Below are 144179 nucleotides of genomic sequence, written 5' to 3' on the forward strand. Positions count from 1 at the left end.
GAGCAACCTTCACGGCAGTTGGTACAAACCACATATAGTCAATCCACCATGTTTGAAGTAATGTATTTGCCTCTCGATGTTCATTGTCTGCTAATACTTGTTGTGTTCGCTGCATGTGGCAGTGTGTAAAAGCCCACCTCGTGGACTTGCCCGTGTTAATAAAGTAAATGTTGATTCTTGAGCTATGTGGAAATAAAAGGAGTTGATTGGGGAACTTTTTGTGTGCAGACGTAATAATATATCTGGCAACTGCTCAATGTGTAGATTTAACCTAATGGGTGTGGGCTTGCGTAACATTAATGCTTTATCTTATGCAGACAGAAAGAGTAACTAATCCATTTTCACTGAAAGACTGCATTTTCTGCCTAAGAAGGGGGCTGTCTTTATGTCTAGCTGCATACTGAAGGCTATTAAAGTGTAATAGCCTTTGTCAGTTTCCATGAATCATCTGGGGTTAAAAAAATATTCAATATAACCAACAAAGGTAAAACGCACCCTGATACTGCTGTATAAAAAGCCTTTATAGCTAACATAATAGAGATCTTTCAGTTGCCTTTAACGAGCTACCTTATTCAGTGACGTGGTTTACTATTATAAAAGAATCAGATTTACATTTTCCTGGAACAGTTTTGCTCTTACAAAATCTAACGTCCTATAAATTAACCTTTAAAGATTTATTTTTGTATAGGCTTGAAATTATAATATTTTAACCTAAGGGAAACAAATGCTTTGACATTAAATTTAAAGCAATTTCAACAAACATGAGCCCTAACGTGTCGGATACTCTCGCTTATAACACACAGGGCGTTATCCTACCTACACACTCTTGTGTCTTGCATTTGGCAATAAGCATCTGCCTCTTTTAAAGGGATAATTGCCCTTTTTTATTCTTCCAACAGAGCAAACTAGTGATGGAGGGCTTCCGCAGCTTAAAGGAGGGTGAGCAGGTGGAGTTCACCTATAAGAAGTCCTCTAAGGGCCTAGAGTCCCTGCGGGTGACCGGACCTGGTGGGGGACCCTGTGCAGGCAGTGAGAGGAGACCCAAAGGGAAGGTCCCATTGCAGAAACGCAAACCAAAGGGAGACCGGTAGGTTTTTATTCATTTTTGAAACAAAAAAAAAAAATGTATGTGTATGTTTTGTGTCTGCATGAATGTAATCACATGTATGCATGGTTTTCCTGAAAATGTGAAATATGTGAATGCGTATAGGTGCCTGTGGCTAGCTTTGAGAAAGCAAGACTACGCTGTAGCAATAGGAAACATATTCTATACGTACAGCTACCCGCAGTGAGTGGCTTCTGAGTGGGCTGAGATTATAGATTAAATCTATTCAATCTGCCTCGGTACATGCCTGTTGCTATGGTTATTGTGCACCATAATAAGGAATTGAATAGGGCACTTCGCTTGCCATTGCCGCTATTTTAAATCAATTTGCCAGCTTTTACATTAGAGACTATATTAGCATGGGGGTAGATTGGACCTATATGCATCTCAATGCAGCGGTAGCCAAATCAATTGTTTTGTCCTCAGTTGAATCCTGAAGGGAGCTTTGCTGAAATCTGCAGAGGGAGCCATAGGGAGTGCCTTGAAAACGCTAAGCAGAGTCCTCCTGTCCTCCTACTGAAAGAAAGTGCCCTCATTTGATGTGCGGCAAATCCTGCCAGGTAGAGTCTAAGTACTGTATCTGTTGTGGGAAGGTATCACATGATTTCAAGGCTACATTTACATGAGAAAGTGTAGCGCTGGCACCCTTTATGTTGCTGCATCACTGTTGCTTCAGTGCTCCAATGCAGCACTATCGTGTTTTTTGGTTTTTTTTAATAGTGGTAAAGAAAAGCATTTGTTAGAAAGGAAGAAACTGTATCTGACAGAGAAGGCTCCCTGATTGGTTTACACAGCTGAATAATTCAGCTTATTTTGGATAATTGATCCAGTGTTAGGTCAAGTGTCTGTCTTCTGCTAATGTGGTAGCAAGGTGGTTTTGGATTCAGTGATGGCAGGTAGATGTGTGTTTCTGTCTTTGTGAATGCTGGTCAGTGGGAGCAGCTACTGGTGGGTTACGCTGCGGGTTATTCTGCTATGCAACGGATCATTTCTTTCTTTTCTCTAGAGCTGCTCAGATCACGTTCTGTAAAACTGTTCAGTTTAAAAATTGAGTAAACAATTCATTGGTTGTGGAAATAGTGGCTAAAAAGTTTAGTGGTGACAGCGCTGATTTTTTATCAAACAGAAATTAGCAGAGAAGTTGATGTTTAACAGTAATTGTTGAGAAATGTTCATCAGCTGTTGCAGAATTTTCTTTAAACTAATTAAGCACTCATCTGTAACCATTTCCCTGAAAAAAAAAATTGCCATTAGCATTTAAAGCTCATTAGTCTTAATCTGTGATAAAAACATTCTTCAATATTAAACTTAAAGGACATCCAAATATTTTGAGCTGTTTTGTCTTCATCCAGGTTTTTCCCAGTTTGATATGAAATTTAGTCTATCAATGTTTTCTCTTTGTGTTGCACGCATTTGAATCAAATTAGCTGAGATTAAACTGTGCTTTTATTACACTAAATGAGTGCATGACCTGAGACATACAAGAAATCTGAATTACATTAATGAATATTTTAAACTTTAAAACCTAAATTCTCCAATAAATTGATGGATTTTCATGCTACCTCGGGATTTGAACTATAATTAGTATATAAATATAATTATTTAATTGCACGAATTAATTTATCAGATCACTGTACTTGTATGAATCCAGGTTTTGAGGACACTTACTAATTACCTCTTAAAACCTACCTTTAAGTCTTTCTTAATTAATGTCACAGCTTTTAGTGAGGTAGCAGTCTTATCTGTAGTCTCTATTATATTCTTTATGGTTTATTTATAGTAGAAAGATAATACTTTTTATTTACAAAGAACAATTAAACATTGCATTAATTTTTTCTTAAGCAGCCAGTTGTTATTTTATTGGATGCAAAGAACACAGGTTAAGTAAAGATAATTTATCTGGTTCCGTAGAAAAGGCCGTCATTGTTCAATTTCTTATTTAGTGGCAGCAATTTGCAGTTGGGTCTACTTGTCGATTCTTATTTTGTTAATTGGTAATCAAATCAGATGCACCTTAAAATGTGTGCAGTAAGCAGTTATTTCATAATGATAAGCGGTTGAGTTTTGCACTGCTGCAGTAGAAATTTAACACAAACTGATAAATCCAGAATCATTTGTTCTAGACATCATTGCCCAAGAGATATTAAGACACCAGGACATTATTAAAAACCTGAACGGTGACTTGTACGTGACATAAAGCCTTAAAAAAAAAAGAAAATATGACAAAAAATATTTATTATTTAATGCAGTGCAAAGAGAACTGATGGCATCATGACGGGCTAACATTTTGGCCTAATTTCTCTTCATGCTTTTATTGTTGCCATTTCATTGCTGGCATTCTTTTCAGAGCTAATAATATAATGCAGTTTGGCATGCCACAGCGGCCACACCAGACCAAAATCATATACAACACTCCCATCTAGTGGGGAATTTTAGTTGGAGCCGACATTTCTACTCCGTCGTGCCGATGACGGACAAGAGTGAAATAAAATCTTTATTCTTCTTTTTAAAAAATTCTTCTTCTTCTTCTTCTTATTGTTGTTATTATTATTATACTTACCATGTTAGAAATGATAGTTATTAGTAGGGCCATAATTTGTTGTAGTTTTGCCTTTTTAAATCAATCAAGTGTGCCGATTTTCAGCTTTAATTCAAGGGGTTCAAAAAAAGTTTGCATTAACTGCTTAAGAATTTCAGTATTTTAAAAATACTCCCATTTGTTATTTAAGTTATTATATATAACACTGTATTAATTGTTTAAAAATAAAGCATTTTAATGTCCAGGTCAGATCTGTTGCTTCATTATTTCATGACCAATAAAGCAGACATATCTGAAGTTGGTTCCATGTGTTGAATTTGTATTTTTCACTGTGATTTTAAATGTGAGGCACAGAGAAATGTCAGTGCAAGTGAGGGACGACATATTAGGTTTAAAATCCAAAATAAATCATAAGTCCCAAATATTCTAAAAACAAATGAATGCACCGGGTAATTCAGCAACATCAAAAGATCCGAAAAACCAAAGGAGACAACTAATGTGCACAACGACAGAATTACTTTCATAGTGAAAGAAAACAACCTCACAACATCTAACACTCTGCCAAAGTCTACAATCAAGAGATGCCTTCATGAGGGTAATTACAGAGGCCAGATTAGACATTACAAGAAAACACCTTAACGAGCCTGCACAGCTCTAAAAAAAGATTCTTGAAAACAAGATTAGCTTGTGTCATAATGATGGAAAGAGAAACGTATGGAGAAAGGAGAGAACAGCTCATGATATGAAGCATACCATGATCCTTGCCAGACATGAAGGAAATATTATGGCATGAGCATGTACGGCTACCAACCACTAGTGTTTACTGATGATGTGACCACTGATAGAAGTAGCAGGATGAATTGTGACATGTACAGAGCTATACTCTTTGTTTAAAATTAGCCAAATGTTGGTAAACTGATTGGAGAGCGCTTCAAAGTGCAAATGGTTAACGCTCCATCGAATACTGCAAACTAAGACTTTCCCTATGCTAAGAAATGGCGTATTCTTCAGTGGCCAAGTTAGTCACCTGATCTCAACCTAACTGAACATGCTTTTCACTTACTGAAAACAAAAGTGAATGCAGAAAGAGCCACGAACAAACCTAGCAGAGCATCTGAAGGGAAGACACACAGCCTTTGGTGATGTCATTGAGTTCTAGGCTTCAGGACTGCCATCTGCAAAGGATTGTCAAAAACAGTCCTTCTATTTAAAATTATTCTAGTTTCTCTAATTATCTTTGGGCCTTTGCAAATGGAAGGCTGTATCAACTGCTATAACTCCTATACAGTTGTGTCTTTGTCCAACAAATTATGGATCTAACTGTATTTTAGCCGCAAAGTGCTTGCAGATTCAAAACTACAAAATCTGTTTTCTGTTTTAAGAAAAAGAAAAGGAAAAGCTAAAAACAAAGATCCTGTTCATGCTTTTTGTTCTTTTCTCCTCTGTTCCCTGCAGCTGTTATAACTGTGGAGGTCTGGATCACCATGCCAAGGAGTGTGGCCTGCCCCCCCAGCCAAAGAAATGCCACTACTGCCAGAGCATCACGCACATGGTGGCTCAGTGTCCCCACAAGGCGCTGGCGCCCGCCACAGGCTCTCAGGACCAACATGCGTCTACCTCGGCCTCTAGCCCAGGGACCGGGCCTTACCTCTCTCTCCCAGAGGAAGAGGAGCGCTCTGGCTCGTCTCCTCTGGAGGGCTCCTCCTCTTCCCCCGAGGAGCCCCATACACAACGTGGCTCTCGGACCCAGAGGTGGAGGAAATCCTGAAATAGTCCATAGGGGTGAATCTTTCACCGCTAGCCTCTGACACCTCATGTCTCCTCTCAATCAAGGTTACCTGAAGCTCCCCTCATCTACCTCACACCTGTGAAAAATGGGAGGTCTTTATTCCTTTACTTTTATTGTTTGGTTTTTTTTTTGTTGTTGTTGTTTTTTTTTACAATTTCTAACCAGCGCAGCTATGGCAACGATCAGTGGGGTACGTGATGGGCAAGAATGTGTGTGACTGATTTGCAGTCATTTGGTGCAGCTATGGCAACCACGGCTGGAATGGTGACTGCAGGGGATCACTCTTGTTTCAGTCTCTGCAGCACGAGAGTGAGAAAAAAACAAAAAACACTGTATAAGTCTAGTCTTGATGATTGTTTTTGCCTTTGTACCCTTGGACCTAAGTGTTGGCCATTATGAATGCTTTTTCTCTACACGACTATCTTGCAGATTTAAAGCCACAAAATATCCTGTAGGCCTAATCATTCTGAAAAATCATGATGCATCCTTTTAGCACACACAGTAGCTCATCTTAAGAAGGATTAGAAGAAGACCTCAAGACCCTCTAAGCGATAATCCAGACCCGCAGGGCCGTTAGCTTGGCTTCTAAAGATCTTTAGGGAAACTTTATGGATCCCAGAGGGAATTTTTTTAAAAAGACAGCCAGCTGCTAGATCACACTCTATACTTCTTAAACACTCACATACATACATGCATACCTCTTATATGATATAGACCGGACCAACTGATTGTCAGACGTCAAACATGTGCAAGACTGAGAGAAAGCGCGTGTCCTGTGCGTGTTACGCATGCTCGAACAGAAAGCAAAACTGTCAGACTGAAGCACCTCTTCCTCAGGTGTGAGTCAACACTATTAACCCTTATGTTTCCTATTATCATAGATAGACACAGTCTATATAAGACATCATATAATCCATCTAGATCATAGTTTAGATTCAAAGTAATGAACTGATCATTAGATTTCCATTTTGGTTGTGGCATAATTAGTTGAAAATAACATTACAGTTTATAAATTATAGTATAAGTCATTAATATATATATATATATATATATATATATATATATATATATATATATGTAAAGTCACAAGATATAATTAAAATTCTATTAACTTTAAGTAATGCATTTATAAGGAATTAGCTCTGATCTATAGGTGTATATTGCATGGGATGCTTTGTTGGTGTGTGAAAACTCTCTCTCTATTTAACCATTTTCATTCATGACAAATCAAACTGACTTTAAAAAAAAAACCCCAAACTCCATATTTTCCCTTATTTGCTAAATCAGATACTCAGAAATCACCTTTGATACAGCACAAAAGCTCACCGTTTTGTTACAGGTGTAGTACCAGACCATTATACTATCTTTGTATCTTATTTATTTAATACCTCACTAACTATCCTTCTTGAAAAATGAATGTCAAGCTGTTTGCTTTCCCAGCCGTGTTACAGTATGATAAAACCACCTGTTCCTCTTCCATCTGTGCCTACCATTTGTTAGCCAGCACCAGCCAGGTTAATGCACAGTCCTCTTTGGGATGAGGTGACATCACTGCTGCTGCTGCTGCTTCAAACTCACTGAAACAAAAAAAAAGGAGAGAGAGGGAGAGAGAGAGAGAGAGAAAGAGAGAGAGAGAGAGAGAATAAGAGTGCTGCTTTTGGTATAACTTGAATCCCAAGCATGGCTTTAGTGGCACTTATTTGTGACCTAACAACTCTTCTCTGACCATACTGAATGTGAAAAGAGCTTATCTGAAGTCGACTCCTCACACAATTCAAGTTGAGTTGCTTTGGAGTTGTATCTTAATGTTCTGACAAATCAAATAACTTTGTACGATTATATCAAACTAGCGTGTGTGTTTTTAAAAGCTCTAAGTAGACAAGCAACATCTTTTGGTATATTTCCATACCAAAGAGTGTGGCTTTATTTTGTTTTTGAAGGCATTTAATGTTAAGACTTGCTGAAGTGCTTGCTATCCTCGCTCTTTCAAATAAGAGGAACTTATTGCTGAAAGCGCATTAGAGCAGTTGTTGTTGTTGTTTTATTTTATTTTTTTTATTTAATGTACAGTGTATTTGAATGTGTGCGTGCGTTAAAGATCAAATCTCAACAATGCAGCATGACAGAGATAAAAAAAAGAAGTGAATGACCAAACCACAGAAGGAGCACAGCCCATGCTCGAAACTCTATGGAAACATCTTTTTATATGATGTATTTTTACATTTTTACACACAATTTCTCTCAGGATGATGAACTGTTCTCAGGGAATTAACCAAAAAAGTGTATTTTATTCTTTTGGGAATCATCCACTGACTTTCTCAACAAACTCTGTTAAGCAATGACGAAGAAACATATGTAACCGATTGATGTACTATTAGCAACTACCTCTTGAGTTATACATAGCTGTGCATTTCTTTTTGTTTGTATATACATAATTTTATTTTATTTCTTTTATTTTTTATTTTTTGATGACCTCAACTTTAGATCTCTGTTATACTGAGGTGTTGTGCAAGACGTTCCCTAATGTTGCCACAGACTTCCTGGTCTTCCTTCCCAGTTTTAATGAGTTTTTCTATTACTGCAAAAGTTTTTTTTTTTGTTTACAGCAAAAGGCTACCTCATAAACGCTGTTCCTCCACAAACTCCTTACCTCCTCCCAAGTCCTCTACCTCCTCCATGCAGTTTTTTTTCTTAGTTAAAATGCCACTTGTCGCACTAGAGTCACACAGCATTTTCGGCAAATCAGCCCTAGTGGCACATCACTTGTGACTCCAAATATATTATCCTACAATCAAAGCCCTTTTCTTGACGCCTTTACACATGTCGTCAGATTGGGCATTTTGTCTCACGCATCCAGGGTGAAGTTTTTCTGCCAGATCTGTGTGCAAACAGCCAGAGAGTTTACCTCAGTTTGTTGGACTGGCTATAGAGGTGTTTAATAGCAAAATATATTTCACTGTCTCTGTAAAAACCCCATCAACTGTTGTTTTTTTGTTTGGTTGTATTTCGTCATAACCATTTTGGAAACCACTTGATGATTGTTTTAAGAAGGAAAAGGATTGTGCTCAAACAAGGAGTGCCTAGTTTTCTTTTTGTGTACGTTTGACCTAAAACCAAATAGATAACATCTTATTTTGGGGCTTCATAGCAATGAGGTCATGGCTTTGGTTAGCCATTTTTACAGCCCAATCAGAAGTTGTGTGTTATCATGTCCTTTTTGCAAATTGCTTTTGTGGTATAGAGCGGCGGGTAACAGTTAAGATAAAAATTTGTAGATTTTTTTTTTTTTTGGTAATGGTGAAATTTCATTAATGACAAGGAAAAAAATGTTTGTTTTCTGTACCTAACCCTTGAGGGTTTAAGACTAATGTTTCAAATAACTGCAGTATTATAGTTCATACTCATCTGAGGGAATCACTATGTTGCAGTGGGCCTACATAGTTATTATCAAAATGCATAACCCTGGAATAATATTGTGATATTATTGTTGTTATTAGCTTTGTGTTTTCTTCCAATCAATGTAACTACTGATTATTCTCTTGTGTACTGTTCAGTATTTGACACAGCCAACAAACCCTTTTCTATGAGAGGCAAATCTTGCTGCGGTAGTAATAATCAAATGGCTGTTTGAAGGTTTGTCAAGGCTGCATCGAGAAAAACAATTTGTTAAGTGGTATAATAAACCCTCTTCCATTTTAAATCATGTGAACATTTAAACAAAAGCAAGAAAGGTTTCCATGCAATCATCAAAAACACTAGACAGTTAGTACCTGGAAGGTGCTTAGTTTGAGTAACATGGTTTTATCAGATGCAGTTTTATACCACAGAGGAAAGTGAAAACCAAAATAAAGAAATTTCGTAATAAATCTGACAGATCCCATTATAATTTGAATGTAAATCCATCTCAAAGTTGCCCAAGTGTGCCCCACAGTGGCGGAAGTAAATAACACAAATGTCACATGAGCAGCATGTGTCCTTAATGGCTTGTACAGAAGGCTAATATGGTGATAACAAAGATTGACATGTTAAATAAGGATTCTGGGAGCTAAAGGAAAAATTGTTGCCTTAAATCTTTATGGTTACATTTTTTTTTTTTTGCCTTAAGTCAAAACAACTCTGCGGAGACTTCAGTTCGAGTAGCCTATAGTAAAAATTGGACTGCTTTACTGTGAAAACTATGAATCTCAAAGTTTTGTTTATCATTCTTGAGAATCCCTAATTTGCTGAGAGCTGTCTAGCTTACTCAATGAAAGAATAACAAGATCATGTTTGTCCCTTCAATATCTAGTTGTAGCTAGCAAAAACCCCAATCCTCCTAGCCCAGGGTTAGAGCCAAAGGCTAACTGGGAGTGGCCATGCACAGACTAAAATGTGCCTACCCCTCTGTCCACTTTGCAAAATTCATAGTGAAACCAGTTAGGTTCCACACACTATTTTGTGTGTGGAGCTGCCCTAGAAAAGACTCTTTCTTAAAATGCCTAACATCTGCTTTCAGCTTTAAGGTACTATACTTTCAAACGAACCCAAATGACTTTTACAGGGGTTTATTAGCTTTTTCCCTTCTTTATTGGAATGTGAAGTTAGAAATTACACAATTTGGAGATTTAATGGCACCTTGCTGCTAATTCAGAACAGAATAGGCCAAGCTAATTCAGTATAATCGAAGAAAAAGTAAAGAGTGATGATATGATAAAATGACTTAAAAGAGACCTCCTTTTACTCACATGGCTCTAAGATCGATCTGAAAACCAAGAAGTTTATAGCCTAAACTGCTCCATTAAATCCATACAGCCTAGGCTGCAAGGTGAATTATTATTAATAATGCATCAGAAGTCACTGAAGAAATATTGGATGTATGCCATGATCCTAGGCAGGGAAACCTCAGCAGAAACCTCGGTTCTCATATGGTGATTCTCGTATGGAGGTTACTGATGACAGAATGAAGTTCACATACCTCATGCTGCCTTTGAAGGCTGCTCTGTGCTTTGCCTTGACAGGAGAAACAATGTGCTGTAGGGGAAGATATCATTAATAATGATTTTTTTTTTACTGAACTGTATCATGTCATACTGACAGATTGAACCACTCAAGGACCTATGAATTCAACCAAGGCAGTTTAATGTAGTTGTACTGATAGCTAATGTAACATTACACAAATCTGTTTGTGCTTTTTCATTTTACATCGTGGCCAGGGGAGTCTTCTGTGCTCTTTTCTCTGGAGCACCTAGAGAGCCGTGCACTGATAGCTTTTGAATGGGGAAAAAAACATTTTATGCGCATATCACTCATTATTGTAGCCCCAATATACTGTAAGTGTACTGCCTTTTTTTTTTATTTCTGTGAATCTTGGATTGGATTTTTAAATATGTCTTAAATGTTTCACTTGATTTGAAAATAAACGTATTATATTGGCATTAAAATATGTATAATTTTTACTTGATACTGTGGTGATTTAATGTTTGAATATTCTTATATGTAAAATCCACACTTACACAGTGAATGAGCTGTGGCTTAGCAAAAAGGTAAGTTTAACAAAACAATTGACAAAAACTTCCATTACAAACTAGATAAAATTACAACCCATTATATTTCATACAGGACACTTGTGTTTGTCATACACATACTTTAAAAATATATAAAATATTTAAATATTCTAATGTAATTATGTTTTCAATTATTTTATGCAAAAAGCAGGCTTTGCCTCACAGCTCCAACACATCTTTACAAAATCCAGCTGTTTTTCACGCACAGAGAGCTCAGCACCAGGGATATACTAATTGGGTAACTGAGCTACAAACATGGAAAACACAGCCATTTCATTAAGTACACCTGTTTAACTGCTCGGTAATGCAAACATCCAATCAGCCAGTCACATGGCAGCGCCTCAGTGCTTTTAGGCATGTAGACATGGTCAAGATCACCTGCTGAAGTTCAAACCTTTGAATGGCATCACATCAGAATGGGGATGAATGTAGATTTAAGTATTTCAGAAAGTGTTGATTCTATTGAGAGTTTTCCACACAACCATCCCCAGGGCTTGCAGAGAATGGTCTGACAAAGAGAAAATATCCAGTGAATGTCAGTTCTCTGGGTGAAAATGTCATGTTGATGCCCGATTATGACACAGTAGCTCAAAAATCACTCATTACAACATGTTGAACCTTGTAGCAGATGGGCTACAGCGGTAGAGGAGCACACCAGGTGCTTGTCCTGTCAGTTAGAAACAGGAAACTGACGCTCACTAAAATTAGACAATAGAAGATTAGTAAAAAATTTGATGGGCCTCAATTTCCACTGCGATAATTAGATGATAGGCCAAACTTTAGGTGTAGACAACATAAAAGTAGTGATACATCCTATCTTGTAAACCAGCCAGTGGTGTAATGGTGTGGGGGATACTTTTTGGGGCCCTTAGTACAACCTGAATATTGTTTAAACACCATAACCTACATACATACATAACCTAAATGTACCTAAATCTTCTGATAGCTACTACCAGTTGGATAACGTGCCATTTCAGAAAGCTCAAATGACCTCAGACTAGTTTCCTGAACATGATATAAAGAACTTAAATGGCCTCCAGTGGCACCAGTTAGTCCAGTAGAGCTGGTGATGTGAGGGATTCACAACATGAATGTTCAGCCAACAAATCTATAGCAACTGTGTGATGCTGTCATGTCAACATGGATAAAAAAAAAATTTAAGGAGTGTTTTCAGCACCTTGTTGGACCTATGGTATGAAGATTTAACATTTAATACCTAATGGTGTACCTAATGAAGTGGTTGATGATAGTATATTTGGCTAGGCTGATAAGTAAACCCACGTGAAGGTAACAGCTGTGTTCAAAAGAAAAAACAAGGACAGAACAGAATCTGCTACTTTTAAAGCCTGATCCAAATTAAGTATCGCATATCAGGATACCTCTGATTGTACTTCCCTGATTTTGATCTTTGTATGTTAAAGGAAAATTTTCAACCGGATATGTATTAAACAGCAAATGTAATATTATTACGATCAAGTCAACCGTCAGCTAGCTTACTGAGTGAACTGGTAGCTTCTCAATCCCAACTAGTAGTTCGTGCTTCGGGAAAATCTCTGTAGACTTTAAACATTGGTTCTAAAATAATTTCTAGAAAAATGTATTTAATTTTGAAAGCTTTATGACATTTTCACTGCTTGCCTTTGCCACAGTCCCTCAGTCCTCTCCACGCTGTCTCACTTTTCTCTCTCTCTCTCCACATTAGTGTTTGTGTTTTTTCTCCGCTGTCTGTGTGTGGTTGGATTTTACCTGTGTTTAGGGGCGGGACTCATTCAGGCTTCACGCGCCCGGAAGTGATCCACGCACTTGTTCCTGATAAGCTCGTTACCACCTCTTCTTAAGGTAGTGCTTCAGTCTTTTTTGAAATGTTGAATTAACTTGGTTAGTTAAGTCTGGCTGCTTGATTTCATGTGAATTATTTACCCAGTGTTTCCATCTGCACAGTATTCCCAAGTATATTGTTCGTTTGGTGTGTGGTGAGCTGAAACTTGAGTTTTTTCGAGAATATTTTATATCTGTGGAGTTCCCTGCCTTCTCGAACTTCCTTAACAGCGGCTTTGTGTTTGGATTCTGACTGTCTGCAAATACACTTGTTGAACTTTTTAAGTCAGAGTCCTGCATCGTTTCTACAGTCATGCAGGACCGGATGGCTGTTGTCTACATCGGCTCACTCTCATACCCGATACCGATGCGTTGCAAGTCACGTGTTTTTATGTTGTATGGTGTGACGATTCATGTGCTTTTGTGCTGAGGTGTTTTTTTTTTTTTCCTCTGTTCTCAAACTGCTCTTCTATCAGGAGCTCAGTCTGGGTAGAGTTTTTTTTTTCTCCTCCTCTCCCCTCGTGTATTGTGTATTTCATTGTTTTTCTTACCATTCTACCTCTCTCTGACCTGTCTTCCAAATGGGGATCTTTGTGTAATGTATGTATGGTCGGAAGGGGTCCCATTTCGCTGCAGGTAACATGTACGTGTAACATTGCAAGTGAAAATTAAAGGCATAATCAATCAATCAATCATTGGTTTGCGTCCATCCTGCCAATTTTAAACCAGACCAAATACATTAGTTGAACTTTAGATGAGATGGGTGAATGCTAGAGAAAATGAGTGACAACATAAAAGATATAAGCAGCCACACTGCTGAATACTATGTAGCTAAACATAATCCAGGATAAGCTGGTCTCCAGTAAGGTTATAGAGAAATAAAAAGTGGTTATGTGGCCAAACCATTTTAAAAGTAAACGAACTTTCTGTATCTCCATAAGTTGATTAATGAAATACAGTGAGTGTGTAATAATGTGTATGTCTCCAACAATTCTGAAAACCATTTAGGTCTTTTTAATGCAGGATGATGAAATGAATAAATGCCCACGATCTACAAATCAGAGGTTAGCTGCTTTTGGATTGTTTTGTAAATTGAAAATCTTAGGTTTGGGATTAAAAAGCTGGATGGATGACAGTATGTCATGGCTATTATGTCTTAAGTTTTCACAATAGAATAGAATAGAGACAGCAGTAATGTGTTGTGTTTAAAGGGGCCTCAAATGTATGCCACAAGAATAACAAGAAGCTAGCCTGTATTGGCTGCTGGCAAAAATATCATAGGATGAACTGAGTCCAAAAATAAAACACAAAACCAAATTCTAATTAACACAATTGACACAGAGCACACAATGGAAGCATAATACATTTCTTGACAATGGACAATGGGAAGATGAGACCATATAAACGCTGAGAGCTGACTGAGGAATAAAAACAGAAAGGGTGTGGTACACAAAGCCACAAAACAGACGGAGACAATCACAGAGGCAGGAAGTAAAAACTGAAACCAAAAACTGAATCTGAACCAAAGCTCAAATAAAAGCCAAGAATCGAAAACCTAAACACAGGAATAGTAAAGCAATCCAAACAGGCAACAAAGCTTCAATAAAAACTGAACAGTAACCAAATAATACCACAAGAACTAAGGTTTAACATTACTGGAGTGAGCATAAAAGCAAAATAGGAATCCAAACTTGAGATGCAAACCAAAGATTTCAAGTGTTAGATCAATAGAAACCAAAGGGAACCCTGGGGACTGTGACCAACAATGCACAATAGATAGACTGGCTATCCATTTAGAGGAGGGGAATAGAAAATAAGATGACATGCTCAATAACTAGCTAGATATTCTACAGTTATAGCACATGATACAGTAAAGAGGAGAAATTAATAATGCACAACAAGGTTTGGGGTGGACCAGAGGTTAACACTGTTATCTCACAGCAAGAAGATCCTGGGGTTGAATCCACTGGGCTGCAACCAAGCATTTGCAGCAATGAGTCTTTTACATCGCTGTAGAGGAATTTTGGCACACTCTTCTTTGCGGAATTGTTTTAAGTCAGCCACATTACAGGGTTTCTCAACATGAATGGCCTGTTCAAGGTCATGTGAAAGCAACAGGATTCAGAGGTCGGCTTTTGTGTTTTGGATCGTTGTCCTGCTGCATAACCTGAGTCTGCTTGAGCTTCAGGATACAAACATTTTCTCTCAGGATTTTCTGGTAGAGGACAGAATTCATGGTTCCATCAATTACTGCAAGTCGTCCAGGGTCCCGATGCAGCAAAGCAGCTCCAGACCGTCACATTACCTCCACCATGTTTAACTGCAGTTTATGAAATAGTGTGATACTTTTACATGAATGTAATAGGACTCAAACCTTCCAAAAAGTTAAACTTTTGTCTCCTCAGTCCTCAGAATATTTCCCCCCAAATCTTGTGGAAATGAGCCTTTGTGTTGGTTTTGGTCAGCATGGTTTTCTCCTTAGAGATCTCCCTTCGATGCTATTTTTGCCTAGTCTTCCTTACTGTTAACTCATGAACATGGTCCTTCGCTAAGGAAAGGGAGGTCTGCAGTTCTTTAGATGTCGTTCTGAGTTCTTTTGTGACCATCTAGCTGAGTCGTTGATGTGCTCTTGGAGTGATTTTAGGTGTGGCTAATGAAATTGAAATAAGCTTTTCAAAAGAATGTGTTAATCACAGTTAACTCGTGATATAACAAAAAACAAAATTTAAATGTAAAAACTGCATTATATATTTAATTTGGTTATAATGATGTCAAATAGTCAAACAATCAAGAAATCAGGAAGAGTGCAAATGCCTTTTCACAGCACTCTAGGTTAGTCTAACTGATGGGTTTGAATGGTTGTCTTGTGTTAGCCTGGTGACCTGTCCAGTGTATACTGTGCATCTCACCTTATAATCGTTGGGATAGGCTCCAGCCCTAGAGTGATCCTGAACTGTATATATGGACAATGGATGGTCTGGAAATAATTAATAATAATAAATATAATAATGATAATAAAATTAACAGGAGTTGAGGATAATTAATTGGTAGTGAAAGAACATATTATATGCACCTCTTAAAAGCGAGTTCCTGCACTGCTTGTGTGCTCTTACAAGCTTTTTCCCCCCATCCACTTTCTTACTTCCTAAAATTTTTGACCTTGAATAAAGTCACTCGTTTATAGTTCTTCCGTTATCTGACAGGAGAAACATTTAAGAGCCATAAATCACAGATTGCACAAGGCACTGAAAGTGAGGGTCAGTGATGACAAAGTTTTATGTGAAAGAAAATGAGTTTCTTTATTCTACCAGTTCACCTAGGTCTCCACAAGGGGGCAACCCAGCGCTGCTGTATCCTTGTTCCCCCTCAGGCCTGAAGGACAGCCAAAGCAGATTAATCACCTCAACACATCTGACTCACCAAAGAGACTGGTGTTTCTTCACAGCCCTCTCTCTATTCTGCTGCTCTTCTTTAATGGTCTCGCGCCTTGCTTTTTTATAACCATCCGTCTCATTCGCTTTCTCTCTACTAAGCACATCCAGGCTTGAGGGGGTCCATTAAATGAATTGTCTTTGTTTACAGTTTCTCTTTGTTACCACCATCATTTTCCTACACAGCTCCCCCTTTTCAAACACTATCTCTAGAGATGGCTTTGTCAAGGTCAGCTATTTTTATGGCGTGCGATACTGGAGGTATCACGGCAAGGCGATGATAAGACGAAGAAGAAGCCAGGGGAGCAAGGATGGAGCGAACCAAAGGATAAATACTGCTGGGCCTTTGCTGCAGACACTATAGCGAATGTTTTCAGGATGTCAGATGCAGTATGCAGGTCGAAGAGAGGAGAAGAGTACATATCTTGTCTGTCTTTCTCTCTATTCCTCATTCTTAAACTGGATGTTGACCTTTGTAGTACTGCCTCCAGGCTGTATGCTTTAACCTTTCCAGTTAGATAGAGGGGGCTACTACATTGGGAATACAAGATAAATCACAACTGCTGTCTGTTAATGCAACAGACAACAATACACACTTGCACGCAGGCACTGTTAAAACCTTTGTCCCTTCTCACAAAGTCCTCCTTGTCCCTACACACACACACACATACACACACACACACCACACACAGCTGGTAATTCCTCCATGAAGATGTTCACAGCATCAGTGCTCTGGACTATTACATCTACAAGCACACCCTAAATTATTCATCCTTTATTAAAATGCACTATGAGTAATGATAGCTATGAGTGTGTTTTTTGGGTATTCTTTTTACTGAGTAAAACACAGGGGTCATTAGAAGTCATTTCTGGTCAATTTTGTATGATCAACCATGCTCCAGAGAAAGACAAAAAAAAGAAAAGAAAAAAAAATCCCATTTACTTTCTGTGCATTGGGAATTCATGTTGAAAGAGATCAAAGGGGACAGACAAAGAGATGAGAGAATCGACATCTTCTCGTCTCCATTTGGCTCCCTATGAGAGGAGGAAAATTACTTTAAAGCCGCTGCCTTGATGAAAGAAAAAGACGTTATGCCTGATGTATTCCTCCAGAGGTGGAATCAACAGTATGAATTACTCAAAGGCAGAGAAAAAGAGGGGGGAGTTGGGGGGACATTTGTCTGAGAGAACCTAATGGGGGATTTTGGAGAGGAATGAAAGTACTATTTGACAGCAGCGAACAAAACATGATTCCCCCGTCAGGAGATGTGACTGGTTCAACACTCGACACTGTTATTTCCGGGTGCGTGCATAAAAATGCAGCAGATGTCATCAGATAGAGAGCTCATTTGCAGTATCAATCTAGGGATTTTATCAGACCGAGCGCCATCAACGCATCCATCTCAAAGTGTGATTTGGTGGTACATTCAGCCACAGCTCCCCTCTGCCCCCACACCACATTCCCCAACCCCACCTTCCCCCCCCGTTTTTTCCTGTAGAAGAGGTCACGAAGAGGAAGTAACCTCCAAACGTCCCATTAGTTTCTCTCACCCTTTCTCGAGCAGGCAACCAGCACTGTCATTTTTCTGACAGAGCTGTCAAAGCATCTAGCCCACCATCCCAGTTACAGATAAAGCAAATAGAAATGAAAACATTGTCAGGGAAAAGACTCATGGGGTAACAGAGATGCCAGGAGCAGGGTGAATCACTTAGCAAGCTGTGCTCCTCCATTCTGCAGCTGCCACCCACCGCAACACATCTGCCACTGGGAAAAAAACACTCGGATAGAAAACCGCATCCAAACGAATTGCTACATGACACAAAAGATCACTTCTTTAAATTGAAATTCATTTGGAGTCAAAACGGGGTTCATCCCCCCAGGGCGCACGTGTGTGACTGCAGAAACCCACACACAGGTGGCAAAAGTGGAGGCTACATACAAACACACACTTTCTCACAAAGAAAATACACTTTTTTTTTAAGGCAAGAGCATTCTTTGTGTGAGGCTAGTGGGTCTTCCAGCTCGCTGCCCAGGTGCTGTCTCTGGGCAGACACATGCCACTGGCTGGTCTTAATGCACATCAAATATCACTTTTCTACCAACAACGCCTGCCCAACTCTAGCTGCTGCAATTCCCCTTTTATTGCATTCCCCAGGATTTCATATTGTACATGCTGAACTCCACAGAAAGGAGTCAAAGCTCATTTCTAGACCTGAAATGGAATCATTCACTGCAGACCAAATATTGCAAAAAAAATTGCCACTAGCTTTGTTGATATGAGTCACATGGTAACAAATCATTAAATTACTTACACAGATGGAGAACGAGGGATGATTTGACATCGGAGGAAAGGGAAATAAAACGATGTGAAATGATTGATCTTTTGGGGGTATTTTTTCACATGAGAGCAGCATTAAACGTTGATTCATTTTTACTTTAAACATTCGCACAAAGACCCTATTGTTGGAGCTTTGTGAGGCAGACGCAGCGGCACTTGGAGCTCAGTGCAAACATGTTTAGCACTTTGACCAACATTTTATCTTCACTCATAAGCACTCAACACAAAGTACAGCCAAGACTCACGAGGATGCTTTTAGTTTTGCAGGTATTTGGTCTTTAAAGTAGGTCAGAGCTCTACCCAGTAGTGTGGAGAAATGAAAAGTAAAGTATATACAAAAGTCTGGAGTGAAGCATAAATGTGGTGCCAAATATTATGGAAATCCATGGAACATGCACTCACCAGACACTTGATCAGTTAACCCAACTAGTACCATGTTGATCCCCCTTTTGTTTTCAGAACTGCTTTAATGCTTTTTGCAGATTCTACAAGGTGCTGGAAATTTTCCTCAGATATTTTGGGCAGTATTGATGTGTTAGCATCACACAGTTGCAGCAGATTTGTCGGCTGCACATCAGTGATGCAAATCTCCTGTTCCACCGCATCCCAAAGGTGCTTTGCTGGCTTGAGATCTGGTGACTGTCGATGGCATTTGAGTACAGCGAACTGATTGTCAAACCAGTTTAAGATTATTTGAGCTCTGGGACATGGTGCATTATCTTGCTGGAAGCAATCATGAGAAAATGGGCACACTGTGGCCATAAAGGGATGGACATGACCAGCAACAATGCCCAAGTAGACTGTGGTGTTTAAACAATGTTCGGGATATACTAAAGGGACCAAAGTCTGTCAAGAAAATATCTCCCATTAGACCAACAGCAGCCTAAACAATTGATACAAGGCAGAATGGATCGATGCTTTAACGTTGTTTACTCATCAGACGAGGCAACATTTTTCCAGTCTTCTATTGTCCAATTCTGGTGAATTGTAGCCTCAGTTTCCTGTTCTTAGCTGACAGGATTGGCCCCCAGTGTGGTCTTCGACATTCAGAGATGCATACCTTGATTATAATGAGTGGTTGCCTTCCTATGAGGTCGAAGCAGTCTGGCCATTCCTCTCTGACCAACAAAGCATTTTACACCCACAGAAGTGCCACTCGCTATTTTCTCTTTTTCAAACTATTCTCCGTAAAACCTTGGAGGTGGTTATGTGGGAAAATCCCAGTAGATCAGCAGTTTCGGAAATACTCAGCTCATCTGGCACCAACAACCATGTCACATTCAGAGTTACTAAAATCTCATTTCTTCCCTATTCTAATGGTTGATTTGAACTTTAGCAGGTCATCATGAGTATGTGCACATTCCTAAATGTATTAAACTGCTGCCATATGATGGGCTGGTTAGATAGTTGCATTAGCAAGCAGTGACCGGTGAGTGTATATCATAACCACAATTGTTAAACCTGTGGTGGCACTCGAGGAAAAAAAATCATCTGGGAGCCATGATGAGAAGTCGATATTTACAGACGAACCATGTAACAGTTGATGAGATATTTAAATCTGGACCGACTAGGCTGTCTGACAACACTACCACCCCTGGAGCCGCTCTCTAATTAGCTAATAAAACTATGAATGCATTACTACTTCATTACCCTAGTGAAAACTTCTTTAGAAAAATCTCATTTTAACATGATGCAATGCTATTTTTGGCTTGTACCATTGCACACAGTTGCCTAATGCAACCATGCTCAGTGTAAACAATCTATTTAATTATCTCTCTGACAGAGGGCATATTCCGAACTTCTTGTTGCCCCACGCCCACCATATGTAATAACTTTACACATACATGTGCTGCTAGTACAAAAAAAAAATAAAAATAATCAATGTAGATTTTTAATGATTCCTAATCTGGGATCCTGAATTATTAAAAATCACTTGGAAATGAGGTGAAGAATATTCCCTACCTTAAAAAACCTTCCTTGGCAGGCCCTGTTAGCTCATAATATCTGCACGACAAACCAAAGTCACATTCAGAAAGCAATTTTCTGTTCACAATGCAATCTTGGCCATTAATTGGCTAATGAACAAGATGTTATTCAAGGATACCTTTCCAATGAGCACTTAGGAAAAGGAGGAAGAGGACTTAATATGATGGAATAAGTGTGACAGACTAAATGGTTCGTGCTGAACGCATTGATGCATGCTCTGACCTTCCCTGTCAATCTGGAGGGCAGACAGGGTGGCCATTTATGTTGTTATGGTAGAGCTCAGGCTGCAGAAACAGTTTTCATCATTACCCCCCCCAAAACAAAAAAAACAAAAAAACAAAAAAAAACCCTTGTCTGAAATCCAGAGCGGCCTCACTGTCCACTGCTGCCTGTGGGAAGGAAATAACAATAAACAATAAAAAACCAGAGTGTGTGCAGTGGAACATTCCTGGGCTATTTTGTTAGACTGTGCAGCCTCCTCATAAGCTGGAGATATTTTAGAAACTAGTAGTCAGAGAAAATTGTAAACAGACAGGCGGATGCAGTAATAGCTGGTGAGCAAGCTGGAAAAATAATTGGTTAAGCCTCCCTACAGTCCTTGCTTTGATTTGATTTGATTACATAAATCAACCCTTTTCATATTTTATATTCAGATGTTTTATAACAATACAAGACATGGCTAGAGACACACTGGGCTAGATGGCATCTGGTTCACTTGGCATATCCTGTTGCTTCCTCATTTGGGTGGAAAAGAACCGCAAAGTCTGGAGTAAAGCTAAGAGGCAAATCTACAATTATGACCATTTTTAATGACATTATTTGTAAAACCTTGCATGGATGTCAAATTCCACGAGCACACATCAGTTTCCCACAGCAATGTTCCCAAACTATTCAACCACTTGAGCTCACACTGCTAGATTTAGCCGTGTGTAGAAAAAAAAGAAAGAAAAAAAAAATGACAAGCCACACTGGTAGATAGCTGACAAGTTAAAGGAGCATGTCTTCCCTGTCATTTCTCATAAAAGCGTAGATGCGGTTGTTTTAAAGAAGTCATTAAATATAGGGGAGCCACTCGTGTACAACACAGGTGTGTGGGCGTATTTGATTTTTTTTTTTTTTTTCATTTTTTTGTCTTTGAAATCATCCCTGGAATATCAGATCAGATGATTAACCGAATAGTGTAGGAAGACAGGGGCACTGGTGGAGTAACCTATCAGATATGCTTGTCATTTCACAACACGGAACAGAGTTAACAGACACAGAAGTGTTGTGGGGCCAAATGTGATGTGTCGCTTGGCGAAGAGAACACGCATCTGGAGACAATTAGTGGATAAATGATTCGCTCGGCCCACGAGTTATCCTCGAAAATTGCGCCCCAAGGTTGATCAAGTCCCTTTTAGGCACCGTGAGTGAAGCAACACCTGGCATTTGAGCAGAGGTGAGAGATTTACTATGTAGCACACGAGTGTCTCAAAGCTCTAATTACGCCAACATCAGAATTACTGCAAATGCACAGTTTTATACATTCAAAAGCTGCCCATCAGTGAGGTTCCCCTTTGACTGAGGTCATCTTTGTCTGTTAGTGAGTCCTAAAAGTAATATTTTCTGAAAGCACTGAAAAATATCCAACAGTGCCGTGAGATTATTTCGACCAGTTTCAAAATGCAAATTGACTCATTTCAATATTTTTTTCACCTTCTGGTGCAGGAATATGCATTAATAAATCAAACTTACTGATACCAACACGAAATATTAACAAACCCTTGGAACGAATTGGAAACATGGCCATACTGAGACTGAGAATGTCATTCACGCAGTGTCAGATTATTTATAGAGCAATCAATCAATCAATCAGTCAGGCCAACTCAATCAGGCTTGTAGCAGATTTACCAGTATGGATCCATACTGATAAGCTGCAAGGATTTGCAGGGAGGGGGGAAAAAAAGCTATAGTCAGTGTGAGGTAATTTAGAAACAGTCATTCCACATTATACTGCATGTCTACCAGACAGCAAAGAAAAGTGGAATTTTCAACTGTAAAATGCCTCGGTTAGTGTACACATCCAAGAGATCAATATCAAGCTTGTTTGTTTATGTTAAAGAAATTACTGCAGGGTATTTTTTCCTTTGGCTCTTCAAGATCAATATCTGTGTTACTTTTGGCTGTAAATATTTCCCCTAGTTTTGAAATAATACTTTTAGGACTTGATTCTGGTAAAAGAAAAACAAAACAAACAAAAATAAAACAACTCATAATAAAAATAACAATTTTGCTGTATATTGGTGCTACACAACCACAGTTATGAACACCTTCTAGACGTAGAGCATTTGCATGTTTTACTACGTCGTTCATGGTGACTCATCATGGTGACTACCCAACTCTCACTGACAGCAGAACGGTTGCATTTTCTGGTTTTATTGTTTCTTACCTGCCAAAATCCACTACATCGTCTCCAGATAGTATATACAGCTGGCCCCGTGAGACTGGCAAGACAAAAGACTGAATCTCTGAAAGATGAGAATGATGAACCCTACACAGCAGAGTTTGAAGCCCCATAGCCACCAGTTGTCAGAGTTTGAGGGCTGAGTTGGTATCTGCTACATATTTTGTCCACAGAAGGGGCTACCATGATACAAAGTACTACAAAACTTTTTGTTCTTGTACAAAAACAAACATTTTTGTAGAAATCCTGCATTTTAAACAACAACTGATACAGAGTGAAAACTGCAGACTGTGCGCAAGGACCGACATGGATAAGGACTCTGACAGTATACATTTCTTGTAGAGGCTTTGAACATAATAATAGGCATGGCAGAAAGTTCTTTACAATGGCAGAACTTTGGCACGAGAAAGGCATTATAGAAGAAAATGATGGATATTTGACAAAGTCGGCATAGATGGTTCTCAAAACTAAATATCACTTTTATACATCAGTTCATAACAAACCATTTGGCACTGACTACTGTTCCCTTTGTTGGTGTAAGATTAGTGTTTGTTCAAATTATCTGAGAGAAACTCAAGCCACCGAGGAGAGGGGACCGATTGGGTCACACACACATGGAGGTAAGACGAAAGGGTATTGACATCAACAGAAAAACTACATCTGGTGTAAGTGTCACAATAGTTTTCCCTTCTGCACAGTTGTCAAGTGTGTCAGATGAGAGTGTGTGTGTGTCAGTGTGTGTCAGTGTGTGTGCATACATTTTTTTTCATTAGTTTTTTTTGTGTGTATGCGTATGTTTAAGTCCACTTCTACTGTGGACTAGTCAAATGTTGTGTCATAAAATTGCTCGGCTCTTCTGTCATTTTACATATATTACCAACCAAACCCGTAAGTCCTTCGATTACATCTCCCTTCAAAAAGTGAATGTCACAGTGAGGTGACACTGCTCAGGTATCTATATTTCCACAGGAAACATCTGTCTACATAAGCAAGTGGGTTCGAAAGGAATCCTGTTTGTTTCTTTGTATTTTTTTTTTTAATTTTTGTTCCCCCCCCCTGCTAAACTCAGTCTGTAACTAAGCCAGCATTAATTCAACCCTGTCTCCCCACTCGTGGTTTTTACTGAGGGGTATAGTCCAGGTGTATTCAGTGTTCATGCCATGGTTTCCTTTCCTGGGAGTCTCCTGTCGTTAAACGTGTGCATGTTAATAACCTCCTCTGTCTTAACGATGACAGGTGGCTGAGGCTTTTGTTTGAGACGGCGTTGGCACTTTAGAGACACGCGCAGCTCGTCCATCATGGCACTGCAGAATGATCGCTGCGAGAAGGAAATAGAAAAGAAGTAGGAAAAAAAAAAGTTCAACACATTCTTGAGATATACAGTCATAGTGGATCATTTGTTCTTACTGTCTAAAAGAAAGGGAAAAGTATTTGCATTAGGAGGCGGGCAGAGTGGTTTTGGCACAATGAAACCGCTGGCTTTTAGCCAGGAGACTTGAGTGTAAGCCTGGTGTGGCGAAACGCTGATGACACCAGTGCACATTTTACATGCATTTATTTACATGGGCGACAGAGGTTAGTTAACTTTAAAGTACAGCTGCAGGTCATTTTAACAGCTTGCACAAATGACCTACAGGGTTGTTTAATGAGGGAGGGCTGGTGATGGTCTTTGTGCTGCATATTCTCTTTTTAACCAGTGTTTTCTTAATGGTAGCATGAGGTCCTTTCTGAGTATCTCCAAGGTATTGTTGTTGTTTTTTATTTTCCACTCATGTTTTTGTAATGGACCTGTCCATTACATTTCAGTATTCTTGGGTAATTGCCACAGTGTCCTTTTTTCACCACCAGGTGGCACCATCACTGGGATATTCTAAATTTAGTGACTTTAATTCTACCAGAATCAGTCGATGTCTACATAAATTCAATTTCACTGCTTTACCATGCGCATCCTCTCACCTTAATATGTTGTGTAACATGAAAATACTTTTTTATATGCTGTACAATATGTTTCCTTTTCTGCTTTTTTCTTACTTGTGGTTCCAAAAGTACAGCAGGAGGTCTGACCTTCAGATGTAAAACCAGCTTCCAGTTTGAGTTCAAAGTCACACAGCCTTTTTACACGATTAAAAAAAACAGGTCCTCCTTGATAAAGCTTATAGGTGGGGTTGGGTCAGGTGACCCTCGCTTAGTTATGCTGCTACAGGCCCCAGGCTGCTCTTCCATCATCTACTGAACTCCTCCTTTCACTTTAACTCCCCATGCATATAGATGACAACTGCGTGTGATCAACTGTGTGTCTTTTTGCCCTGGTAGTTTCCCCGCTCTCCTCTCTGTCTCTGTATCCTTCGCCATCTGTCTCTGGCATTCAGATTTTGGATCTGGGGTTACTAAACCCACCAAGCAGCAATTGTTATTATTGGTTGTTTCTCAGTGTTCATTTTTTCTCTTTTTTTTCCTTCCCACTGTCACCACATACACTCAAAGGGGAATTGCTGGGCTTCTCTATTCTATTTTAAGCTTGAAAAAATTAGCCAAACTGAACAGTTTCTCCTCCTTCTTTTGTATTTATTGGCTTTATGTTGGTTTTATGACAAGCATATGTATGTACAGTACTGCGCAAAAGTCTCAAGCTGCCCCTCATTTCTTCAAAGTTTGCTACGAAAATGGGAAATAGGTGTGGTGATTTATTGAAAAATGTGAAAGTCAATATTTGGTATGATCACCGTTAGTCTTCACACAGCCTGAACTCTCTTAGGCAAGCTGTTTTGTAATTTCTTTATGCAGTCTTCATGTATAGCCTCTTGAAGGACATTCTTTTTCACCGTGTAGACTGTTATTGCTCTCTCTCTACCTACTGATGTCTCAACCAAAAATTTCAAATTTGTATTCATCACTCTGTAAGACCCGTTGCCACTGATTTTCAGTCGCATTGTGTGTAATTTGGCAAACCCCAACCTTTTCTCCTTGTTTTTCTTCTTTAAGAATGGCTTCTTGACAGCTGCCCATTTACTGTGACCATTTCTGATGAGGATTTAGTGCCACATACATCTCTTAGGTACTGGTGTAGATTTTGTCCTGTTTCCTTTGGACCTTCCTTTGATATGCCAAGTTTTCAGCTAACAGTTCTTTGGGAATAACCTCATTGGTGCAAAAATACTATTTTATGCCTGTCAGACTGTGTTACGTTTTGTATTTTTCATAAATTCAACTATAGAAATGCCAAAGTGCCTAAAGATGCAATTTAAATTTGGTTCTTTGCTAAGTTATCTGTTATATGTAGACACAACACTGGTTAGGTGCCTCTTTTCTGCTTGTAGGATTCATAAGTCAGTGTTAAGTGAAAAAGCAACCACTGTCGAAAGAAAAACTTGAGAAGACCTTCAGAAAGCCCAGAGTGCTATTGTTCAAGATTACTTGGAAGCCACATGAAAGTCTGGCTTCTTAGAAGCAAACTATATAAAATAAGGGGGGACTCATGACTTTTGCACAGTACTGTAACATAATTTGTAAGGATATAAATAAATAATAAAAAAGGATCTCGTGGTACTATTCTGGGAAAACAAAGGTCAACGTGTTCAGTTTTATTTTATGTGTACATGCGATAAAATAAACCATTGAGTCAGTTGATATCGTGTAACTGCGCAACAGAACATGAAGCATCTATTCATTTGCTTTTTTCGACAGAATATTTTGAGAAAACAAGCCTTCATTTAAAGGGTTTGATATGTCCTAGATTCCCCCTTTAAATCGTCACTGTCACACAAACGTCTAAATAGCGTTTCACAGCCATTTGCACCCTGCCAAGAACGGGATTCTGGGAGAAACATTAAACACTTGTAATTTGGCATGAAAGTGAAAAACCTAAAGAGACAGCATAAAGGACAAAGCATCCACTTCGGCAGATTAAATCCAAATATACTGCTACCCACTTTAAAACATCACAGTCTTATGCAACTTGTGTAATGTGAGCTTCTGTTGTCCCTGCATTATGTATGTGGTGTAAAATCCTATAAAATGTCAATATGCCCGGGCACCAACTTTGCCAAGTCAAATTCTCATACATTCCTTTTCTGATTATGCAAAATGTAATTCAAATTCAAAGAGTGTAGGAGGGGAGAAGATAAAAAGAGGAGGGGGAGCATTAAAGTATGAAGCTATTATTTTTCTGTTTGTGTATGTGTGTAGGTGTGCGAGATGGATATCTGTAGGTGGCTTAGGGTGTGTTTTTTTTTGCAACATTTTTTTTACATATATTTGTCTGCCATATGAATGAAATATTTTCTAGAGTCTGAAGGAAGACTGATTACAAAAGCAGACAGGCAAGAAGGATAACAGAAAATAAATTTTGAAAAACAATGAGAACGAGGGTTTTAAAAAAAAAAAGAGAGAGAAAAAGCTGGTGATGTTAGGGTGGAGGACTCTGGCAGGGAGTAAAAAAAGGAGAGGCTTGCTGTCAGCATGCAAATTACTAGCACCTTGTCAGCCTAGAGACTCTGGCATTTGCAAATTATCTGAATATTGTGACCCAGTCTTGCAGCTCTTGATTAATGATAGCTAAGATGTGCTGTGAAACTTTTGCAGCCCTTAAAAAAAGCAAGAAACTAATTACTGTTGCAATAAAGTAAAACGCTGCTGCGCTGTGCTAATTCTATAGACGTAAATAATTAACAGACGCTATCAAAAGGACTCTCACAATTATCGGGAAACATCACTGCACGAGTTAAAGTGCACTAAAATACATACTCCACACTGTGTGATGAATCATGTGCGCTCAGTACGAAAATAGAGCACAAACAGAACAGCCTGAAAAATATTCAGAAACGTAACCAGGGGGATAAAGAAGCTGTGGATACAGTGCACTCTATGTATACATGGTGAATTAAAATAGATTTGTATTTGTATTTGTATAATACTATTATGCTGGTGTTTGTGATGAAGGAGTTGCTGTAATTGTTAATTTATTGAAATGATGATTCAATATAATATATGACTAAAAAACAACAAACAAGTAAAACATTTTTCCCCATTTAAAATCAGCAAGAGACAGAAGTTAGTTTCGGAAAATGCCTGCTTGGTTTAGCAAATATTGACTGCTAAAAACTCACACAGGTTAAAGCACTGGGGGATTTCTGTCTCCACACCACAGGTCTATAGCCATTATGAAGAGTGAAAGCAATTTAAGTAGCCAATTGTTAAAATAAAAACAAGCTTGGTCTGTAAAAATGCACTTTAGGGCTATAAGACAAATTTTCATTCCACTTTCATTTGATGTCTCTTGGGTTTGGTGTCTTGTTTTTACAGTTTGATTCCTAAAATGGCAGAGCAAGAGAGGTAGACCGCTTTTGAGTTTTGGTTTTGTATTTTTCTTAAATTTTTCTTTATATTTAGATTCTCAGGTTTTAGTTTCCTATCTACTTCTGTTCGTGGTTATTATTTGGGTCGTATTTAATTCTGTGAGTTCCTGTGTATTCCTGCCTCCCTTGTGTTTCTGCATGTGTTACCTCCTGTTTTTAATTCGTTAATCTTTTGTCTCATGTGCTCTATTTTTCAGTTTTACTTCCTTTTAAGTGTTAGTTGTCCTCAGCTCTGTTTCCACCCGTTCCCCATTTCTATTCTTCTGGCGTATGTTGATATTGTCTGAGCCTCCCTCTGTTCGTTTTTGCGTCACCCCTCATGCTTGTGTGTTTCCTTGGCTCTGTGTTCCATGAGATTTGGATCTTCTTCTCTTTTTTTTGTGAATTACCAGCATTAAGACTGTGTTTTGAGATCACTTATGACTCCCCGAGTCCTTCATTTAGATCCCCATCCTGCCTGCCACACAGCCATACCTTGACACAAACACGCTACAGCAGAAGCCTAAAATCTCTTCTCTAATAGCGCCTGTACCTTTTCCAGCTGGGCGTTCTGCTTAGACTTGTAAAGGACCTCCCCCACAGCCACAAACACTGACAGCACAAGTCCCGCAGCCAGCACGATGAAGATCCCACCGATGTTCTGTACTCCCAGAGCGCTGGCCTCTTTGCTCTCCTCCTCGGGACACCCGTTGCCTCTCCACCACTTCTCCTTCATCATGTGCAGCTTGCCTTCCTCTTGCAGCTGCAGAATAGCTATCGTGATCTTGTCTCTGTATGGAGATCCTGCAAATACAAAAAGCGTATCGTGAAACTGGAAAACACAGATAATACTCATGTGCCTAGGATCGTCATTGTTGTGTTAGTGGGTGTAAGAAACACATTCAGGCTTGCATGTGATCATATAACCTGTCATGTTATTGTTAGCCGCTTAGAGAGAGTTTTTTTGTAAGTCCTTCTTCAAATCCCACTAATCCGCCATATTCACAGAGCTATTCCAAAATTCTCACTCCTCTCTGCAGTGTGTTTATTATAATGCACAGGGAGTTGGCAACAATAACTTGGCTTGGGGGAGCAGAGCTGCTGTCGATTCTCACAATTTAGCTGCTGTTTGCACATGCTTTCATATGACAGAAATAGTCCCTATGAACAGAGGAGCCCAGTGAGGGGTACATTATATGGATGCATATGTGTTTGGGATTATACGTGTATATTGATGATTGGGTTTCTGCATTGCTGTTTTTTGATGCATGTTGAGCAAACTCAAATCCACAGAAAGTGGGAAGGCGCCAGAATTAGCGACGAGGCATTAAGGCGCAGCGGGCGCTGGCCTGATCAAAGCGGGAATAATCGTTGCAGGGTAGCCGAGTGGGGTCATGTTCCTCTCCCATCCACAGCGTGTGCGACACAACACACGGCTGGGTTGATCCAGGAGCAGCGCACACACACTTTGCTTCAACCGGGCCAAGAAAGATTAATACTTACTGTGAGCGTTCATGTTTCATGTTTTCACTGCTTTAAGAGCTTGTTAGTGTATTTATGCGATTATGGGACTCATGCATAATGAAGCCTGGGTGCACATATTCATTTCAGGCATTTGGCTCGTGTGCAAATTAAGAGTGACTTAAAAGAAACAAAAGAAATGTTAAAAAAAATAAAAAAAATAAAAAAATAATTCAAGGATAATAGAAATGGTTTTAAAAAGGAAGAGAACATTTCGTGCCAGAACTCCAAAGGAAATGAACGGAGTCAGGCTCCAGGTAACAAGTACCATCATGCTGTTTGTTGATCTCATACAGTTTTGCCTGTCAGCCCCGTTAGTTGAGTCTTCCTCTGTCTCATCTATCATTAATCTAATGCCATCCATCATCCTTTCATCTCCAAATCTCTGTGTTTAGACTAACAAAAGAGACATTACTAGAAAACTGAAAATTACACAATGCCACTGACTTTGGAGCAGCATCTGTTTTTTTCTTCTTCTCTTATTTTGTAACCTTGTGTTTTTCTCCCCGTGCTGAGCTTATGAGTACACTGACATGATAAACCAGAGCAGACTTGCAACACACGGTATATTTTGTGCATTTCATACGGTCGATATGCAAAGCGCGTAAAGCACAGCCCCTTAGATGCAATTGACTATGTATGTGGGAAACATATGCCTGCTTCATTTGAAAAATCAGAGATCTCTCTAGTATCTGGGTCCCCTGATTCAGGCTCCTCTCATATTTCAAATGATTAATGATGGCTTAACAAAACAGGCCTTGGATAAATGCTAATAGGATGGGTCCTTAGAGAGGAGGATATGGAGAGCGGGGCCTGGGCGAATGGGAAAAGCGCTGTACTTGACACACTGTGCATACACAACTACCTGACAGATGTTCAACACCAGAGATCATCCATCACTCCTACACTGTCTGGCCTCAAGTATTAATGCGATCACAGTTTAAGTCGATAGCAGTGGATGAAGCATTTGTGATTTGGGAAACCATCTAGCACTAAAAGGTTAAAATGTTATTATGTCTTGCTCTGCTTTATTGCTGTAAAAGCCCTATAGGGAATAAGCTGCTAAACATTGTTCAGGAGGCCAAAAGGTATGAGCCGGTGGCTAATGTGATAGCTGAAGAGCTCACATGGTTTTGAAAAAGGACACAAGGAGCGGGCCACCATCAAAAATAATAATAAAAAAAAATACTAATTTTTATATTCTGCCAAAATTACTTCTGAACTAATAAAGTCATCGAGATTCCGATCTCAAGATCTTTTTGCAGGCCATAATCGGCTTTATTTCTTTAATAATATAAGGATTAGACAGAAAGAAGAAAGTGGGAAGTAATATTCTTCAGAGTGAATATTTATCTCTATAGAAATGCAGAACCATTTATTGCTGAATTAAAGTGATGTGTTCCTATTTTATCTATCTATCTCTCTATCTATATATATATATATATATATATATGATATATAAAATATAAAGTATACTACTGCGTGAATAAAAAAGAAAAAAAAAAAGTGATCCATGCTCCAGTCTCTATGTGTCCATTTCAAGGACATCAGTCTAAGTACTTCAGCACTTAGGGAGCCACAGTGGGCCTATATTTCACAGCAGCCCCTCAGCTTTGTTATAGCCACGGCAATCACGGCATCCCTGCAGATTCATAACCGCCCCATACTCATCAGCGGCAGCCCGGTCCAGATGCGGATGGCCAAAATTAATCCTCCGTATTTTGATGGCCTTCATATCATTCATGATAGATGTGACCATTACAGCTGGTAGTAGAGTTCTCTGTGGCCTCGTCAGGACCACTCTAACCTCTGTGACACTTGAATGGGAACCATCAACGGCTTTCAATCAGGGTCCCTGGGAACGCTAGAGCTGTGAGCTGTGCATTGATTAACCCTGACAAACAATGCTTTTAATGCACCAAACCTCTTATGATTGTACTTGTTTTTGTGATACTTTTAGCTCATCTGCCTCATTCCTGGATAATGATGGTATAAAATGTCAGAATACAAAATTTTTGATGGGAGCTGGGTCAAAGCGGCTTCTGAAAACAAGCTCCTAGAGTTTGTTTTATACTCTCTGAAGTGCTTTTTAGTTGTGGTTTAGTGCTGAAATTAATGCCGGTGTCAAGTAAGTCAAAGGGAATTGCACTGAACCGACACTCACAGTGTTGCCTTACGTGAACATAAAATAAAATGAAAACAGACCATTAAAAGTATTTGTGAAGAGAGTTTGATACACGATTCCTGCCTCTGAAACAATCTTGTGAGAAAATCACCATGAATAGAAAGATCTTGCCGAAGCAGTGAGTCATTTTAACCTCATCCATAAACTCAACCTTCTAGGCATTTCACTTTTCATTAAGCTACACCTTTTACACCTCACTGTGTCTAACCATTATACCCGTGACCTCGCTGATAAAGATCAACCTTTCCCTTTTCAAAGCTTTCCATCATTCCCACAACACACCTTAATGCGTCACACAGTATCTGCAGTATCTGCAGACTTAATCCGAGTGGCTTACAACACAGAGGGATGCAGAGGTCGTTTACCCATAGGTGTTCCCACGCCGTAGGCTCTGGAATCTATGAGGCCTCCAATCTGCGTGAGGTTGCAGTTGCGCTGGGTGACAAACTCAATGGTAGTGGACTCCATGAGGAAGGCATAATCTGAGGTAAGGACACGCTGGATGCCTTCCTCCACGTTCTTTACCATCACAGATTGCCTCCTGCTGTTCATAAACTCCCACATCTTGTCATAGGTAGAGATTTTTGTCTTCTGCAAGTAACCAGAGAGTGGGATCTGAATGAGACTCCAAGAAGTATTAGGAGAAAATATCATATCATCGTTTGCACAGTGTTTGGGACCTATTATGTTCATTTTCAGCTGCACATTTTTTCTTATTCCTAGACTATAATAGCTTTGCATGACTCACAGTTCAAAAATAAACCCTATTTATTTTCTTCTGAGGCTTTGAGGAGCTGCTAAGTTCTTACGGTCCTCCCCCTTTACGGCCACCTTCTGTTTAAGGTTTTTATTGGCTTCCCGTCACAAACAGAAGACTGCAAATTGATGAGGCTGCTGTGCTCGAAGCCGGGTGCCTGAAATGACCATCAAGGGTATCTCTTCTCTGAGACATTACGCATGTCCAAGATAAAAAAAAAAAAAAAAAACCCTGTCTGTAGCAAAGCATGAACCTTGAGCTTTTTAGCTGTTTGTGTGCAATTTTGGCCATGTTACAATGATCATCCAACACTGTCACAGAAACTCAGGAAAAGCATCATAGGTCCATTTTAATGTCTGAAAAACGATATGATGAAATGATGATATTAATATTTCTATGATGAAAAGAACTCAAAGTTTAAATCCTGGCGATTTAGATGAGCCATAAATACGACTTTTCTTTTGTTATAAATCAAGCTCTGTTTTTTATAGCTTGTATTTTTCATTCTCACATTATATAAGTACCTTTCAGAGTGTTTTTTTTAATGGTGGAGGCTCTTCATGCTAAATTGAAATTGCCTAGCTTTGCACAAATGATTCACTGGAGGCAATTCATATAATCTGGTTTATGTTTAATTTATTGTTACCAGACACTTCCTAATGCTGCTGCATCAGGCGCTTTCAACCAGGGAATTACTGTATGTTTTTTTGCTGTGAAACAGTCACATCTTTTTGATGAATGTTGCATTTATAATTTAAAACAGATATATGTACGACATGGGCACAAGGACTGGTTCAACTACATGTTACCTACTGCAATGGCTCAGCCTTGGAAACCCATGTCAAGAAGCTACCGGCACACAGTTTTTGTACTGATGTTATTGCCACAGGAGGTATGGAGCTCTGCCATTACTGAGTCAGCAGGGTGTTGGCAACTTTTAAGCACTATGCGTCTTAGCACTCTGCGAGCTGTAACTTTATGTGGTCTAACACTTTGTGGCTGAGTTGCTGTGGTTCCAGAGTGCTTCCACTTTGCAATAATGCCACTTACAGTTGAATGCTGAATGTCTAGGAGAAAAGAAATTTCACAAAGGCTTCTAAAGGTGACATCCTATTACACTACCACAGTCGAATTCAGTGACCTCTTAGAACGGACCATTCTTTCACAAATGTTTGCAACGACAAACTGTATGGCTAGGAAAGTAATTTTCCTGCATTTTTACCAGCAAATCAGTTATAAATGTGGCACTACTTCTTAGGAAGACAATAAACTCCACTGTTCTCTGCAGTTGCAACCCATGCATGATGTTTGCAGGTGCAATATTCAGTGGATTACTTTGACTACTTTAAAAAAAAAAATGGCTGCACTTTCAACACCAGTTGCTCTTCTGCATTTTTCTGACAAATTAACTGCACATGGAGTGTTTGCTATTTGCACAGCAAACACAGGTGTTGGAAAAGCAACCAAGAGAGAAATCTTAAAAGGATTATAAATTTGATGTGTGAGAAAATAACATTATTCACAGAGCCACTGCACAAACATCGTCGTAGATCCAGCTACCTTGAAGAATGTCATTGTGGCACCGTCCTCCACCACCCCATATGGGATTTTAGTTTGTTTGGCCAGGTCATCGGCTGAATCTATGGGCGATTCCATCCTCTCCACAGTGAGAAAAGCAGCCAAATTGGCTGTATAGGAGGAAATGATGATGAGGGTGAAGAACCACCAGATGCCTCCCACTATTCGAGTCGACAGGGCCTTGGGCATGAGCTCTGACCCTGGGGTGAAGGAGGCGGCAAGAATGAAAGTTAAACAGCAAGATGCATTCATTTCAACAAGTCATTATCATTCCAATCTTCTCATTACGTTTATTTTTAACATGCAGAAACCAGAGAGGACTAACGCCTTTAGAAACGGGCTTGTTTCGAGAACTCATCAAGTTCTCAGCGCAGGCAGATGTGCCACTCGCATCAAGATTAAATCACTCGAGAGAGCTCTCAAAACAAGCAGATTGTTGGATCTCAAACAAGTGAAATTATCTCGTCTCAGTCACAAGGGAGTGCTTTAAATAATGCAAGAGTTACCGGAAAGTGCCATTCAAAGAGAACAAGGTGTTTGCATAAATCTCATATATCAAATTAAACACATCAACATCGATGGTGCAGTACTGTGTGGAGAGGTAACAGGCTGGTTAGGCCAGAGAGTCATGTACCCAAGGTAACCTCACATCCTGACTCCACACCCCACTGATCTCTAGGTGCTGATAGGCCAGAGGCAAGAGAAGAGGACACTCGGATATTAGTGGCATTGCTACAGTAACAAACATAGCTTTACTTTTAAGCGAATGTTATTTATAAGTCTTTTTCAGCTAATGAGCTCAACAACACGTCTGTTCGCAAACAGAATCGCTTTATGTATTTTATACAAGAATCACTCTCACTCTCATTAATTTAACTCAAGTGGACTAAAGGCTGTAAAACTGTTGTTTTTAGAAACATGTTCCTAGTTTACATATTTGGGTTTAGCCCATGCTCCCATGAGCCTAAGTCTGTTACATTTATTTTAAAATATATGCACATTTATTCTAATTTCTGTGTGGTCTTTTAGAGGTCTCTCTCTATTGCCTCTGGCTTAGTTTAAAAAAAAAAAACCCAACCCTTAGGGACAGTGGGGTGTAGAGAGCTCCAGCTCCACAAAGCAACTGTAGCCACAGGCTGAGGCAACTACCTTGCTGCATGAGTGCCCCAACTCCAAACCAGAAACTATTGAGCAGCGTAAAATTGTTTTCCACTACATCTGAGTCAGGGTTGCATGGATGCGGGTTGTACCACTCATAAGGACTAAACCTATAAGGGAAAGAGCAGAAAGACACACATGTCAGCACAAAAGGACAGAACAGTGTTTTCAGTGGTACAGATTAAATGGCTGGTAAGACATGAATCTCAAAACATTATCAGCAGGAAGAAAGAGTGTGAATGTGTAGAAAACCTGTTTTGTGGATCAGCGCTTCTGCGGAGACGAAAGCAAATCGTTTCAGCTTTTGCTGAGATTTTGCCGAGACTTATTGGCATATTCAAGTGGTATCAGTTTATTGTAAGAATGGATCAATAGACTGGAATAACGCTGTCACTGGTGATAATGTCCCTGTGTATAATGATCTTTGGAGCTCATTTCAATTCACTTAGTCAGGAGCCTTTAAGTGTTTCCCCCAGCAGCTACAATTATCGTTACTCTGCGGATACCATTTTATTTTAACACCCCAACGTGGGACTTGTGCTCTCCTTTTTTTTCTTCTGGTTTCCCAACAGCAATCTCTGTTCTTCTCCTTTTCCCTTTTTCTCGCAATCCCCCACATCACATCCCCTCACATCCTCCTATACCATTCTCTTCCCGGCAACCCATGCTTCATTTTTTTTTCCTCCAGATTGTTTTGCTTCCCCCATGAACCTCCTCCTGCTGAACACGCTGCCCGCCTTGGCTGATTGTCAGTGTCTTCGGGTCACTTGTGGACATTTCTCATTTATTATCCTAAGCAAAAGTGGCATGGCATTAGCACAAGGTGATTGGGTTAGTGTTAAGCATCAGGAACTGATTGAGTTTGTGCTGAAGTGGCTGATAGAGGGAACATTGCTTATGCAGAGTTGAGGGGCCTGACAGGTAATGGTGTTGAGAAGCCTTTCCCCGATATACTGCATGCTAATAAGCCTGTAGGCAGAGTCTTAAGGTTTTATACTGTGTGAACATGTGATGCCATTTGTCAGCTGTGCCTCTTAGACACAGAAAGGGAATAAATGTGTTTATATAGCATATATCGTATATGTGTCAGAACAGATTTGTATAGATTTAAAGTGACCATATGCTCTCAGGGGACCCAAACTGTGCCAAAAAAATATCCCACTGTAACAGCCAAAGACTTTGGTTTTCCTACAATTTGCTTTCCGTCTGTACATATGAGTGCCATTTGGAGCACGCTAATTACTGTTCTTATTTTACAAGCACTGGGAACATGGCAACATTTTTGTCACAATGCCCTTCCTTTACAGCTATTTTCCGTTCAGTGAAAATCATCTGTGTGGACATGGCTGTGATGGCACGCTATAATTCTTCATGTCAACACCATCAGGATGCCTGATTTATTGGAATGTCAACGAGCTCTGTCTCCTTGGTATCACAGGCAACTGAAACAACACAATGGCCTTGCAGAGCTGTTCAGAATGCAGTGAGCGCGCTCGCATGTTTTTATGTGGTCGCATGCACTTATGCCTGCGTGCATCAAGCGTCTGGCGCATAAATATGCCTTTACATCTGTGTGGCTGAGTTTTTCATGTGGTAGCAACTGGGTATTTGCATTGGCTGCACCGATTGCATCTCAAAGTCAAACGTGTTTTCTGATTATTTCGTTATGTTTTTGTACACAGACAATGCACGTAATTGCTGTAGCCCGGAGCCGATCGTAGAACACAACAGATGTATGTAGGTTGCTGGTGCAGATTTGATTGGACAGTGTTTGTTTCTCCCAGTGTCTACATGTGTATTCTGTATGTACCAGGTTTGATGGCTCCTCTGTATGACCTTTGTCTGCAGCTGGCCCGTATTCCTGCAGGCCGTGTTCTGCACACCGATCAGCAGGAGGAAGAGGATGTGGAACACGAGGACGTAAGGTCACCTCCTCACATCCAGCACAGGGGACATGTCGAATTGCACACGGAATTCTAAAAAGACGCTTTCCCTCTCTCTCCCTCTCCGTTCCCCTACTCCTGTCCCTCTTCCCCTTCGCTTGTCCCCGGCCACAATAACACAAAACGCACGCCCTCCATTAGCTGTCTGTTCAATTCAATTACTTTGCCCGGCTTTATAGATCTGTTGCCTTTCTTGTCTCAGGCCAAGTGAAGAGGTTGTGTTTGGTGTCTTAAAAAAAATCACAGACATCTGGAAGTTGGAATGTAAAATTACAAGAGCCTGCAATTCATGTAAACACGGTCTAATACAATTTATATAATCTATTCTTGTTTGCAAGTGGACATTTTCTACCATGAAAAAGGGTTTTGCGAGCTGAAATAATACCATTTGTTTTGTTAATAAAGGGAGAAATCAATTCAACCGCAAACAGAGCTGGGAGGATGCACTGAGTGATATGTATTTCTCTGGAGCCTGAAATCCGATAGCTTATTTAGGAAAAAGAAAAAAGTGTGTTAACGTGTGGGATGCAGTTCAACGATGTACTGTTTAGTGTTTTATTGTGCAAACTTGGACTTCATAAGCTCACAACTCCTGCTATATTTGAGAAAGAAAATAATATACTCTGCATTTGGAGGATCGGCCAATCATCCGGTGGCCGCGCAATCAATACTGTAATTATGAGGGAACCAGATCAGCAAGCTGTAGAGAACACCGTGCTTAAGATTTAAACTTTGCTGGATATTTTTGTCACATAGAGTGACGCAAAGGACTCTGTATTGCTATTGTGTGCAAAAATGGCATGATGCAGATATACGCATTATAATTTCATAGAAGCAAAATTAGAAATATCAGATCTCAAGGTCATTTTTATCGCAACCAGAAGAATATCAATAGGATTGCATGCTTTTTACTTACCATGAATAAATGTGGGAGCAAATAACTATGGGTTTAATTTGCATATTCTGAACTAACTTAGGTGACAGTTGCTGCTTTCCTCTCATGTGATCATTTTGCCAGTAACATTTGATGAAATGTGTGTTAAACCAAAACCTCTCAGGATCAAAGAAGAAGAAGAAAAGCCCACACACACATCATAATGCGTTGGTCATGCATCTGGGTTTTTTTTTTTCTTCAGGGGATAGGTCGATTAAAATATTGTAGGAAATGTATTTGTACAGTATCAGCAGTGTACCTTAGATTACTGCACATTTCTTACAATAAATATCAGTTTGCTGGTTTTACAGTTGCTGATGCTTGTGCAAATATGCCTGAAATATTGCTCTATACTTATCAGGACCATAGTAGGATGTGGACCATGTTTAAATCCATTATTGCAATTATATTTTGGTAAAATGTGAACTTTTCCAAAACATTCGAATGTTGGCAAAAATGCTGCCATGGTCCTTTCTTATATGTTTACTGCAGATTTCATATCCTTTTGTTTCAGCACACATCTTCATATCACAGAAGTCATCAACTGCTGCATGTTAGTCAAAGGAGGCAAGCAGGAGGGGGAGAGTGAAGTCAAGCAACGGAAGCAAACAGGGGGGTTGACATGTTACCTGGCTATGACAAACAGCACACAACTGACACCCAAGCAAGCCAGCAGAATATACATCCAGATATCAGGCGAGAGGGGGTTGAGGAAGGAGAAGACCCCAGGATTGGTGCCGTTGGGCTTGCGGTACAGGATACTTATCCCCAGCGTCATGAAGGGCTTGGAGAAGTCGATGACCTTCTCTCTGACGTAAGTGATGGCCAGAGGAGCAACTGCAAGGTCTGCTTTCTGCAATGAGAAAACAGCGGCGACGTCAAATAGGGGGATGGGTGTTTGTTCACCAGTAGAAAAAAAAAAATCCCAGCCAATTCAATTAAGATCTGATTTCTGTCAGCAGCTGCTCTGCTCAATATGTACAGGAGGCAGAGACATGACATGAGGGGAAAAAACGTAGCTAGGATCATTACTTCGACTAGATTATTAGGTGGGAGCCAGAGTTGGTCTGGAAATTACAGGTTATATGTCTGATCCTTTTTTATAAGGGGCAACAATCTTAGGATTAGATTAATTTTCAACAAATCAACCTCAAGTTGCCTCAGAATAGAAAATCAGCCTTCTGCACAGTTCAGCACTTGCTCTGTAGCATTTTTGCATAATTGCTCCAAGCCGTAACTTGATGTAAAAATGTATTTTTAAAAAAAATTTTTTTTTTACAGTTTCTAGATTTTTTAAAGATTCTGTTTCAAGCAGCCAAAGTCGCTTTTGCAAACTAGCAAGCGACCAATCTTAGCAGGGGGAAAGATTTCAGGGCTTTTTGCTATAATCTTTCCTCATAAGAAGTCATCTATATATCTGAGGCTTAGAAAAGCTTCCTACACAGCACCAAATGCCATAATTGTCAGATAGCTTTCTATGGTAATACACAGTGTGGAAGCAGAACTGTAATAAATAATACAAACGGTCACAATAAATAAATAAACCGTAATAAACAATGAAAATCAAGCAAGTCAATTAAACTCCAACAACTGCTAAATTGCTTCTCTGTAAACACAGATATATTTGCATATGAGGACAAAGAATCTATAAGTGAGAGACACAATTTTTGGCGCTAAAAGGCTTCTGGTTTCCATTTGTAGTTCATTTGTAGTTCGATTAGCGCTGACCAATCACAGCTTTGGCTGTAGCCAGCCTACTTTGGCTGCATGAAGGCAAACAAAAAGGACTTGCCTGATAAAATGTTAAACTCGCTGGTGATAATGACATAGTCTATTGCTGGATTTTAAAAATGCATTAAAATGCACATTCCCTCGGTATCAGTTATCCCTTTTCCTAATTCTTGCAGGCTGCAGTGGAAGCCGGGAAACATTGATCACTGGACCCAGAAGTTTATTCATCAAACAATAGCAGTTAACTTGTGAATATGACCTAAGGGTAGCCACTGTAGACTACTGGTCATATCAGGCCAAGTAAAACTTTATCTTTTTATACTCCCACTGTCTAGCCTACACAAAGAGCAGACAGCATTGGAAGCATACTTGTGTGCTGGTGCGTCTTCGCTTCTCTGACATTTCTTTTTACTGTGCTGAGCTACTTTGTGTGCTTAAACAGCTCTAAGTATGTTTAACTTAGAGCTAATAAATATTGATAGTTACTGAAAGGCAGGAAGGAAAGAAGATATACGAACTGAGTCTATAAAAGGATTGGCAGCACTCCGAAAACGAGAAAACGGCACATAGCTACATTGGCAGGTTACTTACTTTTACAGCCTATTACATTTTGTTTCACAGAGGCTTTATCTGATCAATATCCTGTCTTTCCACTAAGCAGACCAAGCACGGTTGTCGAGGTCTGTGTCGACGCAACACGTAGTTGCATTTCTGAGGAGAAGCATTTTAAGCTGTGCTGTAGCTTTGATGCAAAAGTATAAATCAATCTTGAGGCTGCAGCACTAGCAAAACCCAGGAGTTAACCTTTTTTTTACCCTTATATTTGAAACTGAAAGACTACATAATTTGGTTTCTCAAAGTTTCAGATGCCACAAAGAAACTCGACACAGTAAGAGGTCCTTTTTTGTTAACACTGTAATCTCATATTAAAGACATATGCTTGTTCACTGGCAATATTTCAGCCTGTTTCCATTTCAAATCGGTATTGAAGAATTTCAAAGATTTATTCATTCAGACAAAGAAGGACAAGAAGGAATATGGCAGACTGCTCTGCCTAAGTGGAAAATAAATTTTGGCTTTTAGAAATAAAATATTCCGACTGTACCAGCAGATGAAGACACAAATGACTTAATAATGAGAAGATTTAAAAAAAAAAAAAAAAAAAAAGTCCCATTTGAGCATTTAGAGATGCAATTCTTATTGTTTTGAATCAGCTTGCAATGTGGAGTAGCTTTATTAAAATACATGAAGAAAAAATAGTGGACCATTATAAAATATGATTAATAGAAAGCAGAAAGTGTTTCGTTTTAATTATTATAATAGTTTTTTATAGTGTTGTCTTCTCCCTGGTGAGTGCCGACTCACGTGGTCCATGAGCTCCCGCACCATGCCGTTCCACTGGCCTGTGCTCTCATCCAGCGCACCGTACTTCCCATCTTCAACTAATCGAACCTCATAGCGGAAGCCTAGGATGGAGGAGAGTTCCCTCAGCAGGTCGATACAGTAGCCCTCAAAGCGATCGTTCCCATATAGAGGCTTGTCTGACTTCTTAAACATCACATATGGCTCCTCCTGTACAGGGAAAACAAACTGCTGTAGGAGTGCAGAAGTCTGTGAGTTTTGTATTATATAATTTTCAGGTGCAATTGAGACTGTGAGTGTCTGCTGTTAGTGTTTTCATTCGGCCGTGTCTACCAGTATGGTGGATACACGCAGGGATTTGTTAGCCAGAGAATCAGTGATGTTGGACGTCTTGCTTTTGTGACTCTCTGTCATATTTAAACCGCTGGGAGGATCCCATGTTCCAATCTGTTGAAACAATTCAGAGTCAAGTTTATATCCTCTTGTCTACAGATGGGAAATGAAACACTTCAAATCACCCCCAATTACATTTGGTACTTATGGTCATACTAAAAAGAAAGTACACCCTCTTTCAGTTCTAACTTTTTTTTTTAATATATATATATATATACACATATAAAAAAAGGACTGAGCTATTGCAAAACCTCAGTTCTTCTCTTTTTTAGCCACTCTGGTGTAGATCTGCAGCTGTGCTTGGGATATTGGCCTGTTGGATGACCCAATTTCAACCAAGCTTTAGCTGTTGGACAGATGGCCTCACATTTGACTCTAGAATAATTTGATACACAAGGGAACTCATGGTCGACTAAGTGACTGCAAAGTGCCCAGGTCCCGTGGCTGCAAAACAAGCCCAAATCATCACCCCTCCGCTACTGGACTCGACAGCTGGTGTGAGGTGTTTGTGCTGATATGCTGTGTTTGGTTTTCAACAAACATGGAGATCTACATTATGGCCAGACATCTCCACTTTTATCTGATCTGTCCGAAGGACATCGCTCCAAAAACCTTGCAGTTTGTTCAGATGCAACTTTGTAAACCTAAGCTGTGCTGCCATGTTAATTTTAGAAAGAGGAGACTTTCCCCTGAAATCCCTTTAAACCAAGCCATTTAGTCCGTTTAGTCTTTCTCTAATTGTAACGTCACGAACTTTAGGATTTAACATGATAACTGTGGTGTGTAGAGTCTGAGATGTAGCTCTTGGGTTTTTCTATTTTCTCTGAGCATTGCATGGCGCGATCTCTCTGTGTGGATTTGTTGGAACGTTCACTCCTGGGAAGACTGGCAACTGTTTTGAATGTTTTCCACTTGCAAATAATCTCTCTCATTCAAGAATGATAGACTCCAAATCGTTTGGAAATGGCCCAGATTGATGGGCAGCACCAACTGCTTCGTTAGGATTATTCCTAATGTCTTTTCTTCACGGCGAAAGCTCCAGAACAGCAAACAGCCAAAACTTCTTCTTTTATAGAGGTGCTCACACTTACTGATGATCAATTAATCAAGTCCATTTGATTATCAGCACTTGGCTGCTCCTTACCCTCTTAATCCCTGTGGAAGCAGTAACAATGTACTTAGTTTTTCACACACTACCTTTGCATTTTGGCTTAATTTTAAAAATAAATAATGACACTGTGTAATATTTAATGTTTTGTAGATCATCTGATGTTGTATCATTTTAAGACTTTTAAGTTATTTTTGTATAATGCGATTCCTTAGAATCGAAAGAGGGCTTACTTTATTTTTGCCATGACTGCAAGCATGAGCTACACCAACGAGTGACACACCTTTTCCAGCCCCTCCTCCTTCAGACTGATGACATCTAGGTCAAAATCAGTTCTCAGTCCATTGGTCTTGTTAAAAAGGACACGTCCTGTCAAACCATCCCAGTGTGCCTAAAGATAGAAATACACAGCACGATGAACTAAAATCCTCAGCTCTGAGCGCAGTCATTCCATTAACCTTAAGACATTGCCTTTCTCAGCAATATCAATCCAACCCCTAACCATAAAAGTTTTTCTTTCCCAATTATGAATTCCATCTGGCTCTCCCCTTACTGTCTATCTCAACAACATAACAAGAAACAATAAAGCAGCGAGAACAGAAGCAGGTTTGACAGGTAAGAGTTCATTATGCATGTGGTTCATTGTGCTTGAAGTTTCACTTCAAAGCCATTGGAGGAACAGACGGGCATGGGGAGTGATAGCAGACACAGGAGGGGGAGGAAGCACCAGCTACTACAATGGCTCATTCTGAAAATTACCTGCAATGATACCATCCAGAGAATGAAAGAGCTTTGTAGAACAAAGCAAATGGCTGACCCTGACTAGAGTTAAGGAGGCATGCAGAGCCTTTGATATAAACACGGGTGGAGATATGCACTGAGAAAGTGTGGTTGAAAGACAATGGCACAAACAACAAAAAATGTAGTAACTGTGGATAATGCTGCGGATTCATTTTTTTTATAAAGATTATTTAGAATTAATGATTAGATAATAAACTTATTTAAGATGCTTATATGGTTTCTGTGATAAATGACCACAGCTTTCTGGACCAATAAAGGCTGATTGGAAAGCTGCACTGAAACTGTATCACATGCGTTAACTAAATAATTACAGAGATGCACACATAAAATGCTTGCAAACATGACTGCGCTAATCCATATAACACAATAAGAAAGGTACAATGTTCAGTAGATCCCCCAGGTCAAAGGTCAAGCTGGAGTGCACATTGAAAACAGTGACCTTATACCTCTTTGATAAGGTTGATGAAACGCCCTCCAAAGCGCCACGGCTTGTGGCGATTACACTGCAGAGAGCTCACAGTGATCTGCTGCGACTGCTGCACTGCCACCGCCACCACATGCACGGCATCATACATCAGGGCTGCATCGGTCTGCAAACAGGAGGGTAATACTATTAGACATTTTATAAGACCACTTGATACTTCTGTCCACACAACCTTTCATCTCCCCATTAATTCACCTGTGCAGGGACATAAGAAACTGTGTGAAGTCTCAGATGACTTGCTTTAGTCATAAGTCACTACAACATGAATTAGGAGTAGAGCCAGCAGTAAATGCCCCACACAAATGGCACAGTGTCTCAGCTTGTTAGTAAAAATATCCAACCACTGTCTGAGGCAATCAGAAAGCTCTGCCAGGGAAAGTCTCTCAGTGGAAGGGCGCCACGTCAGTGTGAAGACTAATGGTTCCTGATGGGTGTGCCTGTTCCCCCAGAGAGAGGGAGCGCAAAACGGGCACCGGTGCAGACAGGACGACTCTCTCTCTGGCACACTCAGTGTAACATGCTAAGTACAAAGGACAAAGGGTTGCACTGAAAAACACCTAAGACAGCTATGCATATAACCCTCATAATAAGTCATCAAAGGGCGTAAACGCTGGAGCTGAAATTTCTCACACACTGACAAGCTGTGATTTATCTCCACCGCTCCAGTTGGCACACATGAATTCTTTTCATGCTGTCAGTCCACACAGTTTGACACACTCCACGCTCAGCTCATCGCAGATCCACTTTCCACGGTCCCACACAGGCTGAAATACACTATGGTGATCTTATTTGACAAGTCGTGGATGACCAAACTGCAAGGAAGTGAGAGGAGTTACTCTGAGACCGCAAAGTATTTGCAGCTATAGAATCTTTGTGAATGTGCTTGCTGCCAGAGAAAATGAGCTGGCCTTCAGTGCAGCTCGACACGTAGCAGGAGGCTGCCGAGCTGCTGGTTCCCTATATTTGCTCTATAGGCGCTGTGAAGCATCCACTTCATACATGAGGGCAAGAAGCAGGAGAAAGCGTGTGCTCTCTGTGCACTTTATACCAAGCCTTATAAATGGTGAGAGGTCAGGTAAAGGAATGCATCTTACTTCTAACAGCAAAGAAAAAAAGAGAGAGAGTTTCCTGGTAGCAGAAACGGAATGAAAAATAGACAGAGTTGATGGAGTTCATGTGTGGTTGCAGTGAAGGGAAGATTGATGATTTTTTTCTTTCCCCCCTTTTCTCCTCTTCTTTTGGAGTTGATGACTGCTGATGTCAAAGGCAGCAGTAGATCAGAGAATGGGAGACCTATCTCTGCGCTCTTTCATCCCCAATGCTTTCCTGGAAAAGGGAACAGCTAGGGCCATATCTGCTCTCCCAGTGGCAGCAGTGTGCGTGTGTGTTTGTGTGTGTGTGTGGTGTTCGTGACAAATACTCACTAGGAAAAGACTCTGTCACTGCACTACTCTATTTCTTGAATAGCGAGGAGGAGTTTTAAACACAGTCAGTACTATTTTCTTTCCTTTGAACGGAAAGTTTGTCACGTCCAATCATTCGTTTGCTGGCCGACTAAGACTTGCTGTTGGACTGAATCAAGTTATTTTAGCAATTTATGTAAAAAAAAAAAAAAGAAGTTATATAAGTATTATTCACATTCAATCCCCGTCCACTGCACTGAATTTCAAAAGTATGTAACACATTCTGAATGCATTTATTCCATGGATAATATTCTTTGATTGATTTTAGTTTGGCTGTGGCATTGCAGAATTTATGAAATTCAAATTAAATCTCCGAGCCTGCTATTTCTTTTTTAAATACCTTTTCATTTAAATTTTGCCACTGACCTTTTAACTTTCCTCTAAACTACTTGATTTTTCCCCCATTCCAAAATCAGTCAATATCACATTCCAACTCCTCCATTGACAAACTCTTTATTCTTTTGGGTCAAACTGCGGTGCACACTGTCTTTTCAGTTAATCGTCTTGGCTACAAAGATGTTCTGTGAAATACACTTCTGGGAATAACAGCCTTACATCTTGTTTTCTAAAATCTATCAAAATTCTCTACTTGGAAGTCTATTTTTAGTTCACTTTTCATAGCTTTGCATGTGAAGTGAAATTGGAGTGCTTAAACACAAGCTTGATGTGTGACAGGAGAGTGATGATTCATTTTTAGAAAAGCTTAACAGATGAACTTGTGCCTTTACCTTCAAGAAATGCCAGATTTTGAGCTGTTTGTTTATTCCTAAGCTATTTGTAGCATAAAGAGGAAGACTTTTCTATTAGAGCTTGGTAATAATGTGGTAATATTGAATTAAGGACACAAGAAGGTACTATATGGAATCAGAATGTTATAACACTAAATTATGAAGTAATATCTAAATAATTACCAAATGACATCTTGCCTCAACAATGGTTATAGCTAAGTAACATTGGACTATATTTAACTGTGCAATAAGGGCCAGAAAGTAGGCTTAATAATGATCAATAAAATTCAATTTAATTAAATTTTATTTAAACAGCACCAAATCACAACAGCAATTACCTCAAGGTGCTTTATATTGTAAGGCAAAGATCCTACAATTATACAAAGAACACTTCAACAATTAAACTTTGCGGAAGCACTTGACGACAATAGGAAGAAAAAAACGAAGGCTCATTTAACAGGAAGAAACCTCTGGCAGAAGCAGCCATCTGCCATGACCGGTTGGGGGTGACGGAAGGAAGGAAAACAGGCCTGGAAGAGAGCCAGAGATTAATAGTAACTAATGATTAAATGCAGAGTGGTGTGTAAGCACACAGTGATTACAAAAGGTGAGTGAAGAAGAAACACTCAATGCATCATGGGAAGGCCCTCAGCAGCCTAGACCTATCGCAGCACATCAGGTTACGACCACTTGAAAGTCAGTATATTTCAAAAACAAGCCAACAAACAAACAAACACACAAGAAAACCCCCAGCTAGACATATATAACCACAATAGCCACTGTCGATACAAGCTATTACAGTACTTGGTTATTAGTACTTTGTAACTAAGTGGTAATAACACATTAATTCATTATTATTACCTTCTGTCCATCTGATTACCAAGCTGTCTTAGAAAGCGCTACCCATAAAGATTTTATTCTCGTCCAAATTATTTATTTCCTTTTAAAAAAAATATGGAGAGTTTCTTAAGCACAAATACATAAATATGCACTGGAGACAAGCAGGGTATCTTCCTCAGTGGCAAATATTTTCTAAGCTTTGAAATATGAAAGGTTTTAAACCTGCATAAACAGTAAAAGACTCTTTGCTGACTTACGGGGCAGCTGAAATGAGCTGTGAAATTGTGCCCCATTTCCAGTTGATATCATAAACCTTTAGTAAACAGTTGCATTTTATACCTCCTGCTGATACAGAGCAGCAGTGTCAGTCAATGCTGCGACGAGGGGGGTGAGACTGAACCAAAAGAGTACAGTTGCTCTGTTTTGCTGTTTTACTGAGCTGAAACTCTCTATAAAGCTCCGCACAGCCGAGTGGAGTCGCACATTCACATGATAATTACTATGACTGACCTCTGAATTTACACAGGGCTTTTGATTGTTATTTGTGATGTTATTATGTCTGCTTTACAAGTAAATGTGATAATAGAGTGGCAAGGAAGACATGCTACGGTGAAATCCATGTAGTATGAGTACAATTGACAAACAGCAGCAGTAGAATAAATGCCAGACTACTTTATGATGAGCTGTCTGTACACATCCATGGCAAAATTAGATTAAAAAAAAAAATTATCGGCAACAGGTATTTATTTGTGGTCACAGAAGACAGGTTTGTCTACATGAGGTATTGTTTAAGTAACAATGGGGATATTTCATGTATTATAGTATAAACACAGTTCTGCATACTGCTGTGTTTGCACTTTTGACTTCTCCATCCACCCCTTTATTTGAACCACTTTATTAGGTAGATTTTTTCTAGTACCAGTTGGATCCCCTTTGCTTTCAGAACTCCCTTAATTCTTTGTGGCAACAGAATGCTTGAAACAGTCAGTGCCATGATAGCATCACACAGTTGCTGCAGATTTGTCCCCTGCACACCCGTGTCGTGAATCTCTTGTTCTTCTTCCCTGTTGGATTTAGGTTTGGTGACTGTGGAGGCTATTTGAGTACAGTGAAGTCATTGTCATGTTCGAGAAACCAGTTTGAGATGATTAGAGTTTTGTGCCATGGTACATTATCCTGCTGCAGGCAGCCATCAACATATAGATACACTGTGGTTATAAAGGGGTGGACACAGTAAGCAACAACACTCATGTAGGCTGTGGTGTTTAAACAGTGCTCAATTGGCCTGAGCCAAGGAAATATTCAACATACTATTACACCACCTCCAGCAGCCTGAAGTGTTGATTCAAGATGGATTGATGCTTTCATGTTGTTTAGACCAAATTCTGACGCTACTATCCGAATGCTGCAGCAGAAACTTTTCCCATGTTATCTAGTTTTGGTCCGTGTGAAGCCTTGGTTTAAAACTCCTAAACGCCCAGAGTGGCACCTAAGTGTGATCTTCTGCTGCTGTATCCCATTAATGCTTCAGTGCTTCAACTCTTCTGCATACCTTGGTTGTAATGAGTGGTTATTTAAGTTGCTGTTGCCTTCAAGCAGTGAGAACTGCTGCTTCCAGGATATCTTCTATTTTTTAGACCATTCTCTGTTAACCCCGGAGATAGTTATGTGGGAAAAAATCCACTAGATCAGTAGTTCTGCAGATACTCAGATAAGCCCATCTGGCACCATCAACTATGCCATGTTCAAAGTCACTTTAATCGCCCCCTCCTCTTTTTTATTTTAGCTTGGACTTTAACAGGTCATCTTGACCATGTCTACAATCCTCAGTGTATTTAGTTGCTGCCAGATGATTGGCTAATTAGGTATTTGCACTAATGAGCAGTTGAATAGGTGTACCTAATGAAGTGGTCCCTGAATGTATGGGTAGCATTCTTAAAATCATTTGTGGAGATATTTCCCACATCTCTTAACTTTTGATCTCTGTGATATATCAGATATTTTCTGGCTCAAATGATTTATAAGTCAAAGATCTTTTTCTGACTCTGAAACAGAACTATTCCTGAAAATCCCTTTATGATGGAAGCAAAACGAGGCTGGCATCAAGTGGAAGCAAAGATCAAGGAGGAAAAAATATGAAATGATGGCTCATAGTTCTGGCAGATTGCATTCAATTTAAAAACAATCCAAGAGCGATCTTGATATTTATTACAGAGCCAAGCACAGGTCCTGTGGGGTGTTTTAAGTGCTTTAAGTGGAACCAATCTCAAACCCCTGGGACACTCAGATACAGCAGAGAAAGGGTTTCAAAGAAGATGCCCAAAACCTTTGTTTCCTTGTCCTTCTCTTTTCTCTCCACACTCCTCTCTCTCTCTCGCTCTCTTTCACTCAAACACCCACATAACCATTTGAAATCAAACACTGCTCATTACCATCACTAAATGTACCAGTCCAGAAACAATTGTCTTTCAATTTACAACTTGCATTTTACCTCTGCACAGTACATCTTCCTTTCCAGTCCTTTATATCTTAGTTCATCTCTGCATATCCCCCCTCTCATAAACTTGATACGTGAGTAACATGCAAATATATTAAGATGCATGCGAGAACCAATTAGTGAGACGTGCGGACACCGAATACACGCACATGAAGGAGATCGCTCTCAGACAGTGACCGACCTCAATGTGCAAGCTTCCTACAGGCAAGCCTGGTTTGCTGTAGTTTCATACAGTTTCCTCATTTCAATCAGGTGGACTGCAAACTCCACCGAGCAAGCTGCTGAGTGCATGTCTGTCTCTGTGTGTGTGTTTATACAAATATATTCATTTTCGCTGCATCAGTATTCACACCGGCTCTCCACCTGTGCATAATGCCATAATTCCTCTGATAATGTAGCGCCATGAAAAACGACATCTCTCTTTCTCTTCTCACCTCAGCTATCAGCTATCCTCTTTACAGCATTCCTATAAACAAAACACACATAAACACACACACACACGCTCACAATCACCACGGCTGCTTATGGACAGTGAAACTCCACTATTTATATATATCATATACATCTGATTAGGCTTAATGAGATTTGCAATGACCTGTTATTTATCATGCATCACTGCACTGCAGATGCCAGGTACAGATCAACAACACACACGCACACAACATGTAAAAATATGCACCCCAACAAACACACATCCCCACAGCATTGCCGTCAGCATCAGAGTCACAATGTCAGCAGGAGAGAGGGAAGCTCTTTGTTTTCTTGGAGCTGAAGTCACGCTGCCCTCGGATCACACGCGGACCCATGGGGTTTGATGATTTGATAGAAGAAGGAGGTAATTATTCATTTCTTTCATTTTTTTTATATGTATTTGTGCTGCTTGGCTGCACCGTCTGTGGAAGCATTAGAGTCTCAGATTCTGCTGTCAGATAAATGGCGGCATTTCTAAACTTTTTAACAATTACGTCTCCACATCGTCTCTTGATTTTTCTTTTGTTATTAAAAAAATCCCCAGAATGGTTTATAATTTAAACTTCAATCAGGGCGTGCGATCTCACTCACAGGCCCGCTCACAGAGATATTGCATTTATTTTTAATCTGCCGAGATTTAAATTCTCGTGTAAAGTATGGACACTGATGGGAAATGTCTGTACATAATTGTTCGCTGAATTCCAACCAGTGTGGAAAACAAAAGCGAGCTGCCTGCTCAGACAAATATGAGCTCACTGACAATGGCTGAGCATCTCTGTCACTTCCAGCTCCATTACTTAGAATAACAATTTAGAAAAATATACTTAATTGCTCGATGTTTAATTACTTGATGAGACTCAGAAGATCAATACCACTTTCCACCGTTTGTTGATTGAAACACTGGAGCAAGCGCTTTTCCTTTTCGAAAACAAGACACAAAAGGAGACTCCTCTAGGCATGTTAACTCAGAACCACACAGTTAAACCCAGTAGCCACAATCTTTCAACATGTTCACGCTTAGTGGCTTAAACATACAAAGCGCTTTTTTAAGGTACACTTTGTACTGGATTGATCCCTCTTGTGCCTTCAGAGGAGATTAATTCTTCATGGCATAAATTCAGCAAGGTGCTACTACGAAATCTTGTCCATATTGATATGACAGCATCACAGAGTTGTTGCAGATTTGTCAGCTGCACATCCATGAATTGAATCGTGGGTCCACCACAACCTAAAGCTGCCCTATTGGATTTAAATCTGGTGACTGTGGAGGCCATTTGAGTACAGTGAACTCACTGCCACAGTTTGAGATGATCCGAGCTTTGTGACATGCCGTTTTATCCTTCTGGTAGCGGTCATCTGAAGATGGGTACACTGTGGTCGTAAAGGGATGCACGTGGTCAGCAACAACACCCAGGTAGGCTGTGGCATTTAACCACTGTTCAGTTGGTATTAAAGGGCCCAAACTCTGCCAAGAAAATACCCCCCACCACCAGCAGCAGCAGACTGAAGCACTTGAGGCAAGGCAGAATGGATCCATGCTTTCATGTTTGCCCAGAGAACTGGCACTTACTGGATTTTTTCTTTTTCAGACTATTCTATCATTCCTAGAAATGATTGTATGAGAAAATCCCAGTAGATCATTAGTTTCTAAAATAGTCAGACCAGCCCGTCTGGCACCAACACCTATGATGCATTCAGCTAGCAGATAGAAGAGGTAATAAAAACTGTGGTTTTGCACAAAAATAACCAACTGGTCATATTTTGACGAGCTGGTATGAAGATAATGCTGGAGACGGGCTAACTAGATCTCCCTGTTAAAGCTAAAGTTTCATATTAGAAACTTTTTTGTTTTTACAAATTCTTTTTCTGTGTTTTTGCACAAAAGCAGAGACACATTAGCCAGATTTTGGAGTTAAAATAATGCAAATGTATTCCAACAAGTGACAAATAACAGACGATTCCAACATTTCCAAGAAGAAAACAGTTTACAGATGTTTCTGATGCCTAAGAAAATCTGTCTACATTGTCATGTTTTTGCTAGTTTTAGTACACTGACAAATAAATTGCAATATAGCATGTGCTGCAGTTCTGTTCTCATTCATCATGCGCTACCATTAGGTAGACGCCTGATATTAATTTAATATTATAACACTAAACATGCAGCCAGACTTGATGGGAGTATTTTCAGCAATAAGAATAACAAGGAATCCCAGAGCAGATGGTATGGGTCCCACAGAGCCCAGATTTCAGCATCTTTGAGTCAGCGTGAGACTGCATGAAGTGAGGAAAAAAGACACTAATGCTGCCTAAATCCACAAGAAACTGTGGTAAATTGCTATTAACAACCTAAATGCCAAGTTCAGTGAGAAATTCTCAGCAAGTGTACTCGAGAAAGGTGATCCTGTGAAACAGTGGCCACTAAAACACTGAGTAAGTGTTTAGTATTTTTGAATATGAAAAAATCCCAGTAGCATTTGAAACCATCTTTCCAAAAGTTGGTGCCAAAAACTTTTGCACTGTGCTGTATTCCTTGCAGTGGCGTCTTACATGAGACCCTGGGTGATGAAAGTCACTGCACTGAGAATTGTGCAAATGTTCGGCTCTTGAAAGAAAAAGACTAGAGTGGAAAAAACACAGAAATGTGACATATGTGATTTATGGGGCATATTATGGCTTTTCTGGGTTTCCTAGCAGAGAGGGAAGAGCAGGCATTCACATCATTTTGGGAAGGAAAAAAAAACCCTTGGGTGACTGCGACTCAGTGTACTGCTGTCTCTCTCTCCGTCCGTAACTTTTCCACTCCGTGTCTCTTCCTCGCTTTCTGCCTGCCTGTGCTCTGCCCCGATCCCTCCCCCCTTCAGCCTGGCTCTTCCTCCCTTTCATCCCCTTTGTCGTCCCTCTGCCTTCCCCAGTTGCTCTCTTAAGTATTTCACAGAGCCGTGTGTGAGTATTGCTCAGAGTATGAATGTATGAGGGCTTTGCCAGTGCCGTCACTGCTATTTTTTTTCCCCTTTTTCTTTTGTGCATTAGAGGTTTAATCCCTTTCTCACATTGCATTTCCACATGCTGAAGCAACAGAGCAGCAGCCGTGTGGAATTTTTTTTTTTTTTTTTAAATGAGGTTTTTGTCACAGGGAAGTAAAACTCGCTTCTTCCAACAAGGACCCCTGGGTAACTGATTCATTGATGGTGGCTGGATTTATGTGAAAGCACATTCATGGTTTTATTGTAGATTTAAGCACACTTTAAAGGGGAATAAAGGACTACACTGCAGAGGTTTTTGGTTTGAAAGAGAGGGTCCACTGGGAATCATGAGAATGCGAGCAGAACTCTGTTTGATGTCTATATATATTGATTTAGTACTGATGTAGAATTATTAGGTGCCCTTATCATACATTGACAGATGCTTTAATGTTGACAAAACCTCCATTTTGACCTTACATAGTGCTTTTATTAATGTCTAAGTGATCTTTTTGCTTGAAAGACTTCTTTTATTGCTAACCTCCACTCATGCTATTTTCTTGTTTAACCCTTTAATGCTGATGAATTGTAATCTCAAGGCAGAAGGGGAGAGAGCAAGAGGTTTATATCCCAGTCAGATTTTGTAAACAGTTGGTTTACACAGCTAAATTGGTGAAGCAGTTCAAATATGCCCAGGCAGCGCGTGCCAACTATCTAGTCCATCTTCTGTTTGCTCCAAACAAACTACTGGTGTTGCTGCCAGAATGCTAGGGTTTACCTACAAAGATTTGTTTTACTTTCCCCTCCATTTTTAAAAATTCAGCACATAACAAGACCAAGAACCTAAATTGGAAATGACTGTAGCAAAAAATGTCTGACAGTCCCATCCAAAAAAATGTTCACTCAAAACCACAACGCGACGAACCAGCCAAGTGACACACTGCCCGCCATCTCTGGAGCCAAGATACGAGCATGGTTAAAAATATCACAGCTTGCGACTGCACGAAATATCAAATATGATGCCGTGCCTGACTACTTTATCAAGTCTGACAAAAAGAGACCGTGATTGCTCAGAGCAGTGGTGTCCCACCAGACCCTTCAGGCAACAGCATGCTTCTGGCAGCACGGTCCATTTCAGAGTCCGCCTTAATTAACACCATGCAGCCTAACCCTCACCTGATTAAGTGCCTGTTTAATATGATGGCCTTTTTTCATATTTAATCAGCATCCAGCCAGGTTTTGCTAAAGAGGCTAGTAGGTGCCTGTTCTGAAGATTTTTATCTCCCTCAGTTCATGTCAAATGCCTTCCAAAATTTCCAGAGTGACAAAGCTTTTACTATTCAACCTCTCGGAAAGAAGAAAAAACATGTTTTATGATTAAATGAGGGGGTCATTTAAAGCTACGCTTCAGCTATGACAGAATGCTAGATCTAAACGGCAGTGTGGTGAAGGAGGAGAGGAGGGTTGTTAAAGGACTGAACAGTCCTTCTTAATTCCCTACCATCTGTTGGACTCGCATGCCCAGAGAGGAGAGAAGAGTGAAAATGGAGGATGTAGGAGTCCACACTTGATCCACTGTCTAAACAACACAGGCAGTGTTAATTACATCTGGGTTAATGCTAACAGTGGCCATTTTACTGTTAGGGGGTCTTTCCCCAGATTACCAGAGTAGCAAGATGGTATCAATTAAAAACAACAACAAGAAACTCTGTTGTTTATGCGATGCAGGTTTTTTTGTGTATGAACTGCAATAACTGGTTTGCAGAATGACATGAACTACTCCTTGGTTTTCATGGGTGCATACGAGAGACATACTTTTATCAAAAGTTTTCACACGCATTATATTTACACAAGAATTTTAATCGTCTGGACAAACATTAAAAGTTGTCCAATTATGCACATTAGAAATTAGAAACTAAATTAGTAACTGGTATTTGGAAATAAAGTAAAGTAGAAGTAAACAGCACAAGATCCAAGATATGTTCATATTTAATGAAAGAAAAAACCTGAGCCCTTTTCAGGTTCTTACCCTGCACTTGGGGTTGCCAGAATGCTGTGGGCTATTTTTCTCGCGATGGTTTGCGTCACTGCAAATCAATACGAAATCTGAGTGATCAGCTTTATCCTGAGGGGGTCTTTGAATGTTCTGATTAGAATGAAAATGATCTGAATCATATTCTTTGTTAGTAGTCAACCAAATAAACAGCTATGTGTCAGAATCATTGCTGACGCTACAGTGACCTGTAGTCGATGTTTTTTCTTTAGTTTTTTTCTTTAATATCTCATTTGTATACATCTGTGTATGTTTGTGTGTTTATGTGTCTGAAAGCTCTTGCTTATAGAAGATTACTGGATTCCTCTCTTATTTTTTAGGATATTTATTTTACCTTAATATAGTTATTAGTAAGAAATGGCAGTTTATACATTTTTGCAAAAGAATTATGTATATATGTATATTGAGTATCCATGTGATTGTGAGTGTAGGTGGGAAGGATGGCTTCTTGAAAGATGATAGCTTGCCAAGTGATCCCAAGGCCACCCAATATTCCTGAGCTTAAGTGCAACCATAATACACAGCTTCTTTTGCTTGCACTGGCCTCCAGGGGCTATTTGGATGATAGGGATCTGATGATGGTTGCAGTCTCTGATTGCAAATTCCCTTATTGTCCTATACATAACACCAGCGGGGGTGTGCTTACATTACTGCAGAGGAATCTCTGCTTTGCATGTGTAGTGTGGTCTGCGTTTAATCTTTACGCATGTATATAAAGGTAAAAACGTGTCCGTACTGTGCTTAATTTGATTTGCTTTATTAACACAAAGGTAAACACAACAAGGAAACAAGACAGTGAAGTAAAATGTGTTTGAGAAAGTAAAACCAAAGGAAAGCAGGATAATAAATCTGCCTTTTAATTCCCCCTCTCTCCCTGGCTGTTCTCACTCACAAAAGGCTTCTATGGACCAAGGGAGCACTGGTGCTAATAATGTTGATACTGTGCCAAGCCCAGCTGGTGGTGCCCGGCACAGGGCATCGAGTGTCTGCTCTCCACAGTCGCTGTCTTTAAAAGGCTCTCTCCTCTGCCAACCGGGATCAGAGGAAGGGGGGATCACATTGCTCTAATGGACGCAACCAACCTGCGAACCCATGTGGCGTTTGTTCTGCTAGCTCTGTCTGTACTATATCAAATACAATAACTAAGCGCCTTGTGATTCCGCGCAAAGAAAAGCGGTTTGTCGATATAAAGCAGACCAGGTTGTAATGACGACTGATTAGAAAATGACTGATACTGGAGGAGGTTTGAGAAAATCTATAAATGCTGTTATCAGAGATGGTAAGAAGGAGATATTTTACATTTCAAAATAATATGTATCAGCTGAATTCTGTACAAAAGAGAATTCTAAAAAAAAATCCCACTAAATAATAAATTATGAAACAAATATGTGAATATTTATGATACTGCTGAACTTTCAGCTGTGGGGTAGAAGTCAGTTTGAACAAATAAAAGGATTCCCTCAACTGCTCAGTTTAATTTCAAGCAAGTTTTTTTTTTGTGTGTGACTCATATCAAGCAAAATTACAGTATGCATTCAATAGTATTCTCACTGGGGAGCACCACATTTGGCTCAACACCCACACCGAGGACCTTCATTTGGCTGGAATATTGTATGAATGAAGCTCACTGGGAGAGGGATTCGTGTGTCAATATTGTCTTCCTATTGTCAGTTTCCAGGCAGTCATGCTCTGTATCAAACCCAGTAGTGATGCCAAATCTGAGCCAAGTCCTCCCCTCTTGGAACAGGCAACTGAATCCTCCTGTAGGTGTTTCGAACATACATGCTGTGCGCCACAAACACACATTTAAATGTAAACATCCATGGTAAACCCATTGTTAATGGCATGTAGCAGCCACCTAGCAAGCTCCTTCATTCTGCTCTCGCTGTGTGGGTGTCTCCCACTTTACTCCCAGCAGTGCTCGTTAATGCAGCTAGGTATCTGTTCTCATCTCTCTCCCTGCTGCTCTTTACCCCCTGTGCACCATTTCTGGGCAAAACTGCTTCCTCCTCTTTCTCTTCCTAATTCATTTTCTGCTCCCATTATCCCTAATTTGAACCCAAACAGAAATGAAGTATACTTATCACAAATTATTTTAAAAGGCACAATCTGTGACACACACAAACACTGCATTTAAATCCGCTGATAGAATTTGAGTCGTTGTTGATCTGGTAGTTACTGGTGGTAATGACGAGATCATTCCAATAATACGCATGCAATTATTTCGTTTAAACGCGTTAACCACCGGAGAAAGCAAACACATCTCGACTGGAACTGGGGCACAGAGGATTCATCGTGTCATGCGGCATTAAGAGAGAAGTCTAATGAAGAAAACGATTAAATGTTGCATTTCGCATTGTTTAAATGCATGCGTGCTCCAGATTTGGTTTTCAGAATAGCATCCAGAGGCACGTGTTACAAAAACAACTGGTATGTGCACTTGGCAGCGCCGCGTTTCACAAGTCAATTTTACTCACTAGTACATGTGCGAGTGCTAAAGGGCTCTCACATGCTCAGGCACGACGTGCGAGCCGTTTGTTTAGCCTAATGAAATGTGTTAAAATTAGGATGCAGGAGATCATCTCATATTGCAAATCACAGCTTGCAAGTTGCAAATCTGGCAAATGGGACCCGGTATATGCATGTAACGTTTTCTGTTAGGCGTGTAATTTTTATCCCACGGGGGAACACCAGGCTGCCACTAACAATTACACATCAAAGCAGTAATGCAATGCAATTACACTGAATAGCTAAAAATGATCACCATATACACTGTTAAATATGAACAGCTTCAGGATTTCCAAAGATTTAGCACTTTCTTGTGTACTACCTACCTAAAAGGGAGCTATCCAACCACTCTGTGCATATTACTTACAAATCTAACTCTAACTATTTTATCCTTATTATTATTATAATGATTACATTGGCCTTTGTTGAGGAGCATTTCTGTGTAGTGTTTGTTGTTTTCAATTAATTTCACCCATGTGTCTTATTTTTGTCCCATGTGATCGAAAGGAGCAGCAACACCCATGTCATAGCCAACATATTATCCAAACAACTGCTCTCTACTAATAAGAGAGTGATAATTATGAGCTATTACACCAGAATTTTCAATTGTTTTGATGACACTGGAGAACATCCAGCTCTCTGTGGTGGTAATTATAGCTCAATGAAATGCAGACATAAATGAAATGGTGGAGATGCAGAAAATATCCAGGCCTAAAACCTCAGCGAGGCGTACAACTGGGAAGATCTTTTTTTCCCTCTTTTCCTTCTCCTTAGTTAAATCCTGGTATATACTTAGCTCAGCGATCGGGGATTTAAAATAATTCAAATTAAAACAAAGCATTAAAAGCAAATATCTCATTAGCTGAAGGCAATAATTAGAAACAGATGGGACAAAATAATAATCAGATTAGACACGAGATATCTAATAAATCTGCTGGGTGCATTTCTCAGTACACGGGCTGCGGGTCTTTAGTTGCTGTAAATTCACCTCACGACGCAGGGTTAAAACAACTTGAGCTTCACTTTACTCGGGGGATATTGTCAAAGAGTCGACACAAACAAGCAAGATCAACAGCGCACGCACACACGCACGCAAAAATAACTGGACTAATTAGCCCTGCTACTTTGATTATGTGTCCTTCCATGTCAGAGATACCTCTGCCAAACAGGGTTAGGAGGCAGAGGCTCAGTGTGTCTGCGGCTTCGAGCTTGCCTAGTCTGAGGAAGGGCTTCTCATTATGCGTCCTTTCCTCAGACACTTGGCCTCACCCAAAGCACCAAGTGTCTGTGTGATTATTCACTACCCTGCAACACCGGGCTAGTGGCGTAAGCAAACATCAGATGCACCTCTCAATATTTGTAACACCCTCTCCCCCATCTTTCCTGTCCAATCTTCTCTCGCCCCTCCTCCTCATCAAACACCCCCCCCCACCACCACCCCTTTTTGCCGCAACCCATTTCACCTCACCCCTCCCCTTCCCTACCTCCTCTCATCTCAGTCAATCACAAGGTGACACAGATGGCGTTGTCCTGGTAACCATCTCTACACAACTGTTGCCTGGTCACCGAGCACAAACAAGCCCAGAGCCCAGCAAGGCTTCTGTACTGCACAGAAAAGAAACACGGCACCAGAGAGGAGAAATAAAAGGCTAGAGGCAAGGTCGGGGGTGGAAGGTCACACGCTGGCCGCTGCAGCACTCTACCGCTTTATTTAATGACACCCTTATAGGTGTCACCTTTAACCCGAGGCGGTATAGCTGTATCAGGAAAATCTATGGAATGACTTAAAAAAAAGAAAAAAAGAATTGTATTTGCGTTACAGAAAAGCAGATTGTTATTTAAAACGCGTTCATATTCCGTCTAAGTACAGAATCATTTTATATGAGCAGCAAAACCGTTTCTCCATTATGTATTTAATATAACATCAAAATGGCAGTGTTTGTACATTCAGGCTGCACTCTCTGCATTCGCTCATTACAAAGACCTGTCTTAAGGTGAAACGAAAATACCCAAGACTAGCATGCACTCCGTCAAGCATGCTATTGGATGCATTATTTATTATTCAGCCCAGTGATTCTAATCCAATGAGATACGTCAATACATAGGATAGAATCTGACAAAATGATTCATGCAATGCTAATTAATCACTTCAGCCATCTCCACTGAAATCAATTAATTTCCATTGATGTAAAAAAACAAAAAAAAAAATCAAGTGCATCATGCCGATGCTTGAGGGAAATAGAATATTACATTTCTGTTTTAAAGCCGTGCATGCTGAATATTTCTGACACAACTTAGGCTGTAATATATGTAGATACATTTAAAAAAAACAACACACATTTAAATTCATCACAAACTGTGTGTGTTCATTTTTGATCATGTGTAAGCTTGAATTAAGGCTGTGATTGATATGAATAGACACCATGCACTGTGGCTAATTCAAAGGCTTGTCTTTAAAGTCTCTAATGAAAAGATTCTTCTTTCATTGCACAGATTTTGGAAACCATATCTTAAGTCTGCCAAGAACAAAGAGAGGAAGGCTAAAAGAAGAAAAAAAAAGGTGTTTGTCTCAAAGGAAGGTGTTGTGAGGGAGGTGGAGTAAATTGACTGTTTACAACAACAGACCCAGAAAGGGACCTTGAATGTCCATGACGAGCTCCATTCCCGTTTTCACTTTCAAATCACCTTATCCCATGCTTTTTTGGATGCCATCCTAAAAAACCAGGGCCATAATTTCCATCCAATTTGCTCCCTCTCTCTGCATGAACACTGACAGATTGTCATATTTTGGCCACGCTCCCAGAGGAGAGTTGTGAGAGGCAGGAGGGCAGATAAACGGCTATTACCATTCACACCAGCTCATTACGGAGCATTTAGACCCAGGAGCACCAACTCAAAAGCTCCACGCGGTACCCACCCCAGGAGCCCCTAACAATTGAGTTTGTGATTGACAACTGGTACTCAGTTACAGTTCTTTTCCTCCACAGCTACGCTCTATTTCAAAACACTCATTTTGTTTCATCAATCAAAAAAAACCAACAAAAAAACAAAAACAAAAAACTTTATGCATGGCATCCAAATTATTTGGGCAGTTTTTATTTTTATGTGGACAGTAAGATGTACACATCTTAGATAAAAAGGTTTGGGCCTACCGTCATGAATCCATCCAGCAGGCCCGAGTCTGGCTTGGGTGGGGCTTGTAATCTCTCCATTGACCACTTCTCGATGATCGACGACACCTGAGAGTTTTCTGTGTTGAGTATGCGGAAACCGGTCATGTTGACTCCACTGTAGCGATATGGTTCCATGTCAAGGGCGAAAAGGTCCTAGAGGCGCAAAGATCAAAATGTAACTGCTTTTGATCTGAAAAAAAAATATCATGATTTTCTCATCTTCCCTCCTCCACTGCTATACATCGCTCATTTTCATAATTACAAGTCGACGTTTGAGCGGCAGCCACTGCCAAATGAGGGAGCGCAAAAGGGTGCAGTTGAAGGGATTTCAGGAGCTATTTCATCTTACGCTGAGACAGTAGCCTTGATAAAGGCAAGCCTTTCAAGGTTACCGGCATGCTTTTGGTGGACTGCCATCTATCATGTGGACGGAAAAGGACGACCCAATTGTCCCGCATGCAGCATGTCTGGCATCTCACCAGGCAGATGTCTCTGGGATGCAACAACACAGTTGACAGAGAAACAGCGGGTGATGGACGCAGAATGGGGCTGCCGTGGTCAATGTTTGCTGTCCTATTCCGAGAGCAGCATGAATGGCTTGGTACCAGTGTGCAGCATCTCGGGCCAGCACACTGGCTTCCAATTCTGCCAAACACTGACTGATGTTAAAGTAGGCATGCTTCCATCCCGGCAAGAAACAGCATGCCACCGAAAGAGGCCTATAATCACTATTCTCTTCCCTTTCCCAATGACATACCTGCTGTCACTCACTCCCCTTTCATCTAGTCAGGTTCTTACTGTATGTGGATGCACTAGGGATAGTTACATGTCCTCTGCAATGGTAAATGTCTTTTCAGGTCAGTTTTCTCTAACCTTTTCTTCACCCTTTCCAACTGTGTTCCAAACAACACAGCGGGCTATTTGTTTGTTAGAGCTATAATGGACCAAATGGGTGACAGTCTCATCTGCTCAGGGCTATTATCTAAGCTCTCAGTCTTCTGTTCTCTGGGCTCAGTGAAGATGTGCTGCTTTTCATCTGGAGTGTGAGAAGCAATCTTTGTAGCGGCTAGATCAAAGAAATTTAGCAAACTTCAATCGCTGCTGGAGTGAGAATAAAATACCTCCAACTGCTTTTGTTTCCTAAACTCTGGGTAGTGGTCAGCCAGGTGAGGTGAGAAGGTTGTTCAGAATTTAGAAAATAAATTCAAGTTAAACTTTCTCAGCAGACGCAGTGGAATGCAAAGGGTATATTTATAATAGACTGCATAACAATGACTCAGCCTTTCAAGGGCATCGGTTTCTGTGATCGCAAAGTCAACTTGCACTTCGGGTTCAAAACGCCTCACATAAAATGAAAATAATGGGATGTTTTTCTTTGACTAGTTCTCGGTTAGCGGTATTAAATTGTATTCTCAGAAATGAAAAAGTGACAGGTAATTTTTCATTGCAACAAGGAAAAAAAAACAGATTAATGTTTGCACTACAATAGGCTCAGAAGAAGAAATATCTCCAAACAGCACGTTATCAAGTGGACGGGGCTGTGCAAAAAGAAAAAAAGTAACAAAACACAGTCTATCATCACATCTTGTCAACAACAAAAAAGTCCCAGGGTACTCACCAGGGTTGTAAATATATAATGATAGTACTCCGTCATCATACCCATTGCCAGGGCCTATAGGGAGAAATAAAAAGCAAGCAGTAACTAAAAGTCAATTACAAATAGCTTAATGAATTGCGGTATTAGAATTACTAATTGACCTGTTATTTAATACATATTGCCACCCTGACACCTGTCAGAAAGGCACCTGAGACTGGAAAAAATGTGAAAGCGGGGGCCTGCCAAGGCATTTTTAATTGTCCTGATGACTGATGAACAGACTTATTCGGTTATTATTACACTCAGAGCCGAGACGGTATCATGACACTGTCAGTAATTTTTCTTGAAAAAATCAGTCTATGCGTCCACATTGCTCACGTTTCTCCCAATACGTTGTACATTATATCCTAAGTCCATGCGGGCTCGGCACTGCATTGTGCATGCAACGATAAATAACAAACAAAATATGCGCCACAATAAAGAATCATTAGTTTTGACACACAGCTATAGAGAGAACTCCAACTGTGCAATATGCTTGTGAGAAGACTTGAGCTCAACAACAACCCCCACGGTTCTCATTAATAATGCGCCTCTGCTAAATGAATTGAACATGCCTGTGAGCAGAATTAGACTTTATAATTTAAAAGAAAAAAAATATGTACAATGGAAAGCATCCATTATGACGGGCCACGAGTAGATATCTAACACACAAGGATTAAAGATGTACAGATCTGCAGCAGTTCTTAAAGAGAGAAAGAATAAGATAGGGATCACGCATGGACTTATGTTGATTATTTTAGCACATATATATGTGTATATATATGAGTCTGGGTACTCAGTAGCATGTGAAAATTTCTTTAAGGGGAAATTATGTAAATTTTATACAGTAGCTAACTTACTTTTAACTAAATTCAGGAAACAGTGTGATAAAATTACTTATGCTGTTCACAAATGCTGCAGACATCCGTGAGTCTAAGAGAGTATCAGGGCTCATTAAGGTGAGTTGATACCTGTTTCAGGATCCAGGCAGCCATCTCATGTCCACAATCAAATATGACATGGAACTCCTTTGCCTTCTTCATCTCCTTCAGAAGTGGCTTGGCGTCCTTGGTCTCTGTGGGCAGCTGTCGGATCTTCAAACGAATGTTGTATCGTGAAGGTGCCTTGATCAGCTCCTGCAGTCGAATGAGACCTGCAGACAAAGAGGATACATATATAGTGTGAAAGGACCATTTTAAAGATGCAGCAATATGGTGTGTTTGATGTGCCACCATTTTGAAGTATCTCTGATTCTAAGGAGGCCACGAAGACCAATTGGAGTCATGTATTCTCAGCAGAAAAAATATGCTCATATGCATGTCTTCCTAATCCGCAGTCTATTGATCCTCCTACTCATGCTTGGCAAGCAAACAGACAGCTACAGACTTATCAAGAGAATGCTACACCAAGCCAGCACATTGCACTCTTTCATAACAAAAACCACAATACAGAGAGTGCCTCATTTTGCAACCTCCTACAGAAAGTCCCATCCTGAAAGAAGCTTCCCAAATGGTGATTTGCTCTTGTCTTCCATGATACCATAGAATAGCGCGGAATAGGTTCAATTTTTATCCAGATGGAAAGCCGTGGTCAATCCTGCCTCTTCTGCCTCTCTCACATACACTTCAGACGTGTTCTGATGAGAGAGGCTCTGTTTGCCCAGCTTGTACTTGCCCCCAGGGAGCCCGGCGCCTTCGTCACACATTGAGCTACAATCTTCACCTTTCATTTCTCGACCACACGCTCAGGTAGAAAGCTCTCCGGGAGATACTGTGATGAGATTACAATGAGTTTCTCCCTCAGTAAAGAACTTCAGAGTCCAGGGATGAAAGAGGCTGGATTGATGGGAGAGATGATTACTTGTCATGGGTATAAAAATGGATGGAGCAGCAAGGATAGTTTGAGAGGGAACTGGAGAGAGATAGGATTTTTTTTTCAACCACTTTAAGATAGCTCAGCCTATTTTTTATTTTGAAATGAAGTGCTGTGTGAGCAGTTTAATGGTCTTACTGTGAGTGGGGCTGGGTCTCCCTGAGGCCTATAGAAAGATTGGTGTGAAATAGGAACATGCAGGTCTCGCCTTGAAAAGTACCATTGTAGGGAGGAATACTGAACCTATACAGCTTTCCTCAGGTAATCCCAATAGATCCCTACTCTAGGGCATGTCTGCGTCTCCCTGTTTTTGTTCGAACTGACACTTTGGGAGGTGTTAAGCTAGGAAAAAAAATCTGTCAAGGGAGCTCAACGTTTGGGAAACACTGTCATTGTAGATGTTTGTGGGCTCTGGCTAATTCCTTCAGACTTTCCCCCTGGATCTTCTAACGGCTGTGTGTGAATATTTTATCCCCTCTGATAGTTTTTCCTGTCAGCCGTCAGATAGGCTCCAATCAGCAGCGCGGGGCTCTGGAGCATGAAGCTGTGTGATTACAGCCTGAGACCGGGTGGAAACGGAGGGGGTAAACAACATGGCTGTGCAGCTGTCACACTTTTCAGGGCGTCAGGTGCGTTACAGCCTATACGTACCACAGAGGAGGCCCAAGCAGCTCCTATCTGATGCAGAGAGAGGTGAGAGATCACCCCGTTTGGCATCTCTCCGGGACAGTTTGCAGGAGAGTGAGGGTGTTAACATACTAAGCTCCAAGGTAGGAAGAGAAGGGAGGTCAAGGAGATGAGTCAAAATAATGTGGCAAGCGGGACGAGCCAATGGGATATCAGCTGAGGTTAATGTATGAGTGCTAGAACGCTGCAGGATTGGCTATTTACAATATATCACAGATGTGGAAGAAGAGACACTTGAAGAAGTCAAATGGCTGTAAAAGTGATGCTTTCAAAAGGAACAAAAGGGCTCTCGTATCTATTTAGAGGCGCTGCATAGGATGTCAACTACAAGACTATATAGACTGGTGGAGAGAAGAAATTGAATTCATTAGGCAACCTGAAAATTTAATCCTCCTCTCTGCTCTGTAATTTACTTACATTTACTTGTCAACCACGTCATGCCAAAAAGCTCATAACTTGTGAATACGCATTTGAATATTGTTATCTTCTCTAGAGTGATTATACTTTACCTTGTAAAACTCTCACTGTACTCCAGCTAAAATACGACTCGCCTTTTAAAAAGCACGTTACGAGGCACTCCGCAAAGTCACAGGATAGACAAAATGGCTCAGAGACTCATTTGATTGCCACCCTCAGAGATCAAGTGTCTCTGTGTGTTATTAATGGCTGTTGTCAGCGCCCACATACTACAATTCTGCATTGCATTAATCTGAAGAGACACAGGGTCATTCTGGGTAATGTGGTTCTCGTTTTTTTTCTGTGCTGCTGCTCACTCTCCTGGAAGACTGACATGGGCAGCACCTGGAGGACTAAGGCAGAACAGTAAGCTATTGATTTCTGAATTAACTTGACAGGTTACAAAGCACTCTCTGAACTCTGAGCAGCACTGCTGCTTTTTGTAGATCACCTGGTACTTCTTTCTTACTGGACATTGTTTTTTGGTTGGTTTTAAGAATTGTCACATCCATCATCACACAAAACACGCACCAGTGGAAAATGAAGACAGACACCGACTGTACCTGTACCTGTGCTGTCGTCATAGACCACGGTGACCGTTCTCCACTTGAAGAAGTGCACCAGGTCGAGAATGGCTCTGCTGAGGGAGGAGAAGTCAGGGTATAGGCTGACATAGTACGAGTCCCTGTTGTCTGACACCTGATGCTTCCACTTGGTCTGGATGTGGGGCACTCCCAAAGCATTGCAGATGGACTGGACCGCGTTAGCTGACGAGCTGTGTGAGGGGCCAAAAATGGCCGCCACACCTAAGGAAAGCTGGTCACATGCTGACGGGGTAGCAAGGAAAAAGAAAACAAAAGAAAACAAAAAGACAGTTAGTTTCATGTTTCGGTTATGCTTTTAAGTTTCACTATATCTCATATTCTCTGCTCAATTTTTTTCTTTTTTTTGTCCACATGTCACCTGAAGCAACCAAAACATAAACAGAACCGGTGCTTAATAATTTCCTCAGCCCAGCGGATAATCTTAATTCCGACTGTGGAATTTTCTTTTATAGCCGCTAGCGGTTCGGAGCGTTGTTTATACAAGCTGGACCTCTGTTTGGGTAGGAAGGAGAACATCTTTCACACTGTTCCACTGTGGTTGTGATTGATGTGGGCAAACAAAGAGAGGGAAAAAAAAAGATGGGAACACTCGGGGAAAAAAATAGCAAATTAATAAGCCTCGCAACTGTGAGGACTTCACAAGGTATCTTTGGTCATTTTTCTCCCCTTCGTTTGCTCAACTCTCTTTAAACTCTGTCAATTAGTAGCCCATTTTAACAAATAAATGTCAAGTCGTTTGTGGATGTAAACTGCATTAGTGGTTAGATGGGGCGAATAACAGAAAATATTCAACGATTTACTCTGTGGTTTTATCTGGAATCACTGCCCGGTTTACACGTTCATAATAATAATAATGATGCAATAATCTTCTTTACTGTGAGCAGTAAATTGAGATTTCAGACACCATGAACACAAATGCTTGTCCATCATCAGCGACCAACAGGGCAGGTTTTAGGTTTCCTCTACAAAAGGTTGATGCATTACACATGGGCTTTACAACATAAAAATACAAGCTATACATGGATATTACTTTTATCCTTTTAACTGATAAAACATGAATCGATTTGACACTCAAATAGGAAAGTAGAGTGTGCAGCGTTTGTCTGAATGGCTACCTGTAAAATACTAATTCACGTAAGAACAAAAAGCACTCACAGTGAGATTCAGCTAAACGTCCTTTCCATTCCTCTTGACTCACCTTTCCGGGAAGCCTCAAAGCTGTCAAAGATGTTTATTCTCTGGATGTCATAGGTCAGCGTGGTGTTGGGGAGCAATGTGCGGTTCCTGTTGATTGTGTTCAAGGCAAATTTAAAGGCTAGTTCCTCTGCTCCCGAGGGGCCGCTCTCAATGGATTCAAATATTCCTCCTGAGGGATAAAAAGCAGGAGAGAACAAGACGTTTGAATGGCGAGTCCAGCCTCCTATAATTGCCATAGATTCCTTAACACAAGAAACCTTCAAGTAAATGATGGATATGATGCAGGCAATTACAGCTCAAGCAGTGCATCATTTTTTAAGTATTTGTACTCATATTATTGATGCTGCTGTGTTCAATGCTTTTCACAGCTCAGTCTCATGCTGACATGAAACAGATTTACAATGCGGAGTAGGCATTTGGATCCCTGCTGATTTGCATTCTGTGGCAGTCGTCGGCGTAATTATAGGCAATTAGTTGCATTGGGAGGTGAGTTCAGGGGTGGTTGCCCTTCTTTAACTCCCTCGCTCAGCCTTGACAGAAAGGTTCACTCTACCAGTTGTCCCATTGATTTAAATGATTCTCAAATGAGATGCGAGCAAAGAAAGCTGGGCAAGAGCAGAGGGAAATTAAAGTGAAAAGGTAGACGAGAGAATAAGAGCCACGGGGGAAATCAGAAACATATTTAAAGTGGGTATAAATAGAGGCAAGTCAGAAAGACAGATAACGAGAAGGTCAATCAAATCAGAAATTAAGATGCCATTGGGGCATTTTTAACAACACTAATTAAAAACATATGAACCTAACTGTATATCTCACTGTTTACTCGGTTGGTTCTGTTGCTGTCTGGCAAATCTTGTTACCTTTTTGGTGTCTGTAACTGATGAAATAAAAACTTTTACATAACCAAACTATTTGCGCAGACACTATAATTACTGCTGCAAAGAAAGGTGTTGTCAGTTTAAAATAGCATTCTTCAGAACTGTCAGTTATTCTGAGCACAACAGGGACAATTAATGCTCCAGCTGGTCTATTTATGCACTTCAGGATCCGAGACAAAGAATATCAATGTTTAAAGTGAGCCACTACAAATGTGTCTTGTTTTCTGATTATGTCAAGCATAATTTATCTGCATGTATTTACACTGGACTTGGTATGCTTTCTCCTATTTTCTGTCTTTGGGATCCTGTTGAAATTGTAGATGGTCCCGTTAAACACAGGTGATGCAAGTCATTCTTAGACTGCTATAAACACCCATCTCACACAAGTCTTGGATCTTTAGGATGTCAATTAGAGCAGCTATCCCTACAGTAGTTGCTCTGGCTTTGACCCAACCTTCTGTTTGCAAGCCATTTCGAGGAACGCTGGCTTAAAGGAAGAGGAGCTTGATTCACAAAGTGGATAAACTAAGGGAATGCACCAAAGAGGAGAATAAAAAAGGATCATTTTGAACTTTGAATCATAGGAAGTTTTAAAATGTTTTCCTGGAATTGGGTATAAAAAATTGCACCAAATTTGCATGTTCTGTTTTGTTTTGTTTTGTTTTTAATGGGTTTTAGGAACATTTATGAAAATATATCAGTGTTCACATCATCTAATCCACAAGCCAGCCACTCAGCACATATGCAATTTCAGGTGTAACTGGGGTCAGAGAGAATTTTCACACATCCATCAACAGGATGAGGTAAAACTGCGTGAAAGGGGGTCTGATATGCAGCATTATGTAGCATATTACTCTGTGTTTGCATGTATAAATATGGACACTTGCTTTTAATGTGTTTTTATCCCAACTGCAAAGCACTTTGTCACTGTGTGTTGTTTTTTTTAAGTGCTATACATATACAGTTATTATTCTTCTTAATATATTAAATCACACCAACAATATTTGAATGTGCCTGTGGTGAAACAGCTTTGGAGTCAATCAGCCACTTTCAGCTATGAAAATAGAAACATAGGAAGACAACACATTTCAACAGCTGATACACCTTTGAAAGTGGTCTAAATCCCATGAAGGCTATACAAAAATCAAACTTAAAAGAGAATGCATGAGGGGGGAAAGATGAAAGGGTGTTGTGAAAGGAGCTCTGAGAAACACTCCAGAAGACGAGAGCAGAGTTCACGAGTCCTTCTATGGATCCCATCCTCTTGGAGGACAGAGAGTCAGTTTGACTGAATCCAAAATGAAAAACTTTAAAGCCTGTTTATTGATTCAATTATACGGAGCAAAGGGGGAAGTAAAACTGAAAGAGTGGCACATTTTTTGAAAGAGTACAGAAAGAAAGAGGGCTTTACAGTAACAGATAGCGGCTATAAATAGCATCTGGCCATGGCAGGCAGTGATAGAAAATGAGAGCAGGAGGGCAAAGAAGATGTCATTAACCCGGGGAAGGGAGCTTTGTCACTGTCACCACAGTACAGCCATATATTGGGGGTTCTTACTTTATTTTATGGAATTTTCATTTATATATAGCCCAGTCCAGCATTGCAGTTTGTGATAAGAGATATGTACAAAGTTAAGAAGGCAATGAAGCACACATTCTGAGCGTCACTGTGTCACTCAGTGAGCTGAGTTAATGATTTTTTCATGTGTAAATCCTCCTCCTATACAGCGATGTGATGCGAACATGTTGCTATTCATGGCTTTTCATTTTACTGAAATGACACATTAATCTTCAAAGAAGCGAATACCCAAAAATCACCATTAAAGATGATAGAAATCATGTCAGTCTGACCTAATAGATAATTATTACAGTATAGCCCTGAGGGAGCAGGCTGAGCTCCACTGGGCTGTTGAAAATTAGCATAAGGGCTTTAGGTTATGCACATCTGATTTCCCTGGCAAGCTGTATGTCTTGGGCATGCTGGTTTGATAGAAATCATGTACCTTAAGAACTCAGAGAAGAAACATTAAATAAAAGTCTGTAGAGGATAACATAAAATATTTACAGTTAAATTTCAAAATGCTAATAAATGGAATAGCAATGGTTATCGTTTGCGTTAGTGCTCCTTTGAATCTAATGTGCTACATGAATCCTTGGTTTTCATTTGCACTATTGATTATAGAGACTAATCCATCTCGTGCTCCTTCCCAAAGTAGATGTTATGCATCTTTCAAGAGACATAAGTGACATTAAAACCCATACGAGTTAATGTATATTTACCTTGTTTAAAGTCTAATAACACTCTACCTATTATATTTGCATTTATCTTCTCCTTTCTCTTGTTTTTGTGGTCCGTGTGACTGCAGGTGTGTGAGTTGCAGCTGAGATAATCAGCCTGTGTGTGTGCATGTGTGCGTGTGTGTGTGCATGTAAGAATTATAGAGCTTCCATCACTGGGATTGGTTTGAATTATGGTGCAAATGAAAGCTCTGAGTGAGTTATGAGCTGGATAATCACTCTGACGAGAAAACAGGGCCCGCTGATCGGAGTGTTTCAGTGTGCCTGGATATGTGTGTGCCTGTGTGTCACTGAAAGAAAGAGAGAAAGACTGAGCGGAAAGTCAAGACCAAAGCGTAATGCGGGAGGGTGTCTGTATACTTTCCTCCCTTTTAATGTTTTATCACTGTTAATGAAGTGTATTTTGGATTACAATTCATGCAATAACTTGCTCACTGGCTTAATATCTCTCAGAAGTTAAGTTTGTTCTAAATTAACTTCTGTACACAGAAAAAGTACATCTCTGAAGGGCATACTTGAAAAACACTAGTAACAGACAACCTTGAAAATCACATTCAGTAAAGTCTATCTGCTGATCACATGCTGTTTGGAACAAAGATTAAAGCTAAGACTTTTTTTTTTATTACTTTGTTGAATTGTGAGCACTTGCGAAGCATTGCAAACTGTGAATGAAAATACATTTAGCACAATTAGCTCTCTCTACTGAAGGATGCTCTTGTACAATGAGAGATGGGAGTTAGATATGTTGCCATGGCGACTCATGCAGCTATGCTATGGCTGAGAGGCACCGACACTTTTGGCATGTGAGGAGCTGATTGGTGGAGGAAGGGCATTGTGATAGTGTGTACGACCTGTCTCTGTGACTAATGACCAGCAGTGCAGCTGCAGGATGGCAGTGGGCAGTCGGGTGGCTGCCATGGCAACATGCGAGCAACCGCGTTGCTAAGGCAAATGGCCCAGGTATGCGCATGAAAGCCTTCAGTCTGGCTGCAAGATCTCCACCCACCACACCCCAACATCTACCACACCCTAACCCGCTGGCCCGTTTCTTCCTTCCTCCATCTTTCAGCCAGAGAGGATCAGTGCAACAGGCAGGAGGCAAAAGTGATGGAAACGCTCCATAAATATCCCTGAAATTCCCAGTGGGAGCGCACCCTGACATGTTTGGCGGTGAATGGGACATGATGCATGAAGGCCTGCAGAGATTCGCCGCCCCTGGTCATTAATCTGAAGCTCCCCTTCTTAGAGCTGATGACTGACCTTCCTATGCCACACAAGAGCCAATTCTATCTCGACCTGAAGATCCCTGAAAATCTGACCAGCACACAGGATACTCAAACTCTGCTGGAAGCGCTCTCGTGTTATGACAGCCAATCATAAAAAAAAATCTTCTGCAGTCTGTACAAAAATTATAACTATTTGGATCACTGCAGGATGTTGGCTTATTTGTCAGATACTTCTTGTAAATATTCATTGCTTTTGGAGGTGTGACATTCTTCACTATTTTAGTCTGTGTGCACGATAAGAGATGCATGCTGTGTTTAAACATTTTGTAGCCAAGACTATACATGCCAATGCATTGTTTGGCAACTACATCCTTTATGGTCTTATTATCTTGATGAGCATTAATACTGAAAGAGCAAGACAGAGGACAACTGTAAAACTAGCAAATAAAACAATATTGTGTTTAGAAAGATGCTCAATACATTTTTGGTTGTGTCTAGTGAGCCCAAGAGTAGCACTTTAGAGTGTGATGCAGGCAACATGTGAAATGTAGCTGAGGAACAAATGAGGAAGGAATCAGCAGCGACCTGATAATTAACGAGCTGTTAATGAGCAGCTCCTAAATATAACTCCGAATCAAGGACTAGATGATGAGGGGTTGCCAGAGATTGATAAGTCAATACGTTTAGGTGTATCAAAATAACTGTGATGTTCGTCACTGGTGGCACAAAATCAGGAATGCACATTTACTGCAAAAGTACCAAGCATAGTTAAAACAGAATATGATATACAGCATAAAAAAATAAGGAAAAAAAAACAAAACAAGTACTACCAATCAATAAAAAACAAATCTATAATCAGCTAGCCCATTCAAAGCTGAAGATGAAACCCATAGGAGGTATTGTGTGTGAACAACAGTTTTTATCTAGCTTGTCTGGCTTGTTGCTGTTTTCTCCAGAATAGAATCACTCCTGTCACCTTAAAGCCTCTTGACACTGGGCTGGACTGTCACCTGCCACTGCTGGATGCTAAGACTCAGAGTGAGTCACACACTTGAACATACAAGTGCAAACAGACACAATCACGCACTTCGAAGATTGAAACTAAACAAAGCTGTCATGCAAGAATCCACTGAGTACAAGGAAAATGTGGCTGATGAGAGAATTTATAGCTCCCGCCTGCAGCATTTAAAGATGCCTAACTTGAGCTGAACTCAGAGTAATAATGAGCTTATCCATTGCAAAAAGATCAATTTCATCAATCTCTTATAATGAGCACATACTGTCTTCAATTAGAATGTGTGCCATGGCCCTCATCCCTGACCCGGCTCCAAGTGGGAAACCAGTGATCATATAACATGTATTAATTCCAGGCGCTGGCAACAGATGTGCTAATTTGCTAGGCTCTCTCTATTCATAATAATGTGCCAGCTCCCTCCTCAAAGTATGTGCTAATTTGCAAGGGCTTATTGTGGATGTGCTAAACTACCGGCTGACATTTTGTGTGCTAATTTGTCAAGCAGGGACCCCTTTTGGTACTAATTGTGCCAAACTGTGAGTACACTTCCACAGGCCTTGAATTGCTGAATTCCTAAATGACTTCTGTCTGCTAGCGGTTTCCAGCCTCTTCACTGCTCTCGAATTGTGAAAGCAACTGAAAAGAAATACCAACTACTGTGAAAATAAGATGTATAAGCACTAAGTGCTCACACTCGCCTGCACACATAGGCATATAAGGGTGCACACACACATTCTGACTATTCACAGAAAATATGTGCCTGCACTTGAGATTGCACAACCTCCCTAAAGAAACACGTTCTGTGGATGTTTTGCTGTATGACCAAACGCGCTCAGATAGATACATGCTACGAAGCTTGTTAAAAAGCTCCTTATAAACCCATAAAAAGGTCACAAAGGAGTTTAATACTAATAATGGTTACTTTATTTTTTAAAAATTGCTTTAAAATTTCAGTTAGTATCACAAATCTGTTTCCCACATTGCACACTGCACACCCCCAGTGAGAATCTCTTCCCAAACAGGCATGCAGAGAAATCATTTTTTACCCCAAAATGATTTATTAACATTACAGAACAAGAGGAGATAATTACATTTCGGGCTACATTAATATTTTATATATTATCAGAACTGTATGTATATTAGAACGTATTAAAAATGGTTTAAAACAATCTAATGACAATTCCCTATTTTCCATGGGGGTGGTTAGATGAGAGGTATTTCAAAAAATATCTGCTGACACTTCTGCTACACACAAATCATCAGAGGTACACAACAAAAGACATTATGGTTGTTGTAATATGAGATGTACACAGGTGGTAACACCTTTGAGCTCTTGCTGAGGCATCATTCAGTGGTGCCTCGGGAAGAGGAGTCATTTTCACTCTTCGCAGGCAAATAGCTTTCAGTTGTCTTTATGTTGTTTCTCTGTGGGGAACATTGAAAGGCTTTTTTTTTTCTCGCCTCTGTGACAGATACAGAGACTGGGAGTTTATTGGGTGACAGGCAACAGTGCTTTGGATTAAATTGGGCTTCTACGTTTTCTTATGTACATGATCACATCTTCCTCTTTTGCTGCCATTGGAGTCAGTTCTGTCATGGCAAAACATTGTGAAATTCACCATCCTGACTGGGAACTGTCTACTATCTTAACGTCTGTGCTTTGAGGGCCATGAACAAGCCAAAGTTGGAGGTGCACTTATGCACATAACTTTGGTTACCTATGCTAAATTGACAAAATATGGTCACTGGTCTCCTTGGATCAAGTAGAGGATTTTTTTCAAATCCTTTTTTTTTTTTTTTAAATGGAGTATCTGGATTTAAACATTACATTACCAAAGCATTACAGCCAATCAAAATCTGTAAAGATATGTAGGGATGCACCAATGAGAAGCTTTAATTACACTGGTAATTTTCTTTTGTAACTTTTCATTGGCTTGTGTAATTTAGCATTTCACTAATGAATACCAATTCAGTAAATTTGCATTCTTTCATGTACTTATTTGTCGTATTTTATTTTATTATATTTTATAAAGTTTGCAAAGCAATCTTCATGTTGAGCTCGGATGCTGCCTTACATATAAAAGATTCCCGGCCTCACAGTGAGGAGAAAAGCTTACTAATTTAACACTGGTTCCGGAGCAGTACGTGGTATCAGCAGCTACCTGAAGCCAAGGTTTCTGTATCGTATCAGAAATAGAAAAAATCGGAGCAGTACATCCCAAGAAAGAAGATCATATCTCAGCAAGTGTGTTAACACCAAACTTGGTGTACAGACTCGGCAACCCTTACCAAGGTTGTGAAAACTATGTCTCGGTGAGGTGCTTGGCCCCCTCATTGCTGCAGCATGATTTTTTAATGCATTCTTCCCACCTGCCCAACTGTTCCAGGGTATACCATGAAATATTCAGGATACTATGGAAATAAGATTTATTTATTTATTTGTGGGGGAAAAAAAGTCTTTGTGCATTGTTTCCACATTTTGTGGTGAGGTATGTAAATGTCTTCGGTTCATCATCATCAGAACAAATATACACTTTGCAGTTGTGATGTACTTTATATTACAGCTGCAGCATTGTATTTTTATTCTGTATTTTAGAGGGGGCTAAAACAAAAAGTCTTATTTGACTAATGCACATGCATTTGGGGAAAAATACAGTGGCTTTCACACACTGTAGGTTTTATGAGCCTTAGAGCTCTCAGACTTCCCATCTGAATTCCATGTATAAACATGAGCATTCCTAAAACTGCAGTCACAAGGTTATGCAGTTCACGTAAATAATACAAATCTCAAAAGTGCAGTCAGACACTTTTTCTGCCCACACAGAAAATATGTGATTTGTGTCTAATATACAGGCCATAGGGACTGAGCAGCGCAACTTATTTAATAGAATGTTTCCTGCTGCTTCATGCCTCACCTGTCTTTGCCATTTCTCTTGGTATGCCTCATCTTTTTCTCTACTCTATGAAACAAACCCACACAAACACACACACAGGGTCTTTCTCACTCCCTCAGACTAGAGTACATCTCATGGTGGCCTCGGCAGGTGACAGATGGCGACCTCACAGCACTGCTCACTGTAAACTGAGTTTTAATCAAGCCTAAGCACGTGTGAGAGATGCTAATTATCCACTGCAGGCTAAAGGAGTCCAGCCTGGAGAACATTGTGACCATGCATGTGCATCCTTGGTTTATATTAATTTTCCCCACTGTGATAATATCGCCATTTACGGCATCGCAACTGGGAAGCGTAATGCAGGATGGATTGGGTGTGTTGAGCGTCCCTGGATACTTCAGCCCTCAAGCTGTATCACTCAACAAAATAAATATAGATAAGAACTTGACTAACAGTAATCTCACAGTCTTAAAAGTTAAGCATAGGGATTTCTAACTGTCTCCAGCATACTTGCCAAAAAGCAGGGTGTTAAGACACTCATCTCACTATCGCACCATTTCTTAACATTTCGTTTCAGGCGCTAAAAACACTCCGATATAGGGAGAATATTTTAACAGGATAGCCTTAACTTACAACACATATAACATTTATCATATGTATCCAGCCCTGGTGCAGAGCCAAAAAGAAGTTCAATTTATAATGCTGCAATTAAGTCTCGGCAAATTATATGAGAGTCTATTGTCCTCCTTGCTCCTTTTGCTGCACTCATTCTAATTCGCACTGTTCTCTTGTTCATCAAAATGGCCCTGTATTACACCCTTACCAATGTAATTTTGAACAAAATGGCTAGTAAATTAGACTTTCTTTCTTGTAGAAGGGCAGATGTTATCTCCCGTTAGAGGCAAAGGTCAAGAATTAATTCAGGAGGCAGCTCTTTAATTCTAACAGTTGGGCTTTCACAGGGCGATGGAGAAGGGTAGAAAAATGAGCCCGTTCGCTGGATTTACTGAATCTAATTATAATAATTTTTAATCTTCATAAATTTAGAGATCTTTGCAAAGAAGGGCATTATTGTTTTCAGGGAGATAATGACATGGATGCCTGGAAACTTTAACAAGCCAAAAAGATATTGAGGGAAAAAAAGAAAGAAAAACATATGTGCAGTGGATAAGTGGATAAGATTGCATTAACAGCACTAACAGCTAGTGGGTTGCAATACGTTAAAACAAGAGTGTTTTTCCTCTGCAGTAAATCTATATTAGTTAACCAGAGCTATTTCTGCTGTGAAAATGAAATGGAGAGTGTAGAGGTAATAATGATAGCATATGCTCTATATGTTGGGCACAATTTAAATGGTGATAAAAGCCCAAATACAATGTTCCTTTTCCAGACTGGGTGTACGAAAATGAAAATATTCGACTGAAAAGGTATTCCTTGCTTTGAAATTGAGGTTTCGACTTTGTATGCCAAAGTACGGGGATTTTCATCATTGTGTGCAAGGACGCTGAGATCAGGAGACAGGGAGAAGTAAGGTTTGATCGCAGTGAGACAGAACAAAGTAGAGGAATGACAAGCAGACAAGCTGAAAGCCAAAGGGGAAACAAAGACGACATGGAGAGGAAGGGCAGTGAAGGACAAAGGCAAAGAAATGGAGAAAATAAGAGGAAAATGGACAGAAAAGTCTATTTTCTGGATATTAATTCGATGCTGAAAGTGCACCTCAGCATGATACTGTCTCCTCACAGCCCATCAGATTGGTTTAGAAAACAGCAGGCCATTATGTCTAAAGTCAGAGCTAGATGCAGGTAGATGGGTGTGCTGTCAAACAAGCAAAAAGAGGAATTTTGACTTGGGAAGAAAAGAGAGAGACAGAAGAAGAGAGAGCTGGGTGGGGCACAGAAAAAATAGATGAGGGAAGGAAACGAAGAGGGAGAAATTGAGAATAAAAGAGGTCACCGGAGGCAGATAAAAGACACTCAATTAAACGACTGAATGGATGGTGCATTAGACCCGAACGGACACCTGCACCCCTCCTCTCTCCCTCAGCCACAGGGCAGGAAAATGTCAGCTCCTAGTTTGGGTTCATCAGCCTCCCATCAGCCACTGTTGTACACAAGCTAGCTGATAATCAGAGCTACAGGTACACTTTGCTGCAAAGGTGTGTCAATTTGTCTTGCTTGTTCTGCAAACACAGGCAGCTGCGCAGTAGCAAAGAGAGAAAGAAATGAAAGAGACTCGCACACTGACTTTAGCAGGAAAATAGCCAGAGGGCAAGTGATAAAAAAAAAAGCAGATTAAAAAGCAAAGCTCCTCAAATATGTGCAGTTGTGTAGTTTTTCAAACTAAATAAGAAAACATCTTTTCAGGATAAAAGCAAAAAGGCTAAAGAGGTGAAATGGGTGAAAAATGAAGGCTCCTGCTTTAATCTTTCTCCTGATCTGCTGCTTCTTTTTTTTTTTAAGGTAATTTCACCATTTCCCACATTCAATCGAACTCTGTTGGGTAGCAAATTCAGGGTTCTTTGTCATTTTTAAAAAGCTGTGGGTATATCTCATGGGAAGCTGTGTAAGAGAAATGGAAGCAATTGGCTTCATTATGTCTCTTCAGGCTCTTAAAATAAATTGTGCAAGATGGGAATATCAAACCAAGCCTATTCCAGTCCACTGTTATGTTTGGAGAAGGGCCAGATTTAGTAGGTCATTTCAATTGGATTGTCTCTGAGCGTGGATGACAAACAGCAGAACACAATCAAAACCTACTGCAGCCAAGCCAGGTAGCATTAAAGCCTTATCTTATCTTATTAAAGCCTCAAAAAATGCTTTTGCAAACTCTGTGGTTTATTTTGCTTTATTTAATAATTCTTAGGCTTTCCTATACTGTTGCGTTTTTTCCCCCCTCACATATGTCTAATCTCATCTTTTCATTCAAAACTGTCATCAAAACAACATCAGAAAGCTACCCAAACACTTACAAACCCTCTGAGTGAAAGCAGAGAAAAAATAAATTCAACATTGCAGGGGGAGGCATTTTGCATAGCCCTTGTGCAGCCTTGACAATGGAGCGTCATGCTGGTTCAAAGAACATGATTTTAAGTAAGCCTGCCTCAATATGTCCTCCCACAGAGCCCATTTCCCCCTGTGTCCTTGGTTCACACAGAGAAATGTTCATACATCTGACATTCTATGCTGTCAATGGGAGCCCGAATTTTGCTTTCTCTCCTTCAACCCATAGCTCCGCTCCTTCTTTTATTCCTTTATTCAGCTGGCTGGAAATGAAGGTGAATCACCACATCCTGACCTGTTCGGTGCCTTGCATCATAGCCAACACAGCCGGAGGGCTTTCTGCAATCGATTGACTTCAGAATCCCATGTAGTTTGGACGTCAATGCTATCGTTTATGGCATATATGCCTTCAGAAATGTTTACCTGATCTGTGTGTTTGAAATTCACATCTGACTGCCTCAACTTAAGGCACAGCTTTAAAACACTAAAACTATGAGTACATATTGGTAAACAAGCCCTTCAGCAAAAAAACAAAACAAAAACAACAACCCACGACCAACAAAAGGCAATCAGAGACTGTCTTAATGCATTAATCATACAACAAATACACTGTAAACATTTACTAACAATTAGCCCCGTTGCCATCTTACTGTAATAAACAAGTGACAAGCCAGGTTTTATTTTCTTTCTATTAAGCAATCACTTAAAAGGCAATTAGTGCACTTGAGCTAGTATAAAGTTAAAGATCTTGCACCTTTTACCTCCTGTTACAGTAAAACACAAAACATGACATGTTGTTCCTGCTCCTGAGTGGTCTCCTGTGACAACACTGGAAGTACAGCCAGTTCAGAAGTGTGGAACACTTCAAAACCATGTGGTCCTGCTCAAGCTGCTGCTGCTTGTGGCTGTTTAAGTCATTAATTCACAGCACAATGCAATATTAGCACAATCCCTCATATTCTGCTTTGAGCACACATTTGCTTTTTATTTTGTAATATTCATGTTTGAATTCTCACAGATGGTAACCTGTGATACGCGAAAAGGGGACATCCGGGATTTGGCACTCCTTATTTGCTATGCTGCCAGTTTTCCTTCCTTTATCAATATTCAACGAAGCAACCCAGCATGCTGATTTTTATTGATTCACACTATTTTATAGTCTATTTGAAGTGGAGACAAACCCAACATGTCCACACGACTGGCTAATGAAAACACATTTTGGGTTTTAGTTCTTCTAAGGAACTACAAGGACATTTGTGTTACCAACCTATTTTCAGTTTTTCACTTCTATAAAAGCTATTTCATGCATATCTGCAGTCCCAGGCAAATTTTCAACTTGCTAATATGATACTGCTGACATTTATTCAGAGATGCAGTGCATGACTCCTGGCCTCCCACTACATTTCCACATACTCTACTGTCCTTTCCGTCTCTCTTCATAGAAGCCATCAAAAAACCGTAATAAAAGACCACAACTGAGAGTGGGCTGAGAGTGGACCGCTCTGAGGCAAACTAATCTATCTTTACTCTGTATACGCCTCAACACTCACTGTTTTTTCATCTCACTCACACTTTACACAGACTCTCTCTTTCTCTCTCTTTTCCTCTCTAACAAACACTCTTGTTTTTCTTACACCTCTCAGTGACTTCAAATTTACTTCCAGCTCCCTTGGTGAGATAGCGAGAAGGACAGTCCCACATGTATTAAAAGATGCAAAAGAAAAAAGGAAAAGAAAAAATTATTCCCTGTGAGTGCTTTCAGCTCCGACCTTCAGTCGGCTTCGAGCCACAGCAGCAACGCAGCAAGACGTGCTATAGGCTCTTCTCAAGGGACAGTTTCACAGAGCAATTGCACATATAACCTCTAACCCTTCTGATACCCGGCAAAATCCCTGAGTGACAACGACAAAGAGTGACAGACTGTGAATAATGAAAGCCGATACATAAGGCAAGCCTTGCGCTGGGAAGTAAAGGAGCACAGGTCTCAGATTTATTCTGTTTGATTTTCAACAAAAAAATAAATAAATAAAAGCAGACTGTGTTAAAAGAGGCTGTTTTGCAAGAAAGGATTACATTGCAAACAAGGTCAATCAGCTAAAGCCTCCTTCAATGTAAATAATCTTTTCAAAAGTTGCTGGTAAACCTCAAAAAAAAAAAAGAAAAAAGAAAAAAAGAAAAGAAAAAGACTTAATGCTAAGAAAAAAAAAACTAATTTCATACCTCAAAGATATTTGCCATTTCAAAATGGCAAGAAATATGTACCCTGAATTAATCACCATTGAGCCTTTTGTAACTGAGGCATGACAGCAAGACCTTCAAAGACTCTGGACTGTAAACATGTTTTAGAAATCCATCTAGATAGTTCTCTGCTTCAAGCCCATGTGTGGTGCTGCATGCTAATGTAAGACAGATCTCCTCTTTGTTCTTGAAACCCACGGTGGGTATTTTTATACCATGGAAATCATTTGCGAGCAGAGATAGTTTCATATTTCTATAAGCTTTGATTGGGTCAAGTGACACGTGAATATTTTAAGCAGCTTTGTGCCCATTTTAAATATGTTTGCTGTGAACATGCTGGCAGTGGGCCAGGGCACAGGGTGTTAGCCATAATTCCTGCAATCCTAAACTAAACTCCAGCATGCTGATAATTCAGGCTGGCAGAAAGCAAAAGCAAATAAAGTCAATTAACCACAAACTCCCATTGAACGTGTTCCCTCTATCCTTGCTCGTTTTCAACAACCTTCTAATTTTACCACCACGAGGGGATAAAGCGGTTTAAATATTAGACACCCAAAAGAGAGCCTATATTCTGGCACAGCATTGTGGAAGGAGTTAGATAAACTTCTCTTCTACCCGAGGGGATTGTGTCTTTTGCCAGTGGACTGGAAAAAAAAGCTTGATTTCCTTTCCAAAATGAAAAAGAATGTTGTGTTTTAGTCATAAATATTCCCACACGTCTGTACTGGGGAAATATAAGTATAAGCAGGAAATAAACAAATGAAATGAGTATCTCTGAGTCAACAATGCTTTCAGCAGGAGTTGACAGCCCAGGGACACACTGCATCTGCCAGCGCTGCTTCCAAATGGCAGTGATAAGGTTATCACTCAACCTCACAGTCACAGACCGACTACGGACATCAGAATTAAAAGGCGGTCTCAGTTTCACTGTTGATATTTCTCCAACTGAATTTCTTTATTTTTAGAATAACATGCGGGTCTGTAAGTCAAAGTCATCTGGGTTGGAATAGCAGATGTGATGACTCACTGCTTGTGTGACAGAACATTTGGGGGCAGCTAAATAGGATCATGCACAAAATGTTATTTGCATGGAAAAAATAAAAAAATAAAATGAGATCCTTCAGGTTATGGGACAGATTTGAAAGAAAACATTGAATTTCCACTTCACTGAATTTTAACAGGCCATCTGTGAGTGAGAAAAGCTGAGCTTTAGAAGCGCCTGACACTAAGCTATTTAATTATTTCAGGAAGCTGGTTCAGATGTTTCTACACAATTGGAATTTTATGTATTTTAAGCAGTTGTGTTTCAGATTATATTCAAAACGGGCATTTTGCATATTTATGTGTGCAGCCTTCATTGTAAGGGTGGGAAAAGAAAATTAAACGACAGAAACATTTTGTTCTCTATCCCAAAGACCCTTAGCAACATCAGTAGCTAAAAAAAAGTGTAATTCAGTGCTCCCAGAAGGCAAATGTGAAGTAGTAATGAAGAGAGAATCTTTTCTCAAGAGGTTTTTTATTACAACTTGTATGGGCTGGCTCTATTTTCTGCATCTAACTAAATAAATTACCTGTAAGATTTATAAATGAGGAACACTGAACATAATAACTCAACTCAGTATGGGAATGGGCTCAGCATATTTGCCTGCAGCTGGTGGCCTGAACACTGTTTTTTTTTTTTTTTCTTTCTCCTCCGACACTTGTCGCTCTACATGGTGAGACTGGAGCTATGAATGCAAAAGGTTGACTATGCCGTAGTGTTACAGTGTGTCTTTGTGTAGAGGTCTCAGCCTGACAGGAGAACAGTGGTTTTTACAATGTGAGCCGCCTGTCTGGGCAAAAGGGATCTTGGGGCAGGAAAGGAACAGACGGACCCAGGGGAGCTGACCTCCTCATTTAGCCAGCCTTCTGCAGGAGCAGCTGGGATTATCTGCTGAGTAAGCACATCCTCCAGGACAAGAAATGTACTGGATGGACTCTAATGTCTTTAAAGGGATTTGTAATTCTCCCGTGTGCATGCATGACTGACATGTTGTGTTATTTTTTATATAAGCTGATACATAAATCTCTATTTTAACTACATTTCTCTTTAGGAAACTCGGCTCTTTCAGAAGCAAATACAGACACATAAACTTGTTTTTCTAAGGAGAATGAATTACAGTGCAGAAAATGGAGCCATTTTACAATAGAGCGTGCGTGGCGCTTGAATGACAGATATTATAGTGCATAAAAAAACAAACAAAAAAACAAAGACTAAGTTGTTTATAGAAGGTGTATCAGTGTGTTGTGAAAAGGAAGAGTTGTTCAGCAACAGGCGGCCGTGCTGCCAAGTCCGTGCGACTAAACAAGCGCTTGTTCAGGACCACGGACAGAGCCCCGGCTCGTAGACGCGTGCCAGGCGCTCTGACTGTCACTTCCACCAGAAGAAGGAGAAAATATCAAGCATGGGTTCACCCAGGGCAAAAGATCTCAGTGACACGAAACACCTCTTATCTTACATGGTTCTGTCTGTCTTGCTGATACCAGATGCCTTACAGATCCAGCTTGTTAGCACAGGCGACATCTTTGGTATGGGGAGGTACACGTCTAACCTTTGCACTGATAAAACACGCACACACGAACTATAAATATGCATAAAGCGGTAACCATGGTCAGAATGATATCTGGATTTTGTCTCTTGGGAATGTTCGATATTATTTGCCGCCTTGAAAACTTTGATATTAGCCAGTGCAAGGACTTTACCGTCCTCCGAGGATTACTGAATAGACGCCCGGCGTCTGTCAGGGAACACGCGAGACGGGAAATCGCGCGTCTTGCTGAGGAAGAAGCAGGAAGACAAGCACATCCCGTTGCCATAGCGGCGGCTCTTGCGGACGCGGCCTGACTCTTAAACAGGACCCTCAGGAGAACTGGGGATTGTAAGGATGTGTTGTCAACACTTGATGACATCCGCTGTCGTGGCGGCTCCCCTGTCACTCCAAGATGTTCTCTGTAAATGCAACAGAGAGCGGCAGAAAGAGCCACCCTGAGACGGATCTAATTAAGCATCAGAGGAAGCCACGGGAGGCTGCGATTTAGTGACTTTCAGACAGGAACACGGGCGTTAATGGCACTGTTTTGAAGTTATGTACCGGGGAAAATTCGCCGTAGTGGCAAGTGTTGAAGAATTACTTCTTTAATCCTTTTAAAGTGTCTAATTAACTCACCAGGATATTTTTTAAAGGAGTGCCTCAACTTTTAGACTACCGAATTACACAGCTAATCTGAGACACAGTGTTGGGTAAGGGCACATCCAGTGAGCACTGGAAACAAGCAAGTATCTGTTTAAAAGGCAACAACCGTGTGAATTAAGCAAAATCGTGGGAATTCCCTGATGGGAAGCTCTTCGCTCTGATTTCGGATATAAAGTAGCCCGTTGCCCGGCGCATTGATCGACACTTTTCACAGATCAATAATTGATCCACTCTCGGAAAGCAAGCTAATGGTTACATGTAAACATTCACTGCAGAGGATGTGCTGGAGAGTCAGCAGTTTAAAAGACCTACGGGATGATTCAGGATGCAGGGTGAGGAGATTTAAGCGGCGGCTCTGGTGGTGAGCTTCATAGCCGTGAACTGTTGCATAGACTACTCCTGCCTTTAAGCGTCCAGAGTTACTGTAACGGTGATTTCAAGTTCACTGGAAAGCGTCATTCGTCGCTGATCGTATGAAGCACTAAATAAAATCCCACGAAGACACTGTTACGAAATACAGTGACATTATAAAGGCACACTATGAAATATTCGCCGGGCTAAACGCGATTTTAAAAGTGCAGACGATATTATTTGCAAACTCTTAACGGAAAACGTGACAAAAGTGGGACAAAAATATCTCCACAGCCTGCATCCCGCCAATGTGTCGTGCCGCTGTGGCCAATCTTATGAGTAGTTGTTGTGATTAGACATCGTAACGTCGATGATACATTGTTATAAACAGATTACTTACCAAATCTTAAAACGTGTGGCATCCCGCGAGAGTAACCAAGAAACAGCAGCAGAAGCGGGATCAGCCTGAGGTTGGACCTGAAAGCAAGACTGGTTATCATCAGATGATGGGAGGTAATCTTCATGTTGTTTTAAAAAAATGCACAGTGGTTATTCCCCTCGGTGCGCGGGTTCGATTCCCTCGTAATTCTTCTACGGTTGTTGGGCAAGGCAGGGTAACGGCGGCCCTGGATGCGCAAGATCACGGCATGGTCACTTGCGCTTTCCCTAAATCCATTAGCAGTCCCGGCATGATTCCTTCCCCTTCCCGTTCTCCTCTTCCTTCTTCACTGCGCCAAGAAACAGCAATCCTCGGGGTCGCGGGACGGCGGGACATCCATGTCGAAGGGTACGGATCCAGTGGGGAGGAGGGAGCCCAAGCATGGGCTATAGGTGAGGAACTGGAGTGGGTTGGAAAGGAGCTAGACAGCGCCAAGCAGAGGATACAGCAGCGATATGCACCCCCCTATGAGGCGCTCTGGGTTCCTTGCGCTCCCATTATACTGCACTGCTGCACAGGCTCTGACGTCGAGCCAAGGTTAGTATTGTGAACGCGCAACAGAGAGCGAGAGAGAGTGAGCGCGACTGAGAGAGAAGGGGAGAAAGGGGAGATGGAGATAGACTACAGATAGAAAGACGGAGAGACATGCCGAGCAGGGAGGAGGCAAATAGAGCGAGGGATGGAATGGCGGAATAAGGGAGAAAAATAATTGAAAGCTAGCAGTGTAAAACTTTAATTCTCTCTTCGTACCACGTTTCTAGGAAGCTGTTTCCCAGTTTCCTCTCATAACTTGCCCACCAAGTTCGCAGGCATTTATAGGTGTGTCTATAAATGTGCAATCGTTAAAGTGCACACGGTAATGGTAGCTAACTTTTGCAACCAGTTCAAATCACTACCAGGTTTGAATGCACCCATGAAGGCAAAGTAAATCTGAGACAGGAGGCTCTGGACTATATAATTATCAAACAAAGTTATGCCACTGATCAAATTAAATTATCTTGTAACCGAAGTGGCATGTGATAAAGGGCAAATGTTAACTCTATTTAACACTCGATTAGTACGTTTCCGCTTGATCTCTCTTCAGCACCACGGCCAGAGACAGTCTAGTCAAAGAAATAAGCAGCAATCTCACTCAGGGTTCAAACAACCAGCAGTGATTTAGCACTTCAGGTATTTTTTGCTGAATTCGGCAGATAAAGAAAACACTGTAAAGCTTATACACCGCTCTAAATGGCCATGCACCGTGCACAAGCGATGTGATGTCAGCAGGATAGCTTTGCACTGATTCCCCCCCCCCCCCCCCCCCCCCTCCTCCTTTGCACCCCAGTGGGATATGTGGGCCCACTTTGTGTTTTGTCATTCGTGACTTCCCTTTCAGAAGCTCTTTTAGGGGGTTTCAAGCATCAACCTTCCGACAATTTTCACCATCATTCCAGAAATGTGGGAGGAGTGGAATGAAAGGAATTAAAATTGGCAGAACAGCAAATCCGTAATATCGACAGAAGCTGCTGAAAGGCACGAATATTTAACCTATGCAAATAACTCCACTTTAGACTTGAAAGCCTTCCAGCAACAGACTGTTCTCAAGTGCGAGCCATCCTCCGAAGTGAAGGTGTGTGCGTCATACACACAAAGACTCCACCGCTGGTTAAATTTCACGGGGAAAGACATCCAATATCTGCTGAGCATATCGCGTTTCTATCTGATTAACGGGTTCAAAACAGCCTCTATCCTATGCTATGCATTGCACCGAGAAGATGGATATCTGCCGCTCTTGCGTATAGGCCTGTGCTATTGATTTAACACTACATGCACCTTATCAGCATCCGCCCCAAATGGGCAGTTCTTCATGGGCCAGTGCATCAGCTGGAGGTATAGGTAGAACGGCGCACAGCCGCCCAGAAAGGGTGGAGGTCCCATTTAATCCCCACGGAGATGTGAAAGGAGCTCTTTGATGGGCGCCACCAGAGTCCAAGCCTGGATGAACACAGTTATTGTGTGGCTCGAGTGAGTGAATGGCTGGCCTGTGCGCGCGTATGTGTATGTTTGTGCGCGAGTGTGTGGTTAAAGGGGGGGACTCTAAAATAAAATTCGCTGGAATATTTATTCATGGCCTTACAGTGTATGACCTTGGCATGCTTTTTTTTTTCAACCTTCACAAATGTCACTGAAATGTTCTTGAAGTGCACTCACATCGCCGTTTATTGTTCTTTTTATTAGACTGTAAAAATCGTAGTAAATCATGAGCAAATGTGTAGATAAATAAAGGATACTGACACCTACACCCGCCTTTTGTTGAAGTGCGACTCTATTGTACTTTACAAGAATTGCCAAATCCCCAAAACAAATACACGCACATGCATTTAATAGTGACGAGTGGGCTTTTTTCAGCTAAAGGATCCGCGAATTAATTTACATGGGCTCAAGTAGGTGGTGTGAACACTGACTTTGAGCGTGTGTTGGTTTGCGTGGGTCTGCACACCAGCCCTCTGCAGTGTGAGAATATCAAAGAGAATGGCACTCGTGATGCTACCATCTGGACCATTAGCATAATTATGGAGAAATTCCGGGTTTCCATATAAGTCAGCAGAGCTTCACACAGCATGAAAGGAATGCTTATTGAGCTCCGAGAGAAGACATCAACTGACAGGCACGCTGTTTTCCTTTTAAAATTAAAGCGCCCTCTGGCCTAATACTAAGGCGTTGCAAATGCGTTAAGTCCTCAGGTACCTCCTCACTCAATGCATGCAAATTAATGCAGCAAGAAATGATTGCGACTTAATTTTCTAATCAAGAATCTAAATAATATTTTAAGCCCGAACACAGGGAATGCATGGGCAAACATACAATTTTCACTGCACTAGATTAATGCTTTCTGTGTTGATCTTGATCTTCGTTTTCAATTAGATGTCTCAGGTTAACACCCTTTTTCACTTCCCTGAAAGCCGCTCAGGTGGAGATAACTGTGTGTGAACCAGTTATAAAAGGGGAAAGGAGATGGGAATATCAAATAATTGCCACATTATGATGTTAAATGACTCTTGCTCCTTTAGCTTGTTGTGACTAATAGGAAAATACCCTTGTGCCATTTGGGAAATGTACTTTCTTCCATCTATGATCAAACCTTGTCATTTTTGAAGAAGACCACAAATTAGATGAGTTTATACACACCCACTCGCTTGTAACCCGTGGAGGGATCCATATGAGCTGGCTGGTGTGTTTATTCAAACGCCATTCATGCACTGAGTAATGCAAAGGGGACTTTATGCAAAGGAGAGATAACCACTGCTGAAAGCCCTCTGTCATTCTCTCTCTCTTTCTCTCTCTCTCTCCCTCGCTTTCTCTCTCCCCCTCTCGCTCTCTCCCGGGCAGGCATAGTGGTGGAAAGATAGCATTGGCGCAGAGAGGGGAAACCATGGAAACGAGAAGCTGATGCACTTTGAATGGTAAGACCTTGAAAGAGAAGACATTCATTCAGTTTAGTAGCCCAGCACTAAAGACTCATCTCTACAGCATTATTTTGAAGACCCCAAGTTATTTTAACATGGTTGGCTCCAGAAAGGCAACAATGGTCTCAATTCATCAGCACATTGTTCCGTGATGACTGTAACTAACACTTTGGTGAGCCACACAAGGGCCCCTACAAGGAACACATACTCTTTCTTCATTGGAACTCACAAAGATGATTTGAACCTGTTCTTTTTTTTGTCAGCGACAGTAGCACTGAGTTCGCAGTGTACTGTGTTTACATTTCCCATTTGTGGCCACTTCCTTTGAGCGCGGGGAAGGCAGCCCTGGTCTATATGTCTTGAGCAGTATTGTCAATGAGGTGGGATCTCAGTGGGGAATACATTCTTCAGAGGCGACAATTAGTCAAGTGAGACAGTAATTAGGACCTCTCTGCACACTGTCACTTCCAGTTAGTGCTGATGGATGCCCACAAATCCCCCCCCACGGCAACTAGACTCAGGCAGACTTACTTCTGGTACTGCGCTCTGACTTTATAATGTGACAGCCATCTGTAACTTCTATCTGCCATATTACTTTCAATAATGGCATGGTAATTTACTCAGTGCAACTATAGTTGAGAACTATGGTCAATTTGTGCCCGTTGTGGTAATGTGCCATGATAGATCGTCACAAATAACTAAATGCTCTGTACCCTGTAGAATAACTAATGGTACAGCAGCTCAGAATAATTTGAAAATCAAATTTGTACTCATCCTCCACTCTATTCAATACCTTTATAGAAACTAAAATTAATGCACCCTAATGAAGTTAGACTGCATGAATTTTCATGCAGTTAGACTGTGTGAGTAGTGCCTTCATGAATTATATATTGTATGCTCAATTTTTGCTCAAAATATTTTAAATAGGCAGCGTTAATTAAATTTTGATTCCATTAAACTGAACTGCACACAGAGCAGTGATCCTGACATTAGCCCGTCTGCCCTGTTGGGTGCACTTCATGAAGGTGATGCGCACCCTAAGGTGTTCAATTTCAGTCGCAGTTTCGTTAGAATAGGAGACAAAACTGCTGCATGACTAGTTTAACTTTAGAGCATGATCATTTAAAAATGTTATTGTTCAAACTGTCTGGCAAAAACCTGGGAGGCAAGCTTCTATTTGCAGGTGATTGATTGCAAAGGTAGGCAATTTCATAAGTAGCATATGCCATGCATAATATATAATAAACTATTTAATTTAATAAGCTGATAATCATGTAAGGATTATATGAAGTGCAAAATCAGTTGTCAAAGGTATCATGTAACAACATAAACAACTGCCAAAGCTATTTGTATGAAGCTAGATAACATTTGTAAACAAAAGCACACAGCACTTGGATTATAACCCAAAGGCTTGATGATATATTTGAGCCTATTTAAGACACAATTTTATTGTGCAAGTACTGAAGCTAAAACCAAGTAACATTTAATGTCCAATTATGAGTCATATTACATATTATCTGTGAGTCAACATTAAAGTTATTTCATTATTGGTTAGTCCATCTCCTTAGTTAGTCATAGTAGGTGCTGCAGTGTAGCAGACAGTGCCACTGCCCAGTCAGGTTATTATACGCAGGCCATTTAGCGTCTTATTTTGTAACCACTGGACCCCAAAACTGTCTTGGTATAGTATGGATACTTGACTATCTTAGGTGAGAATAGTGGTTCTGTTATTAAATTGATAAAAGAAGCTAACAGCCTAACAATATTTGTAGACGTGGCAAATTGAAGAAAAAATCAAGTGTCTAATCGATGTGTTAGGTCACCACATGCCACCACCACAGTTTAGGTAGAGCTTCACAGGAGGAATAGAATACCATTTTTCTAAGTCACTGGTGTTTCTATGAAGGTGGTGGAGAGAGGGCTGTCTAACATGTCTGTCCGAAATCACCCTTAAAGCTTTTCACTGAGCTGAGACCTGATGAGGGTGAAGACCACAGCATACGATTCACATCATTTTCCAACTCATCAAACCCTTCTGTTACTCCCCCTCTTATCCTATGAATGAGCACTGTGTCATCCTAGTACAGACCCCTCTTATCAGAATGGAAATGTTTCCTTTCAGGATGAAGGTGATCACTCAGAACAACTTTGTACTGAGTGACTAGTGGACCCCAAACATGTCAGCACGGTGCTCCCTCCAGCATAACAGAATAAGTGAATCACCTCACTGTGGGTTTTAAGCACTCAGGCTTTCCCTTGAATTTGTTACCCGTCCATAAATGCTGAATTACCAGGCACAAAATGGTAGTCTGTGTTAGAAGTTACCTTAATGATGGTGTGATCAATAATAATTATTTGGTGCTGTTCAACCTTAAAAGTAGTTTGAAGAAATGTCAAATACCCAATAAGCACCGAGTGCACCACTCTTAAAGAGTCCTGGTAGAGGTTAAGAAACACATTATCTGGGTCCTTTCGGCTGCGCCCTTATTTCCCAAGGGGTCGCCACAGTGGATGGATATGCATATTTGATTTGGCACAGATGCCTTTCCTGACACAGCTCTCCCATTTATCCAAACTTGGGATTGGCACAAGGAGTATAGTAGCTTAAATCCTCTGAATCTTGGTTTGTGTGTCATTCTGGTCTCAAACCAGAGACGAGACAAAGCGTAAGGTGAATCTGTTAACCACCACCCCAAGAAACCCATTAGAATGAAAGTCACAATATCTAAGAGCTGCTGTTGCTGAAATATAAACAATAAACAGATATTTTAAAATATAAGCTCCATTTCTGCATTTGTTTTTCTCAGTTCTGGTGTATGATGCTATGTTTTGAATCATGCATTTTTTTCTATTTATTGATTTATTTTTACAGTGGTTCAAATGCAATGATTTAAACAGTGCTTTTGTAGTAATGCAGTCCTACCATATTAGTGCATTTATACTGCAATGTAAAATGACAGTCGTAATCAATAGAGGTTATTGCCACAGTAATTTCAGCCTCTACACCTCCATTGTGATTGTAACCTTGATTTTCACAATATGGGTCTTTTATAGAGAAGATGACTTAAGATAAGAAAAAGCGCAGGTGTAATCAGAAATATTAACAGAAACATTTTTGTTTAGCTCAGCAGCTCCGGGGCTGTGCTCTCATGCACACTGGTTCACAGTCATGGCCTACTGAGTCACTTAATTGTGACTGAGGCATTATAAATGTTCTTACATTTATGTAAGAACATGCTGGTGAATGTGTACATTATATTTTGAGTTACTTTAAAAGAAATTTTAAAGTAACTCAAAATATAATGTACACATTCACCAGCATACATTCACTGTGGTGTATACATCTAACAGTCACTTTATTAGGTACACCATGGTAGTACTGGGTTGGACCTCTTTTTGCCTTCAGATGTTTTTTTTTATTTGGGGCTTTGATTTTTTTTATATAGATTATACAAAGATGCTGGAAACATTCCTCAGAGATTTTGCTCCATATTGATATTATAACATCACAAAGTTACTGCAGATGTGTCGACTACACATCCAGGATGTCAATCTTCCCATTCTACCACATCCCAAATGTGTTCTAGTGGATTGAGATCTGATGACTGCGGAGACGATCTGAGTACCAGTGTCATTTTGAGATGATTCCCACTGTGGTTATAAAGGGAAAGACATCTTCAGCAGCAATCGTCAGGTAGGTTATGGTGTATAAACAATGCTCATTTTGTACTAAGTGTGCCAAGAAAATATCCCCAACTCCATTACATCAACACTAGTACCTTGAACCATTGAGAAAAGGCAGGATGGAGCCATCCTTTCACATAGTTTACATCAAATTCTGACCCTACCATCTAAATGTTGCTGTAGAAATCAAGACTCATCAGACCAAGCAATGGTTTTCCAATCTTCTGTTGGCCAGTTTTGGTGAGTCAGTGTGAATTGTATTCTCAGTTTCCTGTTCTTAGCTGACAGGAACAGCACCCAGTGTTCACTTTCTGCTCCAAGGTTTGATGTTTTTAGCTCTTCTTAATGCTTTGGTTGTAATGAATGGTTATTTGAGTTACTGTTGCCTTCTTATTAGCTCCAAGCAGCCTGGCCATTCTCCACTGACCTTTGACATCATCAGGACATTTTCTCACAGAAAACTGCTACTCGCTGGATAGGTTCTCTTTTTCACACCACTCTCTGGCTGTGTGGAACAATCCCAGTAGATCAGCAGTTTTTATAATACTTAGACCAGCCTGTCTAACACTATCAAGCATGTCCCATTCACAGTTAATTAAATCCCAGTTCATTCTAATGCTCAGCTCCTTCCTTCAGAAGATCCTCTTGACCATGTCTACATGCCCGAATCCACTGAGCCGGTTCCACGTTTGATTAGATGTTTGGATTAATGAGCACCTGACTGTAGTCTTCCAGTGCACACCCAGTTTTGAATCATATGTGCCTGATTAGACCTTTAAAGAGGCTTAAAACATAATATGTTAAATATAACTCTAGATCCATATGCTTCACATGTTTATTTATTTTTTTAATAAAACATCATAAGTGCAGAACAGATTCATCAAGGCTATACTAATGAAACATTATAGTTCATATTGCCATAGAGATTTAATATCCATTGAAACATTACAGATTATGATTCATTGTGCCACTTAAAATGAATGCTTCATTAATAACTCAAATACAGTTTATTTAACACAATTTTGGTTTGAAATATTGGTCTGAAAGGTTTGTAGCAGTTGTAGTCAGCTTGGATTCATCCCATAATTAGTGGAAAAGATGCCCCACTTTTTCCAGAGCAAGAAAGTCCAAATGTCCACAGAAAATTCTCAGACTTCTCCTGCTGCATAATCCACCTCTATCCATCCTTGTGCTCACCATGGACTGTTTTTTAATGTATCATTGTGGTAATATTTATGGTTCTCAGCTGAAATTCCTCACACAGTAGCCTCTATCCGACCACAAACAATTGTAAATGAATAAATATTTTCCTTTTTAAAATTGATTTTGTATGAGTTGTTTATATCTTGTCAGGAAAAATAAATCCTTTCTGTGCGCTGTGGTTTCAGATCTTAGGGAGAGAAAAAAAATCATGCATATTCACAGACACACGCGCGCACCCACAGCAGTGAGCCTGGCTGATTGGATGGTGGATGGCTGGAGTTGTTATTATATAGCATCCAGCAGAGTCTGGTTTGCAGGATAAGGACATCCTTACAGGGCATTTCTCAGTGTGAACGATGAGGAAACAGCCCCCTGTGTGAGCGAGTGGTTGTGTGTGCATATGCATGTGTGTGAGAGAGAGAGAGATAGTGAGAGCCAGTGAGGAAAGTTTGAAAGAGAGGAACAGACAGAATGTGGACAGATGCATCTGTCTGCCTACACATTTTGGCTTTCAAATAGAAATCTTGGCAATGCTTGCAAAAAGTGACTTTCCCTATTGGGCTAGCCAGTGCCAAGGGTTTGCCTGCAGAGAAGGAGACTGGAGAATATGAGAGGAACTCATAAGGCTTTGCATTCTGTTACAGGAAAGCCTCCAATAAACTTCCCTTTCTCCAAAGACATCTCCATCTCTGATGCCCATGAATGGGTGTAAGTGGAGGGCCTTTCAAAGCCAAATGTGATAGTGTAAACAAAGATTGGACACACATTGGTGATTTGTGTGCATCTGGGCCTTTGTTAATGGGCTCTCTTGGTGCCTAGTCGTAACTCATTGGGGAGTGGTGTAATTCTTGCCATTTTATAAGCCATTGACAAAAGAGACACGGAAACCACCCATGAACATGAATGCCACCAAGCTAACATTATGTCACCACATAATATAAATCTGTTTCATGCCATAGGGTGTGATGCGGGGGAAAAAAATAACTTTTACAAAGACCGTTTGCTGTCTTAAAGATACTGCAGTGAAAGTTGGGTAACAATGCATCTATTTCCTCATTAGAAATCAGCTTACACACCAGAATTTTTCTTTTTTTTTTCAGCGAAGGGTTATGACAGGCAAACACTTCTGGCATGTTTTGACTTCCACCTCAGTAATGCAATCCACTCTGCGTCCTTAAAGTTCCTGGGATCAGCTGTTGCCGCTGGGGATGAGAAAGCCCAGCAGTCGCCTGAGACACCCAGGATCAGAAACTCCAAACAGGGATAACACGCTCTCAGCATTCAATGTTTTTAATCAAGGGATCAGCTACTGTGACTGGAAACAAAATGTCCCAGACAGCTATCACGTCGGAGTTGCCAGCAGGCAAAAGCTGGCACGACTAATATGGCTTGTCAGAGTGAAAATAGCCTGGTATTGTTCGCACCTTACGTGGAGGTACAGGCATAACGCTTTTGTCTTGTTCATCTCTCAGGAGTCATGCTCTAATAGCTTTTCAGGCTCATATTGCTTTGGTGAGAGGGATTTAAAGTTGGGGTCTGACATCCCAAGGAGTCTAGGGATGGAGGCAGAGCTATTCATTTATACATAATTCAGGACTAATCAAATTTACACCGCCATGAATGTGATAAATTTGTGTCTTTAAATTAAATGCTATTTGACAGATGGATTTGGGAATTATCAAATTGCCTGGTTAAGGATTTATTAAAAATAACTCAACGTACATGGACTGCCTTGTACAGCTAAAGTGTTTTCATGGGTTGCCAAGACTGCAGCTATACCAAAATATATTAGACAAATAAACAGAAATTCTAAATAGTGTAACAAATTGGTCTTTAAATACAAGCTCCGGCTGTTAGGTGATTGCAAAGAGCTGTTCTAGATTTAAGGATGCTGAGATGCTTTCAGATGCATTAAATGTTGCTATTTTCAGTCCCAAACTCTTGCGGTTAGTGAGAAAAAGACATTTCTGATGAGGACAAATATGATGTCTTGTTTCTGTCACATAAGCTTTGATATTCAATATGTATGATATAAATGACTGCACTTTTTATGGTCGATTTCTAACACAGAATCCATTTTTTATTGCATTAAAAATAAATCTACTTCTGGCATAATAAGTATCATTTCAGCATATTCAAATAGTCCATTTTCACCTCCTTCTACAAATATTTTGAGTGGTTTTAATAGGCAAATGGGTGTTATTGAGGTCATCAGTATTTACAGCTCTGCACTAAGCCCACTCTTCACAAAAATGCTGTTATCCAAGCCTCTGTAAATGCAGGGAAAAATCTGGATATGGACCAGTAGCTGGAGTGTGTGGAAGCACGGAGGAGGGTTTGAGCTCATTTATGTCCTTGCTCTTCTGGAAACGATGAAACGAGGCTGGTCCTAAACTGGGTGAGGTCATTTCCTTTCCTTTCCTTTCCTTTCCTTTCCTTTCCTTTCCTTTCCTTTCCTTTCCTTTCCTTTCCTTTCCTTTCCTTTCCTTTCCTCTCCTCTCCTCTCCTCCATTAATCATGTCTGCACACATGAAAATGAGCTTAACCCTTTACCCTGTGCATTGCTCTACTTCCACTCAAGGACACCTTGCAAGCAGCTCTCTGCACAAATGTTCTTCCTCTACTTTTAACTAAAAACACTTTTCATTCTTGAGCCAGCTTGCCTTAGCAATGGAAACATATAGAACTGAGCTCCATCCTCTCTTGTTAAGCCTGTCAGTCTTTGCTGTGAAGCCTCATAACAATTAACACTGCTGTAAATCCTTTTGTCAAATGCCTAATGAAAAAAAAAAAAGAAATTAAAGGACTTATCCTTACCCCTTGAGTCTAACATAATTTTAATGACAGCTAAACTAAAGTATATGAATGAATGTTGGGTATATAATATATAAGCTCATGGAAAAGAGGAGCGCAGAGAGAAAGAGTGAGACGATAGGAAAGAAGACTAGGGCACAGAGGGATAGAAAGAGAGAGGGAGAAGTAGGAAGAGAATACACAAAGAAGAGAGAGGAAGGAAAAAGAAAATGAGCTTGGTTCCCTTTGTGGCACAGAGCTTCACCACTTAATCATCCCCTGGTCTATAAATAGGCCTTCACAGCCATGGAATATTGGTAGATTAATGGAAGAGAATGGAACGCCATAGTGCTGCAAAGCTTCAACACTTATGTTGCACTTCAGTAATGCAAATTTCATTTTATTTTGCCACCAGTGTCAGAATTTTTCCTCTTTAGTTTTATCATGAGAAGTTGAGAGGAAAAATTTAACAGATTGCATCCGTCCTTCTCGGTTGTTTTTTTCTTTCTTTTTCGTCTTTTGATATGTTGCCTATTTCAACACAGTCTTCAGCCTTCTGGAAGACAGGCGTTCATGCTCAAAGCCAAATGGCACCAAGTACAGAACTGTTGATGCAATGCAAACATGCAAGCATTAGCAAAACCCTCCAAAGAACAGATTCGTTTCCAAGAGCAGACTGTGGAAAAGTTCCTTATTTTATATTCCGTACAGTGCCCTGCAGTTTCTTTTCAGCACCTATCACAAGTGCTCATCTCCCGAGGAATTGTTGGCGGTGTTATGGAATCACCTTGTATCTCCCTGCTCTCCTTAGTGCCTGTGTGTATGTGTGTGCATGTATATAAGTATCTGTGTGCCTATATGTGTACATTCTGGGTTTGCAGGGGGTTATGTGCACGTATAGGCTTGCATCAAGAATACTTGATTTTAAAGGAAATGTGGCGAAGGCCTTATGTAGGTCAGCGAGAAAGGGAAGCTGTAAATACACTAATCCTGCACTAAAAAAACAAACTGTCTTTTTTTCTATAAATAGACATTAGTTCTACCTGTGTGTTTGCTTGTTAGTGTTGCCAATTATTTTGATATAAAATTCAGATTTACTGAGTTGCGCTTTTCCACATTTTCACTTTCCTGTCAAACAACACAGCATGCGTATCACATTAGTCCCCACCATCTGCTGAAAACATATACTGTACATCTGCATAACTCACATCAAGTCATAGCTTCATGTAAGCTCAAGAGAAGAAACCGACTTGCTGTTCATTAGTGGTTTTATTCGTTTTAGTATTTTGGTTCATTAGTCAAACAATGTCATGCTTTCATAATCACTGAAAAGAAAAGAAAGTTAAAGCAGAAAAACTTCCTCCTGTACCACTGAAAACATTTGCGTACATATTTAATACTAAATCTTCATTTTTAGCTGCTTTTGTGTCGTTCACATCGCCATGGTCGCTTCAGTGAAACAAGATCATCTTTAATTTAGCAACACCTGTGCTTTTGCAACGCCGCTAAGTGAAGATGTCTGCGAAGGGGGCCCATTACAAATTCTTCCCGATATTACGCCCAGTAAAAAATGAATTATTAAACAAAAGAAATAGCAGAGGAAAATTAAAGTGATATGAAGAGGAACTTCTTTTCTCCCCACAATTCTAAGCGTGGTGGACTCGATCGGGGCTCAGTTGTTACATGGGCATCCAAAGCGAACTTTGTAGTCACTGCACTTGCCAGTAGTCTGGTCCTTATTGCGGCAAACAAATCCGTCAGTTGGATTGTACCTGAAAAAAATGAGCACAAAGTAAGCTACAACTATGCTTAATGTTTTTATTTTATTTTATTATTATGTTGATAATAATCTAAAACAGGAACTTGTGTTTATTGTACAAAGACATACATATTTAGTTAGTAAGTCTAATTTGCCCACCATAAAATAATTAAAGTGCACAGAGTAAAGCAGAGTAAAGATGTATGGTTAAATGTACTTTGTATTCTCTAGCACTTTACTCCACAGTCAATAAGACTGGTAAAGTAATATGTAAATGTCAGTTCATTTCCACTGTTTAATGAGGCATGTTGGTTAAACCATACTTACTTTTGTTGTTGCAGTTGTCTTTTTTTTAAATGATAAAAATAGATGACCTGGTTTCGCAATAGTGCTGTTGGCAGGTCCAATAAAAATGAATTTTACTCATCAAAATGTCTTGTGTAATTTGTTTTTTATAAGTGTAAATGTGAAATGTCTCAAACATCCTATTTAAATAAAATAAAATAATCACATGTAAATCATTTCCTGTCATGTATTACTTTTTCTTTCTCATAACACACATATTGTTCTAGTCAAACCCAGTAATACAAGAATGAATTTTGACATTATTTTGACATCCCTCAGGAAAAATGATCACCCTTACAAATATAACTGAATTCCCATTCGTTGTTTAAGAAATATCTTCAGGCAGAACATATCTAAAATTTGGAAACTTGAGGCAAGAGGCGTTGTTGCTGAACACTGTGTTTGATCATTGGGTTGTTTGTACTACACGTGAAGCTTTTATTGTTTTCTTAGGAGGCAGCTTACATGTAAAAGGTCTCCCCTGTGTAGATGGCTGGGGTCATCGTGTCAGTGGTAACAGCGTCCACATACAGAGGGTTGTCACAAATTTTGTTTTGTTTCTTCAGTTCACTTAAAACCTCCCAGTCTCCTGTTGTACCAGGATCATCGCGATTAAACCAGCTGGTCCAACACACTGCAGCGAGTAAATACAGACAAAGCATGCCTGTTAGAAAACTACAGAACCAAAGCAACATTTTAAATGACTGTCTATACTTTATGCAATAAAAAAAAGCAAGAAATCAGTTTGCATTAGGAGCTTAATATTCCACATGCAGAATGTAGTGATACCTCCTCTTTCACAAAAGGGGGGATAGCAGCTGAAACGAACACGATAATCGTTGCACTTCTTATTGTTGATCTGGTCTTTGTTTCTGCAGATGAATCCTGAAGTTATGTCATTTCTAAAAAAGAAAAAAGAAAAGAAGGAGACCAGCATGACATTGACTAAGAGCAGCCTAATGGCTGTAACCACTTAAGTGTATTTGCATTTTTTAGACATGTTAATGCATGGTTAAAGGCATGGCAATCAAACTCTGTCAGCCCATCTGTCTGTCTGTTGATTTGTCACCACTGTGGTACAGGCTGCAATATCTCCAAAACACTGGATGGATTGCTGTGGCATATGGTTCATGTCACACTTTGGTGAATCCTCAAACTGTGTCCAACTTAAACAGTGAAGATGCAAATGCTGCCAATTCCATAGAATATATCACTCACACACACTTTTTCACATATTTTTTCTTGTACTGTTCTTACTTGTAAATCACGTCCCCTGCTGCAGCCACAGTGAGCCCAGATAGAGTCTTGGCTTCGATAGCTGCTGGTCTAGGGCAGATCTTTCCAGGGTTCTCTTTGCGGAGCCTGCAAAGAGTTTCCCAGTCTCCAGATGCAGAAGGGTCGTCTCTATCGAACCATTCTGTCCAGCATCCTGGAAAAGGGTCAAATTCAGATAATTTAGCAACTTTGAAAGCTTTTCTGTAAATGTTTTCATTTGACTAAGACAAATTGTGAATGTTAAAAAAGATGGCTGTGATGTACAGTGGTGTGAAAAAGTATTAGGTTTCAGATCATCAAAGAAACTTAAATATTAGACAAAGATAACATAAGTAAACACAAAATGCAGTTTCTAAATGAAGGTGTTTATGATTTAAGGGAAATAAATCCAGACCTACATGGCTCTGTGTGAAAACGTGATTGCCCCCTAAACCTAATAACTGGTTGGGCCAACCTTTAGCAGCAAAAACTGGAATCAAGAGTAGAGGGATTTTGGACCAATCATCTTTGCATAATTGTTGCAATTTTGCCACATTGTAGGGTTTTCAAGCATGAAACAGCTTTTTAAGGTCATACCACAGCATCTCCTTCGGATTCAGGTCCGGACTTTGATTAGGCCGCTCCAAAATCTTCATTTTGTTTTTCTTAAGCTGTCATCAATGTGCTCTTAGAGTAATTTTGGTCACTCTTGGGAAGCTTTACCGTTGTTCCAAGTTTTCTCATTTTGTATATAATGGCTGCTACTTTGGTTCACTGGAGTCCCAAAGCCTTACTTTCTCCTTTAATCACTGAAATCCTCATTTAAAAACTGAATTTCATATTAACTTTGGTTATCTTTGTCTAATATTAAAAATTGTTTGATGATCTGAAATATGTAAGTGTGAAAAACATGCAAAACACTAGGAAATCAGGGGGGCAAACACTTTTTCACACTGTAACTGCAAATGAGAAAATAAAATGTGATCTCCTTACGAATGTTGGTGGGATAGTAGCAGGGCTTTACTGAAATGCAGAAAATGAAGAAACAGCAGAAAGTGAGACTTTAAAAATTGCACAAACTGATCAATTAAAATGCATCGATTGTTTTTCAAATACAATGAATTCGATACTTTAGATGGTGAGAAAATGAGAGTTAATACTGTGTGATTACCAAAAAAAAAAGAGGAAAGTCCTATTTTATCAGGAAACTGATAAAAAGGATAAAATAGCTACTCCTGTGTGACAAATGAAACATTAAATTTTCCACCTTAGGAACTTAGAAACTTCACTTCACTTTGGGTTATATTAAAGTGAAGGGTCTTCTTTTGTTCCTTAAAATCAGACAGACACTCAGTAGGTTGCTTTCTAGTAAATATAAATGTTATAATGTTATTTTATTTGTGATGGTGTACAGTGCTGATGTCTTTGTGTACCTGTCAAAGTTATTTAATTAAATGCATTTAATTTAATTAAATACACCTTAAAAGATAAGATAAGATAAGATAAGATAAAATAAGATAAGATAAGAAAAAATCTGAATTTCCACTGTCACGTCAACACATTTAACACATAATCCAGTAAACAGTTTAATGTGCATTTATCTTATGAGCTTTAGCAACCAATTAAAAAATGTAGAATATAGATGTAAATGTATAGACTAATACATCATCATTTTGGGGGCATTGTTTGACATCACAATATAAGCAAATATTTCTCTCATTTCAAAGTATGCCACTGACTACACGTTGGGTGTGACACATAGTGAAGGGTCTCACCATTTTCATCCTTTTCTTCCTTTGAACTAGATTCACTGGAGTCCTGCTGTTTCCTTTCTAAACATAAGAAGAATAACAGTCCTTACAGTTTATGGAGTTCCAAGACGTTACAAAGTTCTTCCACCGTGATTAAAATACACCACACTGTATGTGATACTGATACACAGTGTTGAAGGCTCTTACCGTCCTTTTCTTCCTTTGAACTAGATTCACTGGAGTCCTGCAATTTGCTTCCTATTAAGTGGAATAATGTTGTACTTTGTTACAGTGTACAATTCTTGTCAAATTTGAATAATTTTACAAGAAGATGCAAAGCTCTTCAACAGAGACCGAAGATATACACATTTTACATGGTGTTAATCAAGTTATAATGAAGGATCTCACCATTTTTATCTTTTTGTTTCTTAGAACTGGAGCCACTTGACTTTTCTAGTTAAAATGAATATAAAGATCTTTTGTGATTGTGTACAGTTCTGGGAGTTTACAAAATTGTCAAAATTTAATACATTTACAAGAAGTTGAAAAGTTCTTCAGCACAGTTTATGTACATACACGTTTGTGACATAAATCAAGTTGTAATGAAGGATCTGACCTTTTTTTATCCTTTTGGTCCTTAGGACTGGAGTCAGTGGAGTTTTCTAGTAAATATAGTAAGAAAATGATGTCTGTTGTGATTGTGCACAGTGATTGTGCAAAATTGTCAAAAATGAGTAACTTTTACTAAACTCTTCTGCAGTGATTGAAATGATACACACTGTACTGGCATTAATCAAATTCTCATTAAGGATCTACCTTTTTTATCCTTTTGGTCCTTAGGACTGGTTTGAGGGGAGTTTTCTAGTAAATATAATCAAAAAATGATTTCTGTTGTGATTGTGCACAGTTATGATGGCACAGCTGTCAAAACTGAATAACTTTACAAAATGCTACGAAGCTCTTCTGCAGTGATTGAAATAATACGGATTTTGTGTGACACTAATCATATTACAATGAAGGATCTACCTTTTTTATCCTTTGGATCCTTAGGACTAGATCCACTGGGAGCCTGCTGGTCGCTTCCTAGTAAGAAGAATAATGTTGTGATGTTGTACAGTTCTACCAGTGACTGAAATAATACACACTGTATTGACATTAATGAAATTTTTATGAAGGATCTCAATATTTCTATTTTTACAGTTCTGCCAATTTAGGTAATTTTCAAAAATGAGCAACTTTACACGAAGATATAACAGCTTTTCAGCACCGACTGAAAATATCCATATTTTATGTGACATTCATTAGGTTGTAATGAAGGATCTCACCATTTTTATCCTTTTGGTCTTTAGGACTGGAGTCCGTGGAGTTTTCTAGTAAATATAATCAAAAAATGATGTCTGTTGTGATTGTGCACAGTTATGACGGCGCAGCTGTCAAAACTGAATAACTTTACAAAATGCTACAAAGCTCTTCTGCAGTGATTGAAATAATACGCATTTTATGTGACATTAATCATATTGCAATACCTTTTTTATCCTTTGGGTCCTTAGGACTGGAGCCACTGGGAGCCTGCTGGTCGCTTCCTAGTAAGAAGAATAATGTTGTGATTTTGACTGAAATAATACACACTGTATTGACATTAATGAAATTGTTATGAAAGATCGAACTATTTCTATTGTTTTTTGTGACTGTATACAGTTCTGCCAGTTGACATAATTGCCAAAAAACAACTTTACAAGAAGATACAAAGCTCTTCAGAAGAAAATATACACCTTTTATGTACATACATAAAACTAATTACAACATTATTCAAGTTGTAATGAAGGATCTCACCATTTTTATCCTTTGGGTTCTTAGAACTGGAGCCACTGGAAGCCTGATTTTCAGAATAATGTTGTATTTTTGTAATTGCCAACACTTTTGAGATATTATAGTCTTGTCAGAAGCTATTAACTTTAGAAGTAGATACAAAGTTCTTCATCTGAGACTGAAATGACATACATTGTATGTAACATTAATCAACTTGTGATGAAGGATGTTACTATTTTAAGATTGTCAAATCTGAATATACAAGTAACATGTTACAATGTTTTTCTACATTAGCTAAGATACAGGACATTGGTCATGAAATGTAGCACCCTACTGTGAAGGGTCTTACCATTTTTATCTTTTTGTTTTTCAGAGCTGGGCGCACTGTCCACCTTGTATGTGTTTTCTGGTAAACACAATCATAACATTTTGTTTTGCTAATAATGCTTTAATTGCATATTTTTTGATTAAATGCACTGCTTATGAATTGCAGAATTGTTAAAATTTAATAGTTATTGAGAACAACCCACCAAAAAGTAATCCCGCAGTAATGGCAACAACCAACTGCAAGAAAAAATAGAAAAATAAATATGTTGGAATCACATAAAACTGCATTCTGCTTATACATATTATCTTGAATGTATAAAATCAATTCTGATAATGTTGGGAAATTCTGTAAAATGTAACTGAAACCGGAATACAATGATTTGCAAATTTCATAAACTGACACTTTATTCTCAGTAGAACATTAAAAACATTTAAACTGAGTCATTTTGCTATTTCATGAAATATATCAGTGTGGTGGTGGTGTGGTCCCTGGCTCAGCTGCAAGGGAGGAGTGGTGCAGTGAGCTCAAGGGGGCGGCACCGGGAGGCAGGTGAGCCACAGGCGATTGTCTGATGACGGTGTCTCTTTTCCGTGTCTCTATAGTGAAGGCAGAGTCGAGCGGGGAGGAGGAGAGAGCTAGACTGAAACGGACTGCCTTCTTTGTGTGCATAACTCTCAATAAAAAACAATAACAGTGTACAGAACCATCGTTTCTGGCGTGTACTTCTACAGTCAGATAATTTTAAATCTCCCACATCTGGAAAAGCACCATCAGTGCTGAAAGCTGTGAACAGGTTTTAGAGCAACATGTGCTCCCATCCATATTATGTTTCTTTTGGTCAAGGCCTTACATATTTCACCAAGACAATATTAAAGTTGAAGTGTATAGATGCTGAACTTGTTTCCCTGCAGTCCAGAACTTTTACTATTTGATACTATTTTAAATCAGCCACTAATAAGTTTAAACTTATTTCACGTATTTTATATTGTGAATAAAATGTTAGTTTGCAAAATTTGCAAATCATATCATTCTGTTTTTATTTAGATTTTATGCAGAATCCCAACATTTTCGGAATTCAGCTTGTAATGTGAAAACATGTGTATTACAGAACAAAAGGAAATTCAATTTTAATTGAACTTAAAATGTATTTAAAGTTATACATTACCAGTCGCATCATGATTGTAGAGGAACCTTAAAACAAAATGACAATGAGATCAATATTTTAGTTTTTAATACAGTGATGTGAAAAAGTGTTTGCCCCCTTCCTGATTTTCCAGTCTTTTGCATATTTTTCACACTTACATGTTTCAGATCCTCAAACTAATTTTAATATTAGACAAAGATATCCCAAGATAATTCTGTTTTTAAATTATGATTTCAGTGATTAAGGGAGAAACGTTATCCAAACCTACCTTTTCCTTTATGAAAAAGTAAGTGCCCCTCTTGTTAAATGATGAATTAACCATATTTTTTGAAAAGCTGAGTTCATTTTAAGCAAACACACTCAGGCCTGATTACTGGCCGACAGTGTTGGGTAAGTTACTTTAAATTAGTAACTTAGTTACATTACTAGTTACTTATATAAAAAAGTAACTCAGTTACTTCAAGTTACTCGTTATTTTCAAAGTAACTATTTACTAGGGAAAGTAACTTTGGTTTTACTCAGACTTCTCTTGTTAATGTGTTGCTTCCGTAACTGGATACCCAGCAAGATTGCCAGTCTTCTAGCTTGCTTACTTGCCACAAGTGCACTGTGCCACCTACCAATAGAAAGTAAAAAAATAATGTGCATATTTCCACGAGAGAAATCCCACGCCTTGACTGTCATTGACCGCCGCCATGATTCTAGCCTACGTCACAGCGTCATGTGCGCTTTTTACATCTAACACGAAAACTGCAGTCGTGGTGCTTTTGATTGTACTCAGAACTCGGAAATTCTGCCTTCCGAATAGGAAGATGTAGGTAACACCAGACTGCAGATGAGCTGCATACACGGCTGGACTGGGGCAAAAAATCGGCCTCCCCTTTCCCTCATCTACCTGCTGGTCTCCACCACTTGCTAATGTTACTGAATCTGTGGAAGCTCCGTGATAGCCACCGAAAGAAGTAACGAATAACGACCCTATCTAAATCCCAGTAACAATTAACGCGTTCTTGATTTTGGCATAATAACTAGTTACCGTGCTCGTTACCACAATAATAACGTAGTTACTGTAGTCCCTACATTGCTGGCTGACCTGTTGAATCAAGAAATCACTTAAATAGTAGCTGTCTGACAAAGTGAAGCAGGCTAAAAGATCTCAGAAAGCAACACATTTTGCCAGGATTTAAAGAAACACTTGAGAAACAAAGTCACTGACATCTATCAGTCTAGGTTTACAAAGCTATTTGTAAGGCTTTGGGACTCCAGTGAACCAAAGTGAGAGCCATTATACACCAATGGAGTAAATCTGGAACAGTGGTGAAGCTTTCCAGGTTTGACTGGCTTACCAAAGTTACTCCAAGAGCACATCAACAACTCATCCAAGAGGTCACAAAACAACCCAGAAAACATTAAAGAACCTCAGGATTCACATGTCTCAGTTAAGATCAGACTTCATGATTCAACAATAAGAAAAGGAATGAGCAAAAATGGGAGATTTCTAGGAGAAAACCTCTGCTGACCAAAAATAACTCAAAGGCTCATCTCACAATTGCCAAAAACATCTCCCCAAGACATCTGGTAAAACATTCTTTTATGCAGACGAGATAGAAGTTGAACTTTTTGGAAGGTTTGAGTCCTGTTACATCTGGTATAAAAACTAACAGCGTTGCAGACAAGGAACATCATACCAACAGTAAAATATGGTCATGGTAGTGTGTTGGCCTGGGGCTGTTTTGCTTCCTCGGGACCTGGAAGACTTGGTGTGGTAAATGGAATCAAGAATTCTGCTGTCTACCAAAACATCCCGAAGGAGAATGTCCAGTCCAGTTTTTGACCTCAAGCTGAAGCGCACTTGGTTTTTCCAGCAGGGCAATGTTCCAAAACACACCAGCAAGTCCACCTCTGAATGACTTAAGAAAAACCAAATGAAGACTTACTCAGTGACCTAGTCAAGGTCCTGACCTGAATCCCATGGAGATGCTGTGGCATGACCATAAAAAGGTGTTTCATGCTTGTAAACCCTCCAATGTGGCTGGATTACAAAAATTATGCAAAAATGAATGGACAGGGGAAAAACAATTTTTCACACCACTGTATATCGATTGAAGTTAGCTGTATTAAAAACATAATGCCACATCAAAATGCTACTAAATTATAGTACTACGTATATTAAATGTATTTTTTGCAAGGTTTCTTAAGTATTGTTTTAAATATAAGTACCAAGAAGCATCACGCTCAAAACCAAACAAATTTAAAAGAGAAAATCCTTTACCCTGCCAAACCAGAAGAGACCCAGGACAGGGGTTCTCAGTCGTCAGTTTGTTTGTATGAAGTACTGTTTGGCTAAATGAGCAACCTTTCTGACAGCTTCTCCTCTTATATACGGCCCACAATCAGGAACATATCTAGTTACCTGTAGGGGTAAAGAAAACCACTTGCTGCAATTATGTCATCCAGAACACACCAAGGAAACTAATTCTCAAATGTAATTTGAGAATATTTGCCAATAGTCATTTCACTTATTTCCTTATTCCATAAATCCCAATAGAAGGGAATTAGAATATATTGGTTAGAGGTCGACAGCTTCACCATTCTTCTCATAGTCATGTTAAAACAAATTTTGCTGCTGTTTCATGTAGACAAATTCAAGGGGGTTTAAGCATCGTATATTGTAAAAAACAAAGTAACGTAGGCTCAAATTCACATAACCTAAGTGCCATTGATTAATAATTAACTGTTTGCTATTTTTAAAATGTCATAACTATCCTCCGTTATAGATAGAACGTTTTATTTACCTTCTTGTCCTTTGGAGAAGGTTGTGTGGCATCTGAAACTGCACAGCTGCACTGAATCCCATAATCCAGACAGAAATTTGGCTCACTCTTACAGTTAAAGGCAGCTGTCATGCTATCTTTGCAAATATAAAAGGATGATTCAGGTGCAAGTGGCTGATAGGAATTTGTGCATAGCACCTGTACCCTAAGTCAGAAGCAGTAATAGTGTTATTTTGGATACAGTTTCACTGTTGTGGGTATTTAAGGTTGGTAATCTTTCTCAGGAACCGTGTGGGAACATTAAGTTTTATTCTAAATGAGGTTAAACTAAACTGTTTTGGAAAGCTCTCCCATGTACTCCAAGTGCATTCCCCAGATTTACGTCAAACTAGCCTAGCTGTTTATGAAATTATACTGAGCAAGCCAACAAAGTTGAACAATTTGAGAGATATTAAGGACAATCTAACTTTCATTTTTTCATACAAAACTAGCTGTGGCTAAAGTTGCAGATCTAAAAGCAATTCAACAAGTTAAAAGATTTGATGCTGAAAGAATCCACATAGGCTGAAGGAAATGCGTAAGAAATTATTTTATTTAGATTTGTGGCAAGCGACACATTATGCGCTATTAATATGAAATATTGTTAATGCAGAACTCTCTTGCTTAAAAAATGAAAATAAAAGTTGCAGAAAAAGGAACACACATGATATTTTCATCATGTCACAAATCATTAAGTTCTTCTACAAGATAATTATTAAGATGGATGTTCTTCACATTTATGTGATAATCTCTAAGTTGATGAACAAAATTTAAAAGATAGTTTTTGTGTAAATAGTATTCTCTGAAATAGCTGAAAGGCAGTGCATGAAGACATAAAGCAGCAAAGAATAATATGAGTCACTTTTAAGGAAATGGGAACAATTTCTAAAAAACAACAACAACAACAAAAGAAAGATTTTAAATCTATTAATATGTGACACATCTATGAAGAGCAACAAACTTGTTTACCTTACCTGTTTTATTTTCTAGCCATGTTTGTTTGTTGCACTTAAGGACCAGAGTATGATTGGCCTTTTTTCAGTATTCACCCTCTGCAGTGGCTATGTGTACGCTAATTAAATGCCCTTTGAGAAGAATATCTACCTCCCACTGTTCAATAGCAGCTGGGGATGGTTTCTGTCTATTCATACATCAGCATTACACTTTGTCATCTGAAGGGGCTGGTGCAATATTTTACACTAAATTGTGCTTTGGACTGGATGCCAAAGTACAAATGACAGCATGGTGTACACTCATTCATCATCCCACCCCCCCCCCATCAAACATGCACACACCACCCTCTCTGTCTCTCTACCCCCCAAACTCCTTGTCTCCATGGTGTCTCCATGCTCCTCTAATGAAGGAGGGTTTGTGTTGACCATCAGCCCCATTTGCCCATTTACATATTTGACTTTCACCACCATGTGGGAAGTAATGTGGTGATGATATGACGCACTGAGCAACACATCTTGAGGATAAATGATTGATGAGGGTATACTTTGGTAGTCTGCATTTATTTGCTTAATAAAAACATTTCATTTTGACAACTCAAGCCAGATGACGGAGGTAGCTGTGAGTAAATCGGGGGGAAACCCCAATTTTGGTTTCATGTCACGTTGCCTATCAGCGTGTGTTATCTTATATTTTGCTTTCACTGGGCCATCTGACAGGAAACTGTGTAAAATTTCAGTTTGCAAACAACACAGACTTGATTCTTAAGCCGTCACTTGATCGCAGAGAGTCAGCTGAACACCTGTCATGTAAATGTAAAATTGAAAATAAGGTATTTATATGTATTCATTATTTAAGAATCACTTAAACCACCACTTACTCCTTAGAAGCGTATAGACCCTGACCACGTTTGACAAATTTATTCATTGCATCCCATCTGAATGAAGCTAAAGCACAAAGACCTCACACCTTTGTATCTATATAAATATTACTCTCAGAATCTCAGCTCCTTCAGTGCAAAATGCATTAGTACAGTCATCTGTAGTGGCTCGATGCTTCACACTGACACAGTACATAAAGTGTAACTGCTGTATGCCTGTTTTTTTAATGAAACAGATGGTCAAAGGAGGCATGAAGTGACATATAAATGTAACTATAACAAAGCAAATTAGTCCTGCTATTGGCAGGAGCTTTTCCTGCTCCCTAGCTCCTCCCTAATGCTACACATCTTTGGTTGATATAGGAATATCTGTTAATTTAAAATCTTACAATTCTGAGATACAAGCAGAAAGCGAGAGAGGGAGAGAGAGAATGTTTTCCTGTATACACATTATATCCTTTGGGATTATCTTTGCCTTCTATATCTAGCAGTTAATATCTCTTGCAAGAGAAAGTGGCCTGAGGATAATTATGTAAAGTAGAGGTAAGAAGATGAAAATGTGCTAAGGGTTTAATTATCACTGGGAATGAACTTCACATCGCATGAAGGCAGGGAAGACACAGCACTTATGAAATGCAGATTTTGGTAATATTCCTTTCGAATGCAGCTCCCAGTGACTGCGACACTTTCAGGTCACACGAAATGTTGGGCTACTGATATCTTGCTGGTTATTTGTTGGTGCTGCTTATTAGTGAGTGCAAGGACGAAGCAGGAAAGAAACGGGATAATGGTGCAGACTATTACCACAAATTGCATCAATCCTTTTCCAATCTGTAGAATGTAGAATGTAGTTTTTGGAACCTTTGCACAGTATTGGTAAAATATGCTACTGTGTCTCCTGCATGTCAGTTAGTGCTGCAGTAAATATGTATTACACGTACTGCACATACTCTGCTGGGTTATTTTACGGTTGAAGTCATTAATTCTAACAGAATTTGAGAGATAAGAAAAGACGTTGTTTTCAAGGATGAGCAGTGAGTGAAAAGTTTTGGGGCTCATTTATATTTTTCTCAGGCCTTCAAAAATCCTTTCAGACCTTCCACTGACCCGCTATTTAATACATGCTGTAAAAACACTTACACACTTACACTGCCCGAACACATGCACACACACACACACACACACACACACACACACACACACACACACACACACACACACACACACACACACACACATGTGCATACACACAAACCTTGTATTGCTCTTAAGTGTGCCTCTGTGTGAAGTGTGTCTGTCAGCGGGGCTCTTACACGTCATCATTCATCTTGCTTCCTGACAACCATTCAATCAAACACTGGCCTCCAGGATTGAGCCAAAACCCTTTTCCACAGGGACGGCTGTTACTATGGTAACTGTGGAGGTGTGCGACCCACCAGCAAGCCAGAGAATGCAGTGTTGTTTTGTTTGGGTTTGTTTTTCGCTGAGAAAACACCAACTTTGTGTTTGTGTATCTGTCTCCTCCTGTTTCCTTCTCTCTTGCTTTTTCCCATGTGGGAGAAGCACATACCTCCCCGCTCTTAGTTACAGCCCTGAAGCTTGTGGGTAATTGTGATATGCCATAGGTGTCAGGATACTTGGATTTCCCCATCAGTTGTCAGCCTGGAAAATCTGAAACTAGTTTTCCTTCACAACACTGGTACAGCATCATGTCAAGATGGAGCTAGGCAGCACGGTAATGACATTTTAGAGATAATAAATTCATGCTACATTTGGTATTAAGTTTGCACCTGGCTTAATATGAGAGTGTCTGCGATTCTCAAAAAGGTTATTAGAAGGTAGCTTAAGGTTGAATTAGTCACTATGTTTATGACTAATTTAAACAGAAAAGGCGGCACCAGTTTCTATATCAGTTTTTGCTACCTGGCTTAAATTTTTAGTTTAATTAGGTTAGTTTATGTTGTGTTTTTCACAGGTTACAGACTTATCATTTGAGTACCATTAATGTTTATACTAAATCAATCAGCCACAATATTAAAAACACTCACAGGTGAAGTGAGAAACATTAATCATCTAATTATAAAACAGTGTTCTGGAAACACTGACTCCAGGCAAATTTGCAGAGGTTTTGACATGCACAGTTTTACCCATTTGCAAACCACGTGGTCCTCCACCCCAATGGTGTTCCCCCACTGGCAGCATCCTTCCCTGTCAGGACAATGTGCCCCACCAGACTGCTCAAGAATGGGTTGAAGAACACAAAAAAAGAGCTCAAAGCTATGACTTGGCCTCCAAACACCTTGCATCCAAATCCAGCTGAGCATCTTGGTGATGTGTCACTACAAACCCCATGCACAGAGGCCCCACCCAAGTACCCTGAGGACCAAAAGTAACCAGACACCACAGAGTATGTGCATGTCCTGTTTCCAGGCTGCAACAGAGTTATTTTTGCAGCATGCCCACACATAATGAGGCAGGTGGTTTCAACAATGTGGCTAATTTCCTTGTAGGTATGCCATAGGCTGAAATATCTTGCGACATGTCAGCCTATGTGTTACCTAGCTAAGATTGGTATCCAAGAATCTCATAAAATAAAATAAATAACATTAAAATAATTCATCGTTAAAGTTGCAAGCTGTTGTTTAATAGACTTCTTGGGTTTTAAAGCCATTTCAACATATATATCGTTTCAGTCTGCATTTTGTGCTTTGTGATTGATTGAGTGTCTAAAGAATTTAAGCCTACTCTGAATCTCTGCTACCCCACAGCAGAAATCATACAGAATGTCTTACATGGAGCCGATTTTGCTATTTTCACTTGACATCCTCTTTTGTCTCTGTGTAATTAAAGAGAGGGTTAGAGCACAAGCAGTGACAGTAAGTCTGCAGAGATGGCCACTGTTCTAATTGGAACCACATGTCTCCATTCTTTTCTTTAAAAAACCCACTAGTCCCCTATTCTTTTAAACCAGCTGGGATTTAACTAACCTGCTGCAAAATGAGTGTTTGTTGAAAGCTTTTGGTTGCATAAGTTTCACAGGTGCTGAACAGCAAATAACACTCCTGAGAATTAGGAGTTATTCACTTTAGGGATATGTCTGAAATTATGATTAATCACCTTGGAAGAAGAGACTTGTAGTACACAGGTTGCGCCTCACACCGAACTCACAAACGGTGAACAACAAATGTGGAACAGCATATGGTCATGGCTCGGATGGATGCTGGTTCATCACAATGTGGTGTTTCATGTAAAAGCTGAGCTGGTGTAGCTGATAAAATATTAACTAGGGAGAATATTTATGCATGTGTTTTCGTTTAAACCCGACAGGCTTCTGTTGTCAAGGAAGTGCTATGAGCTGATTCATTACACTGGAGTATCATGTTTACTCAGCTTGGCTCTGTATTATTTCTCATTCACAGCCCCTATGGTGCCTATGCTTGTTCATGTTGAACGCTGTTACAGTCAACTGCCAATCTGTACTCTGTTGTGCAAAGCCTGCATGCTGACAAATGACCTGGAGTAGAGGTCCAAGGAGAGTCCTGTCAGAGCCAGTCAGCACTGTGCTGCTGCATCAATCTGAGTAAAGGCAGGCTGGGCTACTGGAGGGTAGTGTCACAAAGAAACATAACTATGGTTTGTAGTGAACTGCTTGCACAAACAACCTGTGGGATTTGTTTGTTTCTGACAGTCTCCCAACCCTCCAGGTGTCTCTGAAGGATTTGCAAAAAAACAGTCTAAAACATAAGCTGATATACTGGGAAGAAGGGATGCGGCATCACCATGCAGCAGAAAGCCATATGTGCAATGACTGTGACAGCTCGCGAAACTCTGGCTTCATTATAAGCTATGTGTAAGGTATCTGCTTTAGGGAAAAGCAGTGTGCAATTGAAAATCCATCCACAATGCCTTGATCTAGAGTTTTACTGGCTAATTATTCACTTTAAAACTGCTGAGTCTGGTTATGATTCACAGGGAGAGAAGGCGAAGAGGGAGAGCGAGCAAATGGAGACCTCATGCTAGACATAAGGCATCTGAAGAATAATACCATAACATGAATGTGAGCTGAATTCTTCACTGGTTGATTTCAGTCTGGGGAGTAATAGAAACAGAACATAACATTATGAGCTTGGGTACAGAAACAGGAGGTTCTGCAGCCATGACAAAGCACAGCTTTCAGTGGCAGTTGTTGTTGTTTACCGAAATAGCAATAAATGAAACAGTATATTTTCCAGACCTACTCGTAGTCTGGTGCCAAATTATAGCATTTATTCATACAAAAAATGCAACAGTGGTGGATATGAAAAAAGGTGAGTAGAGCCCAAAAGCAATGCTAAAAAAGAATGAATGTTGTGCATGTACCAGGTGAACAAACATAGAATATCCATAGCTCCATATCTGATTTAAGTTCCTACTCCATATGTGTCCTTAAGCAAGACACTGTATCCAGGTAAGGTGGAGTCTAAATCTGAAAGTCACACAGAAATGACTATCTCATCTGATAATCAAGAGCCTGTCAGTGACTAGTAAGTTACAAGAAAACTTCGGGGACGTGTCTGAGCTCTGTGGGGAAGAAAATAGGACAGGGGGCTGGGACATCCTGCAGCAAAGATTCACATTTATATCTATGATGTTCTGGGTTCTTTTTTTTTTTTTTACCCTAATGTTACTTCTCTGCAAACAAATCATTGCAAAGATCCCAGAGTAGTGGTTCAAATTTCAGTTTTGGTGCAACAATCTTAGGTAGTCTGTGTGCTGAAAGTTCCTCCTTTGTGCAGAACTGTTGGTATACTGATAGGGAAAAGCACATACGCCTTTAGCAATATCACCATTGGTGTTTTATAATAGGAACAAGACAGAAGAATTGCCAAATTCATAACCCCATCCCAGCTCTCCTTCAAACAAAATTACACAGGGACACATGCATATAAACACTAACGTGCACACTTGAGTGCCCCTCTTGGCTTGCGTTGCAACTCTGATAGAAAGATGTCTCACTCCAGGGGTGCAGTATTGCATTGTCAGAGGTGTGTGACAGATATTAATGTCATGGAAGAACATGATGGATGAATTTCCTTTATGATGTTGCTTTCTATCTCCGGCTCTGTCTCCCAGAGCCTGGTATGCTGCAGACAGCTATTTAATGAGCTCTGGAAGCATCCATATCCGCTGACAGTCCTTCCTTAGCGGCCTCGTTGCCTAAAAACGGTCAGACGGGTCCTGAGTCCTAGGGGATCGAGGGAAGTCTATGACAGAACACCCGGGCGCTTTTTAGTCGATAGCTGGAAACATGGCTTAAATGAGGGAAGCTCTTTGAGATATGAATGAAAATATAATTGTGGCAGTTCAATATGTTAATGCAGTAGACGATGCAGAAGAAAAGCATTCAGAATATGTTATTTTAAGCTCAGCTTATCCCAGCTGTTGTGCGATGAGAAGAGGGTGTATCCCAGACAGGTCGCTGGGGAGGATCGTCATGCTTGTCTTAATTCCTGTCATTCTATCTTGCCTTCTTTTTTATTAACAGTAATATTAGTCATGCAGTATTGGTTATGTATAGTTTCTTGTAAGTTTTTCTCTGAAGGCCAAAGTTAATACACACATTTTGTTCTTTTTTGTTGCATGCCAAAAGCAGTCAATTAAATTAACTGTGAATGGGAGAGTATAAATTCAAATTAAGTCACGTAGCAATCAGTAGCTGAGCATTTCCTGTTTATTCTAATGAGTTACCATTTATCTTTCAAATGCTAAAGACTGAATAAAGACTACATGACATAACATGGAATATTATACACAGATTAACTGAGGACGCAGAGAAGCAAAGAGAGAAAGATGAAAGGAGGACGTGAGGGAAAGAAGCAAATGAAAGTGAGAACTCATAAAAAGTGAAAATGTTATTTGAGCTGTATAAACAAACAACTAATGTCTGTGCATTATTGCACTGGGTGCAACTCTTTATTCACTCTGTATCTCAGAGAGCAACAATTTTATGACTCATGTTTACGCCTCTGCAGTTTTACGGTAAAACTAAACTGACACCTAGTGGAGGAAATGGCTTTCACCTACTGATAGTACTGCTTTTACCTTAAGGTTTTTTTATTGATCCCAGTAGAGTAGTTCTGCTATTGTTTGTCATCCTCAAGGGTGATCAGTGGTCAGGATTAATCACAGAGCAGCCTCTTTGCAGCTAACAAGCTTCTAGTGGAAAGATAAATGAGCGCAGCTCAATGATATAAACACTGAGACAATAAAACACAGGCCCAGGAATCCAGATTAAATTCAAAAATCCCTTTACACATACTATACAAATTGATACTGGAACTTCTTTTTTAATTTAAAAGGTCTAAGTATGTGTTTAGAAATGATTGAAATGTGTCTTGTGAAGAATCCAAGCAGCATACAATAACTAGTTGTCTTTAGTTTTAAAAGCTCCAAAACACTAGAGTCCCCTCCCGATGACACCAAAGGGACTTCTGACGCCTCCCAGGATCAAACCCAGGGTCTTTCGCTTTGGTGATTATGTTAACCACTACATTATGGAGACACTCTAGAATTCTGTGACCTTCCCAAATTTATGTGGGTGTCCCAAATGAATATGGGAGAGCTAGAAACAATAAAAACAGACTGACAAAAAGATAAAACAGATGTTATTTATTTATTTATTTATTTATTTAGGTCAGCTCCTTTCTGTGTGGAGTTTGCATGTTCTCCCTATGTTCTATGGGTTTTTTCAGGCTACTCTGGCTTCCTGCCTCAGCCTCAAAACATGCATGGGGTAATAATTGATTCCAAATTGGCCGTAGGTGTGAATGTCAGTGTGGATGACTGCCCTGCGATGGACTGGTAGTCTGTCCAAGGTGTACACCACCTTTTACCTTTTGGCAGCTGGGGTAGGCTCCATATGTCTGGATCCTGTCTATTTAATGAGCCACTTATTGATCCATTGATTCATTTCATTTACCTTTATATAACCAACAGATAGTGAGATCTGAGTGAGATTTTAAATGTATTTTGCAGAAGTGTCCTAGCCAGGAGCAGCATTTTAAGCACCAGTGGTAAAAGAACTACACACATATAATGATTTACACACAATAAGCACACATATAAATAATGACATGGTTAGCTCTGTTGCCTTGCTGGAAGAAGGCCCTGGGTTCTGGGTCTCCACTGGCCTGTGTGGGTGGAAGTACTCCAGCTTACCTCCCACAGTCCAAAATTATGCATATCAGGTTAACCGATGATTCTAAATTATCCGTAGGTGTGTTGCTTTCTGTGACATTGCTTTCTGTGTCACTGTGTTAGCCCTGTCATATACTGCAGACATATCCATGGCATACCCTGTTTCACTATCTATGACAGCTGGGATAGGCTCCAGCACCCCCCATGACCCTGAATTGGATTGGAGAAAATTGATCGATATACATAAAATCAAGAATGAAACAAAGCAAGCTATGACAACTTCAGAAGTAAAGAAATTAAATGCCTAAAACCAAACAGGGACATTTATATTTTCACATCTTTTACAACTTGCCTATATTGTCAAAGCAACTCCTTGAGATTTAATTTGGGTTTTTTGTTTGTTTGTTTTGTTTGGTTTCTTCTCTGGATTCAAAGTGGAGGGATGAGTTCATTAAAATGTCCCTTTTCCCAATTCAGCCTGGCTTATATAGTTTCCCACCCTGCAAAAAACTACGTCTTATTTTATCAGTTTTTGATAAATATTGTTTAAGCTTTGTAGCCCTGGTAGGGTCGGTCAACTACATACAGATTTTCTTCAGTCAGCTGGCGATTCTTTACATTTCTGTCTAAATACTTTTCTTAAATCCTTCTGTCTGCCTGCATGTTTTCAATGTGCTCAATCTGCTGGCAGCTAGTAAAAAAATGATGAATAATATGTAACACAAGGGGGCACTACAGTCCTATGGATAATCTTGTTAATAGTCCACACTGTCCATGCTGCTGAACATAAACAAAGGAGTAAGTAAGTAAGTAAAACTTTATTTATATAGCACCTTTCAAGATAAAAATCACAAAGTGCTTCACAGAAGCTAAAACCTAAAAATAAAAATCAACTAAAAGCAAGTTTAAAAAGATGGGTTTTTAGCTGTTTTTTAAAAGCGACCACTGAGTCCACAGATCTCAGGCTCAAAGGCAGAGAGTTCCACAATCTGGGGGCCACAGTTCCAAAAGCTTTGTCGCCTTTTGTTTTCAGCCTCGTGTGTTGGACAGCAAGCAAGCCCTGGTCACATGACCTCAGGGACCTGCTGGGAATGTATGGATGCAAAAGTTCACTTATATATGTTGGTGCTTGTCCATGCAGGGCCCTGAAAGTCAAGGTCAAAACCTTAAACTGGATCCTGAATTTAACGGGGAGCCAGTGCAGCTGAATCAGCAGGGGTGTGACATGGGAGTATATCTGTAAAGGTATTGCAAGGGAAGTTCTGTAAATATGCTAACTGTAATATGTATATTTCTTTTCTTTTCTTTTTTTCAAAATTAAAGCATATGGACCGATTTCTCTAAATCTACCTACATCTAAGAATGTAGTCAGCACTTTCAATGGAGCTGGACTGAATGAGAACCAGACATTATGAATTCTGTACCCAGCCTGAGGACAGTCCCATGCTCACTAAAGGTTAGTGAAGCTTACAACTATTTCCTTTCTACAGAATATTAACACCTGCATATCTGTCCAACACAGGCCTCTCTCTCTCTCTCTTCAGCAGGTTGAATGAGCCACTTCCTGTGGACGCCCTCTTTCTCACCTTCTGTTTTATTGTTCATCTTAGATGTGTGACAGCATGCTGACACATGATTGGGAGAGCAGTGCCTGCTGTGCTGTCTCCTCCAGGAAGTAGGTATTTCTGCTCAGTTCCTGTCTCCTTCACTGACCCCACAGTCAAACATGTACATATTTACTGGCAGAAGAGTGACAGGAGAGACATTTTAAATTCAGATAGAGGCTGGACTTAATGGGTGCATTGGAGGGACAGTGATGTCTGTTGATTTGAGTTTGATGGTACCGGGAAAGCACAAAGAGAGTGGAGATTATAAGGGGAGAGTAGGAGCAATGCGCAACTGGCAAAGAGGCATCACTGAAGGAGAAGGGTTAGGCTGTGATAAACTACAGTCTGAACCTAGTGATGGGCAACAGATTTCAGATCCACGTGTGTAACAGCGGAAATGCAAGTTTGGTTTGTATGGTCGTACAATTATTACACGCTGAGTTTAGCATTAACTCTCAATTATTAATCTGAGCGACCAATGACAGCCCATAAATCAAGAGTCAAATCTTTATTTATCACTGAACCACATCTCTTTTTCTCTTCAGAACCAAAAGTGGGTCCATCCTCTTGTTTGTCATCCAAGGAGGAAAGGAAAGGGCCCAGGCGCTGGAGGCAGGAGGGTAAATATTTGTTTTGTGGTCTCTCCGTTCAGCTCCAGACCTCTGTGTGCCTCTTAAGAAAACTTTCGCCCGCACGGGAGCAACCAAAGCAAACAATCCCTCATCACGCCGTCTGGCTCGCCATGGACCCTTGTGTGTTTGTTTGTTCAGACAGCCGCCATGACAGACGGAGGAACACTGCGAAGGAAGAAAACTAAGGAATGAGAGAGAGAGAGAAACAAGAATCTGAGAGGAGGGGAAGGAGGAGGTCATGCTTTTTCATGAGCTGCAGGACTGATGGAGGTTTACATCACAGATGGTGTGCTTGTCCTGTTCCCAAAAGCTTTACTCTCCACAGAGATGGGTCAAACAGTATTTAAAAATAATTCTAAGCATATGTTGTAACCTGCCTACATTAAAAAAAAAAAGACTACACGAAATACCTACATCACTAAGAAGTTTATAACATTATTATAAGGGTCCTTATGTGGAACATTTACCTTCAAATTGCTCAGGTTTAAAAAAAATATGTTTTGGAAATAGTAACATCTATTAAATTTCAGCGCTTAATTTAATAGGTACTGAGTTTTAACTTAATTGACATATTTCATTCTGAAGCGTTTCAAGAGAATATTTTGGTAAAAATGAACTTAAGGCAGCTATCCATCTGTTTCTGTGTGTTTGCATCTTAAACCATTTGCGTGTGTGTGTGTGTATGTGTGTGTGTGTGTGTGTGTGTGTGTGAGAGAGAGACACTCCCCTCCTTTCCCCTCAGCTCAAGCCCATTCTGTTGTGTGTGTGGGGAGCAAGGGGTTTGAAGGAGCAGATCAGAGGATGCTGTAGAGGCTCACTGAGCACTGGGGTGAGATTAGCTCTCTCACAGAGGAATCAAACTGACCTGGGAGGCATGCCATCAGAAGGACAGATGGATAAGAACTATTGACCTGGTGACCTGCATCAGATTCTCACTAACTCATCCTAATTTGGATGCAAATGGGTACAAATGCCTGCTCTGACTTTTTTTTCTGTTTTTGTTTCGCTTGTTCCGTTGATTTCTTTCCCTTCCCTTTTCTTTCCCTTTCTCTCTTTTCATTTTTCATGTTTTTACTACTTTCACTCAAACTCCACAGTACACACTGTGCATGAACGCAGACTTATATACGTGCAAAGACTCAAACACACACACACACAAAACACATTCTCCCTTGTGGCGTGCCCTCATGGTGGTCGGTTGCACTTCTAAAGGCTTAATCTGTTGGTCCCACCTCCCTGGTTAAGAGAACAAAGGCCCCTCTCCCCTGACACAAAGGGAGCTCACACACCCCTACACATACGTCCGACTTGAGTCCCAGACGGACCACCCATCCTTGAAGACCATTGCCTCACACAGCGAAGGGACACAGCAGCAGCGGGTGTGTATCAATGACAAGAGTGTCGAGCGACTCACGTTGTTTCAGACATTAAAGTCTCTTTTTTCACTTTTCTCAGAGTGGGTAGTTCACACACTCTTTGTTGGAATTTAGTTTTTGTAGTAGAAAAGGCGATCAAGGGATACCATGTTGAGGAGTCCCTGGCATGCTTTGATCTAAAGGTTTACTGGGATACATGGTCTCAGTGGAGAAGAGATTAGATGATCTCACGACTAAAAAGAATTATTGCCTTTCTTACAAAGAAAAAGATCAGATAACCAGTTCTTTAAAGAGCAGCTACTTACAACAGCCACTTTAAAGGTTAATAGATGCTGCGCTGGAGGATGTCAGTCATACTTAAAATGACAAAGTTTGTATAAGCAGCACATCACAGACTGTTGAATTTTCCCTGTGGTATTTTTTCGTTTTTTTATGCCATTGCATTTTTAAAGCACCCTTTTCTGCAGGCTGATGTCACTGGAAAGTTTGTTCCCATTTCTGCTAAACTCTTGGCCATGACCCGTTCATAATAAACCCCATGGAGCGTTACAAGGCCCCAGCACTTAGATGACATGTCTGGGAAAACGTTATTAGGGGACAATTCTTCCAGTGTGTTGCAGAGTATATTCACCACAAAACTGCTTTGCCCACATTCTGTAGCTAAAATAGAAATGCACAAGTGCCGGTTGGGTGACGCTGCAACTTCCCTTCCAGCTGGCAAATTTGCATGTGGTATTTTTTATGCTTTGCTTCTTACACTACCCTTGACAGCAGACACAAAAGAGGCGGAATGACGAATATTAAAAATAAACTTGAGTGAGATGCAAGAAATATAATTTAGTCAAAAAAGCAAGAAATAGACCCTAAGAACACACTGGTAGCAGGTCCAACTCAGTTTTATCCTTCATCATGTTCCAAATCACTCCAGGGAACACATCTGAAGTCCTCCTGTTGGTATTATTCTTACAACATCATGATTGATATTCTCCTGCAAACATCATTACTGAATCATATTGTTGTGATGTCATAACTTTGAAACTTGATGGGAAAATTGCTGGGTACTGGGTGTCATACATTACAAAGCAACATGTTACTGCAATCACAATAATGTAACCTGCTACTATACTAAATTCAATAGTTACATTACAGTTACAGTTATACGGTTACTTACATTACAAAGGTTCATCACTTCTCTGGATGCTGGGTGGATAGAAAGAAAACAAAATGCATTTGCTGAGGAGGATGGTTGAGAAATGGTGGAGTGGTACAGCAATACAACTGAAGAGTGATGATATGGACAATACTTTTACTTTTATTGCATGTGATAGTAAAATGGGAACTGCATCCAGGACAGAAACAACCAGATTATACTGCTAACACAACTTCAACTCTTTGCAAGGATCTGCAAAAACAGCATGCTAATGCAAAGCTAGCCAAGAACCCAGAGTGATTTTAAAGCTAAGTGAATGGTGACCTTACCATAGAATCCAGAAACTGAACACCAGCAGTTACAAAGGCAGTGATGAGCAGTCAGGCTTATAGCTTCAATTTCTACCTGTTCATGTTTCTAAAGTAGAGTAACTGTGGTGATCGCTCTGAAGTCTTTTTGAGCTGGTTTGAATCTTCGCTTTGTGATGTCAGCTTTGTGTTCATATGTAAACGCTAAAATAAAGATCTTACGTATGCCCTTATTAGAATAGGGATTTGTGTTGTTGTGTGGAGCTGTGGCCTGTGATTTACATTTTTAACTGGTAAGTATGAGACAATATGTTTTTAAGGTAATTTTATGTACTAATGAGAAAGTACTGCAAGGAGTATTGTAACAAACTACTTAACGACTAATTAAGTAATGTACTGCATTACTTTTGAGAAAAGTAACAAGTAATATATAATACATCTCTTTTCTTGAGTAACAAACCAGTGCTGAAAATGCTACGATGGGGGACTTTATAGAGAGATGTAATACTCAACAAATAGATGGCTGATTAACAACTGGATTATGGAATCAACGGAGAAAATCTTTAAAAAATTAAATAAAATTAAAAAAAATAAACCTTTTTTTGAGAAATAGTAAGCAAACCTTTATAAGATTGGCTGGTGATTACATATACATGCCCTTATCATGTTCATTTAAATAAATAAATACAATAAGGAGGACTTTGACACAGAGCAGGGGAATAGAAAGAACCTTTTTCTCTTTCCCATTGTGAACTATCCATCCATTGCAACTAATGAACAAAAAAAGGCGAGCTGCTCTTTATAAAACTTATTTACATGTTTTAGGATATATTGTCTTTTTTTTCCTGACACTGATATTGATATGATTGTCTGTATACTTGTTAAATAAGTTATAATTCTATAATTCTACCTGCCTGGTAACATTTTGACATCATTATAGCAATGACAGTGGCAGCTTTGAGATGAATATAATGCTTATCAGGGTATAAAGGTGTATTTGGGTCATATTAAAAAATTATATTGGAAGGATTTTTTTTATTATTATTTTGGATTTCAAGAACAATGTTTTGATAACAAGGTTTCCTTTCTTAGTCCATCAAGTGAAGCTAGGAAAGTGATCGCTTGCTGCTACAGCAGGGACATCCTTGGAGTATAGATGAGTTTCTGAAATGGTCAAGCTAAATTCTTATGTTCTGGCTCTGCAATATAAATGGAAGCTACTGAGTAGCTTGAGTAGTAGCTTTAAAGCCCTTAAACTGATTAGGATGGTGTGTTCATAAAGGCAGAGAAATACAGAAATACATTCTCCAGCCACTTTATTAGGTACACCCATTAGACTGGTTGTAATTCAAATATCTATTCATCGATCACATGGCAGTCACTCAGTGCATTTAGGCATGTTCAAGACAACCTGCTAAAGTTCAAAGTGAGAAACTGTAAATGGTTGATTTAAGTTACTCTGAATGTGGTATAGTTATTGGCGTGAGGCAGGCTGCTTTAAATATTCCAGAAATTGTTGATCTACTGGATTTTTCTAGCATGACTATCTCTAGGGTTTACAGAGAACAGTGTGAAAAGCAGGAAACATCCAGTGAGCAGCAGTTCTCAGGGTGAAAATGCTTTGTTGATGCCAGAGGTCAGAGGCCAATAGATAGAGTGCTTTGAGCTGATAGGAAAGCAACAGTAACTCAAATAACCAGTCGTTGCAACCAAGGTATGCAGAAGAGCATCTCTGAATAGAGAACACACTGAACCTAGAAACAAATGGACTACAGCGCACTGGGTGCCACTGCTGTCAGCTAAAAACAGGAAACTGAGGCATCAACTCACACAGGGTCACCAAAACTCGACAGCTGAAGGTGGAACCAAAGAGTAAAACAGTGAAATGTGGATTATTAAATATTAGGTGTGCTTGTCCTGCTAGACCTTAGTGCAGCGTTCGATACTGTCGACCATAATATCCTATTAGAGCGATTAGAACATGCTGTAGGTATTACAGGTACTGCACTGCAGTGGTTTGTATCATATCTATCTAATAGACTCCAATTTGTGCATGTAAATAGAGAGTCCTCTTCACACACTGAGGTTAATTATGGAGTTCCACAGGGTTCAGTGCTAGGACCAATTCTGTTTACATTATACATGCTTCCCTTAGGCAGTATCATTAGAAGACATAGCATACATTTTCACTGCTATGCTGATGACACCCAGCTCTATCTGTCCATGAAGCCAGATGACACACACCAATTAGTTAAACTGCAGGAATGTCTTAAAGACATAAAGACCTGGATGGCCGCTAACTTTCTGCTTCTTAATTCAGATAAAACTGAGGTTATTGTACTCGGCCCTGAAAATCTTAGAAATATGGTATCTAACCAGATTCTTACTCTGGATGGCATTACCTTGGCCTCCAGTAACGCGGTGAGGAACCTTGGAGTCATTTTTGACCAGGACATGTCCTTCAACGCACATATTAAACAAATATGTAAGACTGCGTTCTTCCAGTTGCGCAACATCTCTAAAATTAGAAATATCCTGTCTCAGAGTGACGCTGAAAAACTAGTTCATGCATTTATTACTTCCAGGCTGGACTACTGTAATTCATTATTATCAGGATGTCCAAAAAACTCGCTGAAAAGCCTTCAACTAATCCAAAATGCTGCAGCAAGAGTCCTGACAGGGACTAGAAAGAGAGAGCAGATTTCTCCTGTTCTGGCTTCCCTTCATTGGCTTCCTGTTAAATCCAGAATTGAATTCAAAATCCTGCTCCTCACATACAAGGTCTTAAATAATCAGGCCCCATCTTATCTTAATGACCTTGTAGTACCATATCACCCTATTAGAGCGCTTCGCTCTCGCTCTGCAGGCCTACTTGTTGTTCCTAGAGTATTTAAAAGTAGAATGGGAGGGAGAGCCTTCAGTTTTCAGGCCCCTCTTCTGTGGAACCAGCTTCCAGTTTGGATTCGGGAGACAGACACTATCTCTACTTTTAAGATTAGGCTTAAAACTTTCCTTTTTGCTAAAGCATATAGTTAGGGCTGGACCAGGTGACCCTGAATCCTCCCTTAGTTATGCTGCAATAGATGTAGGCTGCCGGGGGATTCCCATGATGCATTGAGTTTTTCCTTTCCAGTCACCTTTCTCACTCACTATGTATCAATAGACCTCTCTGCATTGAATCATATCTGTTATTAACCTCTGTCTCTCGTCCACAGCATGTCTTTATCCTGTCTTCCTTCTCTCACCCCAACCGGTCGCAGCAGATGGCCGCCCCTCCCTGAGCCTGGTTCTGCCGGAGGTTTCTTCCTGTTAAAAGGGAGTTTTTCCTTCCCACTGTCGCCAAAGTGCTTGCTCATAGGGGGTCATATGATTGTTGGGTTTTTCTCTGTATCTATGAAGCGCCTTGAGGCGACTTTTGTTGTGATTTGGCGCTATATAAATAAAATTGAATTGAATTGAATTGAATTGAATTGAATTGAATTGAATTGAATTGAATTGGAAAGGGTTGCCTGATCTGATGAGCGTTGACTTCTGATATAATGTTCTGATGCTAGGCTCAGAATTTACATAAAGAACATGAAAGCATGGATCTATCCTGCCTCCTATCACAGGTTCAGGCTGCTGGCGGTGGTATAACCATGTGGGGGATATTTTCTTGACAAACATTTGGCACCTTAGTGCAAACTATAAAACATTTAAACATCACGGCATATCTGAGTATCTGGTGTTGTCTATGTCCATCCATTTATAACCTCAGCGTACCCATTATCTGATGGCTACTTCCAGTAGAGTAACACACTATGTCCCAAAGCTCAAATCATCTCAGACTAGTTTCTTAAACATTACAATGAGTTCACTGTATTCACATCATCTCCACAGTCAGCCGGTCTGCAGCTGCAACTTATGCTATCATATCAATATGGATCAAAATCTCTGAGGAATGGTTTCGTGGGCCACAGCAGCAGAAGACCACACCAGGTGCTGCCCCCGTTAGCTAACAACAGGAACCCAAGGTTGCAACTCACATGAGTGATCAAAATTGGACAACAGAAGATTGGAAAAATGTTTTTGGTCTCATGAGTTTTGATTTATCCTGCAACATTCAGATGATGGGGTTGGAATGAAGAATTAAAGCGATTCTGAAGGTAAAAATGGCTTCATCACAGTACAAAATGACTACTCGTGTAATTTCCTTGTTAGTAAAGCCAAAAGGAAAATACATATTCATTTGTTTTTCTTTCATTCTTTTCCTGATGTAGCATTAATACTCCTTTGTGTGACTGAGACTTAAAGGTACATTTTAAGGCAGCTTTTAACCCGCTTTCTCTCTCCCCCCAAAAAATCTGTTGCACAAAACAACAGCAATTTTTGAATATCTCCTTCATTTCATAGGCGCTGCTAGTGTCTAATAGAAACATAGCTTAATATGGAAAGTGGAAGGGTTTTTGCTGTGCTTTAAAGTTGTAACATATGTTGAAGGGACCAAACAGAATCCAGTTATTTCTAGATGTTCATGTGTGTTTTACTGATTGAACCAATCTTCCAAGCAGAAACCCTCCTGGGTCCACAGGCTGGATATTCCCATGTGGATCATGCCGGACTGACTGAGTAAGTGCATTTGTTTGAGCTGAGCTTTCTTCTCGTTTACTCACAGCCTCTGCCGAGTTGCCAGCCAGATCTCCATAATCCACAAACAATTATCATATTTGCCTCAGCAGACGACTCAGGTTTTTTGTTTACTGATTCAAAATTAACAATTTACACAGCTGGGTTTGTAGCGAACACCTTTCTTGTCTGGCAGTGATCCATTTGTGATAGTAAAAAATAAATAAATACAAAGAAATGAAGCAGCCATACACACAAATGTTTGACAAATTAAAATAAAAAAAAGTGGGCTTATTTATTTTAATCAAAAACAAAATGAAAATCCAAATTAATTTAGTGGCCAGTTTATGTTTAAAAAATCTATCAGCAGCATCAAAATTATAGTGCAATTAAAAAATGGATGGTGTTAATTATTCTAAAAACTGGAGCATAAATGTTTTTGAGAGTGATTAAATTGCTCGCAGTCATTTCAAAACGTTTAAATGACATTCTCCTACGTTTTAGTAAGTAGTCGGAAAACTTTTGCAAATGGGTTTGATTTTGCTTTATTTATATTCATGAGCTGGCCTTTTCTGTGTCAGCTAGTGAGCAATAATGACTTCCTTGTGTAAACGATGTTAAATGAGGCATAGTCCCTAAGGTCATAAAACTGCCAAAGCACAGAGGGGAAGTACAAAATTACTTTTTAAGTTCAAGCAAGAAAAAAAAGAACCCTTTGTTTACTCGCAATGTAAACACACAAATTGAAGAGGAAGATGTAGATTTAAGTCGTCAGTTGCATATTACCCTGCAGCATGTCTGCCCATTTATTTTCAGAACATAAAAGTCAAGGTTTACAAAGATGTCTAAATTAGATCAGTTGATTTCAACTGAAATGAGCCTGTTGATACCATTGCCACTGCTGAGCGAGAGAGAGGACCGAACTGTCAACACCAACCGAAAACAAGATAAAGAATGAACGTGAATCTGATTTTAAAGTAAACAGCTGTGACTGACAGTGTCACAGTCAAATACCTTAAAAATGTAGCATTTAAACGTTTTCGTTCTAATAAAAAGTGTCAAATTTAGTTGTTTTAAACGGTCAAGAAAACAGCAAAAGACAGAATAAACAAGAAGGATAGATTATTTCATCTAAAGCCAACATTTAGTACTTGTATTTTTATACATTGTCATTGGAAAGTTCACTACTCAGTTAATTAGAGAATCTTTGAGATTTTTAGAAGATGTATAATCTTTAGTGCTTTAATAATGCCTTTTCTGTTAACATGAGTTTAATATTACTAAGATTTCCTATAATTTCCCTTCACATATTCTTCAAATGTCATCTGTACTTTTTAAAAAATTTCCGTATATGTTTCTGTTATTCTGTGGAGGTACAACTACCAAAACAAATCACTGTCATATTTGCCAATACTATTTGGCCAACTGTGAAAGGAAAGGGAAGGATTTGGATGCTGGATGCATTGGGCAACAGGTACTAGATTGCCAGCTCTGTTAATTGTGCCAAGTCATAAATCTGGGTAGAACTGTTTGGCTTGCAGCTCCTTGTATCAACCAGGAGATCTGTTGCTTAGGCTTTGAGATTATGTAAAAACATGCACTCACTCTGGTCGACTGAGCTGCCACTATCTAAAGTTTGGGAAAGAAGGAAGGAATGATGGAAAGAGTAAAAGAAAGAGAAGACAAAAAGAGGATTTATAGTAAATGGAGCTGGAGAGAATATTAGATATAATCTATTTCTTTTGTGAAACCAAATAGCACTCCGTTTTTACACATTAACACTCCTGATTCTCTCATGTTGCCCATTAGTGCACCAGCAAGCTAATCTCTAGTAAGTAGCACTGAGATCTGCTTGATTGCACCATAGAACCCATTCACCCTAAAGTGTTCATGACTGGTCATTTTAAATGACCACTAGCTTCTCCGACTCTCATATTTTCCCCCATTCTTTAGTTTCTCTTTTCTTTTGGGTCTTTCCAATTGAGTGTGCTGTTAAAGCTCTGTCTTGAAAAATATTGAAAATTACACTCTAGTATCTGACAGTGTGACACCACAGCCATTTGTGAACTCAAATGTTGTTCATGGTGCAGGAATGCCTTCAGAAAGCGCTTGGATTACTTAAAAATATTACTGAATTTGTAGAACATCTTAAGGCGAGGGCTAGTATCTAATAAAGAAAGACTAGAAAAGAAGCTTTGTTTCTTGTAGGAGTGTAGGTTGTACGTTTATCGCTCTTACACTACATTCAGCTGATCCTGGAAAAATGTTTATGTTAATTTTGCTGCCTGAAAAAAATTGGGCAACTTGTAAGAGAAGGTTGTAACCTTCCGTTATTTGCCAAATAAATTGACATAAATAAAAACCCTTGATCGAAATTTAGGTAAAGCAGTATTTACTTAATTACTTATTATCTGTCTGAGTGACCCAGAGTGTCTACTAAAACCTCTTGAGGATTGTTGTCATCAGTAGATTACGGATTTATAAACCAATTCCCCAAAAATTCCCAACTTTTTTGGAATTGAGGTTGAACAGTTTTATGTTTTTGGGAGGCTGATAATTGTAATTGGGCGAGTGACAGATAAGCAATTCCATGGTTGTTTCTTTCTTATTTCATGACAAATGAAGCAGATAGAAGATGTGGATTTGATTCCACATATTAAACATCACTGGAGCCATAAATATGAGGTTCAAGAAGATGTTGATTGAAGTGAGGGAGGCCATAATTTGACTGAAAAACAAAATAAACCTATCAGAGAGATAAAGCTCTACGAGTGTCAAAATCAGCAATCTGCTACATTCCTAAAAAGAATGAATGCATTGATCAGCTCGGCAACAGCCAAAAGGCCAGAAGGACCACATTAGGATGATAGCATGGTTAAGAAAAGCCTCATCACGTCTCGCCAAATGTAGAAAACTCTCAAGGAAGTAGACATACCAGTATCAAAGTCTACAATGAAGAAAAACCTTCATGAATTGAAATAAAGAGGCTTTACAACAAGATAAAAACCAGTTTACTGTCAAAAACAGCAAGGCCAGATAAAAATTTACCAGAAAACATCAAAAAGAGCCCGAAGAGTTCAGGACAAATAAAACCAAGATACCAAACTTTCTGCCAAACCTACTGGAAGCTGTGATATAGAATGGGTATGACTGAGTGGAACAGTGGAACTGAGTCACTAGTGTTGTTTCACAGTGCAAACAGATAAGGACCCAAAGCAAAAGCAACCCAAGAGTTTTTCATGGCAAAGAAATTAGATATTCTTCCACGGCCAACTCAGTAACCTCACCTCAGTCCAACAGAGCATGCTTCTCAGTTACTGAAGACAAAACTGAACACAGAAACACCCACAAGCAAGCAGCAACTGGAGGTGGCTCCAGAAAAAGCCTGACAGATCATCTCAAGAGGGGTTTGATGATGTGTATGGGTTCTAGACTGCAAGTGATTTTAATCCATGTGTTAAAAACAAATCTTATAATTACACACTTTTTGTTTATCCAGTTAAAAATACTGGATATTTTCAAAAACCTCTTAAATTAAAGCTGAAGTGACATCGCCAAATGCTTATAGTCCTAATTATATTTGGCCTAAAGCCTTGCCCTGTTCCTTCCAACAACTCCACCTGCATTATTTTACATTATGCATTATTCTTTTGCATTTATGTGTGTAAATGGTTGTGTTGTGTTTTTTTGTTTTGTTTTTTTAAAGGAAAGTTTCATATTGGAACTTTCTCCTGAATCATAACAGCTGGACCCAGTGATTGCTTTAGTTCTCTGCAGAGTAATGTTGGTGTCAAATGAAAAAAAACAAATAGAACCTTCATAGATCTAACACCGAAAGAAGAAAGGAGACAAAGCCTACAAATAAAACAAATTTAACATTCTTCATAGTTGTTGCAAGTTGTCAAATTTTGGGATGGAATCTGTATTCCCATTCCAATTCTGTTTACCTCTGTGGATGCTGAGATGAGATGGAAATCTTGCCATATGACTGTGGGAAAGATGGCAAACATATCTCCCATAATACCAGCATGGGCATATTTTAATGTTTAGTATGACACTGCAGGAAAAGATTCACAGTTCTGTGGATAAACAAGGACTTTAAATAGACAGCTGGCAAAGATTCATGCTGTTTACCATGACTTCCATCCCACACACTGATTCTTGGCTGAGTCTGCACCCTGAGAGATTGCAAGATTGATTATGGAGGCCTGTGTGGGTGTCTCATGTAAATACATGCTTGTCTTCTTCCTCATCACAGCCATTCCTAAATCCAAACCAATGAGCAACTCTTTCCAGGAGCATAGTCTATTATTTTCTGGCCCAATTGCAGGGTTTCATGCCTTTTCTTTTTGCATTCCGGGAAGAAACGAGGTGACACTGACATCCCGATGTCTTCTATAAGTCTGTCTTTGAAATGAAGCGTGTGAACTTGGGACCACACAACTCTGGTCTCACTTAAAAGGACTTGTCAAAGTATTTTTTTAATGTGGTTTTTAGCATTTACATTTGGCATGTTCTAAACAATTGAAGGAATGAATGCAGTCAAATGCAGAAATACTTGCCCTAAAACTATACTTGTTTAAAGTATTTTCACTCAGTTAAAAGCAAATGTTTGGAAACGATCTTTGCAAGACAAGCATTACTGTAAAGTAAAACACCGACTCTTTGTAATTCCATATTTGCACTATAGTGTGCTTCTTAAGATGTATACTAGTCAACCTAAAGTCTTCATATTCTTATGCTGATCAACCCATTATGAAAGGAAAAATAATGAGATGTATGAGGAGGGCCAGTAAGCAGCATGAAATGTGGTAGTAAGAATCATCAGTAGTTAGTTTGTGTGTTTGTGGAGTGAACCGTATCCTTTGGGTGTGTTGAATGACACAGAGACAGACATTTAGCATTTCAGCTGGTTGATTTAGGTGAAGAAACACCAGGTCTAACACCAGCTACCCTAATGCCCTGATCCCACTCTCACTAAAGTGACAGGAAGGCAGACCATCATAAAAACTCATTGGTTATTTTAAGCATGAATATGGCAGTGACAAGTTAAGTTAAAGAAGCAGCTGCTTCAAAGCCAGAGTTTTTAAATCAGATCATTCAACAGTACTGTAGTTACTACCCTTATAGTAGTGTTGATATTAACCTCAAATGGACATATACAATACACGATTGGTACAATTCATTCATTTATCTCCTGCAAACAATATAAGTTTCACAGGCTTGATTTTAAGCATTTGTCCTTTCACAAAGACAAAAAAGCAGGAATTTTTAATATCATCCTAAATATTTTTACGAAGTATGCGAGACAGAACTCGCTACTAAAGTGGATCTAATTTTAATATTAAATATATTATGTGGTGACGTGAAATGCAGTGGTTAGATTACTATCATGGTGTTGCAGAAAATACAAGTAGCAAACAAGCAAAATGCATTTCTTTTATATTATATAAGTTTATTAACAATTTTGTTTTACTCAGAAATCTTTCTTTGGCTAAAATCAGTTGAATACTTTGGCTGAATAATGCTGACTCTTTTGCAGGACAAACAAAATTAAGGTGTGACTAGAGGCCAATGTTAGCTTTTCCAGGCAAACTGTAAGCTGGACTGTGTGTGTTCCAGTGATTTATTCCGTTCCCCCGCTGAACGCCATGTAGTGGCTGAACACCCTGCTGCTCGCAATGACAGGCTCCATAGCAATCTGCCAGACACACAGCAGGACAAGACAAGCTCCCAGCTTCTGTTCTGCCTCTGGAGCTGCATATCCATCCTATTGCTTTTCTTTCCAACATCATCATCATTTCTCTCTCTCTCTCTCTCTCTCTCTCCCTCTCTCTCTCTCTCTCTCTCTCTCTTGTTCTTGCTCTCTCCCCATGAGACTGCATTTGCATTTTTAGTTACAATGTTTGACTTTTTGATCAGAAATACAGTTTATCACCCTTGGCATGAGTTGCCCCATGAATGATTATAAGGTAATATAGGTGCTGACTATAATCTGAAAAAAATACACAAACACAAACATCAAATTCCAGGTAATATCCAAGTAACACAGCTGCTTTTGATGAAGTAGAAACCATAAACATATCCATCTCCAGTATTGAAGTGTTAAATGATAAGTGTTCAGGCACTTTTTCTTCACTTGCCTTGTAAATGCATTTTGGTTAGTACCTTTCCTTCATAAATAAAACTCATTTAGTATCTTTTGCTAAATAAAAACTCAGAATGTTATGAGAAATGCAGACACAATGCACCATTTCAAGGGAGAGAAACACAAATGAACTCCAAACAGGCAAAGATGAAACAAACAAACAAAAAAAAACAAGTATGAAATGAAGACCATCCATGTCGGTTTCTTTCTCTCCCACACGCAATCAATTTAAAACAGCCTGACCATTGACACATTCATCCTCTTGACTGTATGAGATTTGCCATGGAAAACATTACACCGGCACTTTGCTGTTGCTCTGTGCATATCCCTTCCCCATTCCCTCCTCTAAGCCAGCCATCACTCTCTAACGACAGATCAATCACAGCAACCATATGTGGGGATGTCATCTTCTTTGAGAGTGAAAGGGAGGGGTTTTGTCATGTCCATCTGCTCTGGTTTGTGGAACATTCCAGCGCTTTAACATTTGCATGGCTGTCAGACTGTCAAGAAAAGCTAATTTCGTTCCGCTGAATAGGAAAAAAAGAAGCTGTTGTGAAACAAATCTATTTTCTTAACAAATCTATTCTCTTTAATTTGCAATATGTCATGATAATATGTCTTAATTTGCTGTTTACACACTTCAATAAGCGTCAACCTTTTTTCCCTATAAATGAGCTCAGAGATTTGAGGCTCATTTTGGATTATAATAAAATGGTCAAACTTTTAAAAACTATATAACAATGAAACAACAAGTATTTATTCACCTGTTCTCAATAAAAACTCAACTTTTCTGTCCACAGATTTCAAGCAGTATAAACATCATTGCTGAAGAATATTAAGACACATAAGTGCTGACAGTGAATCATACTATTGCACACATGCGCAGATATATCATGGGGTGCGTGATCACAGGAATGGGACAGCCCAAAGCGACATAATTCTTTACACCTCCTCTTCCTTTACGCATGCAATGAGTAATCACCGCAATTAAGCTGCTCGCAACCTGTTAACAGCCTTGTAAATATAAATTTTCAGCGAGGAGAGCAATTCAGCAAGCAACCTCCTTGGAAATGACTGGTGCAGAGCATCAGTCAATGCTCAGGGACGAACAAAAGGTGAGCGAGTTTATGAAATGTAAATGTTACCACATAAAAACAAAGCATGGAGGGGAGCAACTCCCCAGATTTGCATCAGATATGGAAAAGGCTGTGTGAATTGTTGTCATTGTTATTGTTTGCCACTTGCCTATAAATACAGATTTGAAAATAGCATGTTTACATGTGTGTGTGTGTGCGTGTGTGTGTGTGTGTACCCTGCGCTAGGCTCCACACTAATACAGCTAATAATGAGAAGCATTACTTTCCTCTGAGAGTAAAGTCTCATGTGGAAGCATTTACCAAACGGTGAATTAAAATGTAAATGGGAGCCATATTTGCTTTAGCACAAGCTGCATGTTTAGAGTGCCTGGTTACTGCTATATATAAAAATGGGGAAAGGTTAGTTGTTCTTTTTTTCCGTGTTTTTTTGTTTTGTTTTGTTCTTTTTAGGATAAAAGGAAAGAAGAACTTAAGCTCTAAAGTTAAGTATGTTAAATCTCATCTGCGTGCTGCACATGAGATTTAACATAGTGAGTATGTAACGTTTCCATGCTACATTTATATTTTTATATTTCTACATAATTGTAGGAATTTTGTCAATAAACATTTAAGTAACATTTTAGGTCAGGCAAAAGAATGGAAATTATTTTCTATTTATTAGTTCTCCAGGTCTTTAAAGACACTTAAAATGACTGGAATCAGCCAACTACATGAAACATAAATAACTACCTAGACAATTATAAAAATCAAACCTCTTTAAATAAGTTGCAAAACTTTTTTGATTATTTTTGTGCTTATTGCGGTGATTAAACATTGCCTAATTACTTCACTTGAATTTTTGTCCATTTGCTGAATTAAAGTAATTATTAAGCAATAAGTAATTTTTCCTCCTGGCACTGATTAATCAACTCTGGTGTATAAAAGTATAATGAATGTAAATTAAACACAGGTGTAATCTGTGTTTTTAGAGAAACTGTTGACTAATATTCATTAATAAATATCCCATATCTCCTATGGTGGCATTACATTTTTGCTTTTCTGCACTTATACCTCATTCTGCTCATAAAAGTGTTGCACTGTTAGTATAATGCTGCAAAATAAACACATATGAGGAGATATTATATTGAAAAAGAAGCTTTCTGTAAGACGTTGTATAGTTTTTATACTTATCACACTCGGCTTTACAATAACATTGTATAAATAATGGATTATATCCTAAGGTAAAGGATAATGAGTGTAACTGGTATTATTTCATTCAAAGTAAGCAATTTAAAAAATATATATTTTCACTAATATATAATTTAAAGTCTCATTTGGTGACTTTTTGCATGGTTTTCTTTCTGAAACAACTGCATTCACCATTCTTGTAAATCACTTTTCAATTTTTTGTGCTTGTTTGCTACTATTGTTTGGCAGCAAATGCTGGTGTTGGCAAAGATATTCATCTATTCCAGACAAAAATATGATATTTTAATAAATAAAGAACATTTGCAAGGCTGCTTATGAACAAAATCAAAGTAAAAAGAACGATTCCCAGTTGGCATATACAAGTAGTGCTCTTTAAAAAAAAACATTTTAACTTTGACATTGACTCCAGCAACACATTAACTGTCTGAAACCAGTTAATTATTATAATTTCTCCCTGCTGTATACCCGATTATCACAGCTTTGTGGTGTGAGGTCAAAGCACACAAAATAATTTTGCATAATTGTTGTTTAATAGTGCTAATTAACACAAGCTTGAAAAATACCTGGATGTCACCAGTGAATAGACACATTAGGGGCTAAGAGATCCTTACAGTTCTCCCAATGCTCTGTGCAGGCTGCAACTGTATAAAAAATACATATATTCATATATAAATATCATAATAATAGTTATGTTGAAACGAAATAAAACAAAATAGCACTCCAACTCTTTTAATACCCGAACTGCATGGTTAGCAGCACGTCTTCACAAATTGTTGCTTTACTTCACTGCTTTAAATGTCTGTGTAATGTTTTGTCCTACTCCACCGTCCATGCTTTCATGGTGTAACCGTCTAGACGCGAGGACACTTAAAACGTGTGCATGTGGCTCTGAAAACTTTCACTGCCTCATGTGCAATGGCTCTAATTCAGCACCCAGCTTGATTCGCTTGGGGTTGCAAGTAATGACCCGTGACCAGGAGGTGTTTTAACTTGTGGTTTGTAAATCAATATTACATTAAAAGGACCTGCTTTTATGTCTCTCACAACTCTCCAGCTCATGTTTTATAGTCTTTGTGGTGTTTAGTGCTAAAGCTAACCTCTTAGGTAAAGCTTTCAGTTTCATAGATGAAAAAGATTGGTGTGGATGTTTCGCGGATTTGATTTCACTTTGTGCAACTGGATATTATCAGCCAGCAATGCCATAAAACAGAGAAAGACGATTTGTTATATTTGAGTATGCGCGCCATTTACATGCTTTGCTTCCTTTTCGCTCATAACATCCTGGAAGTACGTTACTTTGAGAAATGTCCTGCCCTGCTATGATCCTGAGGTCTTGCCCTAATAATTTTTTATCCTCCGTCTTTCAGGGATGAGCCCACATCTGTCTCCGGTCACTATTTACACGCTCTTTCACCATAAAGTACTCCAAGTCACACATGTACCCAAAGACAAACACACACGCACACACACACATCCTCCTTCTATCTCATGCCTAATTCAAACCTCCCTTATGAGTCCCTTGACAGATCCACACAGAGTCAGCTCAACACATGCACACAGACATTCAATCACTGGAAAGCAGCGCAGGCCACATATAAATCCATCTAGTAAAGCATCTTCCAGACCGTTCCCAATGCGAATGAGATGTCCCAAAGCCTTTTGGTGTTATCTGGCCTCTGCAAAGGCAATAATGTGATCTATACCCTCTAATTGTTGCAGGGGGAGGTTTTAAAAGCACATTCTGGATAGGCTAAAAGGACAAATAAATCCTACAGCTTGCGGTTTGCTTATAAATCCTCACATTCTATCCTGTTTCCTGGATTGCAATCTTGCTGCAGGATAAGGACAACTTTGAAGATAACTCTTTGTGGCTTCTTTATAGGACAAAAAACCCTATATTTACATTTCACGAAGGAATGCACAATGAACATCAAAAAGCATAATTTTGCAGAATACAAAGCGTAAGAATTCACAAGTGCTGTTTGACCTCTGTCTGAACGGCTGGCAATTATTTATTAGGTTTCCCTCTCTCTTTCTCGCTTTCTTAATGTCAGTATAGAATATGTAGCTCCCTATCAAGTCTGACCAGTCTGGGCAGGTCTGGCGTTCGTGTCTGCTCTCTACAATAGCTGGTTAGCCATGTCTGACATCTGTGGCACCCCACGGTCAGGTTGAATGCAAGGTTGAATAATGTACCAGAGCTACTCGGCTGCAGGAGCCACTCTGCTCTGCCTCTTCTGGTTTCTGAATCTGTGACGTATTGAAATCACCAAAACACAAATTTTCTCAAAGCTCACCTATGAAAAAACTATTTGGTAATCAAAGCAGACATAATTAATGTGTAACATTAACACTGAAACAGTCACATGTGTGGTGAGAAGCTACTACTCGGATCTAGATCTTCTTTGCTATATGAGGTGCATCTTTTGAATACTTTGCTAGAATTTTAGTGTTTCGGTTCACTCTTATGGTAAACATTAGCATTGTTTTTGATAACAGGAAACAGCTGTTAAAAGAAAAAAAACTCTATAAGCAGACAGCAAAAGTAAGTGTCAGAGTATATGTAAACAAAGCAGTGCATCTGTCACTCTCAGAGCTTTGTGAAGTTGGGCTTAAATTCATCAGGTGTCAAGAAACAACATGCTAATTTTGAGCCTTACTTACTGAAGATAGGCAGCTTTTAGTTGTGGAAGTTTATGGTGTCAGAAGATCATATGCAAAAGGTGGGACTGTCTTACAATGTAAAGCATATGACACCATGCTGCTTCACTGTCAGTCTGGAAGAATCATTTCCATCTTTCCCTCCACCACAGGGTGCTGACCTCAAGCTGACCTCCGAGCCAGCGGCTGGGGTGTTAATGTTCACCCTTGCTAGGGTCACATCCAGCATGTTTATTTTATGACATGGTAGAGGGGACCTCAGAAGGGAGTGTGGCCTCAGCACATTGACCCCCAAGCGCATTACAAAGGAGGCTACTGAGCTGTAAAGGCCCTGTTCTTATGCCCAATCATGTAGTTTAACTGGTCTGGGCCAGAGCAGCAGAGGACTTCTGTCTAGTGCAGTAGCATGATAATAAAAAGCCCTTAAGAATGCTCAGGTGAATCAAATAAAATCAGTGTTATGATGTAAAATGAATAAAAGTGCCCACTAGGTTGTACTGAACATGACTCACCTCTTGTAAAAGAAAAAAAAAACTTACAGACTTTCTATTTTTATTTCATTTTATTTAATAGAGGGGTTGCTTAAAAACAAAATCCCTATTTTTTTATCCATAATTTTTGCTATGGCTATAACACAGAATCAAGAATTCAGTGTGTAATTTCTGTTGAAGATTCGGTTCAGCACATTTAAATGCAATTCAAATATTTATTGTCCGGTATAAAAATTTGGTTTGCAAGCAAGGTTAAAAAAAACAGAACAAACCACCATATTTTATACTATGCAAACATGCATCAAAGACAGCAGGGACTGCTGAGGTATGCACCAGTGCTGCTTTGCATTTGTTGTCATGCTGTGAGAAGAAATCAAAAGACAAGAAAGACTAGAAATGTCATCGCTGATTGCAGAAAGTTGACTGTACGCTTTCCTTTCACGCAAGCTTCAACGTCAGAATCCCACCTGTAGCAAAATGTTTCCTTAAATGTACATTTGCATTTGTTTGAGCATGAATGTAAGGCTGTGTGCCTGCACGAGTGCCAGCTACGTGCACGCATCACTCAGGAGAGAATCCTTTGGCCATATTTCCAATTCTGCTCAATTTCAGCAAGAATCTCAGTAATCCCACTGAAGAGCTGCAGTTCTCCCACAGTGACATCCCATAATGGCACTAACACCAGAGTGGTGGGCACCCAGTTACGACTCCCAGGCTCCATTCGGTGCACGTTCCCAATCTCCCAACCTGTCTGTATGCAAACAGAGCCCCCTCAGAGGAGAAAACTGATCTGGCAGCCTTTCACTGAGCCCTGTGTAGACATATTTAATGCCTCAATAACCACTGCTTAAGACAGAGTGATGAACGCCAGGGGCTTTCATTACTCCGAGAGGCTTTTTTTCCCTGTGTCTGTGTATGTGCGTGTGTGTGTGAGAGTGAGAGTGAAAGAGAGACTACAGTGTGTAGCTAAATAAATGTTTTGCCTTCATTTACTGATTGAGAAATTCAAGCTGCTTTTGTTTAAGGAAAAAAATACAAATGGCACTGCCTTTGATGTACCAGAACCATATGTCTTGCTGATGAATTAGCACAACTAACCCGATAAAGCTGCTACTAATCTGTCTTTCTGCATTACAAATTTACTCTGCGCTTAACATTTTACAGGTTGCAGACAGCAGATACACGAGTGAAGGCTCAGGCCTTGTGCAAGATAATCAAGAAACAAAACTGAAGCAGATTCAAAATTTGAGCTCATGTGAATTTTGATTGGGATAAAAATAGAATGTGCTTATTAAGTGAAGTTATTCAACCACCTAAGGGCTTGTTTCCATGTGGCGTCAGTGTCAGGAAGGTGTAGAGGCAGGCAGTTAAATTCGGTGAGCTGTGTCACAGCATCAGAGCTGCAGCTTATTCATTCCTCGCATGCAGCATGTGCACACTGTGAGGCAAAGCAGGCGCGTTCCCTTAGGTACAGTTCCTGCACAAAAACAAATATAGATTCATATGAATGCAAACTACTGAAAGCCAATTCAATTCAGGTTTATTTATATAGTGTCAAACCACAACAACAGTTGCCTCGAGGCACTTTATACTGTAAGGTAAAGACCCTACAGTATTTGGGAGATAACTCCAACAATCCAATGACCCCCCTATGAGCAAGCACTTTGCGACGGTGGGAAGGAAAAACTCCCTTTTAACAGGAAAAAACCTGCAGCAGAAACGGGCTCAGGGAGGGGCAGCCATCTGCCGCAACTGGTTAGGAGATGACGACCAGGGGGAAAAGAAGAAAGAGAAGTAAAAACAAAGAGAGAGTGCATAGAGAGACAGGACAAAACACAGACTAAGGGACAGAGGAGAAAATTGTAATGGCATGCTGCAGTGGTATACTGTAGAAACACATGAGGAGTGACAAGAGGTGAGTGGAGAAGAAGAAGTGGTGCTTACCTGAGCCTTTGGTCTCAATGTGCTCCATGGAGCTGAAGCATGCGATTAGGCAGCCCAGTCCCAGAGAGTCCAGGAGATGTTTGTCCTTCTTTAATCTGATGAAAGGTGGAGATCCTTTGTTGTAATTCAACATAGCCTAGCCATCAAGCTAAGAACAAAAATAAAAACAAGTTAAGTTGCTTCACAGACTGTCTCATAGTCAAATTACTAATTTCCCAGTTTTAACAGTTTAATAAAAACACAATAGTTTAATAAAAAAGCTTAAAGAAGTGTTCAGAACCGATTAAAAAAAGTAGTAAAATTAACTTTTGCCAAAACTTAGTAAAACAATAAATCCAGAACCTGCTGCCAAGAGAACGCCAAAAGAAAGCTAGCATACGCACAGATAAGATGGAGATAGGGCAAAACGATGGGAAAGCATAGCTCCCATAAGACAGAATGGAATAATTTGTTTATTTATTCTATAAAGAAAGTTGTTTTCATTTAGATCAAATCCTAGTCACACTCCATTAGCTCCATCTGTGGGTTGTTTCTGTTTTTCTTCCACTTTGGCAATGATGACAAGAACGCCCAAGAGGAAAGTCTTTCTTTCCCCAGACACTCATCACCTAGAGAAAGAGAGTGAGAGCTCATGGAAGGATCAATGTGTCTGCACAGGAAACTGTGTAATGTTAATCACAACTTTAATTTGGGCTGAATTAGCATTTTGATGAACTTGTGGGGCTGACTCGTGTACTCTAAGCACCTTCAAATGCAACACGCACGGAGGAAATGGCAGTATGGTTAATTAACGCTCGCACACAGCAGATGGGCTCAGTGAAGGGCCTGGCAGAAAGAGACACGGAGAGGGAGAATTGATCAGAAAAAGTCACTGTTAATGGGAGAAAAAGAATCAAATATAAGATTTGCCACCATCTATCTCCAAATAAAATGGCTGCTTCAGAACCAACAGCTAGAGATGGTGGGGAGTACTAAATAACATTTCAGTCTTTTAAGGAAAACAGAACACAAAGAGTCAGTAATAGCTTACAGAAAACACAACTGGCAAATCTTGGTCAAACATGCAGCCTGTTTACATATGCCCAGCCGTTTCAATCTCTGAGCACAGAGTGTAACTCAACATGGTGCCCAAGTCTCATTGCCTTGCACTCATTCTGTGAAGTCTTTTACTAACACATTTAGAATTGACTATTTTGAGCTCTCCTTTTTCTTTTTAACGTCTCGTTGCCATGCTTCCTATTTCTTATCGGTTTCAAATAATTTCCTGAATTTTCTTTGTATTTTTTTTTTATGTCTCCCACAAATAGACATTAGCTCTTCTATCATTTTCCTTCCCTATAAATAATCCAAACTCTGGCTCTACGGTGTCAATTATATATCAATCAAACTGCTGCGCATGGGAGAAATGTGTAAGTTACAGTTGTTGTCAGCATAAAGCTGCTATTAGATTACTAGGTTCTGAATAATAATTTGTTGGAGTTTCGAATGTTTAAACGAGCATTTTTTAAAAATATTATTGTAGATTATTTTTCGAGGCAAACGTTTTAGATATTTTTGACTGGTGTAAACTTTTAGGTTCATATTTTTGAAAATATTGTCTATCTACACAATTACCATTCATTTAAAGAGAAATTACAACATTTAAAACTCAAGACTAAGCAACATTTTGACCAAATTAAAATTAATGAATTCATTTTCTCCCGGTGGTTACTAACTGTTTGTCTTCCAGGTTTGATTTAGGTTATTTTCTCGCTTGATTTGAAAATCAATTTTCAGAAAGCTGTTAAAAGGAAAAAAAATGTCCCCAGTGAAATCCATCTATTATCCAGAGCAGTTAGTTTTTCTCAGAAGATATGTTGATGTAAATCTGAAGACTTTTAAGGAGCATGCCAAAGTGTATTTTCAGGTGGTAGGGGGGCAGATAACCACACCTACAGCCAATTTGGAATAACCTAACCCCACAAACTGCATGTCTTTCCACTGTGGGAAGAAGTATCTGTAGACAATCCATGCAGACAACACAGAATGGCCCTGGCCAGATGGTGGATTTGAACCCAGGACCTACCTTTATATAAACTATATCACATCATACATATGAAACCTTATTAACCTAAGAAGCTCTGTATCACATAATACAAAGTCTTTCCTTCTTCATCAGAAATATTTGTGTATAAATATTGGAACTTTTTTCTCAAAGTAATGAGTTATGTATTCATAATTTTGACTTGTAATCCAATAAAAAGCTTTAATATTATAAATAATAATAAATAAATATCATGTCAGTAATTACTATGTGAATTCATTTTTTCAAAAAATTCAAAAACAGGCTTCTATACCAAAAGCATCTGTGCAAACTTTAGTAAATTGTCTCAATAGATGTCACTTGGGTCAGGATTGGTTGTGATAAAGTAGATTATATTGAACAGATAGTGGAGGATCGCATGGTAAATCTACCTGCATGGCTACAGGTATCTCAAGAGCTGAGTGAGAGAGTGCTTTGCATTGACAATAGTTTATGATGCCCTACTCAAAAACTGATCCCGATCGTGAAAGTGAAACTGTTCTCAGTGTCATTAGATTTGACTACATGAAATGAAGCACCAAAGCCCTCACTGAGAAACACTGACAGGTAGCACTTGTCTAGTCACCTTCTTCCCACCTTTTGCTGGAATCCTTTTTCCAAAACAACCTTCACTAACCTGCCCTCCCTCTCTCAGTTTTTTTTCCTGCAGTGGAGAACTTCAGGCCTGGCTTCCCACAGAGAAGAATGATTTGTAAAATCACAATAAAAATGGAAAGGCGAGTGAGACTTGGGTGGCAGTGAGGAGGGGTTGGAAGGACAGCAAAGCGAGATCCCCTGTTGCGATGGCCTGTGGTGGGGCATTAACAGGATGTCCAGGCTGGGTAAATCTTCTACCAGCCGCTCAGAACTCATACACTCGGAGAAATTCCCAATCCCTGACAGGTTGTCACTGCAGAGGAGCATACAGAGAGGTGCCTTGTGTTTGATTTATAGAATATTTTTTGAATGTTTTCAGTTTGTAACAATGTGTTTAAACACCAAATTAGACAACTGTGGAATTCACATAATTTCCATGGAAGTGTAAAGAGATTACACCATGGTGATCTCTGTCCTTTGGATGATATCCAAATAATGGGGGAAAAAAATGAAAAGCCAATGATGGGGGTATTTTGAAGGAACGCCTCATTTTTATTATTATAAGATGGACAGGATGCAGTGAAATGGTGTTTAGTTTAAAGAGATGCGCCATAATGAGAGGGAAATAGAATAGGTATGGCCTTGTAGGGATGATAATGAGATCGGGAGAAGCCAGGTAGATAGAAACACCATCCTCTGTTGTCACCCTCCAAGCACCCACTCACCCATCCCCACGCACAAAAGCAAGGAGACAGATATATCTGTTCCCAGGCAGCAGGAGAGTCTCCAATTACGGCAGGATGCAGCATCAATTTGAGGGCTAATTATGTGCGTAATGAGCTCACCGTCATGCGTCCGCGCCCCCGACACCGAGCCCGCTGCTCTAACCAACCTCCCCCCATCCATACGCTCCTTCCTTTCACACCCCCATCTCTCCTTCCTCCATGTGAGCGCCCGGTAACTAATTAAAAAACTACATGCGCCGCGGCGTCTTCATCTGATTCACACCATGGAAATTAATCCTCAGATAAACGTGTTTGACGGACACCCAACCACTGCACGAGCCCTGGACGCGTCGCACCGCTCTCTCAGCCGGGTGTAAACTGTTTTGTATCTGTCTTTTTGTCTTTTTTTTAAAATAATAATAATCTTGCCACTGAAATAACTCACGAAAAAACTGGTTAACAGATCATAAATAACATCCAGTCCACTGGTTTATGTGCAAAAACTCGTACTCGTGCAAAAGACTTAAAATTTAGAATCTAGAGTACACGACTGACTACACCGAGGAACATGCAGACTACTTTGTTTATTTTTTATTTTTTTGTAGCCGATGGCTGTGTTAATATTGCAAGTATACCTCTTAAAGCAGAGAACTAAAAAAAATCTACATCCGCGGGGAAACAATCCAGCAGACAGCTAGGGGGAAATTAGTCAAAAACAAAACCTGAAGAGAGAGGGCATAATTTAGCCTGTTGATTTAAATATAACTAAGAATATATTATATATCAAGAGCATTCCTATGATGCTAAAACAAAAAAAAAGGTCGATGGTAAAAATGTGGGGTCTATTTATTAGACAGCGGAATGAGCACAAGCAGAACATCAAGTGATTCTGTCAAACAGCAATACCGTGATATTTGTTTATTGTTTTCTGCCGTGGCTCCCTGTATTGCTAAAACCTAAAAGCTTTATTTATCTGCTGCACCCCCCCCCCCCCCCCCCAATCGAAATCCATATTGTGAAAAAATTTGACCTCTGAATGAAAACAAATGCAGCCGGATTGAAAAAAAAAATAAGAATATCTCCATTATTTTCTAAAAGAAATAATTGCAGTTCCTCTGAGTAAACTAACACCCGTATTGATTTTCATTGTCCCCCAAATTGCCCCATACATTCTGTTCTGTACCATCTAATGAAAGGTGTTTCGTGATTTGTGCAGCATAATTGTGGAAATAATGCATGTTCTTCCTG

The 144179-nt window shown here is 39.7% G+C and overlaps 3 protein-coding genes across 4 annotated transcripts in view; 1 reads left to right on the top strand and 2 right to left on the bottom strand.

Moving 5' to 3' along the window:
* lin28b (lin-28 homolog B (C. elegans)) overlaps window positions 1-6432 on the top strand; it is a 16926-nt gene extending 10494 nt beyond the window's left edge. Inside the window, exons 3-4 of the mRNA XM_040018247.1 lie at window positions 900-1087; window positions 5100-6432. Coding sequence (XP_039874181.1) covers window positions 900-1087; window positions 5100-5412 — 501 coding nt within the window. The 3' untranslated portion in view covers window positions 5413-6432. The remainder of the gene's footprint in view (window positions 1-899; window positions 1088-5099) is intronic.
* Window positions 6433-21673: 15241 nt separating this feature from the next.
* LOC120724866 (glutamate receptor ionotropic, kainate 2-like) lies at window positions 21674-85954 on the bottom strand. 2 transcript variants are annotated; one of them, XM_040017345.1, is made up of 16 exons: window positions 84963-85954; window positions 67429-67596; window positions 66189-66452; window positions 63582-63763; window positions 62593-62646; window positions 60954-61127; window positions 44244-44387; window positions 43280-43387; window positions 41829-41942; window positions 41499-41705; window positions 39032-39255; window positions 35517-35635; window positions 34350-34567; window positions 32398-32623; window positions 28880-29130; window positions 21674-24311 (listed from the first exon to the last, which is right to left on the bottom strand). In XM_040017345.1, the coding sequence occupies exons 1-16, from the start codon at window positions 85084-85086 to the stop codon at window positions 24147-24149; spliced, it is 2742 nt and encodes a 913-aa protein (XP_039873279.1). In that variant the 5' UTR covers window positions 85087-85954; the 3' UTR covers window positions 21674-24146. The 2 variants fall into 2 exon arrangements, with proteins under 2 accessions (XP_039873279.1, XP_039873280.1); XM_040017346.1 differs by having other exon boundaries at window positions 66195-66452; window positions 84963-85952.
* An 8427-nt stretch (window positions 85955-94381) lies between these two features.
* LOC120725545 (cartilage intermediate layer protein 1-like) lies at window positions 94382-105217 on the bottom strand. Its single transcript, XM_040018559.1, has 5 exons — window positions 105191-105217; window positions 99492-99730; window positions 99024-99136; window positions 98700-98868; window positions 94382-97902 (listed from the first exon to the last, which is right to left on the bottom strand). Exons 1-5 carry the CDS (start codon window positions 105215-105217, stop codon window positions 97803-97805), a joined length of 648 nt encoding a protein of 215 aa, XP_039874493.1. The 3' UTR covers window positions 94382-97802.
* Window positions 105218-144179: the final 38962 nt, after the last annotated feature.

Source organism: Simochromis diagramma, unplaced genomic scaffold (assembly GCF_900408965.1).
Source record: "Simochromis diagramma unplaced genomic scaffold, fSimDia1.1 OVJJ01000802.1, whole genome shotgun sequence".
NCBI classification, from domain to species: Eukaryota; Metazoa; Chordata; class Actinopteri; order Cichliformes; family Cichlidae; genus Simochromis; species Simochromis diagramma.

Excerpts from the sequence above, each read along its gene's own strand:
- LOC120724866 (XM_040017345.1), bottom strand. The coding sequence starts at position 85,086 with ATGAAGATTACCTCCCATCATCTGATGATAACCAGTCTTGCTTTCAGG. Across the intron at positions 67,597-84,962 it reads GCCACACGTTTTAAGATTTG|GAGGAATATTTGAATCCATT; the intron begins GTAAGTAATCTG and ends TTTATCCCTCAG. Across the intron at positions 44,388-60,953 it reads TGCTGGATGGATTCATGACG|ACCGATGCAGCCCTGATGTA; the intron begins GTAGGCCCAAAC and ends TCCTGTTTGCAG.
- LOC120725545 (XM_040018559.1), bottom strand. The coding sequence starts at position 105,217 with ATGGCGGCGGTCAATGACAGTCAAGGC. Across the intron at positions 98,869-99,023 it reads CCCCTTTTGTGAAAGAGGAG|TGTGTTGGACCAGCTGGTTT; the intron begins GTATCACTACAT and ends TACTCGCTGCAG. Across the intron at positions 97,903-98,699 it reads ACAGGGGAGACCTTTTACAT|GTACAATCCAACTGACGGAT; the intron begins GTAAGCTGCCTC and ends CATTTTTTTCAG.